Below are 144,179 nucleotides of genomic sequence, written 5' to 3'. Positions count from 1 at the left end.
AATAATAATAATAACAACAACAACAACAACAACAACTTATTATTTATACCCTGCCCATCTGGCTGGGTTTCCCCAGCCACTCTGAGTGGCTTCCAACAGAAAAATACAGTGGAACCTCGGTTTATGAACACCTCGGTTTACGAATTTTCGGTTTGCGAACGCCGCGGACCCATCTGGAATGGATTAATTCACTTTCCATTACTTTAGTTACAGGTAGCCGTGTTGGTCTGAGTCGAAACAAAATAAAAAAATTCCTTCAGTAGCACCTTAAAGACCAACTAAGTTTTTATTTTGGTATGAGCTTTCGTGTGCATCTGATGAAGTGTGCATGCACACAAAAGCTCATACCAAAATAAAAACTTAGTTGGTCTTTAAGGTGCTACTGAAGGAATTTTTTTATTTTTCCTCCATTACTCTCAGTGGGAAAGTTCGCTTCAGTTTATGAACGCTTCAGTTTATGAACAGACTTCCGGAACCTATTGTGTTCATTAACCAAGGTACTACTGTAAAATAAAATAATTGATTAAACATTAAAACCTATTCAAACATCATCATCATCTTCTTCATCCTCATCATTATACCCCACCCATCTGATGGGTTGCCTCAGTCACTCTGGGTGGCTTCTAACATATAGTAAAACATAATAAAACATTAAACATTTTTTAAAAACTTCCCTATACAGTGGTACCTCGGGTTAAGAACTTAATTCGTTCCGGAGGTCCGTTCTTAACCTGAAACTGTTCTTAACCTGAGGTACCACTTTAGCTAATGGGGCCTCCCGCTGCTGCCACATGATTTCTGTTCCCATCCTGAGGTAAAGTTCTTAACCCGAGGTACTATTTCTGGGTTAGCGGAGTCTGTAACCTGAAGCGTCTGTAACCCGAGGTACCACTGTACCGAGCTGCCTTCAGATGTCTTCTAAAGGTTGTTTAGTTACATATCTCCTTGGCTCGGGGAGTCACATAACTCCATGACTGATGAAAATGGGGACGTCCTACCAGACCCTCCAACATTTCTCCAATGAAAATAGGGGCAACCTAAGGAAAAGTGGGACACTCTGGGATCAAATCAGAAACGGCTTCTGTAAATCCAGGACTGTCCCTGCAAAACAGAGACACTTGGAGGGTCTTGTAATCAAGGGACACTACTCCTGTTGTTTATTTGTTTGTTTGTTTGTTGGTATATGAATTAGAGAATGTTAATTTTCTTGTAAGTTAATTAGAAAATCCCTGCAATAACCCTGAGAGGCAGCAACTAGCCCCAGGCCACTCAGTGAGCTTCATGACCTAGTTGGGGATTTGAACTGTGGTCTCCAAGGTCCTAGTCCGACACGCTAGTCCACACTGGTATATAAAATAATTCAACAGAACAACTTGATATAAAATCATTAAAAACAACATGAAATATAAGAAGAGCCTGCTGGATCAGGCCAAATGCCCATTGAATCCAACATCTTGTTCTCAGAGTGGCTAACCAGATGTCATGGGATGCCCACAAGCAGGCCCAGAAGTGGAGGTAGAACGTAGCAGCCAAACTTGTCAAAACTTTTAAAACCATCCAAGATCGATTCCATAGCTTAACTACGTGCTGTTTGAAGAAGTCCTTTATTTTGTCTGTCCTGAACACTTTTGTCTGTCCTTGAACACTCAAATTAATTGGAGTGGCCCTAAATTCTAGTATAATGACAGAGACAGAGAAACCTCTCCCTCCCTCCTCCCCACCTCTCCTTTTTCTAAGCCACACATTATTTTTTACACCCCTACCATGTCCCTTCTTGCTCAACGTTTGCCTACATTTAAAAGCTCCAAATGTTGTAACCTTTCCTCATCAGGGAGTTGCTCCATTCCCTGATCAGAAGAAGATGCAGAAGTGGTAAAACAACAACAACAACAACAACAACAACAACAACAACCATAGGGGTCAAGCAAGGTACAGCCAATTTGAGTATTGAGGGGTCCCTTGATCTTTATACCCCTCATTGCAACTATATTAGTAAAAAACAACAACCCAATATTCATTTACCTTACCTCAACGAAGCCAATGTAACTCCTGTAACTTGATCTCTGGGGTAGCAGAGAAGTCTTTGCTCTTTATAGAACACCTTTTCATATATACTTAGAGTTGAAGGTCTAGTTTTATTTATACAAGCAGTGAAAGTTTTAGGCGCGTCTGATATGTGCGCAACAGCACAAACACGCATTGCGCTGAACCCAGAAATGACCCCAAAATGTCACAAAAAGGGGTGGAACGGGGTGGGGACAGAATGGCACGTTTGCAGTCCTTTTCATTGGCATTTCAAATATACACAATTTCCCTTAAATGTGCGCTGCCTTGGAACATAACCCCCGTGTAAATTGGGAGATGCCTGTAGTCAACTCAGTCCTAGTCATGTTTAGAGCAAAGGAACTCCCGCTGCACTCAGTGGCATTGATTCTGAGGAATAAATGCTTAGGATGATAATGTTAGACAGAAAAACCCACCACACAAGCAATTGTATGTATGCCTACTCAGAAGCAAGTCCAATTGAGTTCAGTAAAACTTACTTCCGAAGCTACATACATATAAGATTGAAACTGTAGTTTTCTTTTTTTACCTGCTGCTATATAGAGGAGCTGTCTCTTGAGCACAAAAGTTAGTGGGGGGAAGAGAACATGAATGAATCCTGACTTAGAGGAGATTATGCAGGTCCTCTCCAATGAAGGGTTTTTACAGTGAATAAAAATCTAGAGTTACATTATGATTGGACACCCAGTCTGGTCGTCACTTCAAATGCATATGTACTTGGAAGTGGGCTGCAATTTCTCGCTGGGGCTGAGAATGAATTTGATCCACTTAGGATATAAAATATCCCTTTTCATATGGCCAAAAATACTAACCCCCTGGTCTCCACAAAATTAAATGCAAAGCTGGGATTTGGATCAATGTAATACCCGCTCCTGTTAGAGCACTTAAAAAGGAAAACATCTACAAAGTGTCCCATTAGGCTGACAAATTTACAGCGCTATGAATGGAAAAGCAGAGCAGGGCAGTGTTTAGGAGTATGAATGGATTTCGGGTCTGTAGCATTTCATCTGTGCAAACAAGGTTAGCCAGCCTATCGCACATCTTCCAACTATTTATCAGATCCATGTACAATCGCTGCTGGTGTGGATGTTAAATGGCAAGCTGTGGGCATTACAGTATATTAGCAAACACGTTTTAGAATGAATTATGAGAAATCTGGGAGGAGTGTATAAAAAGATTCCTTGTAGTGCAATCTCTAAATGCTTGGCTTTGTAGATACAGTATGGGTAACTGTCACCAGCTATTGAAGATAACTGTGTGGTGATTTTGTAACCCTTTTGCATACATTGGCATGTGTACACCCTTTCTTTGAAAAAAGGGAGGAAGTCCTTCCTTTAGAGTAGGTAAAAGGTAAAGGACCCTGGACGGTTAGGTCCAGTCAAAGGCGACTATGGGGTTGTGGCGCTCATCTCGCTTCAGGCCGAGGGAGCGGGTGTTTGTCCACAGACAGCTTTCTGGGTCATGTGGCCAGTATGACTAAACCACTTCTGGCGCAACGGAACACCGTGACGGAAACCAGAGTGCAAAGAAATGCAGTTTACCTTCCCACCACAGTGGTACATATTTATCTACTGGTGTGCTTTCAAACTGCTAGGTTGGCAGGAGCTGGGACAGAGCAATGGGAGCTCACCCCGTCGTGGGGGTTCGAACCACCGACCTTCCAATCAGCAAACCCGAGAGGCTCAGTTGTTTAGACCACAGCACCACCAATGCTTTTACCACCTTTAGAGTAGCAGCCGTCAAGAGGGGCCTATTAGGCAGAACTATGCATGCACTCTGTAGAGATAGTTGACATGCGAGCCTTGATTACTTGATTACTACATCATCATGTAGTGGCTTGCATGTGTGAATGAGCCAAAACTGATTAAGCTCCCCAGTTAAACATCGTTATAAAACATTTTGGGGAGGAAGCCCCTAAATCATAGAAATTAATAGATGCCAGAATTTTGATTATTTGGGGTATGAAGGGAGAAGAGAAGCTGCAGCGGAATTCCTGGGTTAGCCTATGCAAAAACGACCTGGCCCAGCTAGGGCCATTAAGGAGATACAGGACCATTGGCAATGAAAGAGAATTGTCCTTCCCTCTTGCCCTGAGGTGTGAACAGATACTGGGAGTTTGGAAAGCTGCAAGGGTAACTGGGTGTGAGGTGACAGGAAAAGAGAGTTTTGAGCAAGGTTTTCTGGGAAGAAGAAGGAAGACGGTCTAGGATCCATCTTTGGGCAGGCTGCCTGGGAAAGATGCCTTGGACTCTTGCACTGCTGTGGAGTACGAGCACCTCCTGAAATGACCATGCAGTAAGAGCTGGACTCCCTTCATGCAGAATGAAGGTGTGAATGGGTGAATAAACCATGTTTCTTAAAGCTACCACAGTCTCCGCTGTGCCTCAATTCTCCAAAAGAAGACAGACCCTGGATGAGTGTCTGCAAACCCCCTGAGATCTTGCTACAGCTCGGCAGAGAGTGGGGGTGGCACCCGACTTTTGTAACAATATTAAATTTCCTATAACATGGACCCAAGCACAGGTGTGGTTTTTGGGGGGTCAGAGTCTGCTATTACATTCAATTGCGAGCCATTAGGTGTTGAGTAACCAAGATACTGTACTGAGAAATCAGATGTTGTGCACGTACCGTATATGAACCAGCCTGTAGATCAGAGCTGGAGAACCGTTAGCCTTTCCAGATGTTCCGGGACTACAATGCCCACCATCACCCTAACCACTGACACGGCTGTGGCTGATGGGAATTGTAGTAGTCTGGAGGACTACAGATTCCCTGTTCGTCCTTTATGGTCTCAAAAGGATGCAGTACCAATCACGATTGCTGATTTGACCAATTCTGGGCACCTTGTTGCACAATTTCCCCCCAGATTTTTTTTTTATTTTAAAAAAGTCAATCCTCAGAAAAGGGACAGCTTTATAAAAGGGAGGAACCATTTTCAAGCTCTTAATTTATTTAAAGGGAATTCTGTATCAGATTAAGCCTTTGTGCAACACGGCATAAAGGAGGAAAAAGGAAAAACCCAGGAGTCACAACGGCAATCAAGGTCCTTTACAACATTTGGAGGCATTTTAAATTATGCAATCCAACGGGGGAGGGGAGAAAAAGTCCAATATGTTTAAAATACATGAAAGAAGAAGAAAAACAGCAAGTGACTATTATGGCTTTCAGCTGTATCAGAGCTAAGCAGTAACCATATTATTTCTGCAAACTATTTTCACTTAGCACAGTTCAGATGGAATTATTGCTATGACCTTTTAAAAATGTGAAAGAGTGAATCAATACCCTTTCAGAGGCAAGATTGCAGGAGCAGAAACCAGCCCAGCTGTGATGGTGTGTATTTCTGCATCAGAAGGCAGTTGAAACCTAATTATCGTCAATCACGTACAAGGTAGCCTCGATGAGCACGGAGCAGTATGACTGTATTTGTGTGACAGAGAGAAAGAAAGAGAAAAGAGGGAGTGGGAATGTGCATGTGAAGCTAACACATATACAGTATACCTTATGTGCTCTGCATACAGATCTTCTGGTCCCTATGACCTATGATTTAAGGGTGAATGATAGAGATTGTCTCCTGTTTCCAATAACTAACATTGGTGTGTCAAAAATAGCATGTACGACTGGTTGGCAGCCTGCCATCTTCCAACAGACCTTGCAGCCAAGAATTGTGGTTTATTGTCGACACACAGCACACATCCAAATGCTTACTTGGACGTGTGCTGTATATTATTAAATAATAAGAGCAATCAGCCAATCTGCCACTTCCCCTAGGGTCTATAGGAAATGGTTCAGGTTTGGAGTTTTTGTTTGTTTCTTTGGGTTGTTGGTTTTTTTAAAGAAAAACAAAAATCCAGCAATCCAGAGAAAGTGAGAAACAAAACAATAAAATACTGCATTTCAGCACACTGCCTTCTTAATTGCATAGATTTATTGGGTTTGATGGATAAGGGAGGGAGAGGCCACTGACGGTTTAGCCGGGATAAATGGTTTCTGATTCACAAAGTACATTTCCGTCCTTCACACAAGTAAAAATTTCTAAGCATCATGCAACGTAAAAAGCAATAAGCAATATAATTAAAACAAAAATACGAACCAAAACACCGCGAAAACAGTAGTATAAAAGTATATAGAGATAGGGATCCAGGAAACCCAACAAATAAAAACAGGATCTGATCTCTGGGCAAAAAGCAATACCTTTACAACACTTCTGAAGCAAGTGATGGCAGAAGGAAATGTACATAACACAGGGGCCACAGTGGGAAATGCCCATTTTTTGGGGTCACCACCCTGCGATATTAGACAGATCGTCACACCACGAGTTCCCCAGATGACATAAGTGTTCCTATAGGTCTCTTCACAGTGCTGGTGGTCTTTCAGGGGACCTGCCTTGATAACCAAATTTGATGGAAGATTCAGGACAGGTAAGAGAAAGTACTCCTTCATGCAGCCCATAGTTAAACTACGGAACTCACTGCCACAGGACACAGGAGCAGGTTTGAAAGAAGATGAGACAAATTTGTGGAGGATCAGGCTACTAATGGCTACTAGTCACAATGGTCATGTTCCACCTCCCCTATGAGAGGCAGTCGGCTTTGAATACCAGCTGCTGTGAATCACAGAAGAGCAGGGGGCTGATGCCCTCAGGTCCTTCTTGCGTGATTCTGATAGGCATCTGGTCAGATGCAGGATGTAGGACTAAAGGGGCCATTGGTCTGATCCAACAGGCTCTTACTATGTTCCTAAATTACCTATATTTCAAGGGCCAAGCATTTGAATTTTTTAATATATAATCATTTCCCAAATACTGCGTCAAATGTTTCAAAAAATGAAAGAAGCGCTGAGAAAGCAATTGAGGTCTCCATGGCAAGTGCTAAAAGGCAGGTCTCAGCTTAATGAAGGAGGAATTCATTCCCCCTTGCTCCTTGAATTTAAGGGGCAAAAAATATGAGATCACTTAATGAAGCCCGCAAGCCGCAACACCAGACACCCCATAGTGTTTGCCAACACCACACACAAACACACACAGAGAGGGACAGACAACAATATCTCTGTTCCTTCTAATGCTGCAGTTTGTTACTTGACTCCTTTGTTCCGCCCATTTTTTTCAGTGGGCCACCACTGAAGAGACCCTGTCTGATGGATCTTCTGTTCCAATTTATTTCCTGCCAACAGTGAAATCAGGACATCATCACAAATACAAATGTAAGCTGGAGCAGCTCCTTTTCAAGTGGTTGTATCAGCGGTTGGTCACTGGCAGCAAACTTTGGCTTTAGCTTTGCATTTACAGATGTCCCTTGATGCTGGAGAAGATATTTGGATGCGGAAATAAATTTGTGAGATGCCTACAGCAATGAAATGGCATGGAAGGCTCCCTCCCAGCAACCCATGGGTTCTGCATGTCCTATGATTCCACAGTTGCAGTTTGACACAGGGTGAAGCCAGCACCCAACAGTCTTAGCTTTTCTTTAAGTCAGGGAAGAGGAAGCTGTGATCCTCCAGTTGTTGCTTGATTCCAGGAGGTACCTTGGCGTTGGAGAACTTCCTGTTTCACTTCCTGTTGCTGCCCCAGTCGCTGCCATCTGCAGGCACCCTTGCGATATCTCAAGGCCTCATCAACCAAACAGAACGGCAGACGAATCAATCTTCTTTATTTGGGTTTTCAAGCCAGTCTCATCATTGGAGCCATTAAGAGAACTTTGAAATAATTACCTGTAGTGTAATAAATGTTTGTGTACGTTCAGTCTCTCCATTTATCAACAAGATACTAAACCGAGTGCTTAATTTTATACAATAGCCTAAAGGTGAGAGCGTGACATTATGCTAATATCCTTCAGCACAAAAAAACAGAAGGTTCTCCAACTGTGTTGATAGAGAGAAAGTGTCTGGCAAACACATTGCAACTATTCTCCCTCTCGCTTTCTTCCTTTAAATACACACACAGGCATGCCACACAACTGCTGTCAGTTACACTGCTTGAAAGTGACAAGCAAGAAATTTACTGAAATTTCTGCAAGCACTCCTAATATTTTTGGGAAACTGTAAGCAACACCAAAACAGCCAACTAGTACCGTGAATGGTGGTACTAAAAACCAAAAAGAAGCAATGCCTATATTTGAAAACCAGCAGATCCCCCAATTCAAAATAATCCTAAATGATTTTTTAAATCACATTGTTTTAAACTTTAAATCAAGCTTTGCTACAAAAAGTTGAGCTGTAAGAAAGATAAGAGTTATAGGACAACTACAATTTGCTATCAATCATATGCATTCCCCAAATTCCTATATGACTTCTAATATATTATCATTTATTTATGGCATTTACACCCTGCCTTTTTCTCCAAGAACCTCAAGGCGGAGCACATGGTTCTCCCCATCCACATTTTAATCTCACAACAACCCTGTGAGGTAGGTTAGGCTAAGAGGCAATGACTGGTCCTAGTGAGATTCACACCTGAGTGGGGATTTGAACCCTGGTCTCCCAAGTCCTAGTCCGACACTCTAACCATTATGCCATATATACAGGCTTTCCAATGCAAGGCATAATGCAACACAAAGAATTCACTTACATACTAAGACATTTATTCCAGTTTCAGTATAAAGCCCATCTCCCTTTTATATGAATGAATAACCAGATTTTGCGATGGGCGAGACTACTGTTTCTGTGTTATAGGTTTACTGCAGTGGCGAGGTGATAATACAGTAGAGGTATTAGTAGATAAATGAAATACGAAGGAAAGCAGGGGAGTGGCTTTTTCTGGGTTCCCTGATAGAATTTGGTTTATTTTTTTACTAGAATTCTTTGAGGTCATAGTGATAATTCGAAAAGCAATAAAGCTGAATACCTGTAACTGATATACCAAACTTTTGGAGCAAGAGCAATCAATTTAAGACCAAACACCCTCCACCAGGTGAGTCTACTAGATGAGGTTGGGGTGGGGTGGGGTGGGGTGGGGGGCAACCAGCCAGAAACTGGGATGCTTCTAAGAAGAGCTGCTCCACCAGTGGAATACCCTTCCCTGACAGGTAAAGCAAGACCCTTGCTTATTGGTTTTTTCCCCCACTTAGAAAACAAATTAAGATGCGTCTGCTCACTATATTTTTAATAGTGTGTTACTGCTGAGTGGTTACTTCAACTGGATTTATATAGCTCTACTTCTTTTTGTGAAAGTTCAAGACATCTCAATTATTTGTCGCTACATGGTCACTTTTAGAGTCTATGTGCTGCTTCGAGTAATACTTTTAAGTGGCCTCTAAATATTTCTGGCTGCAGTCCAAATATTACAAAACACTTAAAGGGGACTCGTCAGAAACGGCTTTCAAAAACACCACAATGTTTTCAGGTCTTAATGTGTTTCTCCAGTGTTGATGTTACTATTCAATATTGAAAACACGCTTGGCAAATTTAAATAATTAGGGTATTTCTACAGTAGTGAAGAATACGGTGTTGGTGCCTAAAGATGTGTATCTGTTATCCCACCCTGTAACCTTTACTTCCATGATACCCTTGCCTTGACTAATAAAGAACATCACTTATCTTCTTGATTGCACAGGTTGCCCATATTGGTTCCCTCATTGCTCAGAATTAATCCCAATAAACAGGTGATGAGCAATTGTCCGTAATGTATTCCCCTTTCTCCGGGCAGTCAATAGTAAAATATGAGCGTAATATTCAGTGTCGTTATTGCCTATTGGGTGGTCCTATGGCAAACAAGGCATTCGGTACCCAGCCTGCGCTTCAGTTCCCGGATGAAAGGAATGCAACCAGCAGTCAGAAATAATGCCTTATGACTGCATAATTCACTTATGGGGTCGCACTGAAAGAATTGTTGCTTTCAGTGGGTCTTGCCCTGAAAGCGTGTTTGGCAAAACAGACTTTTTTTCCCCAGTGTACACATTCACTGAATTTATGCAAGAACAATTTCTACTGTAAATCAAGCTACTCTTGATACTCTGTCTGGCAGTGCCTCGCGACATACGGTTTTCAAGCTCTCCCACAGGGGCAATGAAATGATTGTTGTTGACCATAGTCTTGTGTTACCATCTCCTTAATAACAATATACCATTGTTTTCCCATTTCTTTTCCTAGGGTCCAAGAAATATATATATTCTGAAGACAAATCAGAAGATGAATAGAGATAATAATTTTAATTTATCACTGGCGATTTTAATTTGCAGATAACTGTGGTTTGTTTCTTGGAAAGAAAATTTTTTTTTTACACGAAACGGGGAATCTATGTGCCTTGTTTAACATCATTAAGGGAATATTATATTGACTGCAAAGGCTTAGTGAAGTAACCAGCTTCCATGTGGTTATATCTATCTATTTTCTGTAGCACTGTACACCAGTTTTCTCCCCCCAGAGTACTCCCTGTAATGCTGAGAAAGTGTCAGAAATAATGACTGTCTACCTATATCTGCAATAAAATGTAGAGCATGGATATTATAGTTGTAAGTATCAGAGATTTATTTCATGACTGCAGGTAATGATGAATCTTTTAGCACAACTAATGTCTAGAGGAAACCTCCCTTCTTCTCTGAGCTGTCACAGGGACGACTATTTATAGGGCCCTTAGTGCAGTGAGGGTTTTAGCATAAAGAGGCAATGCGTCTGAGGTGCCACTGGATTGGAAGTGTTTGCAAGGGCTTCCTCTCATTGAAGATCTCTTAGTGGATGGCATTAGATTCCCTCTTTGTGTGTTTACGTCCCCCCAAAGACAGGGGACAGATGTTTAACATCAGACCATTAATCCCTGAGCCCAGGTTCCTGTGACAGCAGAAACCCAACAGAATGAGCCCTTTGCCTTAGCTCAGTGTAAATGTCGCAGTTTACTGCTGATTTACAGAACAGGGTCAGGCCATTAGAAACTTGGCAATCTTCTGTACAGCTGGAAAACAATATGCATGATAAGCTAAAATCCAATACCTTCTTTCACTAATTAAATGGGTTCCCACCAGGACCAAAGGGGAGGGGGGTCGGGGGGGGAGAAAGAGAGACTCAACAACACAAATTACAAACGCACAGCCTTTTCTGCATTCCTGTGCATTTTTCCTGCCTAGGCAGACCAGGGTCCATTTGGGTACTTTTCCTTAGAATACGCCCAAGGATTTAACTCTAAGATGTTTACAGCACAGGAGGCAGCGCTGGAGTGAGAATCGCCCCTCTCATTCTTTTTTTCCAGGCTGCCTCATTATGCTTTTGTCTTGTCAAAGCAGACAGACTAGCATATCAACTACTACCAATATTTTAAATGTCCTTCTTCCCATTTAGGGTTGTTGCTTTTTTGTGTGGGGGGGGGCGCGCGCGAGGGACTGGACAGCTGGGAGATCACACTCACAAAAACAAAATCTGACTAATTCATTGGAAGGATCTCCCCCCCCCCCTTTTGCAAAATGCCAGCCTTTCATTTCTAATTTGAACTCCCCACTCCTTTCCATTTTAGCTGGATATTTCGGATGTCCCTCAAGCCGTGTTGATATATGAGACCAAACTGGAGTGTCATCATTAGAAAACTATCTGTTGTTTCAAGGCCAGCGTAATTAACTTTTCTTGCAGATGAGCGCGAGGATGCCATGAATAACAGCAAATATTTAAATAAGCAGGTTTGTGAACGCCTAGTATCGCAGCCAGCCAAGAAAAGGGTTACAAAACAACACCCCTGTGAATTGTGAGACTACCTTCACTTTCAGACATCCCTCTAAAATAACTGGGATCGAAAGATGAACTATGGAAGTAAAGGGGAACAAACACAAGAAAATGGCATCTTTTTTCCGCACGAAACCAACAAGAGGTTTCATATTTTTCCCTGTGAGTTGAGGATGGGCCCTTGAGCTTTCCCAACAACTGAATAGTGAATAATATTTAGCTCAAACATGGTTAGGCTTCAGACATATTCGTTTGCAGAAAGAGGCTGAACAGCTGGAGGTTTTAAGTAAAATCAAAAATAGCTCACAGGCTTTAACTCGGATCCAAACTGTATGAATAATAACCAAAATAATAGTAATAAAAATCTGGTAAGTATAAATCTCATCAGCCAATGCAAAAGAACATTCTAAATCTATTAATATTTCCAAAGACATTATCTCCCCGCCACCCCACTGCTCTGTGACTTGTCATCTCAGCGATATTATTTGCCTTAAAGCATCGTCTAAGTGGTTTTCTTCCCCTGTGTGAAGCATCTTCTGCAACCTTCGCAGGATACAGCCCACTGCTCCCCTGCAGGAGAAAGAGATGATCATTAACAACCAAAGACACTTCAGGCACAAGCCAAGGCTCTGGTGTCTCCAAACCTTCCTGCCTGCCATCAAAATTCATCTCCTGTCAACTGTTCTAGGAGCAGAAAGGCTTCTCATTACAGCATCATTCCCCTCTTGCAAGAAGCCCTGATTGCTGCACTGGTGCCTTTGGAAGGCAAAGATGTAATTTAGCAAAATAATGTACCATGCTGATTAATTTAATGTAGCCCATGACTAATTATGGTAATTCATTACATCTACAATTAGGCTAAGTAATTTATTGCACTGCAGTCTCATAAAGCAGAGGATTTATATCGAGTTTTGAATGTCACCCAAAGGACATTTCTGTACCTTGTCTTTACTGAAGCGGAATAAGGCTGCCAGCTGAGATGAGCCAAAAAAATTTTAAACTCCCTATACACCCTTCCTCTGCCATATTTGATGTTTGTATTGCAGGCAGTCTGCAGGTACGAGGAGACATTTTCTGGCTAGATCCTCTTCCTGAAATTCCACCTTTGTGATTACTTGGCATTGAAGGGCTTAAAAAAACCCAACCCTACACAAATTACCATATTATTATTATTAAAGCCACACACCAATTTTACTTTGCGTAAGGACTGGAAGAATTTAGGCTCACTAGACCATCCCTGCATTGTGTTTGTAGCATTTGATGGAAACAATTTCAGGAAAGTGCCATGTTCAGCTCCGGATCTGCTTATTTTATAGAGTGTACCGCAGCCTCTTTCAACAAAGGAAACCTCCACACCCCCACACCCCCATTTTTTTGGCATGCCTTTGGCTGAAAGGAGGGAGGGAAGGAAAAATAGAACATCTCCCTTTCCTCTGGAAGAAAGGAAGAAAGAAAAAGACGCACACATAGCATTATTGTGAAATACAGCCTCGCTGGTACCCTGCAGCGTAGTTCGCTCCAGCACTGGTGTACTTCAGAGACCAATTTGTTTAGCTGATCACTGTCTCTTTGACGTGGCTGCAAATGTTACCTTTCTTTTTCAATCAAAAACACAGCAGGGTGTGCCATCTGTTTGGCACAGCCTCTCGCTCTCTTCCCCCGATGCCTTTTTGTGCTGATCATTTTACATGGCAATTTGTTCTCAAACCACCACCACAACCACACCAGCCCCGCTTTTCTTAGCTTGGGCTTTGGTAAAAGATAAGAAAACGGGGGTGGGGTGGGGAATCAAACTTTTATTTTATTTTATTAAAAGAACACACTGTTCTGCTTTGGCATTTTGTGCCTACTCTCGAGTCTCTCGATGGATGGGCAGCCTCGAAAGATCAGAAGAGAGCTCTTTGTCCATAACCAGCTGGATAGCTGCCTGTCAGCATGGGGGTGATTTAAAAGAGACATGTTACCAAGGCTGTTTTTCCTACTACTCCTGCTTACCATTGCGGTTCAGGTCATTTTCCTTTCGATGATTTAACCTAAGTAGCCTTGCTAATTAACTGATTTATTGAAAAGTTCCCTCCTCCCACCATGTATTCTTCTTCTTTGTTACCACTACTATTATTATTAGCAAGTTAACATAGAAATACATAATTTAACTGTCACAAGCTACACAGAAGCTGGACTGGAGAAGAACTTAAATATCCCCTGTGCCACACCATCTCAGATGCAACTCAGAATGCTGATAGCCCTCTTTATACCAGAACAGATGATGGGCACCCAACCTGAAGCCACGGGGATGTTGGTGGAGTTTGGGATGCCTTCGGCATGCAAATGAATCATCATGCCCCTTTTGCCTATGTGGGTAAGGCAAGCTAGCGGCCTTCATTAGGATTCAGTATCATTCCGCTTTTCTAATGTTCATCTTCCAGTTGTGTGGGAAACACAGGGAGGGGAAAGTGCTTCTACTACTATTACAGTCAACATGATATCCTAATTCTGAATTCATTCATTCATTCATCCCCCTTAAAAGGGAATTATTACATTTTCAAAACGTGCTGCTCTTGAAGTCCTAATGCAAACCCACTCCCTTCCCATATTAATTAATTAAAAGCAAGCCTATGCCCAGTTTAGAATTGCAGTGAGCACTTTTAATTTTTGTTTCAAAAGTGCTGCTGTGAAAAGAACAGCTTGTGCGAAACCTTTGAGCTCATTCTGCTCTGAAAGTAATAATGCACTAAGCAAACAATAGTATCAGGTAAGGTGTGTGTGTGTGTGTGCGTGAGAGAGAGAAAGAGAGAGAGAGAGAGAGAGAGAGAGAGAGAGAGAGAGAGAGAGAGAGAGAGAGAGAGAGAGAGAGAGAGAGAGAGAGAGAGAATATCCAGGAATAACTCAGACGAACATTAGGTGCCCTTCCTCTTTTGTTTGATGAAAAGTCTAATGGAAATAAAGCTAGCAAGGAAAATTGGGGCAGGATTACTACTTGTGCCTTTTTTAATAAGCCAGGAAAAAGTTAGCTAATATTTGTATGAAAAGATGCCATTTTAGCACGATAATCAGATGTTTGCACAGTCAGGACATTGTGACTAAATCATTTTTTTCAGAGTGCTGATGTGCAGAGATTTATCTGCTGGGCGGAGGTGCAGCTTCACTCACGCTGAAGGCTGGACTCAAGAAACTACCAGATCTGTACTTTGATTTATTTGCAGAAGGACAACAAACCTCTTCTAAGACAAGTGACCTGGAGTGGAAATCGCACATAAGAATTGCAGATATCAATATTTAACCAAATGTCTTGTTTATGTCCCCAGCTTCTTCTGCTGTTGTGTTCACAGCGAGAAAGCAATTGAGTCTGAGACATTATTAGGTTTTCAAAGAAAGAAGCTTCCCTTGTTTGTATATCAATCCAAAGTTATACACTGGCATATCTTTTATATAGGCTCAGTGTTATTTGATAGGTTATTATTGCAAAAATGGCAGCTTAATTGAAAAGTTAAAACTTCTCTAAAGTGATATTCACTTAAGGCTATTAAGTCAATCTGAAGTATTTACCTGTATGGGGTGGCTAAAAACTGTGTTTCTTTTGAAATTCTCTTAGCTGGGAGATTGAGCTTACATTTTGTTAAATTAAGCTCCCAAAGATACCGTAGCAGATCCCTTCTTTATCTAAAGCGCACCAGCCAAAGAGAGAGAGAAATGTAACTCCCAGTGCCTAAACAAAATGATGTTTCTATAAAATCAGTTGCTGAGAAATGCCCCATTATACCATGTGGTGAATAGCATGGTAACACTATGGCTAGTACAATATTAATCTTTAAAATTAAGACCACAAAGTAGGCTATAATGCTGCTTCTGTCTAAGGATACTTCTACTGCAATTAAGTAATCAATATGGAGTATTTATTGCTATAAACCCAAGCATGAAGAGAAACACAGAAAAGGCACGCTTTAAACCAAGGGTAGGGAACCTTTTTTCAGCTTAAGGATTTCCTTCCCTTCCAGTCAATCTTCTGCGTGGGGCCAAGGGCAAAAGTAGATACTACAATTAATATTATACCTTTGTGCAGCATTCTAGTTCCACACAGTCATGCACCCCCCTCTAGGCAAACAAGGGACATGGGTGGCGCTGTGGTCTATACCACTGAGCCTCTAGGGCTTGCAGATTGGAAGGTTGGCGGTTCGAATCCTCACGACAGGGTGAGTGCCCGTTGCTCTGTCCCAGTTTCTGCCAACCTAGCAGTTCAAAAGCATACCAGTGCAAATAGATAAATAGGTACTGCTATGGCAAAAAGGTAAATGGTGTTTCAGTACACTCTGGTTTCCGTCGCGGTGTTTTGTTGTGCCAGAAGTGGTTCAGTCATGCTGGCCACATGACCCGGAAAGCTGTCTGCTAGGTCCCCCCATATCCCTACTTTAAACCACACCTGCTTGGTCATTCTCAAGAACAGGCATCCCCAAACTTTGGCCCTCCAGATGTTTTGGACTACAATTTTCATCATCCCTGACCACTGGTCCTGTTAGCTAGAGATCATGGGAGTTGTAGGCCAAAAACATCTGGAGGGCCGCAGTTTGGGGATGCCTGCTCAAGAATGTCCTTTATTTCCCCACCCAGATTAATGCACATATATTACTGCACAGCCTTTTCTGAAAGACTCCTAGCTTGTAATTTAGCACAGGTTTCCATCTGTGGTGACAAAAGCCGTGCCAGAACTCAAAATATTACAGCTCTCAGGTCCATCACAGCTTTGTGTTACATTTGGTCTTGTAGTTATTGTTTACAGGAGAGGCAGTTATTCCCAGCGTGTGGATTTCAGTATAAGATCATTGAGAACTGCTTTAAACTCAGGTGGAAAAAGAGAGTTCTTTAAAGGACAATCTACAAAGATAATGGATAGGCCAAAACATATATTAAATGTAACAGCAGGTGCATGTGTCAGTGTGCGTGAGAGAGAGAAATCCAGAATTATCATGACTGGGAATATGAAATCTTCTCCTCCCTTCCCTGCCCCAGTTAAAAGGAGAAGGATATCCTGAGAGATGCTTAATGTACAAGACAATGAGCAGAGTATAATTACATTACAGTCGTACCTCGGGTTACGAACACCTCGGGTTACGAACTCTGCAAACCTGGAAGTATTTTCGCCGTGCGCGCGGTCTGCACATGCGGAGAAGCGGCGTGCGTGGTCTGCGCATGCGCAAAATGGTGCTTCGGTTTACAACCATTTCAGGTTACAAACTGCGTCCTGGAACGGATCGTGTTTGTAACCCGAGGTACCACTGCACTGTAAAGCAGAATGGTGAGCATTCCAAATTCTTCTCAGAAAAATACATTTGCAGAGTGGCATTGTTATGGAAGTTCGGACATGGTTTGGCACTTGCAGAGATGAAGACTAGAGATGAAGAAACTCCTCCACACCCCATTCTTCTTCTTCTTTTTCCAGGAATACACATGGACACACAAAAGCAGGCCTGTGTATTCCCTTACATGTGAATGCACCCATCTCCTATCTTCCGGTCAGCATCAGCATGGCCATAATGTTCAGATATGCTGAAGGAGAAAATGGCGACTGTAAGTGAAAGGAAGGGAGAAGGCCCCCCCCCATGACAATGAACTCACTGTTTACCAGAAGACTCCCCTGATCAAGTTTCCAGCCACATGCACACTGTACATTTAAAGCACTAATGAATTATGGGAGCTGTAGTTTGTTAAGGGTGCTGAGAGTTGTTGTGGGACCCTTATTCTGCTTCCATAGCTACAATTCTCAAAGGGATTTAACCACCAATCCCTTGTTATAGCGAACTGTGGGAATTGTAGCTCTGTGAGAGGAATAAGGGTCTCCTAGCAACTCTAAGCAAACTACAGTTCTCATAAAAATTTGGGGGGTGCCATGGCGGTTTAAAGTGGTATCATAGCACTGTAAGTGTAAACTGCTTGTTTTCCTTAAGGCACACCTACGTGGCAGCAGCCTGCACACAGCTGAAAGCAGAGGAAGGATTCCTCATGTGCAGACTTGTTAGCTAGAGAGAGAGTGGAATCTGCCAAGTTTGTTTTCTGCCTGTTTCTTGTTTTCCAAGTCTCAAATCCGGTTCTGCCCATTTCCACATCACAGCTTGTGATTTATTTATTTTTAAGTCCTTACCGAAATTCATCAGCTTTTTTGTACGAATTGCAGTTTAGGTATGTGGTTTTCGTGGCAATATATAAAAATAATAATACCTGAATTACCTGAGTGGAGAACGGCATTGTAAAATTTGGAGAAGTGCAAATTTCAAAGGGTAGCTGAATTTTGCTTCATGTATTGTTTTGGGAAGTAGAAATTAGGTAAGTCTGAGTTAAAATATGATCTGAATCTTCCCCCCCACCCCTACTGTCATTTATGCACAAAGGGGAAGGGGGCAGTGCTAATAGCTCATTAGATTCTGAAACATGAATGTAATGGTTGGTATCCAGTAGGTTCATTGAACTGGAGTCTGAAAGCAATAGACTAGAAGGGAATGGACTAACTCAAGGATGACAATGCTGAGAAATTGTTGGTGTGAAGCCCAATAGAGGCTTGGTGTTACGTAGGCCCTTGAGATACTCTTAACCAGGCATCCCCAAACTTCAGCCCTCCAGATGTTTTGGACTACAATTACCATCTTCCCCGACCACTGGTCCTGTTAGCTAGGGATCATGGGAGTTGTAGGCCAAAACATCTGGAGGGCCGCAGTTTGGGGATGCCTGCTCTTAACCATCACACTTACAGTCTTGGGGTGCCCTTAGATCCATCTTTGCTTCTGGATTCTCAGTTGTCACCATTGACAAGGAGAGCCATAATTTACATCTGTCCATTGTGTACATTATGCAACCCTTTTTCTCAGCCTAAATAATGATAAATTATAATAATTTATTATTTATACACCGCCCATCTGGCTGGGTTTCCCCAGCCACTCTGGGCGGTTCCCAATAGAATATTAAAAACACGATAAATACATCAAACAAACTTCCCTAAACAGGGCTGCCTTCAGATGTTTTCTAAAAGTCAGGTAGTTGTTTATTTCCTTGACATCTGATGGGGGGGGGGCGTTCCACAGGGCGGTCGCCACTACCAAGAAGGCCCTCTGCCTGGTTCCTTATCTGTAAATGAATCTACTACTTACTCCCCCCCCCAACCACCACCTCAAAGGCTGTTGTCGAAGGAAATGCAATGGTTGGAGAGACATATAAATGAAGGTCATCCCACTCAAGGATTGCGACACCCTGAATATTATTGTTTAACTCTGGCTGGGTCATTCTACAGATATCCTGGTGCATATTTAGGATATGAGCGCTGTTCAAATGCAACAGAAGTGTGCATGCACACAAAAGCTCATACCAAAATAAAAACTTAGTTGGTCTTTAAGGTGCTACTGAAGGAATTTTTTTATTTTACTTTTACCAAAGTGAATGAGCCCCAATGTCAGAAACATAGCAAACAGTCTTGGAACGATTAGTCCTCTTCGTAGATTAATTATGAACTTGCATTATTTTATTTTGCATTATAAAGTTCAACTTCCAAAGGAAGTGATGGATTTTGTCCACATACGAGAAAATACAGTGGGGACTGAAATGTTGCGATCCTTCCCACACAGGCTGCATAACAATGCAGACATTGGTTAGATATGTAGAAGGAGCTCGTGTCAGTTGCCCCGTGCACTCCAACAGACAGAGAGCACTCATGCAATGTGTCAATGAACCTGCTTCCTCCATTGGAATGAACAATGGAGAAACAGTGGGTGGGTCAGTTTGCAGCTCACATGTTGGTGTGTTCAAGCATGGCTTCAGCTCGATCAATATGCATTTGACAAAACTTACATGAAATACATCTCAAGCCGAGTTTATCTGACACTGAGCCCTTCGCTTCATTGACCCATTCTTAAATAATTGGTGTCTACACCTGGAAGCAGCTTGTTTCAAATACACAGAAGATGGTCCCAGCGTTGCTGTAAGCTCCAGCATGCATATCTGGAATGTTTACATATGTCTGATGTGCAACCAGGAAAATACACAAGGGGAAAAGATTAGAATTCAACTGAAACTCTCCAAACCTTGAATGTTTCAAGTGGGAATTAAAAAATCTGCAGCGTGTAGCCGAAGTTTCCATCTGGATAGGGGAGGTATCTAATATGAAGGAGATCTTCTCCAGGCAGATGGATACCAGCACAAGAAAAGTCACGGACTTCTTATCGCTCAGAAAGTAGTCCATATTCTACCAGACACAAAGGACTGCTGCACGCACACTTTCAAATTCTGCATGTTCATAATTTTCAGTGAAGGCCGTTCTGTGAAATACATGGGTGAGCATTCAATCCACAAACACTGCTTAGAGCTAGCGAAACTTCGGACATGAATTTTGGTATTTTAAGCATACCTAAACTTTGGATGTTGAGTTCCAATGAAATGAACACTCCGGCGCAGTTAGTTTTGTACCTGGAACTGATGTAGTGTATTCTTTCCAATTGTTCCACTGATGATTTGATTCTTAAGATTTTAATCGCTGAAACATTTATGTTGGTCGCATTCAAATCTTTATTGTAAGCTACTTTGAACAGATTGTTGTAAAAACAGGATATAAATTACTAAATGAATATTATAGCACCCAAACCACCCAACCTAATTAGCTATAACTGAAATAGACCAGACATGTAATTAAAGGAGATACATTTTTTTTCTAGGACTACTATAATGATATACTGTTACTCTAAGGAAATGTTGTTGAGATTTTTTGCTGCGTTCTACATGTTTTCATTCCTGCACACTTTCTGCACTCTGCACAGGAAGAACATCACACTTTTGGAAATCATGACTATAAATCATGATTGCACTGTTTGTAAATGTGCAGAGAACAGCTTGCACAATTTTTATAAGCTTCCATATATTTAAAAACTTTGATCATCACAATGAATGATATTATACATAGAAGCAGTTTAATGGTACAGTATAAATTCAAGAAATATACAGTTTTTAATAAATACCACTGTTTAATGAAGTATGGCTCCGTTTCATGTAACTACATATAACTAGGAGTCCACAGAAAATTGATGGATGGGGGCCTTCCATGTAGATTTGATCGGCGTTCTACAATATACCAGTGCCCATCTGCTGGTGTTCTTACAGATGGAACTTCATTAATGATTTCCCTCTTCCAAACTTCCAGTTTCTAACTAGTATTTAATACAGAGCAGGCCAATGTGAAGCAGCCTGCCTACTTAAGTATGCAGCAAAATACATCCCCCCCTCCATCCCCCTCCATCCCCTACGACTTTCTGCTTCGCTGTGGCTGAACAGATTCCAGGAAACTTCTCTATGTGACTGCAACACTGACTTCACAGGCACTGACATTCATATTGCACACACAAAAACAACAACAGTTGATTGTCTTAATAAGCTGAACGTCATTTCTATAGAACTAGGGTTGCCACCTTTCAAACAGTGGCAAAGTTGTTGGGCTATTTTTATATGGAATCAGCAAAAATAGCACTGTTGACATGGGCTGCCGCCATACATCTGGATTTTCCCGGACATTTGTCCAGTTTCTGCCCAGACTGCAGTATTCTGGACATATGGCAACCCTAATAGAACATAGGCCTAACCGCAGCATCATGTGCTTTTCTAAAGGATTGGTCTGGTTTGCTCAGCCTTGTTTTGAATAAGACCAGCCTTTCCCAGCTTGATGTCCTCTAGGCGTTTTGAACTACAACTCCCATCAAACGCAGCCAGCATCGCCACTGGTCAGGGATGATGGCAGCCACTGGTGTACGGTCAGTAGACTAAGGGGGACTAGGCTAGACCCCTAAATGTTCCCCTGGCACCTCCTTCCCAAAGCCTTGGAAGCTTCTGCCTGGCTTAGGGAGGGAGGCACGATGCTCATGCACATAATGTAACACACATGTGTGTCCCCCTCCCATCGCCCTTGCAAGCTGGTGGCTCTGGCCCTAATTATTCACCTACAAAAAAAAATTCACCACACGCCACCAGATGGGATTTATAGGCCAAAACGTTGGAAGGAATCAGGTTGGAGATGGCCATGGGCGTAGCCAGAGGGGGCAGGGGGGCAGCTGCCACCCCTCTAAATCAAGTAAATAAAAATACTTAACTGACCAATCGTATCACAGATAGCTCGGTTCTGCCCCTGCCCAACAAAAGTCCTACCTCCCATAAATCCTATGGAGATGGCTGAATTTGAAATGAACTTCTGCCAAGAAAAAAACGATGCACACTAGTAGAAGAGAGTCTGTATTTATTCTGAATCTGAAACTCAATTGCCGCTGATGGAAAGAATGCTAATCCAGGATCCAGCTAGAGAAGAGCAGATTTTCGTAGGATTGCTTAAAAGATGAGTTTGTGGTGACATCTTAAGGTCTATGTTGTCTTCTCCAGGGTAAGCATTTATGCTATGTCCTATAGGTTAGCTCCCAGCCCATTCTTTGTTGTTTACCAGCACAGAGACCAGCAGCAGGGCCTTGTGTGTGGTGGTTTTAAACAATCCTACCTACTCTCGAGAAGCTATGAAACGTTTACTCGATGCTAAAGGGCAATAGGAGAGATTGCTTTCAATACCTCTAGAAGTTTTATCCACCTTACCCTTGGGATGGCTCAAGTTTAAGTTAGTTGATCTTGGGCAGGAGTAGGCAACCTAAGGCCCGCAGGCCAGATGTGGCCCAATCGCCTTCTCAATCCGGCCTGTGGACGGTCCAGGAATCAGTGTGTTTTTACATGAGTAGAATGTGTCCTTTTATTTAAAATGCATCTCTGGGTTATTTGTGGGGCCTGCCTGGTGTTTTTACATGACTAGAATGTGTGCTTTTATTTAAAATGGATCTCTGGGTTATTTGTGGGGCATAGGAATTCATTCATTTCCCCCCCTAAAATATAGTCCGGCCCACCACATGGTCTGAGGGACGGTGGACCGGCCCACGGATGAAGTTGCTGACCCCTGATCTTGGGTCCCACTGAAATAGCTACTTAGGACTCATTTCCTGTTGATTTCAGCGAGACCTGAGCGCAACTCACCAATGCTCCTAACCTCTACGTACTCGCTTGGGTGTACATCCCATTTGAATGTACTTCTGATTATTGCACTACTTGTTGTTGTTTAGTTGTGTCTGACTCTTCGTGACCCCATGGACCAGAGCACGCCAGGCACTCCTGTCTTCCACTGCCTCCCGCAGTTTGGTCAAACTCATGCTGGTAGCTTCGAGAACGCTGTCCAACCATCTCGTCCTCTGTCGTCCCCTTCCGTGATCTAAGAAAGGTCGTGCACTGCTATTGACCCCATCACTGTGAAGCACAAGATCTAGAGATCTCTACAACAGTGTGTCCTCTCTTTGTCCATCCTATGTACACTTATCTGGGAGTATGCATAACTCAACTGAAGTTGACTTGCTTACGTGAGCAAACATGCACAGGATTAGGCAGCAAGTATCACAGCAGCTGTAGGCTAATTCAGCCACTGGTTTTATTTATATCCCATTCCATCCCAGTAAATAGTATGTGCTTGAAGTTATTAGCATAATTCCAGTTTATTTCTCTAATCAGAACTAGTGTCTGAAAGAGCCGCATTTTCTGATTCTGAACTTCTTTGTACAGGTAATTTTGTCCCTCAACTCTGCGTTATTTCACTTGATGCAGAAGATGAGGAGAATCTGAGACAAGTGAGCCGCAAGAAGAATCCGAGGAGCAAAATGCCAGGCATACTCACCAAGTGGACCAAAATACTTGGGTCTTTTGTGTCAGGCCCCAGATCTCTGTCCCTTTCCCCTATTTTCTTAAAAAGCTTTTGTGGCTATATGCACTGCCGGGTGCAGAACTGACGAGACCCAACATCTTAACTGAGTCAGTGGCACATATATTAGCACATGCAAATGTTATGTAAATTCATGTCATGGGCCTGTGCCCACAGCTCTTTAAGCAGCCAGCACTTCCCTAGTGCCGCAGCAAGTTGCAAGTGCTTTTCCATAATCATGATCCAAGAGTGTTGCTTGTTTAATAATCCAGTCAAATGCAGCTGCAATTCTATCATCACTAACATTAATCTATACTTGAATCTGGGATCTTACCCTTGTTATCTCTTGGCCTATCAGTCCTAACAGAAAGGCCTCTGGTCTTTTGGGAAAAGTATATTTAAATATCTTTTTCAGTTCGTTATATATCATTTCCCAATATCCTTTAACCTTTTCACATTTCCACCACATATGATAAAAGTCCCCTTCCTTTTTATTACATTTCCAGCACATTCTATTACTCATTCTATACATTTTCGCTAATTTCACTGGAGTTAAATGCCATCTATACATCATCTTCCAAACATTCTCTTTCAAAGCAGTACATGCTGTAAATTTTATTGTTTGGTTCCATAATTTCAACCACGCATCATATTCAATATTATGCCCAAAATCCTTAGCCCATTTTATCATTACCTCTTTCGTCAACTCATCTTTAGTATACCACTCTACCAGCAAGTTATACATTTTGGACAACAATTTCACTCTGCCCCCTAGCAACTCTGTTTGAAATTTGGACCTTCTCTCCTCAAAACCAATTTTTTTATCTTGCACAAATACATCATTAATTTGATGATATTGCAACCAACTCGTCAAATATACTTTCACCTCTTCATACGGTTTCAGTTTCCAACCTTGTTCCGATTGTCTTAGAAAATTTTCATATGTTGGTCTCTCACCTTCCATATTCACTTTTTTCACTATAATCACTTCCATTGGTGAGATCCACCATGGCGTCTTGGTCTCTAACAAGGCTTTATTTCTTTCCCATACTTCAAATAACGATCTTCTTATAACATGGTTCGTAAATCCTTTATGGGTTTTTTTCTTATCATACCATAGATATGAATGCCAACCTGCTCTGTTGTCAAATCCCTCCAAGTCCAACAAGTCCGTATTTTCCAATGTTATCCATTCTTTTATCCAACAGAGACATGACGCTTCAAAGTATAATTTCAAGTCTGGCATGGAGAATCCGCCTCTTTCGGTCTTGTCTACCAATATTTTATATTTTATTCTTGGTTTCTTCCCCTGCCAGACAAATCTTTGTAAATCTTTTTGCCATTCCTTGAATTGTCTTGTCCCCTTTATAATAGGTATTGTTTGAAACAAGAATAACATTTTGGGCAATACGTTCATCTTTACAGCTGCAATTCTACCGAGGAATGACAACTTCCTCCTATTCCATATCTCTAAATCTTTCTTTATTTCTTTCCATACCAATTCATAATTATCATTAAACAAATTTATATTTTTGGTTGTCATCCATATTCCAAGGTATTGTACCTTTTTTACGATCGCAATACCATATCTTTGCTGCAAATCTTCCTTCTCTTCTTTACCAAAATTTTTTATCATCATTTTCGTCTTTTGTTTATTCATTTTAAATCCTGCCAATTGTCCAAATTCTTCAATCACTTCTATCACTTCAGCAACACTTTCTTTGGGGTTCTCTAAAGTTACAACTACATCATCTGCAAATGCTTTCAGTTTGAATTCTTTCGCACCTAATTTAATTCCTTTGATGGATTGTTTTTCTCTAATTCTGTTTAGTAGCACTTCCAAGACCGTAATGAACAATAACGGGGACAGCGGGCATCCCTGTCTGGTCCCCTTTGTGATTTCAAATTCATCTGTCAAAATATTATTTACTATCAATTTTGCTCTTTGTTCCGAATATATTGCTTCAATCCCATTCAGGAAACATCCCCCTACCTTCATCTTTTCCAGGTTCTTTTTCATAAAATGCCAAGATATATTATCAAAAGCTTTCTCTGCATCAATGAACATCAGCGCCGCAGGTTTATCTATCCTAACCTCCAAGAATTCTATCACGTCTATAATATGTCTTACATTATCTTTTAATTGTCGGTTAGGTAGAAAACCTGCTTGGTCTTTATGGATCAAGTCCTTCAAGATCTCTTTCAATCTTGTTGCCATTATGTCTGCAAAAAGCTTATAGTCATTATTCAATAATGAAATTGGTCTGTAGTTTTTTACATCTAAACCATCTGAACCTTGCTTCGGTATCAAAGTTATATAAGCTTCTTTCCATGTGTTTGGGGTCTTTCCTCCTTGAAGTATGTTATTCATTACTTCCACTAATACAGGGATCAACTGTCCATTCAGTACTTTATAATATTTTGCCGATAGTCCATCCGGTCCTGGCGCTTTTCCTTGCTTCATCTTCTTTATCGCATTCTGGATTTCTTGTGCAGTTATTGAGGCATTCAATATATTCTTCTCTTTTTCCATAATTTGCTTTAACTTATGTTTCTCCAAATATTCATTTATCTTTCTAGCATCTTCTTTTCCTTTACTATACAGGTTTTTATAATAATTTTGAAAGGCCCTTCTGATTTCTTTTGGGTCTTCAATTATTTCTTCCTGAACTTTAACCCTTTTCTTATATGCGACAACCGCGGCGAGGACATTATTAGCCCAAAAATGGAAAACCCAGGACTTACCGACAATTGGAGACTGGCAGACAAAGATGATTGAATATGCAGAATTAGCGAGACTGACTAGCAGGATTCGAAACCAGAGGGAGACAAGGTTTCTAAGGGATTGGAGTAAATTTGTGGACTATATGGAAATGAACTGTAAAGGTTTAAAGACACTTGCAGGCGTGAAATAAATCCTACGAATTGACCCTAAAGATTAGATACAAAGGAACTGCGAGATAAGAACTGATTAGAAAACCTTTTGAGGGGAGGGAGGGAAGTCAAGCTCGGCGGAGCATGTTTTTTTGGGATGTTTGTATTTTTGAATGTTTGTTTATGTGTTTGTTTGTCTTGTATAATGTTTTAAATGTGTTTATTTTGGAAAATTTAATAAATAATTATTAAAAAAAAAAAAGAATCTGGGATCTTAAAGAGATTTATAGTACAATGAACTGTCTGCAACAGTATTATTATTATTGAATCTGCTGCAAGAAGTGTTCCACTAATCCAGGGCTAGGCAACCTAAGGCCCGTGAGCCGGATGCGGCCCAATCGCCTTCTCAATCCAGCCTGCGGATGGTCCGGGAATCAGTGTGTTTTTACATGAGTAGAATGTGTGCTTTTATTTAAAATGCATCTCTGGGTTATTTGTGGTGCCTGCCTGGTGTTTTTACAAGAGTAGAATGTGTGCTTTTATTTAAAATGCATCTCTGGGTTATTTGTGGGGCATAGGAATTTGTTCATTTAAAAAAAAAATTCAAAAAATATTCCGGCCCACCACATGGTCTGAGGGATGGTGGACTGGCCCACGGCTGAAAAAGCTTGCTGACCCCTGCACTAATCCTTCTGAAAAAGAAAATATTTCACTTTTTTAAAAAAATCCCACATTTCCCCATGTATATATAGCATGTTTACTTGCAAGTAAGCCTCACTGAGTTCCAATTCTGTGCACAGGATTATAAGTAAGAGTACTAGTACCTGGCACTGAGCTATTTCATTTCACACGAGAACCATTTAACATGCCATTCCCTCACCGGTCACTACAAACAGGGCCCTGTTCCTGAGATTATAAGGTATGGTACCCATAATCACTAGCCATCTTTTTACAGGGAGATTGGCTCAAGGCTGAAACACAAGAGGAGAAGATTTGCACCTCCACTATTGCCAATCCCCGAGTTTAACAGCAGGTGTCATGTCTGCGCAGGTTTTTGCCGCGCTGAAGAACACAGCAGCGGAATTGTTCCCCGTGGCAATTTGTTTTTAGCGTGCAAACGTGGCAGTGTCTGCTCTCGTAGCCCTGGCCGTGCGAAAGGCAGATACCATTAAACAAGAGGCAAAGAAGTCTTTAGAACAGGGGGGGCTCCGGAGCATGGAAGCGCGCAAGCAAGTGAATTACTGCAGGCAGTGTATATGAAATCGTTATATAAGGTGGCATGGCTGCATCACGGTGGCACTGCAATTGAAGTCATTTGTATTAGCCCTTACTCCTCTGAATAAATTCAGATGACAGCTCCATTTCATTTCTTCATTCACACTGGAGGCCAGATGGCATTAGAATCATTTACTTCACCTTGTTGTGTTTAATTACTACAATCAACACACTATTTTCCAAATTAATCATAACAAAGTAATTTCATTAGTAACACAGCAGGCTGTTGAATTATTAGCATCATAACGGTTTGCAAACAATTAAACTTTATTTGAACCTTAAAAATTTGCAGCGTGGAACATTATTGCAAGATCTTAATGGCGGCAGAGTACAAATCCACGGTACAGAGCAAATAATCAAGCAAAATGTTGCATAAAATATGACTTGCAAAACAGCTCTCTTAGTATTCCAAGGAACGCAAAGGAAATATAAGTAAACAATGAGAACAAAGCAATTAGCATATATTGCAACGTTCTCTTCTGTTTGAGACACATTAACGGGGGGATTCTCCCATTCCCCCCCCCAAAAAAAGGTTATGGTATTTGTCAAGATTTCAAAGCAAACATTTCACCCCTTTTATTTTGCCGGGTTTATTCCAAGGCATGTCTACTTAAAAGGTGGGGATGCGGTACATTTGAAATATCTTCATTTGCAGTGTGTGTGTGTGTGTGTGTGTGTGTGTGTGTGTGTGTGTGTTTGCTAAATAGATCACTTTATACTGCATGAGGGGGGGAAGGTTATGGAAATAATAAAACTGCTGCTGTCTATATTCTCCTATCAATAGGAAAAATTGTTTGAAGATCTGTCATTCATCAGCTGGCTAAGGACTCCCTCTCCTGGATTTACATGAAAAGGGGAAGGGAGTCCTACAAATATTTTAAGTCGCAAAAGATTCATCTGAGCGTGATGGTGGGGGATGGGTTTTCCCAGAAGCCCAATATGCTGTGAAAGTCTACTGCCATCTACTGGCAAACACTGGCAGTACAGAGAAGTCTATTCCTCTCTCTCCCCCCCCCCCTTCAGATCAGTGCTAAGTAGCACTGATGTAATTTCTGGTTTGTTTGACTAGCATTGCTTCTCGGGGATTTAAGACAGCTCCTCCACAAACCTGAGGAAGTCTTTAGTCCTTTGGACTGGATTGGACGGCAATGCTTTGGCTTGTAAGCAGACATGTTTGAATGCTCCCCACCCCACCCTCCCGGGGAGGAAAATCTCACAAACAAGAGAGTTGGAGCCAGAAAAACAGCACATGTCTACTTAGAAGTAAGCCCCTTTGAGTTCAGTGTGGGACTTGCTCCCACAAATGTGAGTGTAGCAAAGCATACCACGTTAGTCACATTTAGGTCTCAATTAGCTACCGTACTAACATGTGACCACAGTGGGAACATTATTTGCTTCTTTTTGGAATGATTCCGGAAGGGGGACTTTTTGCAAACATGTTCAGGAGCGACAACACACACGTCCTTTTCATGGTTTGCTTCCCCCCACCCCCCACCCCCCGGCAGCATGGCTCACACTCTCAGTTGGTTTTATGACATGTCTCAATGACATGTTGGTACATCGTTACATAATCCCTCTATTATGCAAATCCTGGTTTTCTGAGGATCATCTATAGACTTACCAAGGAAGTGTGAAAACAACAGAACCAGAAAGAGGAAGCAAAGACAGTAATCTCCCCCCATCCCCCTCTAAAAAAAGAAAAGAAAAATATTCAGGGTTGCTGGTGGGGGGTGGTTGTCGAAAACTCTACAATGGCACTGCATCTGGCCTGAAGATATGTAAGAATGTATCCTAGAAAGTGCAACATAAAGCATCTATAATCAAAGACTGCTCTCTCTATATATATATACAGAGAGAGAGACTGATATATATAATATTTCACATCATATATAATTTGCTAACACAGTGTCGTCGACTTTTGCATTTTAAAAGAATGTGAAAGTAATTAAAAATGTAAAATACCACTAAAGTAAAATGTACCGTTAGAAAAAAGAAATGAGGAATATTTCACATCCAAGACTCTCTGCTGTGTATAAGACGTAGAAGCTTAACTTTTTTGGAGATGTCTTCTGTGTCACTTGTGTTAAAATGAATGCGAGACGGTCCATAATCTCTTGTAGATTTCCCTGACATTTATTTCAGCTGCAGCAGCTCAGGATACATATCCTGTGTGTGATGCCTGTTTTGCAAAAGTATAACAAATGCCTGAACGCAACAGTTTTTTAAAAAAATAACTCCGATGCAAAATAATTTGAGTCCTACGATAAGCAGAAATTATGATTATTTAAAAAAGAAAGGTTAAGCTTAATTTATACGTCAACACTCACAATAAACATGAAATATAAAAATACAGCATTAGAATCAATATGTAGAAGTGCAATATATTAGGGTTAATGCTCTTGCTAAAATCTAGGCACCTGCAGATTTTTCATTGGCATACTCCTATGCCAGGCTTCATGCAATTTGTAGAATCCACCTAATGAAAGAAAGAAAGAAAGAAAGAAAGAAAGAAAGAAAGAAAGAAAGAAAGAAAGAAAGAAAGAAAGAAGCCCACAGTTAATGTGTAAGAAAATACTCACACCTCTTCAAAATGAATGGCAATCCTTGAATACTCTACACCTAACTCCAGTGAACTGGTTTTCCCCATGGGTGCAGATGAGCACACGCAAAACTGCACAAACCACTCAGGCAGACAGACATGGGACTTATTTTCTATGATCAGTCACCACCGATCCAGACTACAAAAAACTAAAGGTAAGAAGACTCAAGCAGAATGCTGTGTTTGTTCTGCATCGTTTATCTGCAGTGTCCAGAATTTAAAAGAAAAGATGGAGGCAGGGCCTTAATAAAATTCACAAGCCCCACCTTCCTCAATTTTAGCCAGATTGTGCCCATTACAGATGTCTAAAAACCATAGATCAGGAGGTCAGACACAAAAGGTAAGGGGGCTGGGTCCCCTTGCTCTACTTAGTTCCTCCAGGAACATAAATTCTGTCCATCCCTTCTATTGCTTGGCCAACAGCAGCCATCGATGGCAAGCTGGGAATCTCCCTAAAAAAAGCTCTTGCGGCAAACGGGTAGCAACTATCCCACCAATGCAGAATGACTTCCCTACATGGTGCCATCTGATTGGCTGCATTTGCGTTATCACGGAGTGAAACCCAGAGCTGAATTAATTTAAAACGGCAGAATCCAGGAATAATCTGGAGCTGTTTTGCCTTGGGAGGAGAAACATACGCAGATGAGTGGGATTTGCGGTTTTAAGCAAGCCATGACCCCAAGCCAGCGTTAGCATTACTGGCGATGTAAAGAAATCCTAGGAAGCAGCATGAAGCACCACTTCTGTCCTCTGAATGGCCTGAAAGCCATTCATATAAGATCATTCCTGTAATGTGGCATTTGGACACATGGAAGCACCCTGACATCATCATCAGGCTGTTGTGTATAAGGAACGTGGCTAACAGAGCTTGCCATGATGGGAATTCTAAAGCAAAATAATAATAATAATTTTAAAAATCACTTTGACTGGATCACGCTCAGAATTCGCCTTAAAAGAGTTTTGGGGCGTATACAGACACCACATTATTTGAGCCACTATTTGCTCAAATGAATGGTTTTTGCCTGCTGGTTTTGCTCAGGAAAAAGCCGTTCCGAGCGTCTGAAGCAGAACCACAAGTGCACACAGCATTTTATGGGCTTTGTGTGGCACACACACACACACACACACACCCGCCGCCTGGTGCCTTCCAGATATTTTGGACTACAACTCTCTTCAGCCACAGCCAGGCCTGCAGCAGTAGATAGTTGCAGTCCAAAATATCCAGGCTACCACCTGATGTCATAAAGCCCCCTTTTCCCTCTCTCCCATCCTGGAAGCCATTTTGTGCTCATGGGTATGATATTATTACAACTAGTGTGAATTAAAAAGATTAATACTAGCTCCTTTGAGAAGAAGTGGGGAATAGAATTGTGATTACTGTTATGGTTACCATTATTGGAATTAGAATTAAAGTTTACTGAATGTACAAGTGCCTCATCCCGCAAAAAGGAAAATCCATTGTGACTCCTGCTTCAACATTGCATCTGCAGGCATCCTCAAAAAATTGAGGCAGAAATACGGTGAGTCACCCGGGAGGGATGTGGAAGACTTATTTCCTCCCATTATACAATAGTTTATTTTATTTCACTTAAAACTACACTACGGGTCCATTTTTTATTTTGTTTTATTTGCTGCAGTCTTTATTAACAGAACTCCAGCGAAGATTCCAGGAAAAGAAATCTGTATGAAACAGAGAGCAAGGAACATATAAGCCATTACAGAAGATTGAATTAAAATGTACTTACCCGGGCCTCTCAAATATCATACATCTCCATTATGTAGGCTCTAGGCACCAAGCCAATGGTTCCTTTCATTTCTCCTACCCACCAGCCAAATCTACCGTACTCCTAATTGAAAACAATATGCAATATTAACCTTTAGTCTGATATAAATGCAATAGAGTTTTTGCATGTGACTCCTTAGGTTTCCTCCTTATATACAGTTACAAAAGCATGAATGGAAAATTAAAACATTAAGGAATTGTGTGTGTATGTGTTTCTGAAGCACTTGAAATGCAGTTAAGCAAAACAGGAAATTACATTTTTAAAGACTATCTGTTACTACGTCCTAGAGAGAGAGACAGCGAGAAAGAGAGAGTTGAGAGAGAGAGAAATACTAACTACCTATAGCAAGCCAAAATTCACTCAATGAGCAATACAGAATGTGATTATACTAATGTCTTGGTTTGTAGTGTTTGTATATACGTCTAGTTGTTGTTTTTAACAGTAATATCCAAACCATGCAGCCTTCATTGGGCTTATTTCATTCCTGGTTACCCACTTTGCTTTTCCTCAGTTAATGGTTCACCTTGAACTTGCTGGTTTTGCCTGCTTTGCCCCCCCCCCTGCCCCCACCTCCGCCGGCTAGTTTTGAAGGAGAAATAAACCAACGATCTCTGGCTCAATATTATGTCTAAATCAAGGATCGTGGCTCATTTCATGCCAAACACATCACGATCTGGAGCCAAGGTTTGTTCTTGGCTTACTAACTGTGGTTTGAACAAAACATACTAAAAAACCCAGGAATGGACACAATACTAACCAAAAGATCATGGTTTGCGTCTCCCACACTCAAGTGGGGAGCAGCAAAGTGAGCGAGATCAGGACATCATTAACTGTGGTTTACTGTATCGTGTGAACTGGGCTGTTGTGTGTTGTGGGTTATGGTTTGGTATTATAAACAGTATATTATTATTATTATTATTATTATTATTATTATTATTATTATTTTGGAATACAGGTCATGAGGCTCATGGGGTGAATTCCCCTACAGTCAGGGAGCCTTAGTCTGCCTTCTTTTTACATTCTTTCATCCAAAACCGTATCAACAGCTGACATTTGAAAACTAATACTTTGTAATAAGGTACGGAGATCAGCTGGGAGCCATTCAGTAACGCAGCCTTGAGCCGTAAAGAACCGTGGTTAGTTAAGTTCACATATATGCCAAGTTAAGTTGACGTAGAGGGGCGATGCTCCCCACACGCAGCCTCTATATCCCTTCTCAGAATTCACCATTGCTTTATGCGGAAAATTCTATCACAGTTCTCATATGCCTGACAGGTGACTAATGCATTTTGGTTTGAAATCTGCTTAGGCGTGGCGAGATAAATCTGGAACAAAACAAGTATATGATAGTTTAAGGAAATAATATTTTCCAAAAAGCAATACCAAGTAAGAGCATTGCGGGATCCAAATTTAATCTCTGTCCCTCTGAGGTAAATATTGTTAAGATCAATCCTAACAGCAGCTCAATAACTTCCAGCTGCTGAAATTGCCCCAATCGTACGCTGCGTGGAGCAGGCAGCCGTATGAAAACAGAGAGCTCATTCCAAAACCAGGCTGACAGTGACCGCATGAGGGAAAGCAGAAACACAGAGAGACTTTGATATAGGAGAGAGCATAAACCTTCTGTTGGAGTATGTTGCAGTATAAAGCAAGCTGTTTTCTACCTGAATCTAAGCACTGGTGGCATTCCGATTGGATTCCGGCATGCATGTGAGATGCAAATTTTACCTGTCCTTTTCTATAGATTATAGGAAAAGGATTGAAATTATGCCCAACCCTTACAGGGATATCTTCAACAATCTGGTTCACTCATGCCATATATATTATCCCCAAAACCCAAGCCATCCATCTCTCATAAATGCACGTCTCCCAGTCATTTCCACCCATTAGCCTGGATTGTGCTGTTCAAACAATCAAAACTACACCATGCTTCCTGAAATATGCCACACTTTTTTTTTCATTTTCCTTAATTTATAATTTGACATTAACTGGTGAGAAAGCAAGGGAACTTCTTCTGTAGGTAAATCAATGATGGTGGATCATGGATCTGTCAAGTCTGAATCTGTCAAGATATGATCCTGGTGCCTCTTTGTAAATTAAAAAAATTAGAGATTTGGGGGGGGGGGTCAATGAAATCAAGGCTATTAATGGCTACTCAGGTCGGTGGGTAGAATCCAATGCTCAGATTCTGCTTTGGGGCTTCTTATGGGCATCTGGTTGGCCACTGTGGGAAGAGTATGTTGGAATAGATGGGCCACTGGCCTGATCAAACAGGCTCTTCCCTTGCTCTCAGATAAAAAGTTGTATTCTGGCTAGGATGGCTATACAGAATGTTTTACATGTTTTATACATGGAAGACAGGCAAACTAATATCAGTGTACTGGAAGAAGCAAAGATTACCAGTGATGAAGCAATGATTCTTCAACATCAACTTCATTGGACTGGTCATGTTGTGCGGATGCCTGATTATCGTCTTCCAAAGCAACTACTCTATTCCGAACTTAAAAATGGAAAGCGTAATGCTGGTGGTCAGCAAAAGAGGTTTAAAGACTGTCTCAAGGCAAATCTTTAAAAATGTAGTATATACACTGACAACTGGGAAACACTGGCCTGCGAGCGCTCCAGTTGGGGAACAGCCTTTACCGAAGGTGTCATGGGCTTTGAAGAAACTCGATCTCAGGACGCAAGGGAGAAACATGCTAAGAGGAAGGCACGCTTGGCAAATGCACACCGTGATCAACTCCCGCCTGGAAAGCAATGTCCCCACTGTGGAAGGACGTGTGGATCCAGAATTGGCCTCCACAGTCACTTACGGGCCCATTGTTAAAACCGTGTTTATGGAAGACAATCTTACTTGGCTACGAGTGGAAGAAGAAGAAGAAGAAGAAGAAGAAGAAGAAGAAGAAGAAGAAGAAGAAGAAGAAGAAGAAGAAGAAGAAGAAGAAGAAGAAGAAGAAGAGGAGGAGGAGGAGGAGGAGGAGGAGGAGGAGGAGGAGGAGGAGGAGGAGGAGGAGGAGGAGGAGGAGGAGGAGGAGGAGGAAGTGTGTGTATGGTCGTGTCTGCGTGCGAGCCCACACAGTTATACCCTAACATAAACAAGATGGCAGTTTTCACGATGGAAGCAATCTTTTATTTTATGCCTAACTTCACCTGGATATTAAAAACAAAGGTTATGAGATACGCTAAGCATGTTAATTTAACTGAGCACCTACAACGAGAAGCACGCCCAGGCTCTGCTTTGAAAGCCCTGCACCTTCAGGGGGACAAGAGAAGTCCCAAGGCAGAAGTGGGATTTCCCCTTTGCCCATTGGAGTGAATGGCGCTGGTTCATCAGCGCAGACAGCAACCAGGCCGCTCTGCCAGGGCAAGAACGACTCTCCTGCTGCAGTTTCGAAACGACTGTTCTGGGGCCAAAACCCTTAAAGGCAAAGAGGAGCTTTGCTGCCTCACCAGGGGTTCAGATGTTCCAGCTGTGTGTTTGTGTTTAATAAACACATGTTTCATCCCACATTAGGCTGCTTAAATATACAATCCGTGTCCCTGCAGACTTAAAGAGCGAGCAATCACTCACGATGCCAGCCCTCACCTGTGCGGGAGGGAATGGTGCCAGGAAAGCTTTCCCCCCCAAAAAAAGAGAAAGAAGAGAAAGTGGGGGGGGACACACACCGCCACTTTCTGAACACTAGCCATACAAATCGTTCATAGATGGGGCAGGGAGCAAAACAACGTGAGGTTTGCGGAAGGCTGCTTTAGTTAAGTGATCATTAAAGGCTTTTACGACTAATGGCAGAGAATAAAAGCAGTCTCCTAAATTACAGAATGGAAATATCCCATGCAGACATTTCAGGAACTTGGAAATAACACGTATTTTGCGGTGCGGGTGGGTTGGTGGGTGGAGAGAAAGCGGCTTCAGAAGAATCCAATTAAATTAAATTTAAAACCAAATTTCTCTTCCTTTTTGAAAAAAACAATTTCTAGCTGCTAAGGAATATACAGTTTAATGCACTTGCATGAAGCTAAACTAAACTCGAAGATGAAGTGGCTGGTGATGTAACAGTCTAGTAAGCTAATTTATAGATTGGCTGCAGACATCGGCCCAGAAAGAGGGAGAAGCCTGCAACCCAGATGCTTTTATTTTATCATTACTATTCTTGGTATGAGCCTCACGAGCAACATGAATCCCAATTAGAGCATTTGTAGTATAAGCAAGTAGGAAGGAAAACACAGGCCCCGCTTGATTGGGGACGCCATATTTTAACCTTCGGCTGGAGTCATTATTGCAGAGAGACCCCTTTCTAACCAGTTAATGTATTTACATCTGTCTCTTTTTTTAAAAAAAGAGTGCTTCTGACTTTCATACGCACACAAAAACCAATTTGATCCTGCTCTTAGAGCTCTGTTACAGATACACTACTTACAAGTGACTCTAAAGGTAATTGATTCGGGCTACTCTGAGAGTCATACATGCTAGTTATTGAACTAGCACGCACATATGGAATAAAAAGCCTTAACATTCACCTCCGGGGAAAATATAAGCATTAGGGCAATTCATATATTCTAGGTTCCTTGAAAACCAACAAGCTGCTGCCATGCATTTTGATTCATGGCTCGGGGGTTGTGCGTAAGTGGGAAAGCACATACGCTTGTGCAAGGCAAGGCAACCCCACCTTGTTCCCCTGTGCCACACATCCCACTGTGAGGGTCTGTCGCGGGCAAGGGAATGCAGTGATAGCGAGCCAACAGATCTCTGTTGCACAATCAGAGATCAGCTCAATCTACTCCGGATTCAGCCATTTATTATTAGTACATCGACTCTACGAGCAGCAAAATATGACTGATTGCATTGTATCATAATACAGGTAAGATGCATGTAGCCCCTCCTTTGTAACTAAATGCTAAGAGACAAAATAATTTATGCTATGGAACAGCTCCATATCATTCAGGAGGGTGCAAAGATTCTGTTCATTACAGGGAGGTCTCTCGAATTTGAAAGCCGGTCTTTATCCTACAGCCAGTGAACGACAGCATCCATCAGCAAATTATTTAATATTTGTGGGGAAACAGCACCGTGAGAGCCTGTTGTGTAAGCTGTTTATTTATACCTTATTCAGGTATGAATAAGCCTACTATCTGGTATTCCTCAGCATATGTAGGTGGAGCGTGTGTTCTTCCCATCAGCTCCAGCTTGGGCAATTGACTCCACTTCAGAGAGACTGATAAAATAATGAAGAGTCCTTTAATCTGCAGGAAACCATTCCAGTCAATTTATAAGAAATATTGCATTCCTTTGTAGGATGTGTAATTATTTTCTATTAATCATGCGCTATAAAGCTACATGATGTGGTTATTCTGTTATCGCTAGGAAGAGGCCTGCAGTCAGCTCCTGACAATGTTAGGTAATTACGAACACAAAGCTTCTTTCTCTTTCTGTAGAAATGCTATCAAGATCCAGGAGCACTGTAATGCTTTATTGTATGAAAATAACACTCGGAAGAAATTAAAGAGCCACATAATGAATGGCTTAAAGGCAAATGTGTGCGTGGCAGGGAGAAGAGGAGGGAGGAAGAGAAGGCGGGGAAAAAACACTTTAGGATTTTGTAAAAGGAGGACTATAAAGGGACAACCAGCAGTGACATTTTCAAAAGACGCCATGCACCCAAATTTCATCTGGAACTATTAGCCCATCCCTCCTGAAGCACTTAATGCAAGTATATCTGGCTACCTGAAATTATAGCTGTGAGCCAGAACGCCAGTTACAACCATTGCTTAAATCTCAGTGACATCTATTTATTGGTTTATTTAAAGATCAATTTATTTCTACCCCTGCGGCTCAGCCCAAAAAAGGTTCCCAGAGCAGTTCACAAAGATCAGTCATCTGTCAGCCCTTAGACAGAAGACAGAAGAGAAGGCTTGGGAAGAAAGCAAATTTAGGCCCTGGATCTTAAGCACAACCTTCTTATACCTGGAATGGAAACAGTTCAAAGGAAGAGGAGGAGCCAGAAGTTGCTGGTCTTTGGGCAGAGCCAATAGGATGACCTTGCTTCCTTTCTCTTGCTCAGCTGCAGCCCACCGAAAAATGGCTGATGCAGGTGACAAGGGAGATTTCAGCTGGCTTTACTACGTGTAGGACAGGCATAGGCAAATTTGGCCCTCCAGATGTTTTGGGACTACAACTCCCATCATCCCTAGCTAACAGGACCAGTGGTCAGGAATGATGGGAATTGTAGTCTCAAAAACATCTGGAGGGCCAAGTTTGCCTATACCTGAGTGTAGGATTTTGCTGCAAACTTCAGTACAACCGGAATCTCGCTAATAAAACAAGAACTAAATAAACAAACAACACTAATGATAAAAGTAGTTGAGAACTTTTAAAAAAATAAACGCCATGTGCTTCTTTAGTATAATAGAAATTGCAGGTTTTCTACAATTACTGCAAAAGAAAATGGTTCATGTGGATGAATATAGGAAGATTTACGTAGCAACTCTTTAACATAAAAATAAAATGTGCACTTACTCCAACTAGGCAACAGAGATCCTGATCTTACAAAGGTTGCCCAAGCAGTTAAAATGAATTGAGGATCTTTGGAGAATTTGTCCCAAACGCACAAAATCCCATCATTTGCCTTCGTAATATGAATTTCCGGGACCTTTTCTCTGCAGGTAGGCGTGAGGGTGTTTATAAGGCAACTCAACAGCAAAATGCAGAACACGACATTTTATGTTACTAAGTTGCTGAAGTCACAAGTAGCTTAAGTTAATATACTCAATTGGTGATTCAAACTATACTGTGGTTTGAAACGCATGGGAAAAGAGCTGCTGGGTGGACAGTCCTGACTTTCAAGCCAAGCCATTGGTCTAGATTGCCTTTTCAAACTGTCTAACTCTTTGATGCTGTGACTCAAAGAGCTCATCAAAAGCCTTTTGATTATACAACCCTCTCACACCCTGTAACACCTGAGTAAGAACTTGCCCATCAAAAACTTCCTAAACTTGAGAAGTCCATGCCAGAAAACAGAGGTTCTACCCTTCCCTTCTCCTTGTTTTGTAAACTTTCTACTTTAAACTTTTCTACTTGCTTCCTACTTCTCCCCCCCCCCTAAGAGCAGCAAAACAGAGAGATCGCAACAACACAATTCAATCACTCCATGGCTGAGTGGCACTGAAGTTTTAAACCAGGTCCAGGAGAAACCCTGTCCACTGACATGCACTAGATTCTGTGCTGAACTATTTTGATACAAAGTCATCCCAAGTCTAGATTGGATTTAGTAAAGCAACACATTAAGATCAACTCTAAGTATCCTTTTACAGTTTAGGGACGTATCTTTCTGCAACATGCGATTTGTACATGGTCGTTTTTAACAAACAGTTTCAAACCAGCAGTCGGTTCAATAGCACAGAAATATCAAATATTATCTATGTATTTACCTAAAAAAAAAAGTTGATGAAATACATAACCTACAGATATATTCCAGAGTAAGTGGATAGCAATATGCCTGCTATTATACAATACAAACCTGGATTTCTAGCTCTGATATAACTGGAAGTGAAAGGCTGTAAACTATTTTAATAGATTTCTGTTTGCTTGCTGGACAAAGTTGCTGGTTAAGAGAAGGGTTTTGTTTTTCCCTAAAACTACTTTGGTCATCTTCTACTACTAAAAACAGGAGGACAATGTTTTGGTTTTTTAAAAAAGATTTTTATTAAAGTACGATAATTTTTACATGCATTATATTCTACAGGAAGACAATGTTGAGCATATTTTCCGTTTATAAGCAAAAGCTCCAAAAAGATGTTCAAGCAGAGCTGAGCCTATACTTCATTTTTTTTTAAGGACAGCTAGGCTTGTGCTGCACGGGCATGTGCTGAATTAGAAATTAGAAACAGGAAATAAGCAGCGATAATAATCTCTGAACTACGGCACACATCATCCCAGTAAATGTTATTGATTGCTCTGAAAATAGGAGTGTATAAGACTGGGTTGGCAGAATATCTGGCTATAAGGCTAGAATAAGGCTATATTCTGACTGAATTCAGATTTGTGTTATAAAAATAATAAGGAGGGGTCTGCTGATATACTCGACATAATCATTTGCACCTGGCACATGAATTTATGCCATTCAATTTATGAAATTATCTCATAGCAAGATAGCTCACACCCTCCTTACTCCATAATGTGGGCCACAGTGTTCCTAACAAAGGCTTGGAGCAAAATGAAGACTTGCCCATTTCTATTAAAAGTTTATGTTTAAAGCTGAACAGTCTACGGTGCAGGTAATTTGGAGCATGCAGCTTGTGAAAAGAACAACAGGATCTGGTGCTAAGCAATCTTTTTCTAAATGAAAAGTTTTTCAATTCTTTTAGGGTCCTCAAAAACCTACATTGTAATTTATATTCCTATTTTAAACCTGGTTTTAAGATTTAGCCAAAATTAGGGGAGAAAGATTCCTTAAAAAAAAAAAAGTTAGTTACAATATTTCAAAAGTGAATAGTGATTCTTCCCCCTTGTTAAAATCCTCAGTACTGTAAACAACAAATTACATTATGGAGGTAGGAAACCACCTGAAGATTTTTTTTCTTGCATTAAAATCAGGATAAAGCAAACACAAAGTATTAACTAACAACACAACACTTTATGGTGCCAGGGATTAGATCAGAAACGTATATTTGCCTGTGAGCAGTCAGAATGCTCCTATATAATATTGCTATTAAGTTTAAAATCAAAAAGATGATAGGGGAAGGAGGAGAATATAACCCTGCGAACTTTACACATACAGGAAATATATGTGAAAACACAGAATATAAAGCTCTGTGCTATTGAAGAGTATTTAAGACCAGCCTTGTGTCCAGTTGCAGTTGCATCTGTTTGCAGTAAGATATGAGCAACAAGATGCACAGACAGAGTCAAAAGTTGAAGTGTGCAATCTGTTTCAAAACCTACGTACGATCCCACTGTTTCCGTACTTAAAGTGAAGTTGTTTCCAAATATTTCTTTTAGGGAAGGGAGGAATTTGTCAAGACATGGTTAGTTAAAATAATTTTGTTGCTCATATTTTAGGAACAACACCCACCCACCCACAAAGATGCTACTGGGAGAAGCACCAAAGGTGTGTTTCGGCTCGTTTCACAACTGGCCCTGCTGTTATTTAAATTTCCTCTCCTGAAATGCTTCCTGCCTCCACAAGTACTTTATCTTTCAGCTCACGTTGCATTCTTCTCACAACATATAATACTTACCTTTAATTCCTTATCAGCAGAATAAGATTTCCTGAAGATTAATGTCAAGGGGGGGGGGCTGATATACGATCAGAAAGTAATAAGCAATAGCTGAGATCAAGCCAAAGTTGAAATTTATGACACCATTTTGGAACTGCAGACATTAGCGTCTCCCCACACCTGCATCCCTCATTTTCAACCACTAGATGGTGTAAAAAAATGTTTCTTTAAAAAAGAAAAAACTGGCAAAAGAATCATCCGAGTGCCATAAAACTGAAGCACCAATTTAGAGGGTTAAGAAGTATTTGTTCAAGTCCTTCAGTTTAAGAGCTTGTGGATTATATCTTACTGTGATTATATTCTTAACAAACCCTTTGGCTGGTAACAGTCAGTTAGACCTTGAACAGTAGGGGCAGATTATTCCCTGGTGTTTTAACTTTCCAAAGCCCCTGAATTCAACGCTGACTGGAGACCTCACTTTGCTGCAACAGTCAAAAGCATGTTGAATTTTCATCAGATTTATTTGGGAAATTGGAGGGGCAAATTCTGAACATAAAACTTCCATAGATCTGGAGCAGCTACAACTGATCAAAACCAAGGTGTAGATCAGGGGTCAGCAAACTTTTTTTAGCAGGGGGCCAGTCCACTGTCCCTCAGACCTTGGGGGGGGGCTATATTTTGGAGAAAAAATGCAACGAATTCCTATGCCCCACAAATAACCCAGAGATGCATTTTAAATAAAAGACACATTCTACTCATGTAAAAACACACTGATTTCCGGACTGTCCGCAGGCTGGATTTAGAAGGCAATTGGGCCGGCTCCAGTCCCCAGGCCTTAGTTTGCCTACCCATGGTATAGATCAGGCATCCCCTCCAGATGTTTTGGACTACAATTCCCATCATCCCTGACCACTGGTCCTGTTAGCTAGGAATCATGGGAGTTGTAGGCCAAAACATCTGGAGGGCCGCAGTTTGGGGGTGCCTGGTATAGATAGATAGATGATAGATAGGTGATACATAGGTAGGCAGGTAGGTAGATGAATCAAGATACCACATAGGATTGAAGGGAAAGGGAAGGCTTGTTTGCTCCACCTTGTGTTTCTTTGCAAAGTGGAATGCTTTCAGTTCTGGGTCAAATGAACCATGAATTTGACTGGTGAAAATCAAGATGCAATTCCTTGTAGGAATGTTTAAAGAGCTGTAGCTGTTTAACATGTTAGTTAACACACTTAAGAGAAAAGTACAGTAAGACAGTGCTATAAAATAAAAGTGTAAGGCTGCAATTGTGCCCCCTCTGTTGGAATACAGTGGGCCTTACTTCCAGAAAGGCATGGACAGGATTGCAGAGCATGACCACACACCTGGAAGCTAGCTACTCCATTTAACAAAGCAAAAAGAGTGGATTAGATATGCTGGGTCTGGATTTAAGGGAGCTAAATTCCTGCTGCGCCAAGGATTTAGCAAGTGGACCTGGGAAAGAACCAGTTCCCCGTCTGTAAAATGGGAATAAGGATGACCTAGCTCTCATAGTGTTCTGAGGACAGCTGTGCAACAGAGATATTGTAAATCATTATTATTAAGTTATTTGTTACATCAATGATGAAGCAGAAGAGGTATGCTTAGTTCCAATGAAACACATCTATTTAATTAGAAATACTTTGCACTTTACAGGCGTGGGAAAGGCATGGTAAGGTCGCCACTTTTGTTCTGGCAAAACACAGGACAGGGCGGTGCGGTGCGGTTGGGAGGCATTTATTTTTTTTCATCTGATGCTGAAGTGACTTCAAAGCAATCCATTACAATATACTGCAGCCTATCACAATGGCCCCTCTGGAATTTGTCTGTCTGTCTGTCTGTCTGTCTGTCTGTCTGTCTGTCTGTCTGTCTGTCTGTCTGTCTGTCTCACACACACACAAATTTGTAAATCTGTCTGTTCTTGGCTACCCAGAGCTTAAATACATGACCTTTCACATACCCTTTCAAAAACATGCAGTTGGAGACGTTCTCTAACTTGGGGTGGGAAAGAGAAAGAGAGAAAGATGGAGGGGGGGAGAGGGAGAGAAAGAAGACCTGAAATACAGGACAAAACTGTATCAATACAGGACGTAACTTTTTACGTTGAAATATGGGACAATCCTGTATTATACAGGAAGAGGTGGCAACCCTAGCAAGTGTATGCCATGAACATTGGCTTGCCAGCTCTACAGACAGCAAGGATGGGGTTCAAGAAGCAATTGCTCAAAGTATCGCCCAGGTGCCCAGGCCACAGCCGTGGCTCATTGTCAGGGTTGCCCCTCTAGCTTCTGCACGGCAAGAACTGAACATTTTCTGGAAAGGGGGTCTTGCTCATTTGTGGAGGAATTAAGGGGGGAAACAACTCTTAAGTGAGACTCAAAAATAAAGTCCTGTTGTGTTTGCGGCTTAGAGGCGCTGCTATAGTGGATCTACTTTCCAAAATAGTTAAAATATTGTAAGAACGAAATATTAGTTTGATGCATACTGACGTTAATTCTGCCCCCTTCAGTAAAAGCAGGGAGGAAATTGCATTTGTGTACAGTGATTAACAGAAAAGAGAGGGAGGGGAAGCAATGTGGTGAAAGTCAACTGAATCTGTAACACACACACAGAGAGAGAGAGAGAGAGAGAGGGCTGCTGGTTACTGCTGAGGCCAAAAACTGTGATATGAAAACAATTCCAAATATTCCGAGTTCAGCACATGCAAGAGCTGCCAAGGAAGAGGATGTAACTTGTACGCACACAGTAGTTGACAAAGCTAACTTTTACACGCAATTAAGTGCATTGTCTCCGAGGGAAGCAGAGATAAACATGCTTTAAAGGCAATTCCTGTTGCACAATACCACTTCAGATGTGATTACATTCCATTGACAAAATAATTAATGGGCAAGGAACTTCTGACTGAACGCGAAGGATGTAAAGGAAATGCCAATTTCCCGACACCCTTGAAAGCTGCACGGTTCCCCCCCCCTTTCTTTTCTTTACTTCAGCTATCTCCTCGTACCTATCTATTCTCGGTAGGATACAGTACCTTGCTGAGAATGTAGATAGCGTCCCCACGTTTGAATGTCAGCTCATCAGGAACATCACCGGTACAGTCCCACATACCTTGATAGAAATTAGCATAATCGGTTTTTTTACTGCCTGGGGACGGAAGAGGTGAATACATTAGATTTGTCAGCATATGTGATCTGGGGTTTTGTTATCAAGGTTACAAATACACCACCGCTCAAAAAAACACAAAGATCGACCGAGAAACATTTCCCAACTTTCTTTTCTGTCATAGGAAACCATCCCTTTGTCTCGTAAGTGCGGCAGCAAGGGTGAAAAACAAGTTCCATTTCTTGCAGTCGTCAAACATGTAGTCACATTTATTTATCCTTTTTTTTTAAAAAAAAACAAGTTATTGCTATGGAGTTGCACATCACAAATCTGCTACTTTATTTCATGCAAGCAGCTATGCGTTTTCCCATAGAAAAGGGGTAAGATTGCTGCCGACATTAAGAAAACCTGTGACAACAGGGCAAACCAAGCACTTTGAAGCTCTCCATGTCTTTCTCCTGAAAAAGACAAACTCCCCCTCTGAAAACGTCTCCCTTTTTTGAGGGCTAAAGCTGAAATATTGTCACGTCGGTAGAGCTAACCTTGCTGAATTTGCGTTTTTAAAAATATTTGTGTCAGCACCAGCTTAGGACATTAAGTTCCGGCTAAATATGCAACACACACTACAGCCGTAAACTCATCCTTCTAAGAACATAAGCACAATGAATGTGCTGCGTTCAAACTGCCATACAGACCATTAACTGATTGATTATTTTAGCACTGTTTGCTCTGGAATGCCACCATAACACAGTAATAAATGCTTTGTCATATGCTTGCCATACAGAGAAGCACTTACTGGAGCACAGAAATTCCATGCGGTTGAAATACTTTGGAAGCCTCTGTGAACACAGGAAGCTATTTCCTGTTTGCGATTCTGTAAGAAGCGCATTGGCCGAGTTTTAATACAGCAAGAATGCAAGAAGCCCCGATGAGGCAAGCGGGGAACATTACGCTTACAAGACCCGCGACAGATGCAAGTGTGCTAATAATCTGCATCTTTCAATTCAGATATAAGCATTCCAGATTTAATCAGATTAAGGGAACGCTGTCTTCATTTTGTTACAGCTGCAACAAAACTGCCATACTAGGAATCACACAGCAACACTTTCATGGTATTAGAACTCAAAAATCATTACTTATATCCCTCCACACATATAACCGTGTATAATTAATGGTTATCACATCTGTAAAAAATAAAAAAAAGCCTCGCCAAATGTAAGCTGAGCACTGCATTTCAGAAAACGGCGCGGTTTTCTAATCAGGACGGTGATCTACATTTAATCCCCTCCAGTATTAAGATGTCATAATAATATCTTCCAATGCTACATTCAGCTCAGCTCACGGAAAGTCATAGGCAGATGTTTCCCTGATCTGCATTTGACTCGAGGAAGCAATTTCCATTTTCATCACGTGGCCTGGATTCCAAACAGAAACGGCTTAACTTCTGTTGGAAAACGCTAGAGGGCACTCAGGGTGGCAGTTTGCACAATGAGTGGGATTCTGCATGCACCACTTATTTTTAGCCATTTCTCTTTTTTTCCTCCCCCCCCCACCCCCATAAGCAATTTGCTGGTTCTATGTTAAATACCTATATCATATTTCATTAGGATTTTTTAATAGCTTATAAATGTAAGGGGGGGAATCTGATTTGTGGAATGTGATTCCTATTCCCCGCCTCTCCAAAATCGTAAAGTAAGAGTCTTAAAAATAAGGTGTTTGGGCTTGATAACGCCTGCATTTATTATCTTGCATTTAATCATTCCCAACAGGGTTCTAGAGCTGCTGCAACATGCCGTTGCTTACCACACAAATTGTCTCGCAGCGATGCACGCTTGCAAAAACGTACGTACAAATTAACATCAAAAAGATAAAAACAACACCAGTAACTAAAAATGCTCAATATTTTAAGAAGGAAGAATCCTATCCTACTATAATAAGGTGAACACCAATACAGAAAAGGTTATATCCCCATACCTCTGTACAACTGATAGATAATGAACAAGGGGTTTGATATCGAGATCAATATATATCTTGATAAACTAGTTCTTATCTGAAATCAGAATACAGACTCATAGACTCATAGAGATGGAAGGTACCCTGAGGGTCCTCTAGTCCAACTAAACTTGGCTCCATGAATGTAACAATATTATTAACTGCGGCTTTATCATTTTGAAATTTTTATTATTTTAAATTTGTTCTGTCCTTCATGGTGATTTAAGGTCATTTTGGATACAGCCGTCGAATGCTTATAATGACTTTTTTTCAAAATCTTTTTTATCTTCAACATCGTATCTTTCTGTACGGAGAGGGCAAGGCATTTACCTATTAAGAATGTAAACATTGCTCTCAGTAAATTGAATTCTGACAGAGAGTTAGAATTCAGTGCCAAAACCGAAGACCAAGCGGGCTAGGCTGCTGTACATTTATTTGGATTACAGCCTTAACGTTAACAGGATTTGACAGTGCAAACCTATGCTTGTCTACTCAGGTATGCTTGCCTACTCAGGAGGGCTAGAGTTCAGTGAGAATTACCCCCAGGGAAGTGTGTACAGGATCGGAGCCTTAGATATGAAAATAAGGTACGTGAAGAAACAACTTTTTCCCACATACGTATCTAAAAGTCACATTTGTCCATGAGGGGACTAGCACGACTAAGGAATTGATTGTGGTCAACACATGATGCCCGGTTGTTCAAGCCACACAGGTATGCAAAAAGAAAACTCTCTATATATTATGGTTGGAAGGTGGGGGGAGTTTTAATGTGAAAAACATCTTACATTCTTAAGTAAGGTTAGAACAAGTTCATGTCATGTGATCTGTAGTAAGGCCAAAATATTCTTTGCCAATTCATGACCCTACATAACAAACAAACTTCTAGCATTACATGTTTAACCGTCCAGAGAGGATCAGAGGTCACTGCCGTACTAAAGTGTTAGAACTATTGCTTGAAATGAATTTCACGTCAGGGAATAATTATTATGGTGCTTTATTTCAAGGATATTGTATGAAACGTACTTGTATTTATAGGTTCGCTCATAAAAATTTAAGACCATGCTAACAAAGAAAAACAGTAATATTTCACGATGGGGGCAGGCCACTTTTTCAGCACAGAGACTGCTGGAAACATGAACTACGTTGTCTATTATTTATGTGCAATAGCCATCATTTGCATAGAATTTGCATGAGTGTCAGGGCACAGCTGTTGCAGAAACTGCCACTCTGGGACAATTGTACAATTTCTGACGTGGGAGTTAAAAGCTCTGAGAATGCTTTGTAAGTTACAATCACTTTGGAAAGATTAAAGTTTCAACTCCTTAAAGACTTAGCAAGTGGGGGGAAATGTTTTGCCCCCACATATACACAAACAGACTTGTGAGGAAGAACTAAAAGTATTGTGGAGGGTAGTTGGGGAGGAAAAGGCAAGGGGAGTTCATGACAGAAGTTAATAAAATTATGTATAGTGTGCATAATTTTTCAACCCTGGATCAGAACCTGAAGCCAGAAAATGAAATGGACAGCAGGTTTAGGACAGGCCACAGAAAGTAATCACTCAGACATCGCACTAAACTGTAGTTTAGCATTTAAAAAATGAACCACGGCAAATGCTGGTCTCACGTGCTCCTCTGCTCTGCCTACAAGATGTTCACTACTGATTTAGATTAACCCTAGCTTGTTGTCTTGGCTGAACCTGACAAATGGTGCTTAATCTTAACTATGGTTTGTTAAAAAGAAGCCAAATTCAAACCATGGTTTATGAAGGTAGCTTGTTTAATCAAACAATAACTTAACATTAACCACAGCTTTTAGTGTTTGGAAAATAAGTTGAACTGATGCTTATGGGACGGACAGCTTACTTGGGCAAAGCATTATCTCTAGACCTATTTCAACCTGGGAGACAGGAAGACTATCACTTTTATGCCCTGTTGTTGGAAGCTACCATGGGAAACAAGATCCTGGATTAGACTTTGATCTGATCCAGCAGGGCTTTCTAATGTGAACAAAGAAAAGGTAATTTGGCCACATGTTGCAACAAATATGTGTTAATCCCATCCTTTCCCACTTTGGACTGTTCCCAGCGCTATAGTTCACATCAACAAAACCCAAATGTAAAGAAGAAATCCTAAAAGGTTTTCAAAATAATCCAAGTGCAAGGAATAAATTGCATTCAAGTTAGGGCCTACTACACATGCCGGCACCTTAAAAATTCTTCAACTTTGTGGGTTCTAGAAACAAACTTTTAACTTTAGAACTTGGGAACTTTATCGGGATTAATTTGAAGAAACATCCTGAACCTTGCATACAGAGCCTAGAAGTTAAGAGGCAATTGTGGTATGGCACTTGCCTAATACAGCCTTCATGTGAAAGAGATGGCATTTTATTAATAAATTGCTACGTGTTCAAAGTTCCTAAGGCTCTAATCCCTAGGAGCCCAGGCATCTGACCATTGGGTCCATCCAACATCCAATATTGTCTACACAACTCAATATCGTCCGCCCTGATTGGTAGCGGCTCTGCAGGGTTTGAAGGAGGAGTCTTTCCCAGCCCAACTTGAAGATACACCTTTACCAGGGAGTAAGCCCTGTCGAACTTGTGGCGACTTCTTTATGAGTAAACATGTATAGGAGAGGCTATAGTTTTAGAAAAGATTCTGGCACTCACTTTATAAATGGGGCTGGCCTACATCGCATTAATTTGGGAACGTGCCTATTTACTGGAAAGCTTCCGTGATCCTGTTGCCAAGGTTACGCTGAGAATTATTATTTTTAAATGCTTGTTTTGTAGTGGTCCACTCTGACAGCAACTTCTGATGACTCACCCCTTTGTTTCCTGTGCTCGGCAAACCCAAGCCCAAACTGTCTACAACAACCTGCTCAGATAGCTTCCTGTGAGAGGCCGGAAATCAGGCCTGTTTCCTCTCCACACACTATATGAGGAAGGGCACAGCTAAGACACTTCCTGAACACACTCCTCGTCCACCCTTTCTGTGACAGCAGTGGAAGAATGATGTGGAGCAAATATGACGAGAAAGATAACCCTAGGGCTCGCTCCTTTGTAGGGCCCAGCTGCAACAGTGAGCCCCTTGCTCAGCTGGTGTCTGGGGCGTAAAGAACCGTCCTGATAAGGAACAAGTTCTGGTTTTCGAAGTTAAAAACAACACTTAGCTCAAAGTGGCAAAAGACTGAGCTCCCAAAGGAGAAGTTGAGTTGGTTTTTAAGAGTGGCAAAGAAGGCTGCTCCTACCCAAAGGCTTCATATGGCGTGTCCAGTCCCCACCCTGCTCTCCCGAATGTAGTGCTGCTAATTTGCACGGGGCAAGTTGCCAAGGCACAGCGGAGAGAGGCCATTCTTCACGGCACTTCATGAGCACCGCTGTCCTTTTCTGATTTTTTTATGCTGCCATCACTTTTCCATTCTGCTGTCACCGAGCACCGGCATTTCTTAGCCCAGTTCATTTGCTTTCTGTGGTATAATCATATGCAATGAAGATATGCATGGCCAACATTTAAACAGGCTGCAGATCAATTAGTGGTCTTAAGTTTATCTGATTTTTATCAAAGAAGACAGAGCTGTGGGTCGATTGTCAGAGCCTGTGTCAAGATGACCTTTTCAGAGACGTCTACATTGCTGGTCCCCTGGGCAACTTGTTGTCCCCTGTTAGTCTCTGAATGACAGAAGTCTGTTCTGCTCAAGCACAAAGTATACACAGATGTCTATATTACATTCTTATAGGTTTGACAGGAACTGCATGTTGTATCTATAAACTGTCCTTTAGCAGTGACACTTCCTCAATGATGATAAGCTAATTTATGCAGCTAAATCTCCTTTGTGAAGAAATGAAAGCTAATTGAGTCATTACAAAGTAATTCAGGAAGGAATACCTTGTATAAATTGGCTTACTTTATAAATCCTTCTCAAGCGATTTTCATGCATCCTAAATGGTGCTATTCGGATTCCGCCCCCCCCCAACCTTTCTCCTGCCATAAGAAATCAGTTAAAACTTTCAGAAACTTCAAGGCTTTTATCTGTGCCAAGGGCTGGGATGGGCGAGAGGCAAACACCGAAAAGTAAACGTAAAGCAATGGAGGCAAAACACAGGCTGGGAATCCAAAAGGTACCTGAAGCATTGCTAAGGTTCTCTTGGCTCGGTTTCCTTGACTCTTCAGCCTTCCCTGGCACTCTGGCCGGTGCTTCTTCTTCTTCTGCAGACACAAGCAATACGTTGAACAAACATGTTAGTCTACAGGAATTATAGCCCACGACAGTTTAGAAAATACAGAGTGTGGCTGAGGCGGCGTAAATTCTGTCTGTCAAGGAGGCCACAAAGTCAGCACACACAGCAGGGTTGAAATATGGTCAAGCACTTGGATGTCCCTCTTAAAAACAAACGCCCTAGTTTTGAACTAAAAATATAACTCGAGTGCCTTTAGATCCAATCCTTGTCCTCCGAAGGAAAGAGAAGGCAGCTTGAAGCGTCACTATCACTGGTTGACTTCTCTAGTTCCAGCGTCGACACAGGTTTTTGATGTAATGAAGTTCCCCACAAGGCAATACTTCTTACATCGTTTTCACAACGCCACCATATTGCCGTTTAGTTCGCCTTGGTACAGTGAAAGCTAGTAGCATATCAAGGCAATGGTGTGCCAATCATTTTGCCGCCCGAAGCAGAGCTCACATAGCACCCTCTGCACTGAGGAAAAACCAATTCAGTGAACCAATTCAGCCACTCATTCCTGACCCTTCTCTATTCCCCACACTGCCACGGCCCCATTGTGTTCCCTGAAGGAGGTTGCTTTAGCCTGCTGTATGGCAGGGCCTATCCCGAATCAAGGAGGCAGGCTTGAAAATCACAGTTCTCCCTAATAAAATCTAAGACATCACCATATGCAACAAGGTTCACCACATAAAAGAGTACGCAATTAAGTCAACATGAGCTAACATTTTCATTTCAAAAGGGAAAAAAGCCTAAAAGCTTGATGGGTTCTAAGAAAACAAAAAACAAAGCAAAAGCAGTTGAAACTAATTTACTCTTTTTTTGTGTGTGCCACTGATTCATACATTCTCAAAGCAATTTAGCTGCTGCTAAACTATGGCCACATTCTCACCATTTTAAGCATGTTATTCTATTTCACACAGCCCGGTTGATTAAACATAACCACAGCAGAAATCCTAGAACTCAGAAAACAAAGCAGCAAGTAAGCTATTCTGACCATTTCTACCCCGCCCATCCGGCTGGGTCTCCCCAGCCACTCTGGGCAGCTTCCAACAGAAGGTTAAAAACACATTAAAACATAATTAAAAACTTCCCTAAACATGGCTGCATCTTTACACCAAGCCTGAAACTCAATAAGGAAGGAGCCAACCATACCTTTAGGATGGTGTTAAGACAATGTGGTCCCCAGATGATGATGTTCGACTCCAGCTCCCACCAGCCACAGTCAATATGGCCAATGCTCAAGGAAGTGGTAGACCAACAACATCTGTGGACACCGTGGCTGCTATTGCATAAGCCTCAGCCCGAGATGCCAGGAGCAGTGTGCACATACCACACACATACCTAATGCTGCAGGGGTAAGAAGACCCCATCGTTCAGAAATACCCCAACTACTTCAGATCACAAAATAATAATAATAATAACAATAATAATAAATAATAATGATGATGATGATGATGATGTATGGAAGTGAGAGCTGGACCATAAAGAAGGCTGATCGCCGAAGAATGGATGTTTTTGAATTATGGTGCTGGAGGAGACTCTTGAGAGTCCCATGGACTGCAAGAAGATCAAACCTATCCATTCTGAAGGAAATCAGCCCTGAGTGCTCACTGGAAGGACAGATCCTGAAGCTGAGGCTCCAATACTTTGGCCACCTCATGAGAAGAGAAGACTCCCTGGAAAAGACCCTGATGTTGGGAAAGATTGAGGGCACTAGGAGAAGGGGACGACAGAGGACGAGATGGTTGGACAGTGTTCTCGAAGCTACGAACATGAGTTTGACCAAACTGCGGGAGGCAGTGCAAGACAGGAGTGCCTGGCATGCTATGGTCCATGGGGTCACGAAGAGTCGGACACAACTAAACGACTAAACAACAACAACAACAATAATAATTTATTATTTATACAAGGATGCTTTAAGTATCACTACAACCTCTGCACCCAGATTCATTTTGTTGAACCCTACGTACCCAACCACAGCTACCAGACACTGTCTCATGAAACAACACTACTCCTGGATTGACAGAGGATTTTTTTTATTAAAAATAGGTAAACTGGGTGACAGCATGCTGGTGACTTCTCATTTCAAACTGATGAATTTTTAGCAGCCATGAGACCACTCATCTACTTAGACATGTTTCGCACTTGTCAAGTGCATGCAAGGGAGAGTACCAGTTCATAATACCTGCTCCACCAGCTCCACAACACCCCACTTAGAGGCTGGTTATGTGCTGCTTACCTGCAGAAAGCAGCAATTGTAGTTTGGATGTTAAGGGCACCCTTTACTCAACATAGCAGCTTTGTAGATTTCAGTTCCACCATCCGGTGTAGACAGATTTTATGTTGGCACAAGACCCCACAAGAACGCTGGCATGGGTAGATCTGTTGCGGAAACCGTATTTAAACTGACATAGCACGCTCGAGGTTCAGCTGGGGCCAATATGTTGACCTGGGATCTGGAAATAAACCCACTTGCAATTGCCGTTCGGCCACAAAGCTCACTGGGTGGCCAAGGGCAAGCGAACCACTAGATAAGGATTTTGTACAAATAAAATGATATCACTTCATACAAGGGAAAGTGCTAGGGAAATGCTGAAGAGTGGATAGAGTTTCCTGTTACCACACATTTTAAAAGGCTAAGTAGGAACACAAAGACAAGAAAAGAAATGCCTTTCTATATACTGTTAGGGGCACCAGGAGGCACTCTCATCCTATGGCTTATATCCAAGGAACCAACATGCCCTGTTAGTTATCTCTCCTTTCCACTGGGTATCACTGTTCCTAATTACGTTACACTGCATAAGCATCTGTTAATATGCAGCACACTGGAGGGGAAAAGCTCTTCCTAATAAACCCTATAAAACTATTCTACTGCGGTATCAAGGTCAACAGTTCTCACCAGTTTTAAGTTTCTCCAGAACTGGAGAGGGTAAAAACTTTTCCAATATCTGAATTTAACTAAGGAGACTAGTCTTTCAAAAATGCTGGTCTAGCCCTCTCCTCCACTGCCCCAATTCACCCTAAGCAACTTTTAAACAAATCCGTGCAGATTTCTCAGATGTTAGATTCCAACTTGCCTCGGCCCTGCCAGAATGGTCAAAAATCAGGGGTGCTATGAGCTCAACATCCTGTGGGGGGGTCCCCCTCCCTGATATACTGTAGATGGTGATTTTCAGACTAACACAAGGATGTGTGGATGACTACAGTGGTGCCTCGACGTACAAATTTAATCCGTTCCGAAGGCACCTTTGTAGGTCGAAAAATTCGTAAGTCTAAAAGCGCCTTTGGAAACGCGATTTCCCATAGGAATGCATTGGAAATGGAAAAATTCGTAAGTCGAAGCAACCCCATCTAAAAATTCGTAAGTCGAAAAAACCCTATCTAAAACCACCGTGAAATTCATAAGCGTGCGGCCATTTGCCCCATTCATAAGTCGGAAAATTTGGTTGTCAAGTCGTTCGTAAGTCAAGGTACCACTGTACATAAAGGACAATAGGTTCATTTCTGTCTTATGAGGAAAATTATGATTAAATTTTGATAAGAGGCCAGCAGATCATGGACTAGGTCGCTTTCTTCATCAGATGCATAAAGCTCATCTTCCTGGGTAGTTATAAACAGGGGTGCCAAAATACCATGAAAGACAAGTAGAAATATCTTGTGACTATGAATGAAGAAATAATTTGTTTGGTCCACTTTTTGCAATAGACTAAACCCAATCTGATACTCCAGAATTTGCTTGCAGATTAGAATGTAGCTCCCAGTTGGATTGCATGCTCTTCCAGATTTTGCAATGCATTTTTGGTGGACAGAGCACGTATTTTATTTATTTAGTGCATAAACTGTATATACCACTTGGCTGTAGAAAAGAACTCAGGGTGGTATACAAGATTCATATTTTACTGGTGAATGTGGTGAGAAGCATGTATTTCATGCAAAAAGTGTGCACAAAATGCATATAATGGAACTGAATGACTGGAATTCTACGAATACAGTTAACTGAAATAAAAAGCAAAAATCGTATCAGGGTCAGTAGTTGTTGTTTTGTTAATGTCCCAAGTTAGCTTTCTAGAGCACACTTCTGTCATGAGATTGGTTATGCCCAAGATAAAGATGTATTTGAAGTAAGCAATTCCATCTTAGATTCCCGTCAAAAGCTCTAGTATTCATTACTAGGATACCTCCATTAGCCCTTATTAATAACACGGCTAATCACAAGCAAGCACTGTATTGTGCTATGCTAGCTAAGAGACACCTGTTAGGATTTTGTGATGCTGGGTAGTGTGATTGGTATAAATCACATGAGATGTCTGAGAAGAGTGTGGGAACGGAAGACTGTCTTATCTCTTCTGTCTGAGTGTGTTATGGTTTCTTTACTTTCACTTTTGCAGTATGCAGCATTCTTGTTCTCCCTGAGCTGGAGAACACAGATGTGCTTATGGATTCTCTGTACATATTGTGAATAAAACGTAGTTTAGATCTACGGATGTTTCCTTCTTCTTGCTGTTAGATGCCAGAAGACTTGCGTACACTTTTCATAAGAGAAGTGTCGCTAGGGTTGCCAGACTCAATAGAGGACAGGACCTCTGTGCCTTTAATTGCCCTGCTCTCTTTTGAGTCTGGAAACCTTAAAGAGAAACCAGCAGACCCTTTGCTTGGAAATTAAACAAAGGGTCTGCTGGTTTCTCTTTAAGGTTTCCAGACTCAAAAGAGAGCAGGGCAATTAAAGGCACAGAGGTCCTGTCCTCTATTGAGTCTGGCAACCCTAAGTGTCGCAGAGAGGCACTCTGGAGTGAAGGGGCATGTCATTCCAGAGACATGCCTACTGGGAGACGCACGGAGGCACCGGGGTTCGCCGTGTCCCCGGGTGCATTTTCCAACAACACCATGTCATTGTACAATATTAATTAACACCTTAGATAACAACAGTTTGTGGGTTAATATATTCTACTCAATACTTTTAGCAACAGTAAACACAAACAGCTGAGCTATGCAGTAAAATCCATCAAGCAACACAGATGGTTATAAGGTTTTCATTATGTGGTTTCCATAGCAATCATCTTGCAAATCTGGAAGGTCCTTGCAAATAAGCAGCTTGCATTTACATGCCTTTCAGCTGCACCGTGGAAGTCTTCAACACGTAGAGTTGCTATTCCAATCGCATTAGAAGGGTCATTGGGATAAATTTTGATCAGCCACTACTACTGCAGATTCTTCAGACAATTTGCCTTTGTGAGAAAAATGCATTGGTCAATAATTTCATGCCTGTAGTGTATAAAGGTGCATTTTTATTTTTATTTGAAAGCTCAGTGATATCTCAGCCACTTTAAGAAGTACACAATTTTGGCAAAAGATTTTGGGTATAATATTGAATATGATGCATCGTTGAAATTGTGGAATCAAACATTGAAATTTACTGCATGTATTGCTCTGAAAGAGAATGTCTTGAAGATGATGTATAGATGGTATTTAACACCAGTAAAATTAGCTAAGATGTATAGGATGAGTAGTAAAACATGCTGGAAATGTAAAGAGAAGGATGGTGCATTTTATCATATGTGGTGGACATGCAAAAAAATCAAAAGATTTTGGGAAATGATATATAATGAGCTGAAAAAGATCTTTAAATACACTTTCCCCAAAAAACCGGAGGCTTTTTTTATTGGGACATATAGGTCAGGAGATTGCAAAAGGAGACCAAGTATTATTTATGTATGCGACAACCGCGGCTAGGACTTTGTTAGCCCCAAAATGGAAAACTCAGGAGTTACCAACGATCGAAGAGTGGCAGACGAAAATGATGGACTATGCGGAATTAGCAAGGCTGACTAGCAGGATCCGAAACCAGGGAGAGACAAGGTTCCAAAAAGACTGGAGTAAATTTGTGGACTATATGGAGAGGAACTGTAGAAGTTTAAAGACACTTGCAGGACTGAAATAAATCCTACGAAATGACTTTAAGTAGAGGGAGTAAAGGAACTGCGAGATAGGAGTGGACAAGAAAACCAAATGAGGGGAGGGGGGGGAAGTCAAAGCTCGGCAGAGCACAGTGAATTTGAGATAATGGAATAGATGTTAAAAGGAGAAAAATTTGTGTTTATTGTGTGTTGTTGTGTTTGTTGTTGAATGTTTTGTTATTGTCTGATGTGTTTATTTGAAAATTTAATAAATTGCTTTTTTTAAAAAAAAGAAGTACACATGTTTTTTGTTTCAAAACTGATCATACTAAAGAAGGGAAAGCCTTCTCGGGAGTCGCACCCCAGCTTTGGAACGCCCTCCACTTTGAGATACAGCTGGCACGGATGTTGCTGAGTTAAAGATCTGGTCATTTGTCTAGATTCTGCTTTGCTGGAGCTCTGGGTAGCGCCTGAAAACAGAAGAGTGACCAAGACTGCCTCTCTCGTGTCCTCATTGAAGAAACTGTTTGCATAGGCAACACTTCCAAGACCCCCTTCCTCCTCAGCTAACTTCTGGGGGGTGGGAAGCAGACAGGTCCTACCTTGGTAAATAAGTACAAAACCTTCTGAATTACACGAACATCTATTCTATGTCAGGTCCAATGCAACAGCAGCTATTGTATAGCTGCAGTTAAAAATATTTTGCTTGTTTACTCTCAAGTTGTAATTTTCTGGATGGCTGTCATGACAAAAGGCTATTGGAAAAGTGCCTTTGCTCGGCATGTAAAACAGTTGTAGAGGATATTATCATCACCGTATCAGTAGCATTTTACAAAAAATAAAGTGTCAAAGCGACTAAACAGGATAAAATACAACAGATAAAAGCAAAAAAAACAGTAAATTTAAAGCAATGAATAATACAATACAACTAAAATGCTCATCCAATAACATAATAATGAGGAGCAGTCCAACTAACCCACTAAAAGATTAGTACAGTGGTGCCTCGCAAGACGAATTTAATTCGTTCCACAAGTCAATTTGTTTTGTGAAAAATTCGTCTTGCGAATCGCGGTTTCCCATAGGAATGCATTGAAATTTCTTTTTTTTTGCCCATAGGAATGCATTAATTGAATTTCAATGCATTCCTATGGGAAACCGCGATTCGCAAAACGAATTCGTCTTGCAAGTCACCATCAGATCGCAAGACGCATTCGTCTCGCGAAAAATTAGTCTTGCAGGGCATTCGTTTTGCGAGGTGCCCCGGAACACCATAGAGGCCAGATTAGTTAGCCAAGGCCTAAATGAATAGAAATGTCTTAGTCTAGTGCCTGAAAACCCAGCCTGTTTTCCTCAGGACAGCATTCCACTACATCAATGTCCTTTTTATAAAGATCTTCATAACAAATAATTCTCACACCTACCGAGTTTCTATATTTTTTGCTATTTGACCATGAAAACTATCTTGCTTTGTCAATTATACCTCATTTGCATTGGCAGGCTGTTTATGAAGGGCTAAATTTGTGGTTCAAATCCCAATGCTCTTGATGTTTTGTTATGGCTAAACAAATACAAACTATTGCCCACAAGAAAGCCAGAGTCCTTCCCTAATTTCCAAGATAATAAAATACTTTCCCAATATTTCAGACATTGATTTCCCCTCTAAAGAAAGTTAAATTCAGGTCAAATAAGTAACACTAAACCACCATTTAGGATTAAGTTTCATTGCCACTACTGTTTTGTGGATAAATAACAAAAAATTAATCCTGTTAGTGTAAATAGATTTGAGAGTCCACTTAGTTACGTGTGTGTGTGTGTGTGTGTGTGTGTGTGTGCAAATATAACAAACACATAAGCATCTACACAACAACATTTTTTTGGTGTGTTCAGATTTAAATGGGATTATTTCGAGGCTTGCATATGCTAACTGTTCAGAAACCAAAGGTTTTATTTTGTGTACCTAAGTAAAAGGGACATTAAATCTTATCATCTTGTTTTAAAAAGACCTTGGAATGTATATGGGATATAAATCTGCACACACACACACACTTATGGTTCTCCGTCTCTCTCACTTCCAAGGGGTAAAGAGGATGAGTGTGTGGCAAAATGTAGGAGGCTCAGGAAACACTAAACTTCAGAGTGACTGCCACAGCTCTCTGTGGGTGGCCAGAGATCTGCAACATTTCCATGGACAACTTAGACCATCAGCAGACATGGTTAGTCTCAACTCCTGCTGGCTTCGCAGGGTGGCACATCTTTTGAAAAAGCAATCAGTGGGGCTTAGAATAAAGCATTTCCTGGCACTTCCTGAAATGATTTCCCCCCCGTAAGACAATAATTTGGTGCAACATAAGGAAAGCAGAGTTAATTAAACGAAGTCAAGAATAAGGTGACTGCTGAGAGAGGTCAGATGGGGTGGGTGGGTTGGATTAAAATAAGAAAAAAGAAGAGGGGGAGGAAACCTGCCACATAGTAATTATTTACTCATGAAACAGCTTTACGTAATATGCCTTTGTTCAGTTCTTCTACGTAGTATACACTTGAAGAAAGAAAGGGCCCATAAAAATTAAGTCAAAGCAAACACCTGTCCTGTTCTTTGAGCATGCTTCCTCTCTCCTCGTTTAATGCAAAAAAATCAGAGAAGCAAATTCATGAAAAATGGAGTTAGTCTTGACCTTACTACTTTCAGAAGACATCTCAGCATTTGCAGCAGCTTTTAAGAAATCTTGTAGAACTCATTATTTTTTGCTGAACCTCTCAGCGTTAAAGTGAACACTCCTGTGAAAAATATGAATTAAGTCAAAGAAAAAACACATTGAAGCCCCTTTTGTTCCGATGACACAGAGAGGGAAGCACCATTCTTGAACTTCCTTATTAAAATCAAAAGTAAAATCATGTTAATAGCTTATAGTGAGCTCATGCCAAACAATTACAGTGGTACCTTGGTTTACGAACTTAATCCATTCTTAAAGCAAAGCGTTCTTAAACCAAGGCGTGCTTTTCCATAGCAGCGGGGGACTCAATTTACAAATGGAACACACTCAACATGTTCTGCTTCCAAGGCAAAGTTCACAAAACAAAACACCTACTTCTGGGTTTGCAGCGTCCTTAATCGAAGTTGTTCACAAACTAAGCTGCTCTTAAACCAAGGTACCTCTGTAGTAGTCTGTTGCAGCAAGCAACAAATTCTTGTGGCACCTTAAAGTCTTAACTAATTTATTGTGGCATTAGGCTAAAGCAGCAGGAGGAAGATGTACGCTCACACAAAATGGAAAACTGTTGCCTCTGTTATTGTTGGTGTGGACAACAAAATACATTCTGAGGTAAACAATGAAGTTAGAAGAGAGAATATATACTTATTGAAGCATACTGACAATTGGAAAGACCTGAGGCAACAGGTCTTTGCCTCGACTCTTTTTGAGCATCCTTATCAACACCTTCTGCTAGAGACAGACCAGCAATACTGAGCTGAATAAAGAATGGCTCCTGTCTGAGTTCTAGAAAGAGCACACATGGAAACTGATCAAGCCACAAAGAACTGGAGATACTACAAGTAACACCGGGGACTCTCAGCTAACATGCACACAAATCCTAATCTAAACACTTCCTAAATCAATAGGGACCATAAACGCTTAAATTCAGAGGGCTGTGGAACTGCCTGAGAGGCAAAAGGCAATTAAGCAGATCTCTGAATCATTGTTAAAAGAAGTTCCAAAATGCCTGCATGTAATGGTCGATTCTGGGACCCAGGTGGCGCTGTGGGTTAATCCACAGAGTCTAGGGCAGGCATCCCCAAACTTCAGCCCTCCAGATGTTTTGGACTACAATTCCCATCTTCCCTGACCACTGGTCCTGTTAGCTAGGGATCATGGGAGTTGTAGGCCAAAACATCTGGAGGGCCACAGTTTGGGGATGCCTAGTCTAGGGCTTGCTGATCAGAAGGTCGGCGGTTCGAATCCCTGCAACGGGGTGAGCTCCCGTTGCTCGGTCCCAGCTCCTGCCAACCTAGCAGTTCAAAAGCACATCAAAATGCAAGTAGATAAATAGGGACCGCTCCGGCAGGAAGGTAAACGGCGTTTCCGTGTGCTGCTCTGGTTTGCCAGAAGCAGCTTTGTCATGCTGGCCACATGACCCGGAAGCTGTCTGCGGACAAACGCCGGCTCACTCGGCCTATAGAGCGAGATGAGCGCCGCAACCCCAGAGTCAGACACGACTGGACCTGATGATCAGGGGCCCCTTTACCTTTTTAATGGTCGATTCTAGTACTATGGATACTTTCGGACACTTTTTTAAAGCACACAATGCTTAGCTGTAGTACAGGTTGGGTTTTGATTTGACCTTTATAATGCCCTCTTGAGATAACTCCCTCTAACTTATTAGCTTCATCAGTGCAGCTAAAGGTCATGAACACAGGGATGATTATGCACACAATTATAATGGAGAATGTGGCGTGACAGCTTGTAACGAAACCTTAAAAGCAAACTTCTTCTACTTTTTATGCATTATGGAGAGTTAAACAGCATTTTTCACAGGAATAAATAACATCATGTACAACCAAATCTCCACCAGGACCTACTTGGTCAAAGACTTGCACAGACTTTGCTCAGTTCAGATAGTGGCGATAATACATAAGATTGGTCATTCCACAAGGTGAACACACACAACATTTTCCTAAGCAGATTTCCTAAGCGCTTAGTGTGTTTGGGCACTGTTTTGTTCTTGCTGATATTTCCCGTTTAAGTCAGTTATCTGAGTTACAAATACACTGAGCAACCAAAAAGTCATTTTCATACCGTACATGCTTGGTCAGTCTCCGGCTGCAAACACACTTTACATTTAAAGCACATCCCATCAAGAAAAACAAAGAATCATGGGAACTGTAGCATGTTAGGGGTGTTGGGAGTTGTAGCTCTTGAAAGTAGAGTTCCCAGACTTTTTGGGGGGGGGGTGTGTGCAAAAAAATAGTTCAGTCAAGAAACTGCCTTATTCATATATTGCATTAGAGAAAATTTCAGTTCTACCATCCAATCTGAACAGAGGTTCCTGTATCATGATTTCACCTTTATAGATTCCATTACAGGGTCAGTATTCAGAAAACTGTGAAAACTAATTCTGCAAGTCTAAAGGGAGCTCTTGCACTCGTTTCCTTCCAACTGCAGCTCTGTCTCCTGTAGTCAATGCCACATGGCAAATTGCTCTGGAAGCTGACGCAACACTCTCAAGCAGTTTGTGACATGGCATAGAGATGGGCAATTCAGCCTTGTTGTTTTAACACTCGTTGATCCAGTGCAAACACCTTTGGTGAGCCTAAGCAGGTATTTGGATACTAGCCCAGGATATGCGAACACAGCGTAGTCTTTCTCCTTCTTGCTTCCTAGAATGCCTCCAGCTCATATTCCATACCATTGGCTCCCAGTGCTTGGCATTTCAGCCAAATCTATATGGCATGATCAGAACTGGCAGTCGCAATTGCGGGACGCACTGCCAAGCATTCCTTCTTGGGACTCAGTCCATTCACAAATCAGAAATGCAAACAGCACACGGTCATATATGTGCCAGGCCTCCGCATTTGTTAGGCTCATGGCAAGAGGAACCATTGATTTTTCATACAGATAGATGAATTCCCTACTGGATGCCTGCCAAACCGCAAACTATAAAGAGCCTGCCATCTCAGTAATGTTTTGCCTCAACTTTAAACTAACTTTGGCCCAACTTCTCAAACATCTGTTTCCCTTGATGCTTGGCATTTGCAATCCACACTCCTAATGTGTAGACGAAAGCGCCTGCAAATGTGGACTTCTGTGTGCACTTTATAGCAAGGCAGAGAGTATAAATAAATGAGAAGGTTTTGTGGGTGGTGGGACTACCTACACACACACACACACACACACACACACACACTGCAGCCCTTGTACCTGCAAGTAACCAGTGTGTTGGCACAAACAGATTGGCACCTGTCCAAAATGGCTTACCATTTAAAATAGTGGACATCAGGTGGAAACCGTAAGGCAAAAGGAGGAACAAAATGGCTCTTATTAATTTTAACTGCTCCTCTCACAAACAGCTACTCCCAAAGATTTATGATCAGCGATTTTTCACATGTTTAGAATCACCTGGTCAAGCCCATCTGTTTTGATTTTTAAAGTGTTTTGAGACCCTGACAGAAGACGGCATTCTACCTTGGACTTGCAAAGAGACAAGATACTAGAAGACAAAACCCCTTTTAACTAAAATGCATTTTACAGATTCAAAACATAACAGCATGAATCCAATGGATCCATAAAGAAACAAGGCGTATAAAATGTGGTTCAAAATGTTAGGGTTAACTCCTGACCGCTGGGTGTCATTAACACATGGCAACACAAAGCAAAGCACAAAAAGTTCTGCTTGACTATAGACTGAAAACAAAATTATTCACCTCCGTATGTTTTGTGTTGCCGCATCAAGCCCTATTTGGAGCAATTTAGAAATGTTTGCTCACCAAGTAGTTCAACAGACCTACATTACGAACTATAAACTTCATGCTAAAATGTAGCTAATGAATGACAAGGGTAAATAGTTTTCATAAATAAATGGCCAAGCGTGCACACACGTACACACAAAAGCCTGCAATAAAAAGTTGCCCTACTTTAAGATCAATTTGTTATACACAATATTCTGTGCCTTAAGCATAATATGAGCAGAATGAAGCAGAAACTAATCGTGTCCTGTGACATCTCCTGTGCATATCTATCGGGAGGGAGGGATCTTGATTTAAGAGTAATTCATGAAAACTAAATATCTCTAATTGTGACAAATGTGACTTGGCAACATAGATAGCATCAGAATGACCCACTGTACCCCCTACTTTGTGAATAATTATTTGTGGGTTTAGAACACTGGGTTTTGTTTCCTGTTCTTTGGATAGATTCATTTCTGTCTGAATTCAGGGGAGAGAGGGAGAGAGAGAAACCCAAAGCAAGTTGTTTCAATGTGACTTACTACAGTAAAGGAAACACAATGCAGTTTTTTGGAATGGTTCCACAGGAAAGGTCTGGCTCCCAGACGTTTCACTCCTAGCTGCTTTGGCCATTTTAAGTAACTAATGTTTATGCATTCCCTGCATAGACAGCACAGGGACAAGAGAGTCGACCAGAGAGATCATTTGCCATACTTTCATTCATTGTCAATATAATTAGACACTGCTGCCATTTTCTGCCTGCTTGAAATTGGCATCACCACGTCCTATGAATTAGCTTGTCACCCCACCCCACCCCGTCTGTACTAAAAGAGTCCAGTTTATAAACTAGCTAAAGGTTGACTCGTACAACAGAAGCGAAAAGTAAGAATACGTAATAGACAGCAAAAGAGCTGTCGGCCGGCACTCGACAATAATTTCAGTCTAAATTCTTCTGCAACCCAGTCTTGTGATCCCCAGCTGAAGCCACATACCAAGAACATATGCTTGCACTATACCATCTCAGTTGTGGAGGCAAGACACATATCCACAGAAGGGGGGTATCTTTTATTTCTCTCACAGCACAAGTTCAGATATCTGCCAAGTGGTTACTGCCACTTTTAAACATGCAACTTTTTGTGGTGGAGCAAAAATTGCACTGCTGTGTTATTAGGTAGTGGCTATTCCCCTTCAGACTATTTTCAGCACTTGAAAAGCCATTAGCTTAATCTAACCCTTTTTGTGTTTACTATCCCCTAGAAGGGCACTTAGCAATTTCCTTCCCAGGGGATCCCTTAAGCTGCCTCCCCTCCACAGACATACAAAAGGGGGGGGGACCTGAAGCAGAGAGCTTCTAAAATATCAGATGTACATTCTCAAACTTCTCTTCCTCCATGCTTGCATACTGAAGGACATGGCAAGTGGTGATGCCGCTATCCGCAGAGAGCTCAGCAGCAGAAGTAGACTGTGGTGGTTTTAAGGCTTCGGGTATGGCAGTGTTGAGTATGCTAATCTAGATGGGCCCATGGTCTGATTCAGTACAGGGCAGTATCTTATCTTAATCATTTATTAATTTTGTGCACCACCCTTCCTCCACATGGACCCCAAGGCTTAGTATTATGGCTTCATGAATACTCTGTGGCGCTAGCTTTTTTGGGGGTAGCTTTGTTCATGTGCCTCCTGCCACTCATATTTGTCACCTTCTGTCCTCCAGTGTTTTGTTTAGGTAAGGTGCCAACTGTACCAGGGGTGTTCAACCAGTAGATCATGATCAGGGGATACCATCCATCACACCATCAGGGGATGGTAGATCAGGGGATGCTTATTGTGTACAAAAAGTTATGGGGGAAAGCTAAAAAACTGTGCAATCCTCCCAAAAAAAGCTCAACAACTCTGGGCACTTCCCTCCTAAAAAAAAGCTCAACAATTCTCATGCACGCTCCTCCTCCCTCTAATGACAATGGGTAGATCACTGCCAGGTTTTTTTTTATACTGGGAATAGCTCACAGTCTCTTGGGAGTTGGATATGCCTGGTTTAAAGCAAGAGTGGGGGAACTTTTTGGCTTCATGGGCCACATCATGAACAGGTCAGCAGGATTGCCCCTCTGCAGCTTTACAAATTGACCTTTGAACAAGCCTCTCTCCCCTTTAAAGGCAGGGAGGCTGGTTCAAGGAGCATTTTGCTCGGTTTCTCCTTTAAGTGGGTGAGCAGCAGCATTGGTGCACCTCACCCACTTAAAGGAAAAGAGTGGAGATTAAATTCTGCTGCCTAGACTGTGCAGTTCTGTTTCCTGCTTGGGACAGAGTGGTACATATTATACAAGATTTAACCCTACCTTCCTCTTATTCCATGACAGCTAAGCTTACTCAGGAGTATTCAGTGAGGTAGTATGTCAAAGGCTTTTCAGAAATCTAACCGCATGTCAACTGAATTGCCTCTATCTATGTGCTTGCTGACACTCTCAAAGAACTCTAAAAAGTTTCTGAGACATGACTTGTCCTTGCAAAAGCCATGCTGGTTCTGCTTCAGCAAGGCTTGTTCTTCTATATGCTTGGTAATTATGTCTTTTAGCAATGCTTTTCACCAGTTTCAACAAAAATATATTGCTTGTTCTTTGTTTTAATTTTTAATAATTCTGATATTCTGGAGCACTGATGTTCAAGTTTAAGACTGTTTCGTTGCATTGCTTCTTAATCACAAGACAGCTTTGCTTGCATATGGAGAAATATTCTATTTTGGGCACATAGTGTGCCAAAGCTATTCATGAATAAACAAAGTGTTGTTAATGTGTAACATGAAGCCAGCTGTCAAAAATGTAGTCAACAGTGAAAAGGCTTCAATATAAGGAAAATTACTTTTGTCTCTCTAGAATGACAAGATTCTCCAACTTGGGATTCTCCCCCCTCAATAAAGCAGCCAACTTCTGTCACACAGCATTCACATCATATTGGTTTTACAAATCAATAGTGTCAAAAATGTTTTCGCGTTGGTCCATTCAAAGCAGTAAAAAGGATGACTGATCAGAACGAGTAATAAGCAATCTTATTTTAATAGGAAGCAAATGTGTGGGAATATGATGCTTGATTGTTTCTCTTTTTTACGGTTCTTTCAAAAGTTGAACTGCATGCTTATGAAGAAACCTCCCTTTTTATTGTGCAAGGGGATCACTTTCAAAAATTACAGGGAAAAAGTATTACCAAAATGCTTTAAAAGGATAAAAAGCTAAATGGTGTTAATCCGAACATTAAAATGCTTGTCTGCAGACAAAATCTGTTTATGCAGGGTTCTTCCCCCTAACCACTCAGAGGTTAGGAATGGCCATGCAGAATGGCCATGTGAAGCTCACCTTGTTACTCCTCCCCATAGTGGCGTAGCTCTAGTTTCTGGTTGCTCTAGGAACAACACTGCCTTGGGGAAGGGCTGTTGCAACATCAAGTCCTCCCACATGGCCTGGGGGCTTTTCAGGTTAACTGAGCAGGATATGGCAGCTCCCATGCATGAGTAAAAATGTAAATAGAGGACCAGAATCCTGAAAAAGTTTCATACAACAACAGTGTATGCAGTGTTAAGTAGCTAGATTTCGTTCTAAAAGGGAAAAGCTTAAAGCTATCCTGCCATGTTTTGGGGGCAGAAATAAGAAACTAAGATCATGGCCACTGGTCCCATCACCTCCTAGCAAATAGAAGGGGAAGATATGGAGGCAGCGAGAGATTTTATTTTCTTGGGTTCCATGATCACTGCAGATGGTGACAGCTGTCACGAAATTAAAAGACGCCTGCTTCTTGGGAGAAAAGCAATGACAAACCTAGACAGCATCTTAAAAAGCAGAGACATCACCTTGCCGACAAAGGTCCGTATAGTTAAAGCTATGGTTTTCCCAGTAGTCATGTATGGAAGTGAGAGCTGGACCATAAAGAAGGCTGATCGCCGAAGAATTGATGCTTTTGAATTATGGTGCTGGAGGAGACTCTTGAGAGTCCCATGGACTGCAAGAAGATCAAACCTGTCAGAGGGCCTGATATGGCTACTCAAGAGTAACGACTCCAGCATGGTCTTTTAAGGCTTTTATTAAGTGCTGATTATTTACAGTGTTCAGAGCAGTAAAAATGCCTCCTTAAGGTGAGGTGTCAGAACCTCCGAATGGCGATTGGCGCGTTTTCTTCCAGCACCAAAGCTTTGGCAGACCCAACCTCTTCCCCCTACGTTTGCGTCGCAATTCGGGAGTTGGGGGGATTGGCCTCCCCCCCCCCGTGCGTCCAACTTCCTGTCCCACCGGCGGCATGGGCTCCACAACCTTGCCTGAGCCTCGGACACCACTTCCTGACTCTCCGCTGGAGGCAGAGCTCTCCTTACTCTCTCCAGCGCTTGGGGATGGGCTGGAACTTAAGATGGGAGGGACTTCCCTGTATCCCTTGTCCCTCACAAAACCTATCCATTCTTAAGGAAATCAGCCCTGAGTGCTCACTGGAAGGACAGATCGTGAAGCTGAGGCTCCAATACTTTGGCCAGCTCATGAGAAGAGAAGACTCCCTGGAAAAGACCCTGGTGTTGGGAAAGATTGAGGGCACAAGGAGAAGGGGACGACAGAGGACAAGATGGTTGGACAGTGTTCTCGAAGCTACCAAGATGAGTCTGACCAAACTCCGGGAGGCAGTGGAAGACAGGAGTGCCTGGTGTCACGAAGAGGCGGACATGACTAAACGACTAAACAAAAAAATTGGGGAAACAATGAGCTCCTTGTTCTGGATATTAATAATTGGGGTGGGGGATTAAGGTAAAGGTAAAGGGACCCCTGACCATTAGGTCCAGTCGTGACCCACTCTGGGGTTGCGGCGCTCATCTCGCGTTATTGGCCAAGGGAGCCAGCGTACAGCTTCCAGGTCATGTGGCCAGCATGACTAAGCCGCTTCTGGCGAACCAGAACAGCACACGGAATGGGGGATAACAAGCCACTATTACTCAGCCTAACCCTCACAGTGTTATTGTAAGGGTGAACGGGAATGGGAGGACATAAGCAACCTTGAGCTCCTTGGACAGTAGCCAGGATATGAATGTAATAAGCAATGGATCAGCAATGGATAGCTCAGTTGGTTAGAGTGTGGTGCTGATAACGTCAACAAGGTTGCAGGTTCGATCCCCGTATAGGAGGGCTGCATATTCCTGTATTGCAGGGGGGTTGGACGAGATTACCCTCAGGGTCCCTTCCAACTTGTATGATTCTATTATTCTAAGATACGTCACAAAGTTTTGGGGATACTACAAAAAGCACAAGAAATGCAGTTTATTGTATCACAAGTTAGGAAAAGCTACTTTTTTCAGGGGGTAGGAGGATTATGCCATTGCATCACTTGGCAGCAAGATGCTTTGGAGCCAAACACACTTATGGACTGAAGCTGCAAATGTCACAGATTTTATTACAATTGTGACTGATACCAAAGTCCAATTATTGCTGACATTTGGGGTTGGGGGCTGAAATCTTGCAAAAGGTCAGCGTGAACAGTGAAGTAATACTCCCTTGGAACATTTCTTAAAAGGAAAGCTGAACGGGACTCCCCCAGGCATGGAGCAGCTTATGATGGCTACTCTATGTATTACTTAGCAAAACCCAGGACAAAAGCAATAGGATACAATCTGCAACAAATGGGGGCAATTATTGTCTTATTTGAACAAGCAGTTTAAATTATACATGTTGGGAGAAGGGCAAATCTTGGGAAGATCGCCGCAAGAAGAAAATCAAATCTGACTATGTGCTGTGTTTTACAGTTTAATTGTACAGTACAGTAATGCTTTTTATTCAATATTTAAACAGCACATTGAGTGCTTTAGGTGAAAGAGGTGCTTTTAAGTACACCTAGGGGGCTTTAACATGCCTGGTGTAATGTTTTCCCTTTAAAAGATGGACGCCTCACCCCACCCAAAACTCTCGTCTCAATATGCAGCATCACAATTTGTGTGGTGTAGTGGTTAAGAGCAGTAGTCTCGTAATCTGGGGAACCGGGTTCGCGTCTCTGCTCCTCCACATGCAGCTGCTGGGTAACCTTGGGCTAGTCACACTTCTCTGAAGTCTCTCAGCCCCACTCACCCACAGAGTGTTTGTTGTGGGGAAGGAAGGGAAAGGAGAATGTTAGCCGCTTTGAGACTCCTTACGGTAGTGATAAAGCAGGATATCAAATCCAAACTCTTTTTCTACTTCTTCAAGTTCTATCCCAAAACAGGTTTTCTGTGTAAACATGGGGTGGGGCTGCTGTTCAAAAAGGGAAGGAATCCATTTGGCATGGCTAATGCTCCCTTGGATGCATTGAATAAGTTGCACAGCTCTTTGAATCCAGGCCAAAACAAGCTATGTTGGGTCAAGACTGGAGTCTGTGCTTCGATATTCAATTTCTCTGCAAGCCTTTTAACCCAGCGTAATTTAATTACACCCAAGAGAATGTCCGTTTAACTTTCCTTAAACAAAACTTAAGAACATCAGAAGAGCCTGCTGGATCAGGCGAGTAGTCCATCTAGTCCAGCCTCCTGTTCTCACCTTGGCCAAAGAGATGCTTAAGAGAAGCCTGCAAAGCAAGACCTGAGCACAGCAGCACTCTGCCCACCTGCAATTCCCAGCAATTGGTATTCATAGGAATATGGCCTCTGACAGTAGAGGTAGGACATGGCCGTTGTGGCTCTCAGCTGCTGATAACCTTGCCCTCCTTGGATTTGTTGGATCTTCTTCTGAAGACATTCAATTTAGTGGCCATCACTGTCTCCTGTGGGAGCGAGTTCTATCATTTAACTATGTGCTGCATGAAAGAGCACATTGTTTCACTCTGTCCCGAATCTACCAATATTCAGCTTCACTGGATGCCCACGAGTTCTAGTACAGTCATACCTCACTTTAAGTACGCTTCAGTTTGAGTACTTTCAGTTTAAGTACTCCGCAGACCCATCTGGAATGGATTAATCCACTTTCCATTACTTTCAATGGGAAAGTTCGCTTCAGGTTACGTACGCTTCAGGCTAAGTATGGACTTCCGGAACCAATGACACTCAGATTTTGGGTTAAATACGCTTCAGGTTAGTACTCCGCGGACCCGTCTGGAACAGATTAATCCACTTTCCATTACTTTCAGTGGGAAAGTTCGCTTCAGGTTAAGTACGCTTCAGGTTAAGTACAGACTTCCAGAACCAATTACACTCATACCTCGGGTTAAGTACGCTTCAGGTTGAGTACTCCGCGGGCCCGTCTGGAACAGATTAATCCACTTTCCATTACTTTCAATGGGAAAGTTCGCTTCAGGTTAAGTATGCTTCAGGTTAAGTACAGACTTCCAGAACCAATTACACTCATACTTCGGGTTAAGTACGCTTCAGGTTGAGTACTCCGCGGACCCGTCTAGAACGGATTAATCCACTTTCCATTACTTTCAATGGGAAAGTTCGCTTCAGCTTAAGTACGCTTCAGGTTAAGTACGGACTTCTGGAACCAATTGTGTACTTAAACCGAGGTACCACTGTACTATATGCTGTGTATGATTTTGTAAACGTCTATCATGTCACCTCTTACTTCCCTTTTCTCTAAACTAAAAAAATCCCCAAATGCTGCAGCCTTTCCTCCTAGGGGAGTGGCTCCGACTCGTTGCTTGTTTTACCCTATATGGAACTGGGCACACTTTGTACTTTATCAGATGTTAAGAAGAGATACCTCAGCAGGTATACCAACTCTGTGGAGGAAGCAAATGACTGACCACAAAGCAAAACCTGGAAGGGAATGAAATTATGCTTCCTAGTTCTCTAAAAAAATGAGAAAAGGCTAAGAGCAGCCTAAATGCAGTCTGCTTGCAAATAACTGGTGTCAGTCCAAGTGGGCTCAAGGGAACTCTGGAATGTGGCTTTGGCTGAACAGCAGAGGCAGCCCAGAATCCTGGTGCTGCTGAGAATAATATTAGTCAACTGCAATAAATTTATTCTGTTTCCAGAAAATAAATTAGTCATCTCCCCCCTTGTAAAACCAGATTTATGGCACAAGGTACCAATAGATTAGTCTCCCCTATCCAATAAACAGCTCCTTACTTAGCAAGAGAATTGCAACACAATCCTATGCAAGTCTACTCAGAAGTCCCATTGAGTTCTGTGGGATTTACTCCCAGGTAAGTGTGTACAGGCCTGCGGTCGTATCAACCTGCAAGACAAGCTAAACATTTTAATGCACCAACAAATTGGTACTATGCATCAGTCTGAAACTATTCTGCTCTATTCAAGGGAAAAATTGTTTCTACAGAACATCCTGGTTTTATTAGAAAGATTCATAATATCTGGAAAATGTGGCACAACTCTGGGCTCTCTCTAGTGTTGAGTACCCATGTTTTAAAAAATGAACTGAAAGATTCCCCTACCTTCTTGTTCTGGCAGGAGGCTATCTTTGAAATCTATATTCCACTCTCACCCAAGGTTGGTGCAGATGTGCAACTTAGCTGTGATGAAGGTGACAGGGAGACTGTCATTTTGTAAAAATAAAAATAAAAATGATGGCCCTTTTTACCTTTTACCTGGGTTAAGTGGGCCTATACTCATTGCTTTAAACCAGGCATCCCCAGACTTCGGCCCTCCAGATGTTTTGGACTACAATTCCCATCATCCCTGACCACTGGTCCTGTTAGCTAGGGATCATGGGAGTTGTAGGCCAAAACATCTGGAGGGCCTCAGTTTGGGGATGCCTGCTTTAAACCTACCTTAAACAGCTAGCGAAGTTCAAAAGTAATGTCACAGGACAACAGCATGGTCAATTATAGTAGAAGGGTGAGACTAAAGGGATGAAGTCATAATTAATTTATGTCAATATGGATGCTAGGATCAAACATTAGGAAGAACTTCCTGGTGGTCCAACTTGTTTGACAGTGGAACAGTCTGCCTTAGAAGGCGCTGTACCCTTGATTAGAAGTTTTTAAGGCGAATGGCCCCCTATCAAGGATGCTGTAGTAGTGAGTTTCCTGCGCTGGCAGGGGTTTGGTTGGACTAGATGACCTTTCAAAGTGCCTTCCAATTCTATGATTCTGCAGGAAACTGAGACAGATGCAAAACACCTGCCACCACGAAGAAATCATAAGAACTGCAGTAGTGATTGGACAATTGAGGAGAGACAGGGCAAATGCCCCTGTGATGAATGGGTACTAACACTAATGGAAAATCATGTCCAAAAAACATGGAGTAAATTTGCACCTGATGTTTAACAGCACCAGCCCAAATTGCTTACATTTGGGTAAATTTTATTCAGTCTTGAAGCTTGTTGAATGTAATACTGTAAATGTAAAATACTGTGCATTTTTCCACACCCACTTCCATAATTGATCAGGGATTTACTTGAATAAATCTGCCTCCCATTTTACTTGGCATTTATTTATTTATTTATTTACTCACTCACTGTTTCCGAATTAGAGCTAGTTTTGTAAATCCGACCTAATACTCCTCCTGTTAGGCCAACAGCTGGCATTAACTTTTCAAACTTTGCACAGTCTCTTAAGTGATCCATGTCATGTCATGTCATGTCAATAAATAGTTTAACATCTGTCTTACTCAGCAATACTGGGGGGAAAGGATCAGTGCTCAACCCATATCCTATTGGATGGCATGACTTAATTATGCCTTCTTTTGATATCTTTCAAAGTTCAAGCATTCCAAACCAGTCCCAAAGCTTCATATTACTCAAGAGCTCTTTCCTTTCAACTCTGCATTATTGCATTGTGGTCAGTGGTGAGAATTCTGGGCTCTGCCTACCTTGAAACTTTCCCCTAAATAAGTAAGCATCCTAATGCAAAGATTAATCTTAATAATTGATAGATTCCAACCATTGGGTAGATTTCAAATTTGCAACATACCCTGTTATTATTATTGTTATTGTTATTATTATTTGAATTTATATTCTGTCCTATACCCGGGGGTCTGTTTGAGATCTGTTACTGTGTTTCTCATTAACCAAGTTTTAAAATGAGCTTGATACGGAGAACACCTGCTGATAAAAAGTCTAAAAGTCTACAATAGTTTTCAGTCTGTGTCTTTCCTTATACACTGAACTTATTACAGTTATATTTTCTGGAGAACTAAAATATCTGAAATGTATCAGATGTAAGTAATTTTTATTTGCCAACTTACCTTCTGATAACATTCTTTTATTCTAGAGCAGGCATGGCCAAACTTGGCCCTCTAGATGTTTTGAGACTGCAATTCTCATCATCCCTGACCACTGGTCCTGATAGCTAGGGATGATGGGAGCTGTCGTCCCAAAACATCTGGAGGGGCGAGTTTGGCCAAGCCTGTTCTAGAGATATACCCCACACTCCCCATTACATTTACAGTAATAAGTGCTGCCGTTCTCTGTATTCAAGATCTCTTTAAACTGCAGCAAGGAGGACACCTCATTTCCATGTATTTACATCCCTACAGGCCCTGTCCTGCCACTTTCTTTTTACTGGAGTGAAGTTCAGCACTAGATGCCAAAACGAAGGTTTTAATGAGATTTACATCTGGGTGTCAAGATGCAGAAAAACTTTTCCGTAACTGAAAAATCCAGAGAAGAAATCATGGCACGATCAGATTCATGCTGGATGCAATTGGGGGGGGGGGGAATGTCAAGCCAAACCCCACAAAGACCTTTGTTGACAGTTCCTCTCTACAACCCCAGAAATCAAACCCCCAAAACACCACACATCTTGTGCTATATGCAGGGATTATGAGATCATAGTATGAGGGAACAGCTGATAAAAAACAGAGAGTGTGAAGAAAAATGGTTAATGCAAGTGACACTGCGAATAAAGTGAGGAGGAATGAGTGACTGCGTTGGTGAGACAAAGCTGTAAGGCACGTCAATGTTTTAATTAAAAAATTATGTAGCAGAGATGATGCTAATGAGCCAATAATCTCAAGAGACCATTTCTACAATTCCTGTCTAGTTTCAATGCCCTTATTAGCCTGAAGTGAGTAGTTCTTTTTTTAAACCTAGTAAAAAACAACCCCACCACACTTCTTTAAATACCACAAGCGCCTGGCATTAATCATGGAAGACCATGTGGAACTGAGGCTGACACACTATGACTCACCTAAGACCAGACAGTTGAGCTTGGTTCAGGTCTGCCATAGCCAAGAACTCATCTGCTAGAATCAATTCTTTCCACCAACCCCTTCTGTCCCTCCAGAGCTGTACACGGCATCTCCACTACGCAACCCAGGCTCTCCCCACCCCAATACCTGGAAGTTCTTCGTAAATATCATCATCAATTGGCTCTGTGCTTGCTTGTTGAGAAGGAACAACACTTTCATCAATGTCATCATATTCTTCTTCTTCCTCCTCCTCAAGAATATCTTCAGATCCCATGTCTGTTCAGAAGAATGCAAGAGCTGCTCAACAGGTATCCACCCAGTGAACACAGCCACAAGGAATGCGAAAGAAAGCAAAATAATTCTGACACTTCCCAAGGAAATTCAATGCCCCAGTTCTAGCTTATTAAGAGACGCCTCTGAATTACAGATGTGACTGTTTTTATTTAGCTAGCACCAGCTGAATAAAAACAGGCACATCTGTATTTCAGTGGAATTTAACTCAGTAGCATGTCCTCAGCTTATTACTGTGTATATTTCTTTGGAAGCAAGTCCAACCGAGTATAGAGGAACTTATACCCAAGTGCGCAAGGGATTCCTTATTCACACTCACACAGAAAGCTGAAAACAGGAAACGTGTGACACAAAAATGGCCACAATGAAATTCCAAGATCAATAAACAGACAATCTATTAGAAAGCAATAACGATTGGAATTCCAACATGCACTGTAAACAAAGACTCTTTTCAACAACTGGCTTACCTCGTATTGCGTGTCTCAACGTCCGCACCCATTCCACAGCTTCCTTGGAAGTAGCAGCTGTAAACTGTTCAAAAAGTTGATTTTACTAGTAGTAGTCATGAGCATAAAACCACAGCCAGCACGGTATCAGTAATGAAAAGAAAGTAACATTCTTGTCACTTCTTCAAGGCACCATTAGCAATTCTTTACATGTCTTCTGGTACTTTTCTTGCAAGGATGCTTCTTATAATGTACAGTTAATTTTGACAAATTTACGTAATTGAAGCAGAGGATGATGGATTTGGAACTCTGATCAGCAGCTGGCAGCTGTGCAGAAAAAAAAGCTGCTTCTCTTCATCAATGTCAAAAGCAGGACTGATGAACAAAATTCGCCCTTGACAATTAGAAGACACCCATGAATTTCTTTAGACTGCTGGGTACAGTTTTCTTAAAAATGTTCTTGTCAGATTCCAACACAGTACCTGACAACTTAATTAACTGGCTTTCAACTGCAATCTCAGATATTTAAAACTTATTAAACTTACATTCCACACTGATGCCTAGCTGATAGATCTTGAATCACATAGCTGATATGTGCCTTTAACTTAGATTTCCTTCCCCGTCCTCTAAGCAATACAAGATATGTTTAACAATTGGAGTGTATATATATATATATATATATATATATATATATATATATATATATATACATACACACACACACACACACACACACACACACACACACACACACACACATATACATTATTATTCATCCAAGAGCAGACCTATTAGATAATAGATATTTAAATATAAGCTGTGAAATGGAACAGCAGATAAAAATGGTATATTGGTTGTTCTTATCCAAAAAGATAGTATAATGTTTAATCTATTCACACACATACACATATATATGAATGAATGTACAAGGTAAGCAAATCAAGAGTTACTTCTTCTTGAACATGTCAGGAGTTGTTTTATTGAAACGTTAATGTCTTCATAACTGGAACAGTAACAGTTTTTATCAATTTAATTTCAAGATGACATAAGAAGTCCAACCTGATAAATGCGTTTATCAGGAGCAGCGATTTCAAAACAGCAATCTTTCTTTCCATCCTTCCGAAGGGTATTATTCATTCTGACGGTGTAGCCATCTATAGCAAATTCACCTTTCTGTTGTTTGTCTGTCGTAGATAAAAAGCAAAGATAGAACTTCATTTGCAACGCTGAACGTGAATGGCACGACAGGTTATCATTTATTCAGATTTTGCTTTCCATTTCATGAATATTCGAGAGAATAGGTTAGACGTTATTAGCCGAATGGTTTAAGTGATGCTATGAGTGATTTAAAAAAAAGAAAAACCTCTCCTTTAAAGGTACAAACAAAGCACATTTTTATGAAAGCTGCCTACAGAATCCCCCAGGATGATACTTACAGATGGTCACATTTAGTGAGAAGTACATGCAATGATTTCTTTACCTAGGGAGAACCAAGAACTGGAACATGGAACTTGCAAGACAAGTGCATCATAAATCAGTGTCTCTTTCTGGTTCAGTAGCCACTGGGAAAATCTGTCCAGTGAACAACTTACTGATCTCCTTGGTACATCTGCCCCACTATTGCATCTCAAAAAAGAAGAAGTAAACTTCAGAGGCTGTTAGCGACTGTAAAAGGGGGTTCTTAACCTACTGACCAATGTGAAGGCGCCTACAAAATGCTCAGCTTATTCTAACTTCTGCTGAGACAACCCAAAAGCCAAGTAGCAGCATACACAACCATTTCAAGATAAAAGTACCCTCAGGACAAACGGGGGAAAACCACGAAACCAGCAGGTGCCTCTTCATAGCTCCAGTCTTCAGACACTGAGATATATCAATTTATCGTGATGTTTAGCTGTTGATATATTGGGATGTTGAAAACCTGGTATTGCCCAGCCCGTCTGCCACCTTTCAAACCCTGGAAGCCTCTTCCTTTCAAGAAATTCAAGAGACTCCTTGAACTATTCCTTAACTATTAGCCCCGTTGACCAAACATCTACTGTACTAGTCAATCTGGACCATTAACAACAAAATGTATGGCCAGCCAGCAGCTATAACAATAATTACTTGTAAACGACAGAATTAAATGGTGCTGCTAACATTCTTGCAATGGCCTTTGAAAACAAATTTTGCAGTCATACTGCCTTCCTAATAAGACATACAGTGGAATCCTAGTAAAGATTCATCTTCAAGCTGCAAGTAGTTCCAATTCAGCCGAGAATCATTAGAAATTCAAAAAGCAGTTAACCATTTTCTGTAATAAAAAGTTCAGTAGATCTGGGTTCTTTTCTACCTCAAGGGAAGCTCTGATGCTATAATTATGAATCAAATTTATTTTTCTGCCTCTGAATGCAGCCCTAAATATTTTTTAACAGGCAGTACTGTAAGGCCATTCCCCAAAACTCCTGCTGCAGACAGACGGGAAATGGACCTGTGCTAAAACTAGGGAAAGTCTTTCGCTTTTCAGGGTAGCATCAGTCACTAGTTTGAGCCTTCTTTACTGTTTTTATTTAGTCTTACATGGACTCTGCTTGTGTCACAAGGCAACCTCAATGAGGAGGACAGATCTACAGGTCATCCCTAAATAACATGAGTTCTCTACCATGTATGATTGTTTAAAAAACAGATTTCTTTATCTTCACAATCTAAACTGTCTGCTCAGACAGTGCTTCTACAATCAGTGCTACTGCAGTTGTTAAAAAACATCCTTGAGCTAAAGGATGTTTGCCAAGTGCCAGATTTGGTATTTCCTGAATGAGGCTTCTGCACAAGAGACACAAAGAATGTTAGTATAGCAAACATCTCAGAAAAGAAACAGCTGGCCTTTAATATTAATTAATTTGATGTTTGCACTGCACACACACAGATACGCACGCACACATTTCTGGAGATGTCCCCTTTCTAAATCTATGTCTAAATACACAACAGAACTCCTAGAAGACAACACTCCTTTCCCACGTAAGTTTAGTTTCTGTGTAAATCAGTCCACTGTGGGTATATAACTAGAGTACGCCCATCTCAAACTTTTCTAGTAATCTAGAAGCAGAATGTATTGGTGTGCATACTAATATCAGCTTTCGGGGTGGCCTTAACAATTTTGTAGCACACCTCATGTTATATCTATGAAGAATCTCTCTCCCTCAAACTTTTGTACAGCAACTAGTGTGTCATGGTGCACAAGTAACTTCTTGGGTTGTTTTCAAGCAACAACCATTTGGAGGCACACTCCACAATAATTTCAACAACATGTGTACCAAATATGCTCAAAACAGTGGGGTGGCAGTTCCTGGGCACTCTGGCCATTTTGCACATGTGAAAACCACAGAGAAAAAGCCACCAAGAAAATGCTGGCAACAGGCTAGTGTCTCCTGGCTGCCATTATTAGTTATTAAGGAAGGAAATTGTGATATGCAGGAGGAATTGCAGGAGACTGAAGTATTTAGAAGAGAGCCAGGGAGCACTAGATGGCACACTGGGCACTGCTCACCTTTGTGGAAGTTGCCAGCGTGCACATACAAACTCATAAATAAGAACTGCCTCCAGTTTTTTAGCTACTGCAACCAACCGTCTTTCATCCAACTTCTCTGAAATTCAGAAAACATCTGGCCCACACCCAATAGATCTTCTCTACCAAATTTCACAATTATAGAACAAACCACTTTTGGAAGGGTTTATATAATAAACAGTCATTTGTAATTTTAACATGGAATGAAATACATCCTAAGTCTAGTGGTGTTCCCACAATGTAAACTGTTCTGCCTTACAAATTCAAGATTGCCATTAATTCCATCTGGAACTAAATTGAGACAAGAAGATGGTAAACAGGTATAAAACTTCAAAACCACTTACGAGGGGAGGAGAGAAGAAGAAACAACAAGGGAAACTAAGTGAGAATAATGTTAAGGCATCTTGAAAACTGATCAAAGTTTGGGGGGGGGAGGGGGGAGGACCTATCTGAAATTCCAAAGGAAACAACAGAAGAGATAAGACAACATATAACAGATACAGTACATTCACACCATCTGGAAACACAGGGACCATTATACAAAGGCCATGAATGTTGCACGTAAATCCGGAATGCCTCAAAACAACAGGGCGACCCTAGAGGTCTGCAAACAGTCAACCGCATTGCACTGGGCTCTAAGATAAACCACAAATTTTTTACAATACCTTTGTCACTTCCATAATAGTAGAAGACTGTTCGAGTCAGAGCGCACCACCGCTTTTGCCACTCAAAGCCAAGAAAGCTGTGGTCTGCAATTAACACAATCTATATTAGATGGGCATTCTACACAAAATTCAATGACACACTTCATATTTGTTTCCATTATGTATTTCCTTTTTTAAGGATGGAACTGACTTCTCAATTAAAAAGCAGAAATGCAATGTTGGAACAAAATTTTAAAAGCACTGCAAATAAACAGTAATATAGGCTTTATTATTTCTACTGTATTTTTTGTAAGTCAAAATAAGGGTATACAGTGGTACCTCTACTTACGAATTTAATGCGTTCCGAACGCACATTCGTAAGTCGAAAAAAATTGTAAGTCGAATCCCATAGGAATGCACTGGGAGAAAAAAAATCGTAACCCTATCTAAAACCCTATCTAAAAATTCGTAAGTAGAAAAAATCCTATCTAAACCGCATCCAAGATGGCGGACGGAGCTCCATTCGTAAGTAGAAACATTCGTAAGTAGAGTTATTCGTAAGTAGAGGTACCACTGTATAGGCAAATATATGTGCTAGTATGATTTCGTGAGTGTGTGTGTGTGTGTGTGAAAGAGAGAGAGAGGGAGATAGATTTTCCTAGGACTTTCCCCCTTTCCTTGAAGTAGCAGTAGGTGGTTGAAGAATGGCAAAACTTTAGACAAGGAAAGACTAACTATTTTTCAACTTCCAGCATAGTGAGTTAACAGTTCCAAGTACATCCTACCAAACTTTACTTGATCTTTAAACACTGGTCCAGCTCAGTCTTGCTTTACAGCAATCTCGTATGATGGAGGAACTACAATGCATCCCCTTCAGAAGTCTAAAGTTTGAAGAGGCGAGTTATGCAAACTTGTGCATATTCATATCATTTCCAACTTAAATTTTGCTTCTGCAGCTTGTAAGGTCTTAAAATCCATAAAGGGGGGGGGGACTCTTTTCTTAAAAGAATTGCATCCAGCAGTTCAATCTACAGAATTATGCTTGATCCTCTCTCTCTCTCTCTCTCTCTCTCTCTCTCTCTCTCTCTCTCTCTCTCTCTCTCTCTTTTTAGAACATTTTGATGAAATTTTCTTTCATTGTACTACAGGCGGTAAACCTTATATCTTCCTACCAAAGTTTCTCCCATTGCTCTAAATATTATGTTTGATCCTCTCTGCACTTCAAGGTGTTTAGCAATACCTGCTGAATTTGGGAGTTAGTCTAGCTACAACAGGGAATGTCATTCTTACAATATATAATTGTGTTTCTTCAAATTAATGGGTTCTGTCTTATATGATATCATTCCCTTTAATTGTTGTCTAGAATAGATCACATGCTGTTTCAGACACAGATTTATAAAAACATTTAAAGATGTGCCCAGCAAAAAGCAGGGGTGCCAACTTGAATAAAATATTGAGGGGACCCAGGTAGGCCCCGCCCTGCATAACTGACACGGCACACACACACACACACACACACACACACACACACACACACACCATTTGAATGGCAATGCCCATCCTTAGCCCCTAGGAGTTGGCTCCTATAGGGAAGAGCATAGTAATCTCTTAGGACTGGCTAAAATTCTCACTGTGACCTGGCATCCCGCCCCTGCCCTCACTGTTAGACTTCACAGCCCATGCTGGTTCTTGAAAGTCATGAGCTGTGGGGAAAGGGAGAAGGAAAGCGAGGTTTTTAAACATTGTAACAGGACTGCGATGATCCAAAACAGCACGTTCAGTTCCATGTTGACTGCAGTGCCTCACGTCTTCATGCTGTTCATCAAATTCCACCCAGTGATGGATGCGTTTTTAAAGGTCTCTTTATAGCACTCTCAAACATAGCCACACATTTTTCAGGACTCTCCAAAGAAAGCCACTCATCTCATGGTTTTAGTCTTCTGAATACTTCTTGCTTTTCCACTAGCTAAGAGTTCTTCCCACCTGTGCTACCAGTTGCAAGGGGAAGCGGGAGAGAGAAGCTGCAATTTAATTTTTCCAAAGCTGCTTACCTTTCCTGCGCTTTTCCAGGTACCCAGATTTTAAAACACACTGAAGGTCTTGCGCTGCAACTGGAAGGAATTGATTCCCTGAAAAAAAAGAGGGGAACGGGGGGGGGGTAGTATTTTTAAAAAGCATTGGCAAATCATTATCAAACTGGGGGGAAAGATAACCACTAGTTATTAGTGAATGTTCAGTATATTTGTAGACATTGATCAGCCCCACTTTTTAGCCAAGATGGTGTGAAATTGTTGTATTCCATTCCCTCTTCCAGGCAGCCCTCCTTCGGTGGCTCGGGAGTAATTTCCTGTGTTTTAGGAGGAGAGACACCTGGTTAGGAGCACTTTCCTCAAGCAGCAGTGCAATTGTGGGAGACAGCATTCATAACACCAGTTCCAAAAATAGCCTAGAACAGTTACTAGTTACTACACAGATTGGTGAAGTAAAGACTGCATCTGAGCATGCCTGTCTTTTACTATAACCAAGGTCCACAAATATAAAATTAAGCACATCCCCACGTCTTATCAACAATTGGGGTGCATCCTATACTGATTTTTTTTCTTTCTTTTAGAGACAGCTGGAGTTTTTCTTGCTACAGAAAAAAATACGTAAGGCATCCTTTCATAGAGTGTTTTCACTCAGCATTATTTTAGGGGGAAATATTTTAAAAGGAATAAAAAAAATTAGCTTATGAATAGCACAAATTTAGGGAAGATTTAAGCAATCAATTAATTGACACCGATTTTTTCCCCCCACCATGACAGCTCTAAATAATAGTCCTTTGAAGATTTGTTACATCAGTAACGTTAATTACACCTTAAGATTTAAGATAACATACACTATGAATTATTCTTGACATCTTTTATTAGTACTTAAAATCATCTTTCCTATACCAGGCATTGATGGACACCTGCCACTTGTCAATTTATACCACTAGGGTGCTCCAGTAGTCAGCAGAATTGAGACAGAACTCTTGAAAACGCACATTTCCCCTCATTTTTTTTAAAAGCTTTACCATTTTACCATTGATTGCTTCTTTGCTACACTTCAGCAAATACTGCAAATAATTAAGCAGTAATTAATTTTCTCCCTTTAGTTCCCATATGCTCCTTTTTCTACATCGCAGTAGTTAACAGAGGCATTGCATGGATTTTAAAGGATCAGATGGAGTGCAACGGCAAAGCAGGCAATTACCCAACTGTCAGCAAATTACAATGATCACCAAGAGCTCTTGGCATCCAGATCCAGGTTGGTACTGGGCAACATGAATAATCATTTCCCAGCATGACACTCTAGGCAATCATGTCATTCACAACAGTCTGCATGCTTTCGGGTTATTGGAGAGAAATTTCATCATCAACATGGAAAAGACTGGGGAGTCTCTGGTTATGTCATCTGGCCAAGAGAGCAAGGACTTCTTTGCACAATCTGCTTAAATCAAACCTCATGGCTTCTTGTTTCCAAGGCATTGTAGCAGTGCTGCCATAATACATTACCTTTCATATCTTCTTTCCTTAACTCCCCCCCCCCCAAAAATGAAAAAGTGCAATATTTCCCCCCCTTCTGCTATGAGGGGCAAGTTTAATAACTTCCCACAGTTATGAACCATCAACACCTTTTTGCTTAATACAGTGGTACCTCGGTTTATGAACACAATTGGTTCCGGAAGTCTGTTCATAAACTGAAGCGAACTTTCCCATTGAAAGTAATGGAAAGTGGATTAATCCATTCCAGACGGGTCCGCGAAGTACTCAACCTGAAGCGTACTTAACCCGAAGCATGGGTGTAATTGGTTCCGGAAGTCTGTTCATAAACTGTAGCGTTCATAAACTGAAGCGAACTTTCCCATTGAAAGTAATGGAAAGTGATTTAGGTATCAGGGTGATATAAGCTTCTTTCCAGGAGTCCGGTGTCCTCCCTCCCCTCAGTATTTCATTACATAAATCAGTCAAAGGTTGTATCAGCCATTCTTTTAATGTCTTATAGTATTTGGATGATAGTCCATCCGGACCTGGTGCTTTGTCCAATTGCATTTGATTTATCGAACTTTCCACCTCTTGGGTCGAAATCTGTTGGTTGAGCAGGTTAATTTTATCTTCAGAAATTTTCTGCAATCCATTTTTGTCCAAAAACTGTTCTGATACCTAAACCAGAAACGGACAGAACACAGTTGAAGAATTATCGACCCATCTCCCTACTTAATGTGGATTACAAAATTTTTGCAAATGTACTAGCTTCTAGAATGAAGAAGGTCTTGGTTGAACAAGTACATGCTGATCAAGCCGGGTTCTTGCCCGGCAGACATATGAAGGATAATATCAGAAATATTATTGATATATTGGAGCTATTACAGGAGAAGATCAATACTAAGGCGATGTTGATCTTCATTGATGCAGAGAAGGCATTTGATAATATTTCTTGGAATTTTATGAAGAAGAATCTGGAAAGGATGGGGGTGGGACGAGGATATATGAATGCTATAAATGCAATTTATAGTGATCAAAAGGCAAAGATTATTGTAAACAATGTGGTATCAGAAGAAATTAGAATCGAAAAAGGAACCAGACAAGGGTGCCCTCTCTCCCCCCTTTTATTTATATCGGCCCTGGAGGTGCTTTTATCAATGATAAGAAAGGAGGATGAGATTAAGGGGGTGAGAGTGGGGAAAAAACAATATAAGCTAAAAGCCTTTGTGGATGACCTAGTTTTGACTTTGCAAGATCCAGAAGTTAGTGCAATTAATGCACTAAATATGATTCAGGAATATGGGAGCGTGGCAGGTTTTAAACTAAATAAGAGTAAAACCAAAGTATTGGATAAGAACCTAACAGCAGAGGAGAAAAAGTGGTTGGAGGAGGCCACTGGTTTGCCATTTGCTAAGAGGGTGAAGTACTTAGGGGTGAATTTGACTTCGAAGAATTTAAATTTGTTTAAAGATAATTATGTAAAGGTTTGGAATGAAATTAAGAGAGACATGGATAGATGGTCTGATTTAAAATTGTCCTTATCAGGCCGAATTTCTGTGGTAAAAATGAATATATTGCCAAAAATGCTATTTTTGTTCCAGTCATTGCCAATTATAGATAAGTCGGAATGTTTCAAAGAATGGCAGAAGGCACTTTCAAAGTTCATATGGCAAGGGAAAAAGCCTAGAATTAAATATAAGTTGTTGACAGAGAGTAAGGATAGAGGAGGCTTTTCCATGCCAGATCTTAGAATCTACTATGAAGCAGCTGCCTTCTGCTGGTTGAAGGAATGGTGTTTGTTAGAAAATGCAGACATATTAGACCTGGAAGGGTTCAACAATGTGTATGGATGGCATGCGTACTTATGGTATGCTAAGGTTAAGAGTCACAAAGGCTTTAAGAACCATGTAATTAGAAAATCGCTGTTGAATGTTTGGAACAAATATAAAGACCTATTAGAGAGGAAAACACCTCTTTGGATTTCACCGTTGGAAGCGAAAGCGCGAAAGAGGATAAATTTGGAGACCAAATGGCCTAAATATAGAGAAATTCTGGTGGAGGAAGGAGACCAGTTAAGGTTAAAGACATATGAACAGTTAAAAGGTAATATTGATGACTGGCTCCAATACCACCAGATAAATGAAATGTTCAAAATAGATAAGAAGATTGGTTTTGGACTAGAGAAATCTAAGCTAGAGACAGAAATGTTAGATCCAAAGACAAAGAATCTTTCCAGAATGTATGATTTATTGCTACAGTGGCATTTGAAAGATGAACAGACAAAAAAAGTGATGATAGATTGGGCGAAGGATGTGGGACATAATATTATGATGGAAGACTGGGAAAGATTGTGGGGGGAAAATATGAAATTTACCGCTTGCACTGTGTTAAGAGAGAATATGATGAAAATGATGTATAGATGGTATTTAACGCCAGTGAAACTTGCTAAGATTTACCACAAACAGGATAATAAGTGTTGGAAATGCCAAAAAGCGGAAGGAACATTCTATCACATGTGGTGGACCTGCCCACTAGTTAAGGATTTCTGGGAAAAGATTTATAATGAGTTGAAGAGAGTGTTCAGGAACACATTTATTAAAAAACCAGAATCCTTTCTACTGGGCATGGTAGGAAAAGAAATACCTTTAAAGGATGTGAATTTGTTTTTGTATGCCACAACAGCTGCTAGAATATTAATAGCAATGTACTGGAAAACACCAAAAATACCTACAGTGGAAGAATGGCAAATGAAGATGATAGACTATATGGAGCTTGCTGATCTGACCGGAAGACTACGCAACCGGGGAGAAGAGAAGATGGAGGAAGAATGGAAGAAATTTCGAATCTACTATGAAAAATATTGTAAAATTGATATTTGAAGAGTAATTTAAGCAATTATGGATGCTGCAGGTTAATGACTTAGAAATTTTTGCTTGGGAAATTTAGAGTGATAAACGGACTTTGATAGTAAAATACAAGGGAAATTGAAAAATGTATATAGGGAAAGAAAATAGGATTAGAACCTGCGAGGTTTGATATACAATGAACCGATAGAGGGGGACCTCGAGGAGGTCCATTATAGATAAGATAGAAAATTTGAAATATGATTAGTGTGTTTTTCTTTTTTCTTTTTTTGTTTTCTTTTCTCTTTTTGTATCTTTTTTGATGTTGTTGATGTTGTTGTGATTCTTTTTTTTTGTATTTTTCTGTATTTAAATTTTGAAAATTTTAATAAAAATGAATTTAAAAAAAAAAGAAAGTAATGGAAAGTGAATTAATCTGTTCCAGATGGGTCCGCGGCGTTTGTAAACCAAAAATTCATAAACCGAGGTGTTCATAAACCGAGGTTCCACTGTACTGCCAATAACAGTAAAGTTTCATATCTGTATTACTGTTTATTTTGACAGGGTTCCACAAGTGGCTAACCTTTTCCTAGTGGCCACGCACATAAGTCAAATGACCGGTTGAATTTGTGTGTGTGTGTGTGTGTGTGTGTGTGTGTGTGTGTGTGTGTGTGTGTTAGCCAAAGGCCACTGCAACATCCAAAGAAAGAAGAAGGGGGGGCAGACAGCCGTCACTACATTTGCAGTAAAACCATGGTCAAATGCACCAAAATTTCTTATTACCCAGAATAGGAAGTAATTCTCAAATAAAATGTGCAGACTAGATCTCAGAGCCCCCTTTGCAATTGACCGCTAGTCCATCCAGTTCTTTCCTCCTAATCTTCCTAGCTCCCAGGGCATAGAGAGCCACCTTATAAATCACAGAGTCATCAGTATCACTTAGCAGCCATTTCACCCTGCAAATGAGGACGGTAAATTTCTCCCTCATCCCTACCCATCAGGTAGCAAAAAAATCTCTTCCCGGCTCAGCAGGAGGAGATGTTGTGGGCTCACGCGGCCTTCACGTGGGGGGGAATGGTTAGCATTCCCCCCAGCCCATTGGATGTTTTCCTGCCGCGGCATGCCTGCGGTGCGTCCAATCGGGGCGCACCGGGAGGGCGTGGCTTGCCAATATAGGCGAGTCCGCGGCAGGAGTCGTCCTCTTTCCTTCGGACTCAACTCACCTTTTTCTCCCGTCCACCTCCCCCCGTTCAGGCAGGGTTCTTTCTTTAACGTTGCCTACAGACTTCGGTTGGTCGCCGTTGAGGGGCCTGGTAGGAATTTTCCCACCTGGCAAATTGGCTCGGGCCAGGTGGTTTTCGCCTACCTCGTGGTAATCGTCACAACTTTGGTTTTGGCGGTAGGCATTGGATTATCCCTTGAAGGTCCAGGTGTGGGGGGAGGTTACTGCCATCACCTCCCCCAAATGCGGAGGGGTACTCCCTTAAGGAGTCCAGGGGGCGTTGCCAAGTCCGAAACCATGGAAGGTGAGGGCCAGAGGGCACGACCCCTAGTGGTGGCCCCAGGATGGGTACCTAGTTGATGTGCATCGCAGGACCCATCCAATCGGTGGTTAACCCTTCACAGACTGCCAGCAGAGCGGGCTGGAGTCAGATATAGTCGGTTAGATCCAATGCCTATGCCAATACCTCTCTTCTTCCGTAATCAATAAAGTTGTGGCCTATTCGACCCATTAACCTTAAGCTATGTGTCTTGTGTCTTTATTCTTCCGGGGAGGCCTCGTGTATTGCCACACAACTGTCTGGTCTGAGATTACTTTCATCAGCATATGACTCCTCCTGCTCTTTTAAAGGCTGGCCATGGGCTCTTTCCTTGTTTAAACGAGGATCAAATGAAAGCAAAGTAAGTCTTCCTTCATCAAATGGTACTGTAAAGAACGGGAAATAAGCAAGGATTGCGTTTTTTCCCCGTTTCCAGTTTGCAACTTCTGTGAAATACTACAATACTTTCTGAAGGCTCAGGGCGGGTCACAGCTTAAACATACAAAATACATAATAAAAACAAGAACAGAAGAAGTCAATAACCCCCCTCTGACAACACATTTAAAAGGACATAGGATATTTAATTAGCCAAAGGCCTGGTTGAATATTTATTTATTTTTACTGCCTGGCGCCTAAAGATGTTTAATGAAGGGGCCAGGCGAGCGCCCCTGGGGAGAGCATTCCACACACACAGCTTTTAAAACACGTGGTGTCCGACAGCTAAATCTTATAAGAGTCCATCCTTCCCTTCTTAAATCATTATATCCTTTGTAAAGCAAATATATACTCATTTGCCCTGCTACTTTAAAATGGTTGATTCTGGGGTGAAAGCGCATGGCAGTGTTCTATCTGCACTGTGTAGCCCATATGCCAACTTTAGTTGAAAATAGGTATGACACCTCTAAGATCAAAAGGGAGACTTGTAGCAGCTGACAATCTTAAATCTAGCATGGCTAGAGGATGAAAAAATAATACGCCTGTAAGCTCCTATAATACCTACCACAAACTCATTAATATGAACGATGTTGGCTTCACAAGGCACACTATACACAGCACAAGGGATGCCGGCTTCATTTTGAGAAGCAAATCAGTAATCAATATTTGTAGAAGCAAGCTAATCCTTTGTAAAATCACTGGTTTAGTGATTGAAGAGTTTGCTCCATCTACACAGTTAATCCCTCTTCATCTGTTTGAGCCCTCTATTTATTTCAGCCACTTACAATGGTAGCTGTGTCAGATTAATACATCTCCACATGCTAAACATGCCTTGACAACTGACAAAAGCTTACTACTGTCAGGATAATCTCTACAAACACAGGGATTTTTCTTAGAGAGCCAGAAGGCAACATCCAGAAATCAAATGTTTGCAATGGGTCTTAACTTCAAGTGACATGGCCTGTTCCCACATCATCAATCACACAGTAACCACCTTACCACTGAATCTTTTTTCTAGCCCTCATGGACATTTTTTCTTTAAACTGGAAAGATGTGAAATTGCTTAAGCCATAAGAAGATTTTGATTTTGATTTTCTTTTCTTTTTAACCAAAGCAAATACTTCATATAAGAGATGGACCTCCAGGTGAACTCTCATCAATCTCAACCTCTCCAGCCATGCCATTTGGAGGTGATGGGAGTTACCTGGAGGGCAACACCGGGATGACTTGTTTACAGCATGTAAAAAACTTTCTAACTATGCATGTCAGAGGGTTGGACTAGATGACCCTCACGATCCCTTCCAACTTGGCAATTCTATGATTCTATTGAGGGCTTACCTTCCAAGTCCCGGACTGCAGAATCCGGGACCGGCAGCCATGTGACACCGGAAGTTGCGTCGACGTAACTTCCAGTGTCGCTTTGCCCTTCTATGGGCACCAAAAATGGCCACCGCCAGCTTCGAAAGTCGCTTGTACGCATGTCAGGAAGTGCGTTGACGCAACTTCCGGTGTCACTCCGCCCATCTATGGGCACCAAAAATGGCCACCGCCGACACCGGAAGTCGCGTCTATGCACTTCCGGACATGCGTAGATGCGACTTTTGAAGCCGGCGGTGGCCAGTTTTGGTGCCCATAGAAGGGCAAATCGGAAAGGAAAAAATGGCCGCCGGCAGGAGAAAATAACGGAGAAAAACAGAAGACGAAGTGATATGGGGGACCACCGGGAAAAGGTAAGTAAAAGCGGGGGTTTCCCGGGGAAAACGGGGTACTTGGCAGCTATGATTGAGGGACAACCTTAAAAAGAAAAGAACCACCAAAATTAAACTAAAATCCTGCAAATTTGCCACCAACAGAATTCATGTAAATGATGCCTGCAACATTTGACCTATTCCTTTTTCTTGAGAAACCTGGCATGGCAAAAGTTATTTCAGGATAATGCCACTTGTGTTAGATTAAAGATCACCCTAAACTGCAAAGTAGTACAAACTGTAAAACAAAACAGCATAAACTCCTGAGCTGAGGATGGACCCTAAGGGGAGAGGCTGCAAACTGCCACAAAAAGGAAACAAACCAATACCTCCTGCAAAATAAAAATGCATTGCAAATTCATTTAAGAGTTGAAAACCATGTCAGATTAAAGCAAACACATTATTAGGTCAGTGTTTCTCAAACTTGGGTCGCCAACTGTCGGTGGACTACAGCTCCCATCATCCCTTGCTAGCAGGACCGTGGTCAGGAATGATGGGATAATGTAGGCCAACAACAGCTGGGGACCCAAGTTTGAGAAACACTGCTTTAGGTACTTGCAAAGCATGGGGATCATATGTTAAGGCAGCAATGTGCAGCAAACACATTCCATTGCACACTATCCCTTGGTCCTCCAGCCCTAACCTTCCTCCTCTGCAGGTGTGTGTGAGATGTCATGTGGATGTCCACAGTTGGAAGAGTGGCCAGTCAGCACACCAACCCTCTGCTTTCCTGATGTGCTTTCATTTGGGCTACAGAGATTGGCATAGGTGAGATGAACACACAAGACTGAGGGCAGGCAGCCATTGGGGCTCTCTGCATCATGAAGTGACACACCAGCGAGTCTTAAACCTCCTCTGAAACCTAGAGATCTTTTCCTCAGTTTTTGAAAATAACTTCGTTGCATGATGTGAACCGGGGTGGGGGTGGGGAGTAAGAGCAAAGTTTATCATCATTAAAGGTAAAGGTAAAGGTACCCTGACCATTAGGTTCAGTCGCGGACGACTCTGGGGTTGCTGCGCTCATCTCGCTCTATAGGTAAAGGGAGACGGCGTTTCTCCGCAGACAGCTTCCGGGTCATGTGGCCAGCATGACTAAGCCGCTTCTGACGAACCAGAGCAGCACACTGAAACGCCGTTTACCTTCCCACTGGAGCGGTACCTATTTATCTACTTGTACTGGTGTGCTTTCGAACTGCTAGGTTGACAGGAACAGGGACCGAGCAACAGGAGCTCACCCCGTCGCGGGGATTCGAACCGCCAGCCTTCTGATCGGCAAGCCTTAGGCTCAGTGGTTTAGACCACGGCGCCACCCTCGTCATCATTACAGATCTATAAATATTGCTGTTGGGTGGGGGGGGTTGTGGTTTTTTTGAGGGCTTTTTTCTCCCCCCTCCACATTTTTACACAATTCTCTCTCCCAATTTCTGGCCAGATTACAACCAGAAGCAGCTCACCCAATGAGGCGAAGATGTACTCATAGCTCCTTGCAGCAGGAGCACAACTGCCACTTACTGGATTGGCTCCTCCAGTGGGCCCATGCAGACCCAACCTCACCACCTCATGAGACACTATGGGCTCTGCCCCAATGCTTGAACAGAAAAGCAAAGCAGAGCAACAAAGGAGAATACCGAAATACTGAGGCAAATACCTGAGGTACCTCAGATTGCTAATTATCCTACCAAGGACTGCTAACCTGTGGGTCTCACCATGTTATTGGCCTCCAACTCCCATCAGCCTCAGCCAGCACAGTCAGTCAGACCTGTATTCCAACAACATCTGGGAAGACCACAGATTGGCCACCTCACCCCTGTTCTAGAAGATTCTCTTCTTTCACCCAAAATATCCCACCATATACACAAATGACCTCAACTCTAATAACAAAAATGGGCACTGTTAAGGAAGTGGAAGCAACTGACAAACAATGTGTAGCCCGCACAGCAATTGTATGTTATAGGAGCAACCTTTTACCTGGCGCTGCTCAGGAATTCTTTAAAAAAAACACACACCAAAAAATGGTTGCAGTTTTGAAAAGTTCAGTCTGCCATCTTGATTCAAAATGGCACCCAATAGTAACCAAATACAGATGAAAACCTGCTCCTTGCTTTCAGGAGCCATCGCGTGAAATTTAGTTACACTCTCTGAAGAAGTGTCCAAAAGCATAGCGAACAGACAACTTTCCAAGATATATAGTATGTACACGTACGTACACACACAGAGAGTTTTACTATTTTCACATGAATACAAGCAACAAGTAGAAGATTAAGAAAAATGTTAAAAGACTAGCAAGGTTTATTCTGTGACTTGGAGAAACGTAAGGTGCCCATAAAATGTGTGTTCCATCTTCTTTTAACATGACTCCCATATAAGGGAGTTTCAGTCTTGCAGATGACTTATGGGTTTTCACATGACTCTAGCAGACAGATGTTCATGCTTAAGGCCTGGCTGTAAGACGGAAAGAGGGGAAACAGCTGGAATGAGCAGCAAGCACCAGCAAGCAAAGTGACAAGATAGAATGCCGAAATCCTGAGGCAAACCGCAAACAAGAGGAAAACACCATCTGAAGGATTGTTTTAGGGTGCCTGCTATTCTAGAAATTTATCTCTTCCCCTCGTCCATCCAAGTTACACAAGCATTCACACCTGCCTCCTCCTCTTCTAATAAAACTGGCCATTTGAAATGCCGAAGCAGGAACATCTATGTTTTCCCCTTCTGTTTTGCTGTTTCCATATGGCGATAAGGATATGAAACAGAACCCAGCACATGAAACAATGTCCAAAGCCTTCATGAAAAACAAACAGTTTACATGTTAGAAGAACTTGCTCAAGTCAGTATCAAGAGAAATATGCAGAATGAATGCTGGACACTGTATATCCCGGCTACATTATGTGTGCCAACATGAGTTTGACCAAACTGCGGGACGCAGTGGAAGACAGGAGTGCCTGGCGTGCTATGGTCCATGGGGTCATGAAGAGTCGGACATGACTAAACGACTAAACAACAACAACAACAACATGTGTGCCAACAGCATGGAAAAGATGCACATTCTTTTCAGCTCCTGGGAGATTGCTAAATGCTGCACATATTTTTATACGCCCCCTCTCCCCTTGTGCAAGCAGAAGGAACAAAAAATATTTGTTTAATATGCACAGATACTCAGGATCCCCATTCTGAGCAAAGTATGAACTTCGTACTAATTGCAAGCAGGTTTTTTTAATATATTCTTCAATACACTAGTTTTTGGTACATAACTATATTTAAGTACCAAATAAGAACATTGCTAACGTTTCAAAGCCATCAATTATTAACTGGGCTTCCCCAGGTCCTACTGTTGTACCGATGTTTGCCATCCTGGTGCACTTGAAACTTTCTCAATCTTCAAAGTGAAGTCACCTGTTGGCCCTAGTCCAACATCCTGTTCCCACAGTGGCTAACCACATGCCTATGGGGTGCCCCAACGCAGGACCTGAGTGCAGCAACCCTCTGGCCAGTTGTGATCCCCATCAAATAGCCATCCAAGTTGGTGGCCACTGAAGCATCTTCTGGAAGCAAACTGCCACAATCTTAGGATCATATCTCAGCAGAAAAATAAAGTTGGAAGAGACTCCATGGATCATCTAGTCCAGGGGTCAGCAACCTTTTTTAGCTGTGGGCTGGTCCACCGTCCCTCAGACCAAAGGGGGGGGCGGACAGTATGGGTTTTTTTGGGGGGGGGACGAATTCCTATGCCTCACAAATAACCCAGAGATGCATTTTAAATAAAAAGACACATGTAAAAACACGCTGATTCCCGGACCATCCGTGGGCAGGATTGAGAAGGCGACTGGGCCGGATCCAGCTCCCGGGCCTTAGGTTGCCTACCCCTGATCTAGTCCGACTCCCTGCAATGCATGCATATGCACACACATGGCGATCAAACCGATGACCTTGGCATCAAAAATTTAAAAATGAATGAAAAACGCAAACATGGTTGAGCAGGGCTTCAAACCCCAAAACGCCACATATTACACAGTATTCACTATTTAGACTTCTTAGAAGTAAGTCTACTGATTTCAGTGGGGCTAACTCCCAGATAAGCTGTATGTAGAATGGCAGCCTGAACCACGAATATGTGCCCACTAAACAGAAGCGTCCATATAATATTGATTTCAGTGGTTGGTAGTCAGGTATTCTTTTCCTCAATGTCAGAACCTCTTACGCAAAAGTTGGCACTTGAATTTGCTGGCTTTTGTCTTCTTTCCTTTTTGTTTCATGTGCATGAAACTACCTATAAGCTGTTGTTTCAATTTGAAAACTGCAGTAAGTGCATTGGAAGAAAGGCAATATATAAACGAAAGAAAGAAAGAAAGAACAAGCAGCGTGAAAAGTCCTTGCTTCCCAGATCCCCAAAGGACCTCAGAAGAGACCCGATAAGCACTTTTCCCTTTGTCAATCAAGAAAAAAAAAATCTGGCTGACTAAGCGGTTTTTGTGCTTTTCCTCCTTACCACCTTTGCAAGATGCCATAAGGCAGAGAATCCTGGGTTAAAAGGACAGAATTCCATTTTTTTATGAATGGAAACTGAGGTGGGGACAGAGTTACCTAACTCAAAATAGGCATACAAATGTACAGTCCTCCTTTCTTTTCACACAACGGACAAAGGCCAAACAGATTTTTCTAAAAGTGGCAAATAAAATAAAATATTCCCCAAGGCTCGATTACTGTACGTTCAAAGTTAAGCAAAGAGGGTTTTTTTTTTTTACTGAGTGAACTAAAGCAGAGTCATCATTCTCGAGGCAAAGGAAGGAAATTCTAGCAGGATGCAGAACCCTTGAAACTAGCACTAAAATTAGGTAAAGGTAAAGGGACCCCTGACCATTAGGTCCAGTCATGACCGACTCTGGGGTTGCGCGCTCATCTCGCATTATTGGCCGAGGGAGCCAGCGTATAGCTTCCAGGTCATGTGGCCAGCATGACTAAGCTGCTTCTGGCAAACCAGAGCAGCACATGGAAACGCCGTTTACCTTCCCGCTGTAGCGGTTCCTATTTATCTACTTGCATTTTGACGTGCTTTTGAACTGCTAGGTTGGCAGAGCACTAAAATTAGCAGATACTAAAGGCATGATTAGATGACCACTTACAAGACAGCAGTTTCGTTGTATTGAAGAGGAGATTACCACTATGTGCAATATGACCCTTCAGAGTCGTTTATGCTATAATTTGCTGCTCCATATCGCCATACATTTTATTAAACTCTCAAAATGCTTCATTTTTTTGCCCAAAGATCAAAACCCATTTGCATTATTTATCTATTCCCCATCCCCCACACAAAGCATCCACTATTTCTGGGTGCTTTTTTTTGCTTTTTTTCATTTTATCAGCAAAAATAATAACTCTTTGGACCTTGCAGGCAGCCAAGTATCAGGCTTTAACCATCTGTCAACTGGCTTGGATTCAGCAAGCATGCTCCCATAGTTTGGGCTCTAATTGTGTTTAATGCTGCACTAATTATTTCAATGGGGAATAATCTTGTACAGTCAAAGTTGACTCATTTTATAAACTGGAAGCTCCTCAGCTATAAATTGGCAGGTCTCATCCTTCATTTCTCCTAAGCGTTGTGCCAAGGGGGAATAAGTATATGGTTGCTCTGTGACCAAATGTCATGTGCTGGGCAGAAACATTGATCCTGGCTATTAATCACTCCACAAGCCCTCCCAGTAATCAAAGGGCACAGCTGCGGTGATATATGACCAATGTCAAAGCAGAAAGCCCTTTACAAGACTGCATGCCTACCAGCTGATGGCCAGTATGTAGTACAGTGTGCAGACTAGCCAGCCCAAAATGCCCAGGCTAATTAATCACCACCTCTAACTGTTCATACCATCATTAAACACCTTTATTGGCTGAATTATCTGAGGATTCTTACCCCGTAATTGCTTAGGTCTGGAAGCTATGAACCTTCTCACCTGGATACACAGAGCTGACTATTACCTGCTCTGGACCACCCCCTGGCCTTTCATTCTCTCCTCGGAAGAGTTTGCTGACCCAGCAGTGAACCAGTGACGAGGAGAAAATTGGATACCTTTCCAACCAATCTTGGGATGCTTCAGTTTATTGGGAGAACTAAATAATGCCAGGGAGGTGGGGACGGGGAATCATTGGATCAGCTTTAAAATCTACTCATTCAGACTTCTATTCTCAAAGGGCATGAATGCCAAATGCAGAAGTCAGGGGTGCCAACTCGAATTAAATATCATGGGGGCCCAGGTAAGCCCTACCCCACGAAACTGATCACATGACGCAGTGCACACACACTATTTGAATGGGAATTTCCATCATCTTTGCAGGGTGCAGGGGCCCAGCCCCCTCAAATATTTGATTGTGGGGGCCGAAGCCCCCACTGCCCCTAGGAGTTGACTACATTTTTAAAAATCTGAAAGCCAAAGAAATGAAGATTACAACAAATGCATCGATTCAGGCCAGAATCTGTCTGCCAGAACCAACCCAAGGCATCAGCACCAGCACTAAAGGCTAAATGACTTCCATAATGCTGGTTATCACTTGCTGCAGATCTGGAGCATCAGGTCCAATCTCCGTTATATCCAGAAAGGACTGGTAGAGAACCCTGACTGACTGAAACCCTGGAGAGTTACTGTCAGTTAGTGTAGATGATACTGAGCTAATATGGACCCAATGGTTTGACTCAGTATAAGGTAGTTGCCTGGCCCAACATTTACAGAGTTGAAAATACTGGATTCTTTTCATAGCATCTCCTTTTGAATGCACTTGGGTTTATATGGGGCAACTACTGGTTCCATTTTAGCAGACATAAAGGGAATTGTGGCAATGACCCAACAATTTGAAACCCATGGTTCTTATTCATTTCCTGTTACGTGATGCTTGACAACTAGCAAAAAGTTGAGTTGCGCCAAACTAATGTTACTGGAACAACAGCCTCCTTGGTGGCCAAATTTTTTTTTTTTTTTTTTTTTTTGGCCCTTAAGCGTCGTAAGGTTAAAATTGACAGCACCGACCTGGGTCTAAATGTATAGCCTAATTTATTGTCAGTTTCAGTTTTAAGTTTTTTAGATGTTTAGATGTTAAATGTCTAGATGTTTTAAATTTTGTATGGATAAATGTTTATTTCTGACTGGCGGTCAAATAAAATTGAATTGAATTGAATTGAAAGTTACGCCAAACAAATCAATTCAGTTTCGAATGAATCGCAACGTACAGCTCCTCGTGAAACCAATATTCAGGACACCCGTCATGGATACCTTAAGAGCCACAGTAATCAATGAAGAGACCGTTTTGGAAGCAAACAACAGGTGGAGGCAAACAGCATTCTGGAGAGAGTTGAAGGCATGACGATAGATGTGCCATTGCTTGTGGTATACACACTTATTGTTATGGCCCCACTATCATCTCTGGTCAAAACAGAACACACATAAATTCCTGCCAGGGAAGAAGAGGTCAGAGAAGATAATAAAACAGTGGTGCCTTGCAAGGCCAATTTAATTCGTTCCGCGAGTCAATTCATTTTGCGAAAAATTCGTCTTGCGAATCGCAGTTTCCCATAGGAATGCATTGAACTTTCTTTTTTTGCCCATAGGAACGCATTAATTAAATTTCAATGCATTCCTATGGGAAACCGCGATTCACAAGACGAATTTTTCACAAAACGAATTCGTCTTGCGAGTCACCATCAGATCACAAGACACATTCGTCTTGCGAAAAATTCGTCTTGCAGGGCATTCGTCTTGCGAGGTACCACTGTAATAATAATTTTTTATTTATAATAAATAATAAATTATTAAAACCCATCTGGCTGGGTTTCCCCAGACACTCTGGGCAGCTCCTAACAGAATAAAAAAGTGATAAAATATCAAACATTAAAAGCTTCCCTTCAGATGTCTTGTAAAAGGCAGGTGGTTGTTTATTTCCTTGACATCTGATTGGAAGGTGTTCCACAGGGCGGGCGCCACCACCGAGAAGGCCCTCTCCCTGGTTCCCTGTAACCTCACTTCTCACAGTGAAGGAACCACCAGAAGGCCCTCGGTTTCCGGGCAGAACGATGGGGGTGGAGACGCTCCTTCAGATCTACATCAGAAACAAGGGAGGAAGACAGACATTGGGATCTGCTGCCCCTGTGGGAGTCCTGGGAGTCCTGTTGCCTGCGGCAGCCTCCCTACCTTGCATCAGGAGTGGACCTGCCCAGTCTCCAGGTTACTGAGCAAGGGGCTTTCCCATTTACTGCTTCCTGATCAGGGGCGTATTTTCTATTTGGCTTAGTGGCGCCCTGCGCCACGGCGCTTGCCCATCAGGGGCACGGGCGGCAAAGCCTACAGCTAGCGGTGCTTTGCCGCTGCTTTGCCACTCACTGTATGCTTGGGAGTCACAGCAGCTGCATGACAAGCGGCTGCCCCACTTCCGCTCAAGGGGAAAGGGGGTGGCGGCGCGCTGGCTGGCTCAGCTCAACTCCCTGCAGTATATAGAAGAAGCCCTGGCTGGGGATCCAGCAGCAGAGGCGATCTGGCATTTGCTCTAGCTCCTGCTTCCTTTGCTGTGGGATCAACTTCCCCCTGCCAGTTCCACAAGGGAGCCGCTGCTCTTGCAAACTGTCCCGTCGGGTGGATCCTGCAACCAGTATGTCTCCATCCTCGGTGCCCTTATGCCAGACCTTGCTGCCTGGCTGCAGCAGCTCCGGAGGGCAAGACCAAACTTACTCGAGATTGCCCCTTTATTCTTTTTAGTGTGTGTGCTCATCCCCTGCCAAAATTGTGTGTGGAGTTTACTTGAGAGATTGCCTTCCCCTATGCATTCCCAACTCAACTGCTTTGATCTGAGAAAACTGGCGCAGTTACTGGTTCCACATAAAACACCTGCACTTGTGAGAAATCAATATTTTACTGTGGCAGCACAGGTAGACTTTGGAACTCCCTGCCTATTGATACCAGGCAGACACCTTCACTACTTTTTCTCTTTTTTTTCCTTTTCTTTTTGGTGCCTGCAAAAATAAATAAATGTTTGTTTAGGCAAGCCCACCCAGACATGTAAAATGTGGACATGTATTTTAATCCGCTTTTTAGCATATGGTTCATTTGTAATTATTTTTAAATATTTTAAATAGTTGCGTGTAACTTCTTTTACTGATGAAATGAAAATGGTTATACAAAATCAAATTATGAGAGTAATAATATATGCGGTTTTTCATAACAAAGCAGTTTCTTATTAGAGCAACAGCATAATACAGGAAGAGAAAATTAGCAACGCGTATATAAATATGAATGTTTTGGACTGTTGGTAGATCTCTGTCCTCTTTAAAACTGTTATATTCCCTATTAAAGCTATCTACGGCTTTATACATATCATACTTTTAAAGCACATGCACTCCAAGAATTCTGGGAGCTCTAGCTTACCCCAAAAGAGCTACAACTCCCAGCATCCTTAACAAACTACAGCTTCCTGGGACTGCTTTTTCTAGGTGCTTTAAATGTATGGCGTGCACTCAGCGTAAGCCTAGACTCCACTTTCTTGAGCCTTTTGTCGTTTTTTGGGGGGGGGGAGTTGGGAATATTCCCTCACTCCAGTTTCCTTCCAAATATTAGAATGCACATATTATTTCTTAATTTTAGAACAGTTTCCCCCAGTGATAGCTGCTGTGGGGTTTGTGTTTCAGCATTAATCTTGCACTGGCCGCTCTGTAGACATGGCTGCTTGAACAAGCTGGGCTCTCCCCTTCTTACAAAGCAAATTGTGAAACATCTGCAAGCAAGCAAGGGTGCAAGGCTAGCATTGTTCTAGGCTTAATTGCATTAAACAGGCTTATTTGCCAGAGAAAGGTAATAAGCGCTCGCACCCCCGTGGGCGGATCGGTCCACACTGCAACCCACCCTAAAAGAAAGCTGATCAACTATGGTGTTCCCTGCTCCACCCCAAAAGCTCAAAAACTCTGCACAACCTTCCCTTTAAAAAGCTCAACAACTTTGGGGTAACCTCTGTAAAAAAAAATCAGGGGGGGGGGGTTGACAAAAAAAATTGCACCGGGTACCACCTGACCTTACTACTCCTCTGGTTATTGCCCCTTGCATCACGGAAATCCTGGGACCGCGTCATGTCACCCCGCCAGCCAAAAGGTTGACAACTCTGGGAAACTTGGGGGGCGGGGTGCCGGAGGGATCTTTGAACCACGGTGCTGGATATGTTTAAGACGACCCTGTTCCTGATGTTCCTGAGCCAGTGTGGTGTAGTGGTTAAGAGCGGTAGACTCGTAATCTGGGGAACCGGGTTCACGTCTCCGCTCCTCCACATGCAGCTGCTGCGTGACCTTGGGTTAGTCACACTTCTCTGAAGTCTCTCAGCCCCACTCACCCACAGAGGGTTTGTTGTGGGGAAGGAAGGGAAAGGAGATTGTTAGCCGCTTTGAGACTCCTTAGGGTAGTGATAAAGTGGGATATCAAATCCAAACTCTTCTTCTTTTAACTGGAGAGGCCAGAGGTTAAACCTCAGACCCCTGGAATGTACAGCATGTGCTCTATAAAGGTAAAGGTACCCCTGACCATTAGGTCCAGTCGCAGACGACTCTGGGGTTGCGGCGCTCATCTTGCTCTATAGGCCGAGGGAGCCGGCATTTGGCCGCAGACAGTTTTTCCGGGTTATGTGGCCAGCATGACTAAGCCTCTTCTGGCCAACCAGAGCAGCGCACGGAAACACCGTTTACCTTCCCGCCAGAGTGGTACCTATTTGTCTACTTGCACTTTGACATGCTTTCGAACTGCTAGGTGGGCAGGAGCTGGGACCGAACAACGGGAGCTCACCCTGTCGCGGATTCAAACCACCGACCTTCTGATCGGCAACCTGCAATCCTTGACATTTAAAGCATCTCTTCAAAGGCAGCCAGTACCAGGAGCATGAGGGAACTTAGCATGGGGTGGGGGGAGGAAACTTTCCCCAACAATTTGTAGGTATCGAGAAAAGATTTCAGAACTTCAAACTTTAATGAAAGCTGAAAATTACTTTTCAGCAATTTGACACAGAATTCGAAGAAGAATTTTTTAAAGATAAATTACCTGGCGACAAAAAGTGCTTTGAGATCTTCGCACTCAAAGTAGGAAGTGCTTTTAAGACAATTAAATTATTTCGCTTCGGGCTCTGTCTTTTCAATTTGAGCTAATGACACCATTTACGGATGGTCCATTTAACTGAGGGTCTTTTGCGAGGCAGACAGACAGAAGGCAATCTGGAAGTGTTTGGTAGGATTTTTCCATATTTCAGAATTTAATACTGAAAGGTTTCCATCAAATTCTCCCATTCAAACATTCATCACCAGAATGAAAGTATAATCTCACAAGATAAATGTGTGGCGTGTTTTAAAGAAGTTTCTCCCACATTTTTTTCTTCTTCCCTCAAAAAGGGAATCAATTTCATCCTAATGGCAATTATGCCACTGTGGAGTAATAACAGTATCAAGTTGGCTCAGTCTTTCCTCCTGCCTCTAGAGTGCGCCCAAATCACTCCTATTACTTCTGGCTTCAAGACCAAATTTCCTGTTTCTACTCTATCAACATGTATATTAGTTTAGAGTTTCTAGAAGAGGAAGAGACTGCCAGGCCTGTGCCAGGCATTTACCATAGGATACATACCCTCCAACATTTCTCTGATAAAAATAAAAATAATATTCAATAATACTAAATGAAGAAGAAGAAGAAGAAGAAGAAGAAGAAGAAGAAGAAGAAGAAGAAGAAGAAGAAGAAGACTTTTATTATTTATACCCCGCCCATCTGACTGGGTTGCCCCAGTCATTGTGGGCAGCTTCTAACATATATATAAAAACAGAATAAAACATTAAACGTTTAAAAAACCTTCCCTATACAGACATACCTTGGAAGAGGAACGGAATCCGTTACGGAAGTCTATTCAACTTCCAAAACACTAAACTTCCAAGGCACGGCTTCTGATTGGTTGCAGGAGCGTCCTGCAGTCAATCGGAAGCCGTGCCGGACATTCGGCTTCCGAAAATCATTTGAAAAACCGGAACAATCGCTTCTGGTTCTTGATCATTCGGGAGCCAAAACGTTCAAGTTTACAGGCATTCGGCTTCCGAGGTTCCACTGTACAGGACTACCTTCTGATGGCTCAAGGGCTGGATAACTCCGTAGCCTCTAACATTTCTCCAATGTAAATAGGGGTGCCCTAAGGAAAAGCGGGGCATTCTGGGATCGAATCAGAAACCGGGACAGCTTCTGTAAATCCAGGACTGTCCCTGGAAAATAGGGACACTTGAAGGGTCTGAGGACAGTGACAATTGTACGCTTCTTCAAAGCACTTGTGTTGTGTGTGCTCTTCCGATTATCCGGGAATCCAAATAGACGCATCATCATAGGGTGTTTAGCATCCACACGCAGTGCAGTGGAAAACCTAAGCCCCATGTGCCATGTTCCCAAATGTTGTTCCTTGCTTCAGAGCACAACAGCCCTACTCTGAAATCCATAAAGAGCTCCACCGCCCATTAAGGTTTACTTGCTTTTCCCCCCCTACCTGCAAACGCCACAAAGCTCCTTTCTTGTAACTGCTGAGGAAAAACAAGCATACGTAGCAATTTCATGTGCACACCGGATCACCCACAGCATTGCGAATACAACAGAGAAACTATTAAGCAGAAGTCCAGATTAAGATGAAAGAGAAGATGAGGTGTTTTCTCCTGTCAGCAGTGGGAGAGCCCCGCTGCTAGTATGTGCCGCGCTACATCATTGCCAGCATCTGCCTGCTTGTATAAAAACATGAAAGTTGCGGATTCTGAGGCAGGCTGAAATTAAAATGTGTTCCACACACACAGCACACAAAATTCACCAACACCTCCGACTGCATTATGACTCCACGCTGGTCTCGATTCAACTTGATTAACACTTGGCGTTTTCACTTTGCAGGAGGAAAGCAGATTTTTTTAAAAAATAGGTTTGCTCAGGATTCAAGGACTCTCATTTAAAATGCCACAGATGATGCAGTTCCAGGTGTCATTCAGTTACTAATGGGATGTGCCAAATTTGTTGTTGTTGTTTATAGAACACCAGGTAAAACAGAAAAATCGGAAGTGCATATACTTACACAGAAGGCAAGGCGCCATTGTGGTGTAGCGGTTTAAGAGTGCTGGACTAGGACCTGGAAGACCAGGGTTCAAATCCCCACTCAGACATGAAGCTCATTGGGTGACCTTGGGCCAGCCAATGGGTCTTATCGGAAGCCTACCTTATAGGACAGGGGTCCCCAAACTAAGGCCCGGGGGCCGGATGCGGCCCAATCGCCTTCTAAATCCGGCCCGCAGACGGTCCGGGAATCAGCATGTTTTTACATGAGTAGAATGTGTCCTTTTATTTAAAATGCATCTCTGGGTTATTTGTGGGCCATAGGAATTAGTTCATTTTTATTTATTTTTCAAAATATAGTCCGGCCCCCCACAAGGTCTGAGGGACAGTGGACCGGCCCCCTGCTGAAAAAGTTTGCTGACCCCTGTTATAGGATTTCTTGTGAGAATAAAATAGGAGGGGTGCAAAGTATGTATGCCACCTTGAGCTCCTTGGAGGAAAGGTAGGATATAAATCAAATAAACAAATGAATAACCACCTGCAGATATGGCCACGGCTGTTGAAAGAAAAGCCAGTCCCAACCTCCGACATGGCCGTGGCATAGCATGGCATCAGAGGGCATTCGGTAATGTAAACTGCTACTTTTCTGCGTTGCACTACTTTTGAACATGGCACAGTTTGCTCCTCAGTCTATAAACAATCCCACTACCATTTGGGGCTTTTGGATGCTCCTGATTCCCCCCACGTACAGCTACTGCCACATCCTAGTATGAAGTAGCACATTTGTTTGGCTTCGGAGTCTTTGGTGGTTGCCATCAAAACGCACAGAAGTGCTTAAAGGGGTCACAAGTTACAAAATAAGTGAAAACTTCAGGGTTAATGACAATTACAAAAAAAAATACAGCAGGGAGCTCCTTAGGATGAATGTGATCGAACACCATTCGCATGCGAACATAACGTGATTTTGCTGAAGGAGATACCAAGATCCACCTAAATCTGCCTTCTCCAACCTCACACCGTCCAGATGTTTTGGAATGCAGCTCCCATCAGCCCCGGACATCTGCAGGGCACCAGGTTAGCAAGGCTGACCTAGTACATCATCCTGTCTTCAACAGCCAGCCAGAGGCCTCTGGGAACTAACAAGATGATTGTGAGTCCGATAGCAGTTCCCTGTTTGTCCACAGCATCTGGCATTCAGAAATATGGTGCCTCCGTTTATGGAGTCTTCATTTAGTTATCATAACTAATAGCTGTTGATAGACCCACCCTCCGTGCACATATCTAACCCTTTTTGATGTCATCTAAGCCAGTGACCATCGCCACATATTGTGGTAATGAATGCCATAAGTCAATTATGTGTTGTGTGACAAGTGCTTCCTTTTCTCAGTCCTAAGCCTTCTGCCAACTGACTTCATTAAATGGCCCTGCATTGTGTGAGAGACTCCAATTCCTTACCAAACATTTTCTTCACGGCACTCGTTGTTTCATAAAATTTTGACTATGCTTTCCCTTATTTGATTTTTTTTTAAAATGCGAACTAAAAAAGGTCCAAATGCCTTTCCTCGAAGGAGACCGGCATGGAAATAAAAACCAGATGGCATTAATGGAAGTCAGCAGAACAGAGCAGAAAAGTGATTCCTGACATAAAAATAACCACAAAGGAATATATAAGAGCATTGCACAGGTTTACAATAGGCGTACCAGTCCACCTACCTGGATTGATTGAACTTGTCCCAGCCAAGTGGCATTTTATCATTTATTATTACATTTATATCCCTTTCTTACTTTGGTGAAATTCAACACCCAACTTAAGTGTTTTCATGGGTTGCCATTTTAACTTCATATTAAAGTCTTGAAAATTAAAAAAATAAGATAAAAAAACAGTACTAACTTGCAAGCATAATTGTAAAACTCTATTATGTGTTATATAAACTAGTGACATGCCCACCAATCGGCAGAAGGGGTGGTATCTGCAGCACAGTCCAGCTTGCCATTTTAGAAAATGGATTTTCCAAACGGCAGAGCGATAGGACTGGTGAAATGCTGTCAAAAAGCAATCCTGTTCCTCAAGAGACTTTCTCTTATTACTTTTCCCTAGGGGGGGTGGGTCAAAAGAGGGGCATGCCTTGCACACAGACACACAGACACATAGACAGACAGACACACACACACACACACACACACAAACGTCTCCAACAGCCACTGAACTTACTAGGAGTTCACCATGCTGTTTCCGTTTTATATCTCCAGGCAAGGCTCCTTCCCCAGAGGAACCATCCTTCCCTCCATTTTGGTCTCCCTGTCACCCAAGTAGCTTCTCTGCTCATCTCCGGATAAACCCAGTGGCTATTCTGTTTCACGTGGCATTTGGGGACGCAGAAGGAAGGTGAGCTAATCGCACTAAAGCTGTCATAATAAATGAAGTGAAATATGCATTAGAAAGCTCTGCCTTTGAAGGTCTGGAAACGACAAGAGGCCTTATGAACACACCTGTATGCACGTTTGTGCATGCCTACCCAGACAGCCACCTCTCTCACAGCAACGCTGTTCAAATGTCTGAAGAAAGGCCCAGGACTTGTTCCCCTGGCACAGACAGTCAGAACTGTCAAAACCGTCAGTGCTGACTACGTTGACACTGTGCAAGAAGTGGTTCCCAATTCAGTGCTAGGAAGGATGTTTGAGGCCCCAGAAACTGTACACAGGCCCTTTTCCTCCCATGTGTGGTTCGTAATCCAAAAGATGGTACATTAATGCAATTCTGCCGACGTCTCGTCCTTGTTCGTTCAGGGAAACTGCACATCTGAAATCTGAAATCTTCAGTCATTCTTGCTCGCAAAAGACAAGGTGGGTTATCTTATGCAGCCTGAAAACAATACAAAAGGCATTTCCAAGATGGAACAGAGGATGCTGTTCAGGATGCTGTTCAGAAAATCAAGTTTTACTGATTGTTAATGAAACTGAAAGTCTAATTAGCAAGAGTGGGAGATTTAACCCCAGCATTTTGGCCAAATACCAAGTTGGTTAATTACCGGTACATCTTCCTAGCCAAAAAAAAAACCCTTTGTCACTTTAATTAGAGAGGCTATTCCTCATTTCCTGGCTTTAAAATGTTCTCGTGGGTTCACAGTACCACTGCGACAGCTTCCTAAATTCTACCCAAGAGGCAGCTGTGTTTGATGTTAACACAGTGATAATATATCTAGGTCACAGATTATATCCTAGGAAGCGCTTCGAAACATTAGTATCATGCTAACTGTGTTGCATTAAAATACTCTGAAGAAATAACTCACTAAAACACATACAGCTACCCACATTCCACAAAGCGAAACCTAATTGGCGCCCAAGTGCATATGTGGGAACCCCTCAAAGGAAAAGTTATTTTGTGAATCAGAGAGGCGGGGGGGCGGGGGAAGCTTCTCTGAATTATGCTATGTAAGCTCCTTTCAAAGAGGCAGGGAAAAAATCAACCAGCTAATTTTATAAAGCACTTCAGCATACAGTAATAGCACTTCAGTTTTAATTCTGCATTGTTATAACTATAAACAAAGATGGGGGGGGGGAAACCTGTCACATTGTTGACTATCAAATAATTTTGCACGCCATTAAAATGCTATGATCTGTGCATCTATGCCTTCAAAGTCTGACATGACGGTTCTCATTTTCCTTTTAGTAAAATTAGTAAAGCTGAAATAGTTCACATCAATGCTAAAATATATGTCAGAAATACATGCAGGACCGGTGTATTTCCAAACCCTCCTGTTATGTATTTAATCCTGTCTTTATTCCTGTGGCTGCAATTTGTTTTCACTGTTTTTAATATGGAATTTTAAATTGTAATCTGCCCTGGGAGCTGCTGGCGAAGGAGGAGCAATAAACAAAATAATAATATTTACAATGGTTTCATGTAACGCAAAACTCCTGTCAGGTATTGCAGATCCACAGTAATGTACAGAATTCCTTTACTATTTTAAATTTGGAAATCTTAAACATTTTTTAAAAAAAACACTCGGGGGGGGGGTTCTATAGATTTCTAAATTTTCAATACCAGAATCTAAAGATTCAAGTCCTACAGGGAAAGTAATAATCTCCCTTTAGCAATATTCATGTGACAACGCGCTCCTTGTTCTGTTATAATAGAATTATTAAGGAAAAATCACAGTGGCCGAAAAGAAAATTCTTCCAAAAGATTTGACTATGAATACACCGAAAGTCAGAACACAGCTGAGGAGTGAAGAAAGCCATAAAGCTATAAAAACCAGTGTGCGATTTCCTGGTCTGGCTTCTTGAGGTCATAAAACTCAAAGCATCTTCCCCAAACCGTCTTCACGCAGTTGTGCCTTAACTATTTGGGTTATAAATACTTTTCATCTCCTGACACTTTTTTTTCCCAGAGGCTCCATTTCCTGTGGAAATTGTAAATTCTTTACATATTACCATAATAACCAAACACATAGACGCAGTATTATTATGGTCAAGGTGAACTGAAGTGCTCCCCGAGATAACACACATGGGTATTAAAAGCCTTATTCTGAGTGGGAAAGGTTAATATCTGAGAAAAGCTGTTTCAAACTGTGATGAGAACGCATTATTTTGACTTTGCCGGTAAAAACACCGCGCATTATAAACTCGGCAGCTGGAAACGTACTGCCTCTACGCTCCGTCTGCAAACATCTTCATCCCAACCATTTTTCCCCCAGCAACAATGCAACCACTAGAAATCTACAAAGGACAAATACAAAATTGGTTGTAGACTCTTATGGAACAACGAAGGCATCGTTTGCCTGTCAGGAAACAATAAAGCATTATTCCACCATCACACAAAAAAAGGGTTTGGGGAGGGGGAGAGAGAGAGAAAGACCCATTGGAGACAGTATAGTTCTGTCGGTTGTGCAAATGTGCAGTTGCTAAGAGGCAAATATGCCCCTTGTAATCAAATAGCCCAGCTCAGCTCTGCTGCTGGCTTGGGGCGAAAAGCAAATTCCACCAGCCACAAACTTAGAAACAGTCTTGAATTATTTGTTGCTGACCGCTGGCTGAACTCTGTTCTGATGAACATCATCACCATTAGCCACTTCTCAGTGTATTCCATCACCCAATGGCAACAGCAGCATGCTACAGCTCAGGCTACGAGAAATTGATCAAACAGGGTAATGAGACTATTTCTTCGCGGAGGTTATTTTAAATGAATATAAATATTTTCTTTCTACATAATTTGCCACAAAAGGTCACCGAGCTCCCCGTGACTCTAAAGAAAAATGCGGCAGAATTTCCTATCTCCGCATTTGAGTGAAGCAAACAATTTCTGTGGATTTTCCCTTTTTCTTTTCTTTTTTTAAATGGACGGTGGCATAAATCTCAATGGTCTGGCAGCATCCTATACAATTGATTAGAGGAAACATTTAAGCTGCACGTTTTAGTTACAGCTGAAAAGATATAATGCAATTTCAGAAAGGATGTATAACCAATCACGACTTGCTGATTATAAACCTTCTACAGAGGAACGTGTTTTTTTTGTTTTTTGCTGAACAGCCTAAACTTTAACTCACACAAATTGAACACATGGGCTGGGATCCAAAGAGCCTTACACAGTGTTTCATATATGTGCTCCCCTCCAAAAGCTGCTCCAGTGTGGCCATATGGGACCATATTGAGAATCAGGAACCCCTCCACACACAAGCCGGGTCCACACAGGGCTGCCTTCCATTGGTGCATGAGAAGGTTTGGATCCCAGTACCATCATTAGGCTGAACGCACCTAGAATTATTAGGATAAAATATCCGAGGACGGGTTAGCGGTTTTCTATGGGATCCCTTCTTCATAATGAATTTTGCATTCCTGCTACTGAATGCGAGTTTAACTCGCTTACCGTCCAGGTCCATTTTAAGCTTTGGCAAGCTACAAAGAGAAGGCGAAACCCTTCTTCCAAGTCTTGAGTGTAATTCTCAAGTATGATTTTTTCAGCGGGGTCTCTCTGCAGAATTACCATTAAATATTGCACATAATCAGAGTGCTTCACCGACTGCGGCAAGGAAATACACGCAGTGACGAAATATATCCGAATGAAAGCTGTTGCTTAGGGTTTAGAGAAGAACGTTAAGTGTAGCCTATAATGAAACAAACCCTTTCATTAAGTGCTTTGATCAAACAGATATCGGGATTCACATACACACACACACCCCAATACTGGCATAATTTTAAAAGAGGAAATAACAATGAAGAATTTGAATGGAGAGAGAGGCTATACTTTTTAGTACACGCAAGTTGTATTGTGCTTTATAATTCCAATTCTTGAAAATTATCTAATGCATATATATTAAAGGAAGGATGCACCAGCTAAGGCACAGATGACTAACCTCTGCATTCTTGGGAGCCAGTCTATTTCTCAAGGGGCCAGAAATCCTTCATAGGTTGCCAGGCTCTAGAGGTACAGGCTACCTGCTTTTTGAGTGCATGCACACAGGTAAATTTGGGGCACTATGTGTAGACTACACCTGTATACATTGAGCTCTTCGATGGACAATCTCCTGCAAGTACCCCACTCATCTGTAGGAGACAGCGTCTACCAGAAAGAGGGCAAACTTTGTGTTGCCCCCAAATTCTCCCTATCTTATCGTTTTTCGGCTGCTTTAAAATACCTTTGCTAAAAGGTATTGTTCTGTGCTGCTTTTTGTGATCTCGTAGCTTTTCTGTGTCTTACGTTTTGTTTCTTATGTATGTGTATTGCTGCAGCGTAGCGGAGGCAGTTTTCCCACTTCACCACTTCTTTGCTTGAAATGCGACTAGGAGGCCCCATTAATGTCTTTCTGTACATGCCCTCTAAAAGCAATGCTCAGCTCAAGAAGAACTACACCACGGTTTCACTGTATGTTTAGGAAACTTAACAAATCAGGATTAACGCTGACTGCAGTTAAGTGTTATGTCCCTCATCCATTACAGAAATTTCCAGTATCTGGAGCATCACTGTCTACTGATGCAAAATGAAAATATATAGACTATAAAAAAGTATTCTCCAGAATGAGCAAGCGTAGTTTCCATTATCAGTATAGATAACTCCAGAAGGGTTCATTTCTCTGCTGAAGCATCAGACTAATTGTGGAACCTGAACTTCTTAGAAGCAAACTGCAGGCGAACAATATAATATCCTCCCAAAATGTCTCCAGTACGGTACTGAATTCTCAACGTGTCCACAAGTGGGATGAAAAGTGCATACAATTACCAATTAAAATCAATAGTACAGGAAAATTAGCAGCCACTAGCAGAAGAACTCTAATCAACTGCCTAGCCATTTGACAAAGTCCATTGCAACAGCAAAGGAGCCATCGCAACTTCAAGTGCCAATGAGCCAGATGGCATTACTGGAAAAATTATGCCCACAGACTGGCAGCCTGATCCTGTGATCACTGCCCAAGGGAAGTAGTAATGAAAAAAATGAATACCGTAGTTAGATGTGATAGAGTAAATCAATTATCACCAGCTCTCTGTAGCCCCCCCCCCCCCGCCCCTCCAGATTACTTTAGAAACTTCTTTCTCCAAACTATCAAGCACCTGGTTAGGTGAACAGGTTCTCATCCATTCTGATGACAAGTTAACTGCCAATGGAAATGGAGTAGAATGAGATATAATGTGTTTTTTCGTGATTGACAATGCAGCCATCTCCTAATTTGGTAGCTGGCAATTATTGAGATTAGTGAAATGTATTTCTAAGCACTGCCATGAAAAGCTTCCTACAGGCATTGGAAATATGTGCACCGTGAAGCTGCATTTTGTGCTCTACTCACAGAGTTGTTTGCCAAGAAATCACTGAGAAAACACAAAAGCAAGTAAGGAAGTTTAAAGGCAAGAGCTTCTGCATTATGGCTTGGGAAACAAGCCCTGCAGCCTCCCCTATTCCCATCCCTCGCAAGACAATTGGGGGTGTACACGTTCACATCCTACTGGGGCCAATGGGAACCTTCGCTCAAGCATAATTGCCATATGGGGGAACGATCTTGTTGAGATCAGTTAGAAGGACCGACCCTCCTCCAACCCTAAAATCTCAGTGAAGATTCTCCTCCATTCCAATAGGAGGCTTTTAAAAATCCCAATTCTTATGGCAGAGAAAGGGATATGTCAGCAATCTTTGTGTATGAATAGATGAAACCATGAAAGCAAGCGAATATCCACTTTTAGCCTTGGTCTCATATGCTACTGATACGTGACTCCTGGAAGTTTAGCTGTGATGGAATGAGGCCCTCAGGCTGGAAAAAAGTTCCCCACGCACAGTGTGACCCAGCATGCAGAAAGCTATTTCATTGCACAGCTTAAACTACCTTAACAGCTTAAACTACCTAAACTTCTCATAAGAATATAAGAGCAGCCCTGCTGGATGAGGCCATAGGACCATCTAATCTAGCATTCTGTTATCACAATGTCCAGTCAGATGTCAATGGGATGCCCACAAGCATCCTACACAATTAAGGCTGAAATACTATCTGAAGCAGAAAAGGGGACACTAGACAAGTGTGACAACCTTTCTCCATTACTTTTCCAAGAAACAAGACATAATACCCAGTGTTGTTTTTGAGTCTCTTTCCCAACTTCTTGCAAAAAAGCAATAAGCCAAGCAACGATAATACCACTGCTTCCCTAAAACATCACTCGCTTGAAGACATTTTTTTTGTATGTCAGACAAGGCTGTTCGCAAGTTCTATCACTCGCATGCTGCTATAAAGCCCATAGCCAACCACTTAACTATTTGCAATGAAACACGATGGCATTGCATAGGGCAGGCATGTCCAAAGTCTGTTTCGGGGGCCTAATTTCCTGGAGTAAAATCCTAAAAAAAAACCTAAAAAAAAAAAGCTCAACAACTTCAATCCTAAAAAGGGTTAACAGCTTTGGTTGGCACTCATGGCCCTTCACTTCATCAAATCTGGCCCTCTTTGAAAAAAGTTTGGACACCACTGGCATAGGGACTGCAAAGGGAACTGAGAAGCAGTGCAGTGTGTTGCATTGATATGAAATACAAACGAAGGGGTGAGAAGCAATGAAAGATGTCTCAAACAACTGAAGTTTAAGATTTAGCAGTCTTAAACTATGAGGAGGAGGAGGAGGATTTGGCCAACAATGGCCAAAAGGGTACAGAACATGTTTTTACCCTTAGAAGCTTGGCGAGACAAGGCAGAAGGGAAACTCTGTCGAAGTCATAAATGCAAGGTGGCTGCAAGCCAGTAAAGATCTTTGATGGCAAGAAAAAAGGATGGCAGAAATGTGTTCGTGAAAACAAGTTACCATCTAATAGGGGTCAAAAGTTCCGTAAAGAAAATAGTGAACTAGGAATCAACCCAGTACGCCCTCCTCCACAGTGCTATATAACACAGCCCTAATCCTGAGTTGTGGTTTATTATGGTTACAACTACAGGGCTGAGAACCTGTGGCTGCCCATTAGCTCAGTGCCAGTGTAAGGGTAACTGGCACCCTAGGAGAACTCCGAGTCACTGCCCCTCTTCACTCATATTATAACCCTCTGGGCATGGTAAGAAAAAGCACACTTTCTGCTTGTCCCACATCCTCTAGAGTCTAGACCAAGCTTCCTCAACCTCGGCCCTCCAGATGTTTTTGGCCTACAACTCCCATGATCCCTAACTAACAGGACCAGTGTTCAGGGATGATGGGAATCGTAGACTCAAAACATCTGGAGGGCCGAGGTTGAAGAAGCCTGCCCTAGAGGAGCTGAGGCTCATCTCAGATTAAGTCAAGATTAAGTCAATATAAAGGAGATTGCTACAGTCAGCATCAATTCCCGCAAGTGTGGAAGCAGGAAGGGTGCTACAATCGTGAAACCTGCTACTGCTTATTGTTATTATTTATTAAATTTGTATACCACTCTATGCCCATACAAAGTTGCAACGGTAGTGTATACATGCATTTCTCGAAGCAGTCATTGGCGCACATATGACTGAGTTGAGCTTAGGGCAGTTTGCATGTAAGAGAAAAAATTGCCGTGTAAAACTGCTGCAGTTTTTCTCTGCTTAAAGATCAAATGATCCCGCCTGTTATAAATCTGCAGACGTGTTTGCATTTCAGTATTTGAGGGGGGGGAGGGGAAATAGCACATCTCTTTTCAAGAAAATAGCAATGCTAATCGTGTATTGCAAATAAAACCACACCCCTTAGCTTTTCTGATTTCCAAGTATATCAAAGGAATGGTCATAGCACCATCAGGTCAAGGTCTATTCCTCACGACAAACGTATTAAGAAGAACTACGAACGTGCAACACTGTTGTGCTATACAGTACAAGATCCTGTCGTCTGTTTTGCGAGAAACCCGGTCGTCAATAAGTTGTTGTTTTTTTAAAAAAAAAAATCCTATTCAAAAATCAATTATCTGGAGTCTTTTGTATAGAGAAGTACCACACCTTTCAGACAACTAGTATTAATGGGCAGGCATGACTATAGAATCTCCATCCGTTTTTCTGACAAAGCGGCAACTACTCTAGCCTCTCATTGAAATTCCATTAATCTGGTGCAGCCGGCTCCAGTGTGAAAATCAAAACTCCATCTAACCCTTTATCAGTTCACAATAACCTACCAGTGAACTCTGCCTGTTAGCATATAGCAAGTTATGATTTGGCTATCAATCAGGCTGCGAGCCAATAAAATAAAAGCCGGCCAGGAACAGGGTGTCTGGCGAGAATTCTGCATCTTGCTTTATTCCTCGGCATGTTCCTTGGCAATTCTTTCCACCTTCCCCTCGACTTGCCGAACCTCTTTCTCTAAGGTGTCTGGAACTCCGCACGCTTCTCTTCCCGTGCAATTTAATTGCAGCCGGCAATCAAGACAGAGCATCACTGAAGTGCGCTTGAATTTCATTAGAAGATATAACTTATGCCACTTTACTACAGTACCTAATAAACCATAAAGGAAACCCAAACACATATGGCTGGAGGGAATAACTGGAAAATTAGGTGGCCATTGGGGAATGGAATGAACTTTTGAACCAAGGAAACGGTGGGGTGGGGGATATTTGTTAGAAAACAAAGTGGGGTGGGCATGAGAAGGCAGACTTTAAATACATATAGAGATATGGGGGGGCAGAGGGTTGATATTTTCAAGACGTGCAGAAATTTATTGACATAATAAAACAAACACATGTTTATTGCTTAGATAATCGATCAACGTTTGGATCTCGAGTTCATGCCGAACACTTGGCGACAACCGAAAGGACAAAACAACTTCATCGTATTTGACAAAAAGGCCTTTTGGTGACCTGGGCTAACTTAGTTATACTGTAGTTACTGTTAAAAATAATTGCCTTCTTTCTAATTAATGCACACTGTTAGTCAAAGGTCAGACGAAAAAAGCAGGATTTTTTTCCCATACTACAATGTACCTACAGTCCTGCAAGCAGATTTTTGCTACACATTCTCAATTATCTTTCGACAAAACCCCAGTGTCAAATCAAAAGTTTGTTTATTTATTTATTTTAAAAAACTTGGAAATGGTGCTTTAATTCTTTAGGTGTACTATTATTACTGAGTATAGTGGTTTCCATTTAAATGGAGAAAAACAGTTTACTTGGACGTATAGCAATTTCATTCTTTTCAATAAGCGTTCTTGCAATCTTAACACCCATTTCTGAATCTGAATATTTTAGGTGTGCACAATCACACGGAAACAAAGTTTGTGCATTTAAAAATACTGAATGCCAACGAAAGCACAAACAACTGAAACAAGTCTGAAAAGAAAGAATGGGCTCAATTTGGTGGCCTTAAATGTAACTCCTTTCTCTGTACACAGAAGCCTTCGAGATCCGCTGGCTACGTAGAGATTAATATGGATTTGCTTATTTTAACTTACGGAGCAGATATCAAAATGTCTGACATAGAGCAAAGCGAACACAATTCGCACCAGAGAAGGATAAATCTGATATTTAACCAAGATACAAACAGCAAAATTCATAATTGCTTAGTTTGTATATCCTAGTAAACCATAGTCTGAAATTATGGTTTACGGTAACTTGAATGAGCAGCCTGCTAGTGCACACTGCTCAAATGCACCTGCTACACATCCTCCCCCAGCTGTGAAACAAACCATGGAGCAGCTGGCTTAGCATTACAAACTGATCAGCGCTTACACTTAGTTTCTCTCCAAAAAAAACCCCATCACCCTGAGCACAAACCAATACTAAAACAGCCACTCCACAATTGGTTGCCCAGACAGCGAAAGGAAGGAGCAAAGGGGATGTTGCATCTTTACTTTTCATTTAATAACCGATGGCGTTTTTAATGTCTGCTTCACCTTTGGATGGTGATGTACATCACCCTGAATTTTTATTTTTTTAAACTGAAAGACGGCATTACAGTGGTACCTCATGTTGCGAACGGGATCCGTTCCGGCGGCCCATTCACAACATGAAAAAGGCCGCAACATGAAGCGCCGCATCTGCGCATGCGCATGACGCAATGCGGCACTTCTGCGCATGCACAAAGCGCAATTTAGCACTTCTGCGCATGCGTCCGTAACCTGAAAAGACGTATGAAGCGGACGTATCGTGAGGTATGACTGTAAAAAATAATTTATAAAAAAATTATAAAAAAACAGCAACCAAGTTGGAAACTTCTCAAACAGATAACCCGCACATTAATATCAGTGGTACTTAATGCCCAAGCGTCAGCACCGTCGAATTCGCTTTTGCAGACAAAAATGGTTGTCCATTTTTAAACAAACAAGGAGAAAACACTTCTCGCAACCGCTTCATTATGCCCAGTGTGCAGTAAGCCATAGGCAGAAAACACAGCTGCATATTTTGTTACAATATCAACCACTTCTGTCTTTACGCCATTTAACGCCGGGGGGGGGGGGGGGAGAGAGATTCAACTAAAAATTGCATAGAATCTGTTTTGCCAACAAATATAAAAGGGGTAGTCAAAAGCTAAAGGTTATTTTATGGCTAGTTTTTCCTTTACTGTAGCATAAGTTGAATTCAGCAGAAGAGAACTCCGATCGCAGAGTTCTACCATATAAATGTAAACCTCCTGTTTTCTGAATCAGTTGTTAGAACGTTCATCACTTATGCACATGTTTGACTTATCCCTGTTCTGCAATAGATATAATTTTATACCTCATAAAAGCAATATATGTTTCCAAAGGGAATAATGTGAAAAACATAAAATGTGGAGTACCATGTTGCAGGGAAGCATTATTTTCAAGCAGCAATTGAGTTTGAGCTACACAGTTTGATCATCGTACGACAGAAAGGAAGAAACAGTTGCTCACTTCCAAGTCTAAAATTCGGAACAACTAATTAGTATACATTGTTATGTGCATGCAAATTGTGATCTATCAACACTGTCAACTAGCAGAAAGAGATAGCTGCAAACAATGATGCAATAATCCCCACAGAACATTCACTTGTTCTTCTCTTCAAAAATGTAAGAATGATTAAAATTTGATATATAATAAACTTGGGCCGGGAGGGGGGGGGAGTACTGTTCAAACGTAAGCACCAAAAATTGTTTGAACGAGAAACGTCAGTATATTAACGGGAAGACACACCATAAGAACAATTAATTTAATATTTTATGAACACGCTCTGTTTCAAGTGTGCCCCATGCAAAAAAACACAAATCCATCAAACGAATTCTTTTTCATTATTTATACACTAAATAAAACAAGTACAGTAAAATTAAGCAAGAATCTGATGCTGAATTAAGAACAGATTTGTCCTAAAAGGGGGGGGGGGTTGAATCTGAGTGTATCAGTTGCCGATTCATTTGTGGGAGGGCGAGGAGGAAAAACTAAGAGATCTATTTTGGCTACTGAAACAAACAAGCAAATGTGCATTTTTTAAAAAAAAATCCCACTGTATCTTATTTTTAGCCACTAGAGAGAGCTCTTCAGTTCCTTAAGGGTCTTGGGAAGGTAAGGAACAGGACCCACATGGTTCGCCGCTCTTCTGTTTCCCAAGAATTGCACCAGCTCAGAGACACTGGCAGCCAACAAAACTCCCAAATCACTGTGATTTGGGTACCTTGAGACAAAGAGAAGCACTTACCATCAGAGGGGCCTTCATCCTCTTTATCACAGCGGTCAGATGCTACAGAGATGTTGTCAGGAGGCACAGGGCAAGGGCCTTCACACTCTTCCCCATCTTCGAGTTCTCCTGCACAAACCAAAATATTTATCAGGAGTTAAGACAGGCTCCTTTCAGTTTAGTTATACACATATTCATCACGAGGCGAATTTCAAAGTAAAACATCACCAAAAAAAAAAACCCACAACCCGAATCCAACAGTAAGCTTTCCTCTCAACCCAGTTACCTCAGAAGCATGGTTGAGATAAAAGTTACAGTAAAGAACAGGGGTGCCAACTTGAATAAAAATGGGGGAGGGGGACCAGGTAAGCCTCACCCCACAAAATTAATCACAAGATGTGGTACACACAAACCATTTGAATGACAATGCCCATCAAGTTGGGGGGGGGCTCCAATATTTTATTGGAGGGGGCAATAGGAATTGGCTCCTATGGTAAGGTTACCAGATTTTTTTTTCAATGAATCCGGGGACACTTTTCAAATTTAGTCGGAATGATAGGACTTTGTCAGGGGGCTGATTTGTAAATCCGGGGACCGTCCCCGGGAAACGGGGGCGTCTGGTAACCTTATATGGTAAAGAATGAGAAAGAAGAGTTGGATCCAAAGTAAAGTTAGCTGAGCTTAAAATCAAAAAATGTGATGTTCAAATCATGGCTAACATTCCATTAATTTCAATCGAGCTAAGCTTAGTAGAAATCCTCACTCAGCCATGAAATTCACTGGGTAACCCGGGGCCTGTTATTTTCTCTACCTCACAGGGTTGTGAAGATAAAATTAGGACGACGACGATAGCTCTGTACGCCACCTTGAGCTCCTTGGAGGAAAGGAGATATACCGGTAAATGTAAAAATAAACTCAACTTTACTCTGGATCCAACATGAAGTGTTTGAATGAGGAACGGCTTGTCAGCACTATCTAGGTGCAGATTCCATTAACTACCATAATATCCCTTCCAACAGAAACCCAATGCAATAATTCATTTATTAACTGGGGGCGGGGGGGGGGAGGACCATGTTTTATTAGCTACACAGCAATATGTGCTTAAACGTAACATTTGATTTAGTGCTTTCTCTGACCATTCCAGCATAACAGCCACGCAACGCTGACATGCCATTGGTAGCACAATGTAGTGCGGTTTCCCTGCAGTAAACGTTAGTTTGCCGCGGCAGCAAATCTTGGGCCATGTGTGGTATGACATACTTGTGACATGAACGCTTCATCACCCATCCACCTGCCAGTTCAACCTATATCTATCATGCCATCACTCAGTCCACTTTTCAGCAGCCTTGCAGTAGGGTAAACTCAGCATAGATCCACTCAACACATGCACTCACATAACACCCGTTTGGTCTTATGAATGGGCCCTTTAGCCTCTGTCGCTTGTCAAATCCATGGCTACTTGAACATTCGCTTCACAGTGTTGATTTGCAACAGTGTGTTGCACTGAGCCCTATTACTATTATGAGCAGAGAGGGATTTAAAAACTTCTCTTCAGATGTTATAAAATAAATGTAAATGCCCTCCTGGAAATATTCGCCTCCTAAAGCATTTCTTTTAAGGAAGGGCAGAACCCAAAATGATAATTAGTGTCCAAATTCCACAGCAATTTAAATCCTGGACAACTGCTATTTGTCTAGCTCACCTTGTGCTTCCCCAAAAGCTACAACTCCCGGGGCTTCTTTGTAATCTGGATGTGTCTTAGCTGAATCCACCACAATGTACAGAATCAAAATAATTGCAACTATTTCTAGCTAACACATGAGTGCGCCTTCTGAGTATCTTTCAGCCCCTGGAACGCTGATGAAAGCAACATTTAAAGCTTACAGAAAGAAGAGAATATCCCCATGTGTTTGAAAAATGCAGTCTCGTTAATCCAAAACCTCTAAACTGAAGTTTCAAAGTGTTTCTTACATACATTATAATACTCGATGAATTTGAATCATTAAGAAATGATGAACACAGGAAAGATAAAGTAACAGAGGCTTGCTCGGCCTCATTTTGTCACAGAGTTGTGAACACAGACCACAGCCAGCGTGGAATCACAGAAACCTCTCTGTCGTAAATGGGAAGCAAGCCCAGTAAAGGCCAGATCACATGGCAATTTCAAATTTTAGGTCCACCACTCCAGCAGGGATCCACAAAGCCTCATCCCCATTGCCAATTATCCTCCTCCACTATTGATAACCTACTTAAGGAAGGGATCTCTGTACTAGATCATGAAGACCAATGATAAGGGCGGGCAGTCACAGAACATTAGGAAGAGGGGAAGAGGAAGACTATACTAAAAAGTGTGCATGCATATGTAATAAACGTGTATGCATATGTAATTAATAAAATATATTAAACGCATATTTGAATAAAGTATTCAAGCTACATCACATGCACTTTGCTGATGCCCCCAGAATCAAATACAGTGGTGCCTCGACTTACGAATTTAATCCGTTCCGAAGGCACCTTCGTAGGTCGAAAAATTCATAAGTCGAAAAGCGCCATTGGAAACGTGATTTCCCATAGGAATGCACTGGAAATGGAAAAATTCGTAAGTCGAAGCAACCCCATCTAAAAATTCGTAAGTCGAAAAAACCCTATCTAAAACCGGTTTCCGTTCGGATGTCGAGAAATTAGTAAGCGGGCGGCCATTTGCCCCACTCGTAAGTCAAAAAATTTGGTTGTCGAGTCGTTCGTAAGTCGAGGTACCACTGTATTCCAATTGAATACTTTGGGGAGGGGAGTCACAAATATTTACCCAGCACATAAAATTAACACAGAGCACTTCTTATGTCTTGTATACTAAATATGTCAAAGATGATGATGATGATTAATTTATTTATACCCCACCCATCCGGCTGGGGGGGCTCCCAACAGATTAAAAACAGAATAAAACATCAAATATTAAAAACTTCCCTGAACAGGTCCCAGTCAATTTATTACAGCATTGGAAAAATGTCCAATCCATCTAGCCCACATCACTGACACCATTCCAGCCCACAATGTCGTACTGCCATGCCACTCAACAGCTGAGGGATACCAAGGGAGAACTGAAAGGAAAGACATGGGAGGATGAGGGTGGAAAAGAGAAGGGACCGAAACAGGGAGAACAAGCTAAAATAACGAGGAGGACACCCATCCTTTCCCTGGTGGCTACTTCCTCATATTCTTGGAGGAATAGCAACAGGAACTGGGCTCAGAATCCAGCTCTCCCCTCTAGCTCCTGCAGCTGACACGAGAGGCTTGGTTCAGAGTGCTGCTCTCCTGTTCCTCCAGTATTTTGGTAGAACCATCCATAAAGAAAGAGGCGAGAGTCCGTCCATGTCAGCCTGCTCACTTCCTCAACTCGCCCGCTGTTCTTCCCTACCAGAAAGCTCGCCCACTACCCCACTTGTGCATCTCTCTCAGGGGGGGTGAGATTCTTCGTGGGAGGCGGAGGTCAGCATGAAAGCACAAGTCTGAGACCTGGGAAGCACATGGTACCCAAGCTACAAGGGCCAATTCCTACCCTAGGAGTTGAAGATAATGGTTGGAGGTTAGCCCAAGCCAAAACTGTGGACTCCCAACTATCAGCAAAGTTTGTTTCATTTCCATTTCCATGTGATAAGGCAAATGGTCATATGGAACTAGTTTTCCCTCCCTTCCCTCTAGTTGATGGGAAGCAACAGTGGCAGAGAACTCTTGATTTCATGCCCTGCTTGTGGTCTTCCCAGAGGGATCCAGTTATCCACCGTGGGAAGCAGGATGCTTGGCTAGATGGGCCTTTGGCCGGATCCAGCCGAGCTCTTCTCACGGTCCTCATTTGGAAGTTGTATACATACTAGAGAGTTTGGATTCGGCGCAGAATTTTATTCTATGTTTTATGGAGAGCAGACACAGCCCTGATTACATTTCTCAATGTTGTGATGAAAGTGGCACGAGGAATATCATTTTTTAAAAAAAAGTTTAAAAAAAGTACTCAAGGCCTCCAAGATTTGTGGAAAGGCATTAAAAAGCACCAGATGTCTATATCTGCTAAGTCTGTCCATTTAAAAAGCCAACGTTAAGTGGGCTGCTTCCTCCTCAAAAGATTTAGACAAGATATACAGCATACTTAAAACTAAACCAAACATACCAATGCCCTCTTTCATGCAACAAAAAGAAGTGAGCTTTTGCTTTAACAAAAAAGTGTGTTATAAGAGCCAAACAAAGAGTTCATGTGATGAAGGATGCAACGCAGTTCACTTTAACATGTCCAAATTTCCTCTTTTAAAAAAAACAACAACTCATTATACACACACACACACATAGATCTGGCCCTACGACCAACACTCTACAGCTTGTCAAAGGGAACCACATTTGAAACAATGAATGCTGTGCCTTCGTTCAGTCAGAGGAGTCACTCTTGAGCTTCTCACCCAATAATAATAATAATAATAATAATAATAATAATAATAATAATAATTGTCCCCTTGACAGGTGCCTTGTGTCTACTAGCATACCTGGGAGGGGGAAGGAAATCAATAAAGCAAAGCGTTCAGTTGGTATCTATGTAACAGAAAACTAAACTACAAAGGAACAATAAGCATCAGGTAAATGTATCCAATACAATTTGCAGGCATAATTGAAAGCATTACAGCCTAATCAGACATCTAAAAGCAAGGCATGTTCAAACGAAATGTCTATAGACTCATTAGCGGGCAGCCATTCCATTATAATCATGCATAATGTCAGCGATGCCTTGAGCCTGTGCCAATGACAACAGCATAAATTTTGCATCTCATTTCTGCAGTCATAAAATTAATGATCAGTTTAAAAATACTTCTTTATAAAAAAGTTATTACACAAAGAAAAAGCACGAATGTGTCCCTGTGACATAGCCAGGAGGATAATTAAGAGACTAATGCTCATTAATATGGTTTCCCCAGAACAACCTTTGATTTATCCTAGAACTTTAAAAAAAAAGTTTCATTAATTAAACACATTTAATGGTTACCGGGAAAAATACACTTCGTATTTTCTTTCGTCTGTGATTTAATCACTTATGTTTTGAGGGTAGGATGCTTTAACTTGCTCACAATATGACACACAGTACCTGACCCTTCTTTATTAAATAGCATCTTTTTTCATTTATAGTATTATTTGCTTATTGATCCCAGCAGATAATGGCGTTGCACTAAATACGGGAAGCTAGTCACTTAACTCCATTGTTAATGGAATTCCCAGTTATCGCAATAAAGATGTCAGATTGACTTTGCATCAGCTTCATATCAAGGAATCGGTATTTTATAGTGTCTTATATGTTTTCTAACACAAGTGAACTCTCTTCCGCCTATGCTCTCCACAACAAGCGGAGTGTTTTGACATCATCAATATTTCCTTCTGTCACAAAACCCGCAATAAAGGAGCCATCAACATATATTTCAGTCAATACGTTTGAAGCAAACTGTTGCTGCTTTGAGAACCCTCCCCGCCTCTCAAATCCCTAGACATATGTACACTGTTCACTATCTAACTAACCCATGGTCTCAAATTGCTCAAAGTTCCATCTCTAAAAAGTCTCTTCATCTTCTGCTATATCACATTCCATTAGGAATTAAGCTGCTCGTTCATCCCACTACCAAACACCTTCTGCAGTGCTCTTTAACCAGTTGTGTATCTAATTATATACATTTTAGACCCTTTAGTCCCTAATTTCATTTCATTTTTTTAAAAAAGAGTCTTTCTGCTATTTTAAAAACAAATAGCTATACTATCTTACCCCACTCTTTTGTGGTGCTTTGGCCTGTATATTACTTAGATGTGTTCCCCACAAAAGGGAAGTCCAGGTTTTGAACTCAAGGAGAAATTCCCTTACCACCAATAACAGTAAATGAGCATGTGAGTACAGTAGTACCTCGGTTTGCGAACGCAACCCGTTCCGTGGAGGCGTTCGCTCGCCGAAGGCACGCTTCTGCGCATGCGCGAAGTGTCGATAGAGTGCTTCTGCACACACACACGCTGTGCAGATCGCGTCTGCGCATCCGATGCTGTGGAACCCGGATGTAAACACTTCCGGGTCCGCGGCGTTCGTAAGCGGAGGTTTTCGTAAACCGAGGTAGTCGTAAACCGAGGTTCCACTGTACATATGCATGTATGAAGCTCCTTACACAGAGTCAAGATTGTTGGGGGTGGACCGGGCAGCGCAAGCCTGGGGTCTTCTGCAGGGGACCTGGGAATCACCTGCTTTTAAACCATAATTTCCCTGGTATCACCATTATCTGGTTGGTGGTAACTGGGTGTGTCATAAGGCAGAGTGCTGATGAACCCCCAGCCACTCATTGTCTTAATTTGCCCAGAGGCTTATGCCAAGACTCCTTCAAGTACAGAGCAAGTACAGGGAGGTGCTAGTAGTGCAGTGGAGAGTGTTGTTGTTGTTTATTAAATTGTTGCTGTTTATTAAATTTCTATACCGCCCTTCATCCAAAGATCACAGGGCTGTTTACAATACAGTCGTACCTTGGAAGTCGAACGGAATCCATTCCAGAAGTCCATTCGACTTCCAAAACACTCAAAGGCCAAAGCGCAGCTTCTGATTGGCTGCAGGAAGCTCCTGCAGCCAATCAGAAGCCATGGAAGCCCCATCGGACGTTCGGGTTCCAAAGAACATTTGCAAACCGGAACACTCACTTCCGGGTTTGCGGCGTTTGCAGGGAGCCAAAACGTCAGAGTACCAAGGCGTTTGTGGTCCAAGGTACGACTGTACAAAAATACAAACCATGGTAACAATCAAAAACAATAACCCCAACACACACAGTTTAAAAGGCCATAGACTGTTTAATTAGCCAAAGGCCTGGAAGAAGAGGAATGTTGTTGCCTGGTACCTAAGGTAAAGGTAAAGGGACCCCTGACCATTAGGTCCAGTCGTGACCGACTCTGGGGTTGTGCGCTCATCTCGCATTATTGGCCGAGGGAGCCGGCGTATAGCTTCCAGGTCATGTGGCCAGCATGACAAAGCCACTTCTGGCGAACCAGAGCAGCACATGGAAACGCCGTTTCCATGGGGGACCCAGGTGGCGCTGTGGGCTAAAGCACTGAGCCTAGGGCTTGCTGATCAGAAGGTCAGCGGTTCGAATCCCTGTGACGTGGGGGAGCTCCCGTTGCTCGGTCCCAGCTCCTGCCAACCTAGCAGTTCGAAAGCACATCAAAATGCAAGTAGATAAATAGGAACCGCTATAGCAGGAAAGTAAACAGCGTTTCCATGCCTGGTACCTAAAGGCATGTAATGAAGGGGCCAGGCGAGCTTCCCTGGGGAGAGCATTCCACAAGTGCGGAGCCACCACAGAAAATGCCTGTTCTCATGTCGCCGCCCTCTGGACCTCTCGCAGAAAAAGCACATGAAGAAAGACCTCAGATGATGATCACAGGGTCCCGATTGGTTCATATGGAGAGAGGCGGTCCTTCCTTGTGCTATTTCGGTCCCGAGCCAGTTGTTGCTATTTGGAAACGAACTGAAAGCCCCACTCTCATAAAGAACTCACATCTATGCTTCTGTGGACTAGGATCAATTTTAAATAATTTGCTCATTAGTATTTGCTATGCAATATTGATTTCTCTCTCTCTCTTTTTCTTTTAAAAAGCGCTGTGCTTGGACCAAGCAAAATAGTATTTTACCAATAGTAAAGTTAGGAGTTCTTATCTGGTGCTTTTATCCTTTCAGATTCCAAATTCCGCTACTGGGAACTGGCAGTAACTTTTGTGTGGATGTTATGCGCGCTTGTAAACAAGAAACACATTTTCTGTCTGAGATATATGGCACCAATCCATGCTAAACATTTCTATTTGCAAGCTGCCCTGAACATATCCCTGTTGAAGGCTGGCATACAAATGCTAAAAATAAAATAAACTCTTATTATGTCCTGGCTAGGATCCCCACGCTATTGCAGGTAGCAGAGAACCTACTGTAGTTCCATATACTTTTTTTTTTTAACCTCATGCTGTGACCCTCATGCTAGCATTCACAGTCCACAGGTCATGACCTCATGAATTAGCATCGTGAAAATAGGGCCGTTTCAGATTCAGAACAGATCACTGTAACAGCCTGCTTTTAATGAAACTATAAAGGTCTGTTTCAATACATGCACTAGGCGATTATAGGCAAACCACATTAGAGTTTCCCATTTCAGCATTTCAGATCTTGTTCCCCCATATAAAAAACTAAAAGTACAATACTGGCAAATGCAAGAAGCAATTTCTTTTGCTTAACACCAACACCAGTCAGGGAAACAAAATCTGTATTAATATGTTTGTGCTATATCACAAACTTCTAGACAATAATTTCTATTTTGAACATATTCAATTTCTGCTGAAACGTCCATTTAAAACTTGGGGTTCATTTAAAGAGCTTGGGGTTCACGTTAGAAAGGTGATATTAATTAATTTCTAAAGGAAATAATCCTTTTTTAAAGTTTGGAATGTAATGATTAGTTTGGCTGTTCTTGTAGTGGCGTGTCTTTTCCCTTTTTTTAACAACACAAAAAGTTCACAAAAGGAAAAATCCCACAAGCTGTCCTCTTTTTCCTCCAGCAGGGGGAGCTAGCATCCTCATCCATGAAAAAGTCAACACGCACACACAGTGCTCTGGACCCTTGAATTTTGGGATTTTAAATTGTACAATAGTACATTGAATAAAACCAGAGATCGGTTTAAAAGCCTACCAGTGAGCAAGATTTCTATGCCACGTGCAAATGAGTAGTCATATCCTTACCTCTTTCAGGAAAGTCTTGTGGGTAGCTGCAGAAGAGGAAGTGGGGGATGGGAAAGAGAGGATAATGTAAGTATTTGGAAAGTCTTAAGGCTACTTATTTTAAAAAACGGGGATAAATACAACAGACAGAAAAACCAACAAGAGACACTGAATATTTTAACGCTAAGTGAAACAATCAAGAGAATATTTTACTAGCTTTAAGATGCCCTTCGAGATATTAAATTAAAGGTTTGCACGCTTTACACGATTTGCATGTTTACAGGAGCAAACAGAGACTTTATCTGGTTGGGATGCATGCCGTCTCCAACTTTAAGATCAATATATTAATCTGGAAAACTGATAGGTGTTTAAGTACGGCTCTGCAAAATACCTATTGACAGATAAGAAAGATTAGGTAAATCAAATGAACAAGAAAATCAATTAAGTTAAACTTGGCAAGAACATTTTGAACACAAAAGAGTGAAGGTGCAAGTATCGGTAAAACTGATGAAATACAAGGAAGGAGCAAAAGAAAACAAAAACAGAAAATGCATTAAGCCACTTAAGTGAGCAGAGAACAAGCCCTCTGTATGTTGCCGGACTACAACTCCCATCAGCCTCAGCTAGCATGGCCAATGGTCAGGGATTATGCGAGCTGTAGTCCAACATCAGTGCAACATCTGTAGTGCAACACCTGAAATGCAACACACAACAATCTGGATGGAAGAGTAATGAGTAATGGAGCTTCAGAGCTGATCTAACTTCTGTGACCTTTTGAAGCCTCAACATGCACTGCTTAGAAACCAGGGTGTTTATATTGCTGATATAGATAAAATAAAATAAAATTAATGACTGAAGCACCAAGAACTTGTCGCTGTTGGTACTGCAACAAGCAGCCTGTGGAGATCCACAGTAGTTTGGTACTCATATGGGGCACTGCCTGTTCAAGACGCATTTGATGTTCTTAGATTTCAATCCATGCCCACGGGATATCTGACCAGTAAATCCTTTAGCAGGCCAACAAATCTTTGCATACGCAGATCAGGCAGTGCTTTTTTTTCTGGGGGGATGCAGATTTTGTAAATCTAAGTTTTGTCTCATTGAGGGCCAGTAGTTCAATATGAGTAGGAAAATGAGAGTACCACTAACTATATATATATATATTTTAAAAAGCACTGAGATCAGGACAGATCAAAACACTGTGCACTAAATCCAGTATTGCCCTTTATACAAATCGCTGAGGGATAAATGCCTCTATTCATTTCGGGGGGGGGGGTCACAGTTCCATGGGATGTGTTCAGAATTATATGGCTGTTGCCTGGTGACAAGTTTGTTACCTGCAGAGGAGATTTAGCAGTATATGCACTAGCAATGAGAAAGTTATGGGCTACTTTTTTTAGCCAGAACACACACACAGGGGGGGGGGGACACAAGATTTGGGAAACTTTACAGTCTTAAGCTCAGCTTGCAACTCTGAAAACTGGTATGTTTTAACTTACTATCTGATTGTCTTGGGGCCTTGTGCATTCTTGTGTGTGCAATGTTTTATAACAGCAATTGACTATAAACAATAACAATCTGACTGATCTAATAGTTCAGTTGGTTAGAGCACAGTGCTGATAATGCCAGCGTTGCAGGCTCGATCCCTTTATAGGACAGCTGCAGATTCCTGAATTGCGTTGGGCAGGGTATCTTCCAACCCCACAACTCCATGGATTCTATGATCTCTATGTCCTCACTTCAGTCCTTGAGGAGTGTTGGCTCTGGCTTGTAATTAAGCAATTAAAACATGCTTACCAGTGCTAAATGTTACATTGGCTGCAAGTCATCAAAAAGATGACTTCTCTTTGCTAAAGTATTATATGCACAGACAAATCTTTCACAGCAGCTTACACTGACAAATTATATTCACAAGAATCACTGCACAGATTTGCAAGAATCTGTCTATTGCCCAGCTCACGAAAACCATTTCTCCAGGCCGCCATAAAGAATTACGTTGAGTCCGTAAGCAAGGTTTACATGTGTAAACTAGCCTGGAGGAATAGTACAAAGTAGGTCAAAGTTTTCTGTACAGAGCAAGTTCATTTCAAATGCCGGTCGGTCTGTTTACACAGAAACCACAGCAATCTCACTCCATTCTTCTGCAATTCTTCATTTTTCAGGAAACAATTATTCACAGGTTGGGTAGCATGCCATGATTTCTCTTATTAGGTAAATAATCTGTCTGGGTCAACCAAGAGCTCTGGTATTTCTAAATTCAGAGACTGGGTACACCGATTCGGCAGCATGCTGGCCTCTATAAGTCCACAAAGCTGACAAGCACTGGCAGAAGACCATGATAAGCTATTCCATCCAGACTGCAGACTTCCTACACTGAACCTCAGAGGTGCCAGAGAAAGAGAGACAGATTGCAATGCTGGAAACAGAAGCCACTGCTATTTAGATGTGCATTTGCATTCTAGTTTAAGAAATTTAAAGGCACATTCCTTTAGAGCCAGTGTGGTGTAGTGGTTAAGAGCGGGAGACTCGTAATCTGGGGAACCGGGTTCGCGTCTCCGCTCCTCCACATGCAGCTGCTGGGTGACCTTGGGCTAGTCACGCTTCTTTGAAGTCTCTCAGCCCCACTCACCTCACAGAGTGTTTGTTGTGGGGGAGGAAGGGAAAGGAGAATGTTAGCCGCTTTGAGACTCCTTCGGGTAGTGGTAAAGCGGGATATCAAATCCAAACTCTTCTTCTTCCTTTCACAATTTCCCATCTCTCTGAGATGCCAAAGAAATGCAAGCAACCCAACCACATGCACAAACGACTGTAAGGAAAGACCCCCCAAAAAAAATCCTCAAAAGAACCCAAGAGGAACAGAAATGCTTTACTCATATTACTCATCAGGACGGAAAGCCATAAAAAGGTAGTACAGTTCTTTCCTTTTCCCAGTACTGACTTGTATTTTAACAACTCACCTGCTAGCCACAGGCAAGTAGGAATTCCATACAGGTGAGTGAACAAGCTTGTTGGGGTGAGATGGATCTCACCATCTCTCCTCTGCCTGTCCGCTTGGTTTCCATGCTACAGAAACAGAGCTGGAGGGGAGGTTGTCCTCCTCCTCCTCCATCACTCTGCTTAGTGGAAGGCAGCTTTCCTCTCTTTTTTTTAACTAACCTACTGAGAAGCAGCAGCCTGTGTTTCTGTCCTGGCTGCAGAACAAAAGACTCTTCTCTGCTGAACTTTTCACAACAAGCAAGAAACAACCACGTCGCAGTAGCCTGGCCACGTGGCATGTCCCAAAGCGGACCAGCATAATCAAAACCATTTAAATGGCAAGGATCTGGAATTTACAGGCCATGTTCACACATAATGGTGTGCCAATGTTTCTGGGTAATCACGGTTTATTGTGATGAACCCTGACCATGTGATCATCATCTGAGGCTTTTCTTTGTGTGCTCCCACTATGGGAGTTTCAGAGGCTGGCAACATGAGAATGGGTGTTTCAGGCCTGGCACCATTTTTATCTTTTTCCAGGCATGAATCTGGGCTTAATTTGAAGGATAGCACTGCAGCTTATTTTAGCGGGGAAGGATCAGTAATTGTATTTTTAGGTTTTTATCGGTTGTTCTTAACTGGTTTTAAGGTATACAGCTTTGGGTTACTCTCAGGACCAGATTTAGGTTCGATGAGGCCCTAAGCTGCTGAAGGTAATGGGTCCCTTTATGTGTCCAGCTGTCCTTTGTCAACAACAAATTGTCACTGCTTTTTGTGTTGAATATATGCTACATGGTAACTTATGGACCTAATAGGTATCTAAAGCCATTTGCACATGAAGAATGTAGGCACCCTATATATAGAAATGATCGAACCAGTGATATTTTAAGGTGCAGGCTAGCAGGCGGGGCCCTTTACTTACATCATAGGAGCCTACACAGCAACAAAACACTGTGATCATGGAGCCCAAGAAAGTAAAATCTCTCACTGCCCCCATTTCTTCCCCTTCTATTTGCCAGGAGGTGACGGGACCAGTGGCCATGATCTTGGGTTTTTTTTATGTTGAGCTTCAGACCATATTTTGCGCTCTCCTCTTTCACCCTCATTAAAAGGTTCTTTAATTCCTCCTCACTTTCTGCCACCAAGATTGTGTCATCAGCATATCTGAGGTTGTTGATATTTCTTCCTGCAATCTTAATTCCTTAATAGTGAACAACAAACCATGAGTCAGAGGAGTGAAGAGGGAGGAGTGAAGAGGGAATTACAGCAGCATGCAATAGCATTCCACTCATTCAAAACAAACCACGATGACCCAGAAATTCTGGCTTACACTTCTAACTAAACACTGCCATTGGGTGCCCTCTTTCAGCCTCAGTTTTTCCATTGGTAAAATTGTGAAAAAATAATAATGATAGGTTTGATGCAGGGATAATTCACTTTCTGCAGTAAATGCACAGCATACATGCATAATTGCTTACTTGGACTTGATGTCTTTTATCTTCTTAATCAGAGCATCCCTCTTTTCCTTTGCTCTTTTGGATAAATTCTCTCCTTTTAGGGTATCCAATATAAATGTGTCGACATCTAAATCATGAAAGAATAAAGAGAGAGGAGAGAGAGAGATGAGTCAAAAGAAGAAATGATAATTTTCAGAAGATAAATACCTCTATTATGGCTTTTTTTTTCATAAGGCAATAATATCCAAACTATCTAATGGAATTACTTTATCAGTCCCAGGCATAATATAATTGAAAGATATTTCAAACTCTAAATTGGATAGATTTGTTCACTGCTGTGCTTATGCTTAGCACAGCAAATGCTGTTTTGACACTTGCCATCATTAAATGAACAAGAACCCAACAAGTTTTAATAAACTGTCAAAGTGTGTAAAATATATATACACCCCATTACTTGAGAAATTAAAGCTAGAAGACAATAAACTGTTCAAATGCATATATGATTGAGCAAGATCAAACATCATTTGGCACTTTCATTAACAAAAGCCCATTTTCAGAAGTGACCGTAGACTTATGATGTCTTCCTCTGGGTTAAAGCTGGTCCCAATTTTGAAAGCATGTGGGTAAAAGTGTCACATTAAAACTAGTCAATAATCTCAAAGGCATCGACAGTTTCATTCTATGGACAGAAGATGTGACACCAGAAAACTTAATATTTGAAAAACGACCCTATATTTTAAGTTTCACTAGATTTTGATCATTAGAAACATGGAAATAACATTTAACTTCGCACGCAGAACAAACTATGCAGTTTACATTCTTGCATTTTATTTCGTTTTTGTAATCCCCTTTGCGAATGATTAAATACCCTCCAACATCTAAATGCTTTGTAGTATTTTACTATGAGAATTGGGGGGGGAGGTTGCTCTGAGGGTGGAGAAGTCAGCGCATACAAACAAACAAGTCCCCTAAAGGAAGGACAACCTTTTAGCACAGTAAGAGGAAATTTGCCGGAATATGTTGAAAAATTGGCAAAGCAGCTTGTGAAATTAGCTGTAGTTTTATTTATTTGTGTTCCCCCACCCCACCCACACCCACACACATACACACTCACATATTGAGGAAAGTGGTCTCAAGTAGAGCAGGGGTAGAATCAAAATTTAAATGCCGAACCCGACTAGTTGGAATGGCAGGGGGGGAATTAGAACGGTCTTGAGGAAACTGAGCACCACTTTCTTAAATGCAAAAAACATAAACCCAAGTTTACATACTCTTAGATGTACCCATTTAAGTTTCCCTGACAGGTAACTGGAAGAAAAGCCAGCAGGACAAGATAACCAGGCCCAGTGTTAATTAAAAAAGAAGCTAATTGAGCAGCAAGTATATAAAAAAATACCCCATGCCATTTTTATTACAGATCTGACACTTACATCAAATTTATAGCAAAGACAATTGAACTATGTTTCAAATACTGTAGGCTATTTCAAGAATGTCAGTGGTCTCCTTTCTTCTCTCTCTCTTACTCTCTTAACTTCAATGTATGTAGCCTCATTTCAATACTGTTTTAATAGATGGTAATTGCAAAGGTAATCAGCTTAAATGATATCCACATAATGGTTATGTCTTATTCAGTTATCCAGAATCCATCTGTGATGAACATTCATTTCAGTAATGTTCAGACTGGAAATGAAGCACTATAAGAGTTCAATCTTTATGTCCGAGAACTAAATGTAGAAAATATCATATTCTACCTTGGCTAGATTGCCTTAACTGAGAGCATGGGCAGAAGAAATAAGGAGGGTGGTTACCATTCTTTTAATTATGGTCGCTAAATCAGTTTTATAGGATCAGACGGATCATCCATATTCACGATCTGCAACCTTGCCAACCTTCTCATTTTGTAAAACTTACTCCTCCTCCCCCCCCAAAAACTTTTGACCACTGTCTTAAAAGTAAACTAGCACATGACAGTATAGAAGTTGGCCATCCCTGGTCTAACCATATAGGTCTGCCAAAGAATATATCCGACTGTACTCACTGGACACAACACAACAGAGAGTTCGGCAAGATCAGTTTCCCAGGCTTGGGTTTCCAGCTGTTGTTGGACTACAATTCCCATCATCCCTGACCACTGATCCTGCTAGCTAGGGATGATGGGAGTAGTAGTCCAACAACAGCTGGAGACCCAAGTTTGGGAAACCCTGTACGAGACGTTCCTTGGGATCCCTTCAAACTCTATCATTCTATGATTCTATTATTCTAAGACTGTTTTGAAGATCAATAAGCAAATCCTAAATACGCTGAAATGAGAGCTATTCAGACCTATGTGATTCAATTCCAAATAATGTGCTTTTGTACAAACACTAGTATGTTGTAACTTGCCTCATCTTTGGATGAGGGCTGGTATATTAATTTAGATGAAGATTATGGTTATAGCCCTTGGAGCAGTTATGCAAAAGTAGATGATAGTGGTTATTTCTTCAGTAAAGTCCTAAAGACCAGATATATGCAAGCCCTTCATGTGGGTGCACTGATGTAGGCAAAATTAGATGAGGTGCAGAAGACAAGATGAGGCTCACAAGCCATCCCACTACCTGCAAGACTTCCTTGGAAGTCCAAAAGCATGTGCTATCTAATCTCTATTCTTACTACAGGTAGGTAGCCGTGTTGGTCTGGGTCGAAGTAAAATAAAAAAATTCCTTCAGTAGCACCTTAAAGACCAACTAAGTTTTTGTTTTGGTATGAGCTTTCGTGGTATCTGAAGAAGTGTGCATGCACACGAAAGCTCATACCAAAACAAAAACTTAGTTGGTCTTTAAGGTGCTACTGAAGGAATTTTTTTATTTTACTCTATTCTTACTGCAAATCCTCCCCTGAAGCACTACAGTCTGACTTATTCTGCTAAATATTTAAGACTCTCTTTCTTTCCCCATCCTCACTAGCCCTGACCCGTTCAATTTTCTCGCAACTATTTTAGGCAAGAATCTGTATGGGCATATCCAAGGCACTGAACAAACATTTAAAAGTTGCAATTGTCCAACCTGGAGAAATCTGGTCCAACAGCCTAATGGCCTATCATCCAGAAGGGTTATAATATACGATGACCCCACAAAAACTAGCCCTGGAACAAAGAGACTGGAGGCTTGTTTGCAGCCACTTATCACTAGCACCCCTTAACTTGTTTTAGTTTCTGATTTATCAAGAAGAAACAAATCCACTAATATGTCATTACATCTTGGGTTAATTAGTCATGTAAACAAGGCCAGAGTCAGGAGCAGTACATAGAAAGGCCAGGAGAGGTGCCCATCACCTCAATGCTGGACATTGCTCTTTCCATCTTTTTCATATTGATACAGGCTGCCTCAGCAAGTCAGAAACAGATATCCAAAAGAAACAGAGCATAATGCTCTGCCTAATGGAAGATGAGCAGAAGAAACTCCAAAAACATTGGTTTTCTTATGTCTTTAAAACCAGCAGGAAGTGCCTTCCTGGCCAGATGCATTTGGCAGCTGCCCAACAATCCAAAAAGTTGCCACCTAAGCATATTTTTAGGAGTTAACAAGAGTTTTCAGGAGCTTTTCTCTGTTTAATTCAGGTCAACCAACAAAATAATAGCTGGATGGAATCTTAATTGGTCAAGGCTCATCTGGGATGTAACAGGTTTTTCAGAATTTGTGAAAATATATTATTATTATTGCTTATTAAATTTCTATACCGCCCTTCATCTGAGGATCACAGGGTGGTTTACAAAATAAAAAAACAAAAACCCTGTGTGTTTTGTTTTTGTTTGTTACTGTGCAATGACATATTAGTACACAGTTTGTTACTGTGTAACACAGTTTTAAAAGTGGTAGATTAGCCAACGGCCTGGGAGAAGAGGAATGTTTTTGTCTGACAAGCCTCTCTGTGGAGAGCATTCCACAAACAGGAAACCACCACAGAAACCGTGTTTATGGCAGCCAGCCCAGTACTGGTGTTATATGCTTAAACTGTCTTGCCCAGTGAGCAACCAGGCCACTGAACTCTGCACCAGCTGAAGTTTTTTTGAACTGTCTTCAGACGTAGCCCCACATATAACGTTGTGCAGTAATCCAAACGAGAGGTTATCAGGGCATAGACAACACAAGTTAGGCTATCCCTGTCCAGATAGGGACGCAATGGGCCACCAGCAGAAGCTGATGAAGACACCACTGAGGCCACCTGAGCCTGAGGCAACAGCAATGGATCCAAAAGTACCCCCAAGCTGCATACCCACTCCTTCAGAGGGTGTGTAACCCCATCAAGAGCAGGTTACACACCCTCTGAAGGTGTGTATGAAAGATGTATTCCTTGGTGTTTTATTCTCACCTTGTAAAATTGATTCCCTTTCTCTAGTCTTAGGAATGTATATATGCATGCACGCAGCCTACACCTTTACTCTCGAACTCAGGACAAAAGGGAGAAACGTGCTAAGAGGAAGGCACGTTTGGCAAACGCTCACCGTGATCAACTCCCACCCAGAAACCGATGTCCCCACTGTGGAAGGTCATGTGGATCAGAGCTGTCTTTCCTATTGGGCTTACAGGCGCGTTGCGCCAGGGCACTAGCCTCTTGGGGTGCCCCAGTGAGTGGGGGAGCTGTGCGTCTTTGCCGGTGGCCTCCCCTTTCCCTGCATGCCCGCCAGATGTGCCCCGTCAACCATATGACTGGCGGGCGTGCAGCTTCCTTCCGCGGGAGGAGAGCGATCCCCACAGAGGCTTGGGAAAAGGTCAACAACTCTGGGAAACGGTGGGGGGGCCCACCGGAGGGATCTTTGAACCACAGCACCGGGTATGCTTAAGACGGCCCTGATGTGGATCCAGAATTGGCCTCCACGGTCGCTTACGGACTCACTGTTAAGACCGTGTTCATGAAGTGATCGCCAAAAAAGAAGCTATGTAGGTTGTTGGTGGGAGACCCTGCATTTATAAGCTTATGCTGCAATAAGTTAATTAGACTTTAATTAAGGTGCTTATAGGACCCATTTGTCTTGTATTCCTGCTCACTCTGAAAGAGGTTATTTAAACAAGTTGACTCTTAACCCCATACTGTACATATTTAAACAGAAAGTCCCACTCAGTTCAACAGACTGTCCATTCAGGTAAATGGGCATAGAATTGTATCATTAGGAATTGGGGGGGGGCACAGGTTCTTCATCCCAGGCAGAAAGAAAAATCACAAACACAAAAAGGCCACTACTTGGGACAGGAGAAATTGAGAGTTTATTCCAAAGTTTCTTGAAAGGGAGTAAAAGAAGAACTTCATAGCGGAAGTTGTAGATTACCAGTCACAAGATGCATTTGTCAAGATGAGCGATGCAAATTTCAACAAGGAAGAGTGTATATTGGGCGACACAGGAAATGCAGTACAGTCTAGTACAGAACTGTTCTCCCATTTGTCAGATGCATGAAAATGTAAGCAAATATGTGGACTTCATAGGCCTCTTTCATTTGGTTAAAGAGGAAGCTTCTAAATTTTGGCCTTCTTCATTTAGTTCACTCCACCACCCTGTACTCACACATAAAAGCAGGTTGTGATTGGGGGGGGGGAAGAGTCAGGCAGCTGGCTGGACACATTGAAGCACTTTAGTTCCTCAAAGAAACACTCTTAACTATGCTTTGCAGTGCTTTTTTCTGGGGAGATGCAGGGGTATGCATACCCCTAAACATCTTTGTACTTTTGTCCATTTGCTATATTTATTTTTCCCGATTTGAACTATAAAATGGTGATTTTCTTGAGTCAAAACGAAAGTACCTCTAAACATTTTTTAAGAAAAAAAGGCCTGTATATTTGTATATACATAATTTAACAATTTGCCCAACAGCTTCCAACCTGTTCCTCCCTTTCCCAGGAGGCTTTTCTTAGCAAAACTCCTGGATGATATTATTACCTACAATTCTCCAATTTTCGTTTCTCTCCCCTAGCTGGAAAAACCTATTCACAATAAGTTTTTTTCCCCTATCCGGCTTACAGAGCACCAGTCACATCTTCCTGCCACATCGCCCCCTTCCCGAGACTTCCCTTACCCTCCTCCCTGTAACTCCACTCTACCCTTCGTCCCAGAGAAACTTCTACCGCAGCCGCAACCCCGCACTGAATCTTTCCCAGGCGCGCTGAATCTTTCCCAGGCAGCTGAATCTTTACCTGCAAGGAGGCTGCTGACCTCCTCGGGGATGGCGGGGGAGCCGTGCATGATGCGCCAGAAAGTTGCGAGAGAGAGGCAGCTGTTCGGCGGCTCCGTCAGGGAAAGACAACGGCCCCGCCCACTTTGCCCGGCTCCGGGAAGTTCAGTCAAGGAAGGCACAGGCAGCAAGGTGGAGGGCGTGGCTACACTTTTCTAACCCAGGGGTGCCCCGCCTATTAGGTCGGTCTGCGCATGCTCATTCAGCCGTCCGCTTGTGTTACACTCAGTCGCGACTTCCTCGTCTGCTATGGTTACAGGCGCCGCCTTGTGCGTCCGGGCAAGAGCCGGGGGGGGGGGGGGACACGTGACCCTCAGCCGATGCCGGGTGCCATTTTGAAAGAGGGCAAAACCCATTCCCGCAGGTGTTCGGGTTAAGTCCCGAGCGTTCCAAAATCAAAAATGGCGCCTTAAGCGCCTCGGTGCTATTGGACAGAGCGATCGGAATGGGACACGTGGGAAGCGTCTGCTGCAGTTGGCTGAGCGCGGCGTTGTTTTTGTTTCGTTGACACTTTCGGCCGCCATTTGGCGTCCTTTTCATTTCCCTTTCCCATCCCGCCTGGGTCACGACCCAGGACTCTAGGCAGGGAGGTGCGTTTACAGTGCCGTGCTGGCGGATTTCCTGGGTCAAAAAATGAACCGAGAAGAGAATCCTGAGGCTCCTTTTCCCTTATTTTGCTTCCAAGCAGAATTTTTAGGGTTGCTTTTTCCCACCACTGTCATTCTGCTTAAAAAAAAGAGACTTTGCACACAAAATAAAACTGCTTTCGTTGGATTCTCTTAGAACGAAACATGCTGTGGTTCTGTCTCAAGAGACAATGGAGTATGGAGTATGCCTCCTGGGGTGAAGGCCAACTGCTGCACTAGCAGCACCAATGTAGCCTCTGGAGTGCAAGCCCAGGCAGTGAGTATGGAGGTCCTGGGCTTCCCAGAGGGCAAGACCTTGGCCTCGCTGGTGTGGTCCAAAGGAAAGCAGAGCAATGCGTTTGGCACCAGCTGGGCTGTAGGAGTTGCACGAAGGAGGGTCGTCTTATACGCCGGGTCGTATTTCTTATACGGCGAGTATATCCCAAACTATATTTTAACTGGAAAAGTTGGTGGTCGTCTTATACGCCGGAATATACGGTACCTTTGGCAGCAGGAGATGGAGGTTTTCAGCCTGAATAAGCCCGTTATTCAATTATTTGGCACCACTGTGGTGCTTTATATTGGAAGTACTAGTCCAAAAGGTCGGGAGGGTATCAGTTTTGGGGGAGGCTGATCTAGAGATCTACAGTTCTCTGCCTTAGGTATAATAATAGGTCCTTTGGTGGGAGGGAGGTGACAGGGTGGATTTAGCTGGAGAGGATTTTGAGAGGGAAAACGGTTTGTAGAAAGGATTAACAATTTCCCACATCATTCATTATGATGGCAGTCTCCAGCAGCTTTTTATAATTATAATATATATAAAAAATAAACCTTGGGAAGGAAGTCATGTGAAAACCCCATGTAACATGCAGTTTGGCACAGTAATGAAAATCAAAGTTCTTCACTTCATGGGTTATGCCCTAGTATCTCTTCCACTTTTTATCTTTAATTAGACAGGAAAGCTATTTTAGATAGCAGTAGTATTTTATTATCCATTTTATTGCTGGCTTAACCAACATTCAAGCAGTTAAGTAACTGGCCCGTATAATGTCATACAATAATGGTAGCTGTGGGTTATAGTGATTTTATATTTGTGTTAATTGTTAATAAATGCCTATTCTTTCTGCCTAGGGAATATTTCTATTGTGTTTGTGTCTCCCTCCAATTGCTATAATGGCTATTAATGCGTACTTTAGGTTAGACATTTCCATCAAAAGACTCTGGAAGCAAGCGGTATGTACATAATAGACTAACAAGGAAATGGTATCCATTCCAGTGACTTTGACCTTTGGGGCTAATCTTAATCCCACTCTATTCTTTTAGTTTAATTTAGTGTTTGGTCTCTCCTCAGAAACCAATTTAGGGTGTCACTTGAACTAACAAATACTATTTATATTGAAATTACTTTCCCTGTTGACATTATTATAACTGTTAGCTGCATGAGAGAAGGTGATCTGAAGTCAATTGAAAATACTCCAATAAAAAGCGAGCACGTTGTCTTAAATGGTTTGTGGATCACAGCCCAACAACTTCAACAACAATGCAGTCAAGTTGAAATGGGGCGACTTAAAAGAACTATATTGCCATGAAAGTTCATGAAAACAAATTGGCTTAAATCCATTAAGTCTCTCTTAACTCGCTTGTAGATTAGTGTAGCAGCTTCAGCCTAAGAGTGCCTCCAGATAACTCCTAACACATTAGCACCTTTCAAGTGGGGAAAACTAATAAGCATACAATTCCCATCTGGCAATCTGAGGTGCTTTGAGAATAGCGCTCTGATTCTCTGTCCTGTCACCTTTGGGTTTTGGTTTGTAGGCAGCAGCTGTGGGAAAGAGTCTTGACAGCAGAGCCTTGTCACTTGCATATTCACCGATGAATACACAAACAATGTGGCAACCCCTTAGCTCAGGAATGGGTAACCTTTGGCCCTCCAAATGTTGCACTACAATTCCCATCATCCCTCACCATTGACTGTGGGGTGCAGGCATCTGAAAGACCATAGGTTTCCCATCCCGTTCAACCTATGTGAGAATTTATGCTTGTGTTTTTGCATTACCACCCATGTGTTACATGAGCATAGCTATACAAAGGTGGTGGGGTTAGTCTTGGCAGTGTGGATAGTGTTGCTCTTTGAGTCATCGCTCTCTGTTCACACCTGACTTGTGTATGGCCGCCACCTTACCTAGTTTCCCAGCATGCTTTGCTGTACTGCTACAACACCACAATTTGCTGTCTTCCCCAAATGTCACTTGTAATGCCACTTCTCACAGTGCAGTTACCCCATAGAATTTAGTCCACTCTAAGGAGCTGTATGTTTTCTTTCCATCTTCTGCCCTGACAGTTGAACCCAATGCCCACTTTAAGACTGATATGCAAATAAAAATAATAGTCTGAGTCGTGCTTTTTCTCCTCTTGACAACATACAGTATATGAAAAACACTTGAGGGGACGGATATTCTGTCCCTATTTCCTTAAACATATTTCCTAAAGTTCTTTTTTTAGAAACAGAATACCAGAGGGAGAGATGCTTTCTGTGATTTGAATTCTTTTGGCTTAAACCACGTAGGCAGAACACAATTTTTCAACAAGCCTGAAGAAATCTAGATGTAAGGAGATACCACTTTCTAAATAAAGTAACGCTAGGAGGGAGGAGGAATCCTTAAAGATGTATATATTTGCATCTGTTAAGAAATAACCTTTTTGTTCTTAAAAATGTGATGTCAAAGGTTAAGCAATTACTAGAGTCAAATCTATCTGCTATCTTTTAGAGTTCAAAATCTTATAAGCCTAAGGGTAGTCCCAAATTGCACATTGTTATTTTAGTTTTGCATAATAGGACAGAGAAATCCACTGATCCAGTTGCATCTTGCGAAACTTGCACTCAATAACTTGGGGAATTCAAGAATTACCTAACCTTTCCTGTTATTTTGTATAGCACATTTCGTTCAATGGGAAGAGGAAGATCCATTTGAATTTCCTTACAACAGATTAAGAAAGAAGTGAAGTCTTGTTACTTATGTTATATGTTCTACCAATACAAGGTTATAACCAACATTTGTCATACTCAGAGTTGCTCCATTGAAATTAATAGATGTGACTAACATAGATCTGTTAATTTCAATGGGGCTATCTATTCTACTAGTGGTGTAGTGGTTAGAATGTTGGACTAAGACCTGGGTTCAAATCTCCACCCAGCCATCACTTTGGGCCACTCATTGTTTCTGGTGACCTCCAAATTTTGTGGGGTTTATCACAAGCCTGCTCACCCAGGGTTGGAATTAGTTGTATAATGAACTATCTTTTAGCAGCCCTGTTTTCAAAATATTTTTATACCTCCACTTTATCTTAATTGTGTAATAGCTTCTGAAGCTGTCTGACTTTCTGCCAACTATTTTGTCTGTTCATTTTCCTTGTTATCTAATGACTTGGAAACTAATGTATGTAATTATTTAGCATTGCCTCCAGGTAAGATTCTTTCCTCTGCCAACCATGAGGTTTTTTTTTATAGGCTTTAATAATCATGGCTTACACAAATTCTGCCTTGCAGGCGTAAATTAAAACAAAGGAAGCAAAATGTTCCAAATCATGAAATTTTCGCCTGTGTTTTAAATTATGTCCCCTCACCTATTACAGTGGTACCTCTGGTAGTTCCAGAGGCCCGTTCGCAACAGGAAAAGGCCGCATCCTGAAGCGCTGTGTCTACGCACTCGCATGATGCAATTCGGTGTTTCTGCACAAGTGCAAAGCACGATTTAGCGGTTTTGCGCATGCGTGTTCCGAACCTGGAAGTAACCTGTTTTGGGACTTCTGGGTTCGGCACGTCCGTAACCTGAAAAGACGTAACCGGCAGCGGACGTAACATGAGGTATGACTGTACAAATACCTGCCTACAGTACATTCAGCTAAAAATTGAAGGGCCAAACAAACCGGGGGAAATGGCTATTGCTCATTCTGCTAGGAGCTGGCAGAAGTGGGGTAAACGCTACACAAATCTGGAGTGTTGTCCTTAACGCAGTTGGATGGTGCCTTGCATGCCTCCTTCTGACAACTCCTGCAGCCAAGCTGGTCCCAAACCTATTGCTCTGCTTTCCTTTGGACCACGTCAATGAGACTGGGCAGCCCAGGACCTCCAGACACACTGCCCAGGCTTGTGACTTTGGTGCTGCTAATGCAGCGGTTTGACTTCACCCTCGGAGGCGTACTCCATTGTCTCTTGAGACAGACAGATGCCAACAACAACCTGGAGTGGTTCACAGCATTAACGCCCCAAGAGGGTCTTGCTTCTCCCATAGCCACAGCCTTGGCTCCCAGCTTCCCAACCAGCAGCCTGCCATCTTCTACCTTCTAGCTTACATAACTACCAGCGGGTTGAGGGAAGGGGAACCACCCATTTGCTGTCTGCCACAGAGCCACTTCCTTTGTTATCTTAATGGCCCATACTTAAAGGGGCTTTGACCTCACCAGGAAGCTAGCCTGGCTATTCCAGGAATTGAATCTGCTGGATCCAGGAATCAGAAGGTCTCAGGCATCAGCCTATCCACTCCAAACGCATAACAATATAAAGGGCTCTTGTAGAGCAGAGGGTAGAGGTCTCTGTTCCATGCCCATTAGCAGCATGTACATTTTGAGCCTTCTGTTAATAAAATTTGTGATTGCAGGATTTAGAGGCTGCTGCAAAACCATTACAGTATATCACTCTTAAAGGACCTCCCCCCCCATGTGACCAGCATGGCATTGGGGGGGATTTCAGAAAAGCGGCAAAATGTCTGGGATTTGGGGGGTGATTTTGAATACTGTACTTGAAAAACCTTCCTCAATTTAGTATTCTTTTTTTTGGGGGGGGGCTCTTTTCCCTTTTCATTTCCTACTCTCAAATATGCTTGCTGTTAGCAGTAATACATAAAGATGCCATCATAAAAATTCAAATGAACCAGGAGTTCAAACTGTGTGGATCCAGTGCTCTCACTGGGCGCATGCAAATGAAGACCTTGAGACCCTCACAAATAGAATTCTGCTTAAAGTGTGAGAGATGCGGGAAGAATGTTCTAGACATCTTTCTGCTTGTGAGGGTGACACCATCATGTGCCCCCTTTTGAATGATGCTCCACTATATAAAATATCGTGCTGAACAAGGAATATTTTTTTGCTTCCAACAGACCACGCATCCATTCCTGTTTTATCAAAGCATGGTGTGTGATTGAATTTCACCTCAGAGAACAGCTTAAGCTACAAATTATTACTTTGTGAAATTGGGGGAAGCTTGGCAAAACTCTACATGCAAATTTAGCCTTATTTATAAAGTCTCTAATGGGATGTCACGTGTTTTACAGTGAGACTGTTCAATTAATAAAAGAGCTTTCCTCAGCACCTATTTTCTGAAGCAGTGTCCATATATGCTATAGGCTAAAAGGCTAAAGGTTTTCAAACACATTTAATGACAGCCTGCTGAGCGAAAACAAACACTTGCCAAAACTAATATTTTGCCACTTTTTCTGCAGGCTCTTAAATTTTTATTGAAAGTTGAATATGAAATGTGATAATTCATCCTTATTTATTTGGTCAAAGTTTGTGAGGAGATTGTGTGATTTTCTACCTTTTTCCGCATTCATTCTTTGTGATTTGTTTGCAGGGAGGTTATACAAGGTCACATCAAGCATGTTTTTATCCACATTTTCAAGTGCATTTTCTCAACACTTACTGCAAATAATCCAATTTGGGCGAGTAAGAGGGTGTTGTTGCGCTAGAGCACCAAATCCGCTTTAATTGCACAGCCTGGATTTCCCAGGTTGTGGCTGAATCCAGTTCTACGTCCTATTACTTCAATAACCTCACTGCAAGTTTATAGTCTGTATCCCCCAAATCCATAGCAATCTGTCAAGGAGCTGTCCGGCAAGTATAGATTATCCACAGAACAGGAAAGAACTTGGGACATAGAATGCAATTAGCTTTTATTCACCGAAAGTAAACAACACAGCAGAGTTCCTCTGTCTCGTCTTAGCTGGCTGAAGACACTGACCACTGGCCCTGGCTTCCCCCTCTAGTCTCTCATTCTGGATCTCTCCCAAGCAGATGCAGACTGCGGTAAGGGGCTACGCTTCTTTTGGGGGGCCTGTCTGGCCCATCGCTCAGCAACGTGCAGGACTCTTCTCAAGTGGGGTGTCAGGAGAGGAGGAGAGCCAACAGGACTGGGACTGTCTAGCTGCTGGGCAGCTGACTCTGACTCCTCTCTGTCTGAGTCCGTGCTCACATTAAGTCTCTCAGCACTCAGCCCTGTCCTGGAAGGATCTCCTTTTTAAAAAACCCTTTTATCGCTTAACTCTCCTGCACCTAGCACCTCCCATCTTGCCCCTTCTGCAGACTGGTCCCCCATGTCCCACCACCATTTTCCTGGGTCTAAGTCATATTCTGCATCATCCCTGGGGGGCTCTTGGATGGATGGTGCCCACCACTCTTCCTTGTCCAGCCAGACCCTGACACAAACTTTCACCATCACTATCTTCACATACATTCATATACCTACCGGTAGGCATGATCTTAACTCTCAATATTGTTCTACCCAAGATATACTTTCGAGTCTCATGAATTTCACAGTGGAGCCCTGTGTGTTTGCCTGACAATAAATACAGTACATGGTGATTGGTTTTGAGAGGGGAAAGATGTCTCTGGAAGCCAATTTCCAGTCCTATGTAAATTTTGCACTTCTTCTGTTGCATCTGTTTCTCTAACAAAATCATATACAGTAACTGTTTGTGGAAGGAAAACACTCACAAAAGGGGGTTATTCGGTTCACAGAAGCTTATTCTCTCCACAGAGTCGCATTGGATCCTGCTCAATGTCAGGAAACAACTGTATTTTTCTAATGACATAATAATATGTATTCATAAAAAGTGCTTGGAAGCTAGGGTTTAAAAGGAAGAAAATACAAAAGAAATGAAATTGTGGTCTAAAGCAGTGGTGATTTAAAGGGCAGCCTGCAAGCTTAGTCTAGCTCCGATGCCATTTCCTCAGGAGGATCCATTGGCAACTGTTTAATTTAAAAGGATAGAGCACAGCGCTCCAGAATTGTGAAACTCTTTTTGATAAATAGAGCTGGCTTTATGATCAAGGCTAGCCATTGATGAAGAGGTCAGTTTGCATAACAAAATGTGCTCCTGGGCCCTGGACCAGTGCCTGGAGGATACTGGCCCATGAGGATGGAAAAGGTGGCCAACTCTGGTCTAAAGTGAAATTGCAACTAATAGACAGACTAAAACTTCAAACACTTCATTGTGGTGCTACATCTATCACAATCCAGTATGGCACCAAGTTTATCATTTCAATTATTTGTAATGAAAGCACATTACTTTCAGTATTGCTTTCAATATTGCTTTCAAGTTTAGTGCCAGTCTGTCATGGGGCCCAAAGTCAGATTTTTCAACATTTCCCGTCATTCATTCATTACATTAATTAATGTAAATGCAGCTCCCATGCCCTGAAGCCAGATCTCCCTCTAAAGGAAGGCAATGGCAGATTTCCTATTGACCTCAGTGGAAGCAGGTTTAGCTCCATAATTCTCGTATATATTATTCTTTAAAGAGGCATAATCAGAAATTTTCCATTATGTGTGAAGTATTACACATGGCTGTACAGCACAATAACCATAATTAATTGCATTAATGGTGCAGATATTGTTCTGCTAATTAATTTCTATGTTCCTGCTATGAAGGAGGAAGGCAGAGTACCTCCTTACGAATTATGTAACTCTAGAAGGAGACAAATGTGGGTAATATTTCCATTCAATTTCCTCTGTTTTGCTAACTTAGTATTTTGTGATACACTGATCTATGGGTGTACACATGCAAGAGAAGCAGGGCCGGCTCTATCATTAGGCAGAATGAAGAACTACCGTATGTCAGGCGGCAGATGCTGGGGAGAGGCAGCAGCGGCAGCTCCCTGGCTTTTCTTCCTGGGCACCCTAACTATATACCTTCAGTTGAAGGACAGACAGGACAGCATGTACTGCATGGCCAATCCTGCAACCCAAAAACTGCCCTCAGGTGTATGGGAGAACATTACCCCATTGCTAGTATTGAAGATTCAACTTCCAGTCCAGTCAGTGTCTGCACACAGAAGGGTGGGCATGTCACAATGTCTTCAGTGCAGGCAGCAAAATCTCTTGAACCAGCTCTGAATGGAAGCTATT

General features: G+C 41.9%; 1 protein-coding gene across 1 annotated transcript; it reads right to left on the bottom strand.

Moving 5' to 3' along the window:
- Positions 1-29,879: 29,879 nt before the first annotated feature.
- On the bottom strand, positions 29,880-135,494 carry SKAP2 (src kinase associated phosphoprotein 2). Its single transcript, XM_035128877.2, has 13 exons — positions 135,334-135,494; positions 129,193-129,298; positions 124,760-124,785; positions 116,008-116,115; positions 80,893-80,970; positions 78,863-78,946; positions 75,713-75,837; positions 74,675-74,738; positions 74,064-74,192; positions 50,418-50,501; positions 44,232-44,344; positions 31,934-32,035; positions 29,880-30,065 (listed from the first exon to the last, which is right to left on the bottom strand). Exons 1-12 carry the CDS (start codon positions 135,380-135,382, stop codon positions 31,943-31,945), a joined length of 1,059 nt encoding a protein of 352 aa, XP_034984768.2. The 5' UTR covers positions 135,383-135,494; the 3' UTR covers positions 29,880-30,065; positions 31,934-31,942.
- Between the last annotated feature and the right edge of the window lie 8,685 nt (positions 135,495-144,179).

Source organism: Zootoca vivipara, chromosome 12 (assembly GCF_963506605.1).
Source record: "Zootoca vivipara chromosome 12, rZooViv1.1, whole genome shotgun sequence".
In the NCBI taxonomy this organism is placed as follows: Eukaryota; Metazoa; Chordata; class Lepidosauria; order Squamata; family Lacertidae; genus Zootoca; species Zootoca vivipara.
The sequence above is the reverse complement of the archived record's forward strand: the minus strand, read 5'-3'. Positions and strand labels throughout refer to the sequence as shown.

What these genes read in the sequence shown, in the direction of transcription:
- SKAP2 (XM_035128877.2), bottom strand. Translation starts at nt 135,382, where the DNA reads ATGCACGGCTCCCCCGCCATCCCCGAGGAGGTCAGCAGCCTCCTTGCA. An exon ending in CCTGGAAAAGCGCAGGAAAG is followed by an intron (nt 78,947 to 80,892) that starts GTAAGCAGCTTT and finishes TGTTAATTGCAG; the next exon opens with ACCACAGCTTTCTTGGCTTT. An exon ending in CTGATAAACGCATTTATCAG is followed by an intron (nt 74,739 to 75,712) that starts GTTGGACTTCTT and finishes CTTTTTGAACAG; the next exon opens with TTTACAGCTGCTACTTCCAA.